The sequence below is a fragment of the Siniperca chuatsi genome, linkage group LG8, assembly GCF_020085105.1.
Source record: "Siniperca chuatsi isolate FFG_IHB_CAS linkage group LG8, ASM2008510v1, whole genome shotgun sequence".
In the NCBI taxonomy this organism is placed as follows: domain Eukaryota; kingdom Metazoa; phylum Chordata; class Actinopteri; order Centrarchiformes; family Sinipercidae; genus Siniperca; species Siniperca chuatsi.
The window spans coordinates 27,948,731-28,079,453 of NC_058049.1; the positions used below are offsets into that span (position 1 = coordinate 27,948,731).

Genomic DNA, 130,723 nt, shown 5'->3' on the forward strand with positions numbered 1-130,723 from the left:
CCGGTATGTTCTTTTGTTGGTATAATCACTTATTTTTAGAACAGAACTACAATATCATTTAAACCGAGGTTCTGTTCAAGGCAACATAGTGGTGCTTAAATTTTCACATTGTTTCTTTTCTTGTCTTTCTTTTTGAGTTGACCTATTGACCTGTCCTATTGTTTAATGATGTATCCACTGGACTCTGCTGCCCTCTATAGGCTTTCCTCAAGACAGTACCACAGTGAGAGAAAGAAAATAGAAAATGAGAGAGAGAGAGAGAGAGAGAGAGAGAGAGAGAGAGAGAGAGAGAGAGAGAGAGAGAGTTGCATATGTGAAAATATTGAGGAAGTGGCAGTGTACCATAGCGGAAATCACAATAATTGAGACAATAACGGACACTATCAGCATCCAGCCATGCAGCCACCACCCAGAAAGGTAAGATAGTTCTGAGAGTCTAATGTAGAAGAAGAGTTGATATTAATGTATTAATGTTGATATTAACATTGAAGAGTGCTTACTGCTTACCGCACTCTAATCAGAGCTGAATATCATTCCCTTAAGATCAAACATTTTCTTTGTTTTTCCTGCAACCCATAACTCATTTTACAATTTATAATTGGAAGCATTTGTCATTTAGTTACACATTGTATGATTGTGAGAGAGAGAGAGTGAGTTACATAAACCTGTTGAGCAACGTCTTCTGGAATTTATGAAGGCTTTTTTCGTAAATATATTAGCTTATAATGTTTGATACCTGAATGTGTAGCCTGTTTTGTCACTTTTGATGTAGGCTACCTGCTTTCAGATTTTCAGCTAAGTTAGGCGCAGGTACCTATCTCCTGTCACACAGACAGAGACAGTGTTTCCTACATATAGTTATGAAATGATAGAATTCACTTCTATAACTACAGAACAATATTCTAGTGGGGTAAAGGTCACATATAAATCCAATGAGATATCTCATTGCGATTAATTGTGAAACAGTATAATAGTAAATCATTACTAACAGCCAGTCCACTGGTGTTTGATAAACACCAAACCTGACTGATGTGAGTGGTACTGGTGGAAGAAGTACTCAGATATTTTACTTAAGTAAAATTAGTGATACTACAGTGTAGGAATATGAGTACCACATTCAAAATTTTACTTAAGTAGAAGTACAGTATTAGCATACAGTACAAAGTATTAGCATCAAAATATACTTAATGCACCAAAAGTAAAAGTGTTCATTATGCAAAGTGGCCCATTTCAGAATAATGTATTATTGCATCATAATTACTGATGTACACATTAATGTTGCAGCTGTTAAAGGTGGGGCTAATTTAAATTATTTTCCCAATATTTCCCAATAAAGTCTAATCTTATCTTAACATATAATAATACATCATAATTTATTAGGGTTCAAACCGCGAAGCAGTAGAACCCTATTGAGTTTGTGCCGGGGTTTTTTTTTTTTTTTTGACTCAGCTCAAATTGCTGTGAGCGAAAAAAGGCCTGAACATTGCCGTTTGCGGCTATATTTTAAAAATTATATTTTTAATTATTAATCTGAATCTGAAAGGTACCTGGTAGTTATCAAATTAATGTAGTGCAGTCAAAAGTGCAAAATGTGTACTTTGTATTAGTATAATAGAAGTATAAAATAGCAGAAAATGGAAATACTTAAGTACAACTAACTTAAAATTGTATTTAAGTACAGTGCTTGAGTTAATTTACTTACTTACTTTCCACCACTGCTGATAGGAATTTTTCGGTGAGTGTTTAGTGATATATAACATTTTAACTGTTCCTGTTTGTGTGTGTGCATGCAGGTAAAGGAGAGCCAGCAGGTGAAACTGGTGTTCTCAGAGCAGCTCAGCAAATTGCAGACAAAACAACATCAGGACAGTGAACTGCTGGAGGAGATCAGGTACTCTCTGTGCCTCACCAGAATGTGGATATCTGCATTAAATCCTCAGACAGAGAGGGTGATAGGCAGAGAGATCAATACAGAAACTGAGAGTGAAAGCATGTTAAATTACATGTCCGTTGATGTTGTGTGTTGTGTTTTTCTGTGTTCCCCAAGGTCCTTCAGTAAGCAACGGGCAGCTATAGAAAAAGAGTATGGTCAGGTGAGTACAAATAAGCTATTCTAGTCCACTATTAGTTCTATTACTGGAAACTTTCTTTTTTTTTTTTTTACTGGAAATGCTCATCATTTATTGATTTGAGGTTGCATACACTACCTGAGTGCTGTGTTGTTGTTTGTTGCCTCTTGTGACTCTGTGTGTACAGTATGTGTGTGTCAGTATGTTTCAACACACTGTTATGTGTTTTTTTGCACCATGGTGGAGAATGTATCACATATGTATGTGTGTGTGTGTGTGTGTGTGTGTGTGTCCACACTACTGCTAAAAAATGCAAATGCATACCCAACTTTATGGGAGTGGAATAGAGAAAAGACAAAAAAAGCATCATGCCGTTTCCTGAAAAACCATACTTTACAAATAATTGCAGTTACCCAACTGAGTCATGAAAATGTCTGACATTTTAAATAATTTACATTGACAAATATCCAGAATTTTAGATTTTCTTTTTCATGTTTATTACAAGCAGTTACCCAGTTCCCATTTTTACAAGATGTTGGAGCCATGAGACAAAATTGAGAGGTACTTTAAACAAGTCTACAGCCATGCTAGCGATTCTGTGAGGCTGTGATACACAGTTGTGCTTTGAACTAAATGCTAACATTTGTTAATAAGCACTAAAGTACACTAAGTGCAGCTGATAGAGGCTCATGGAAATGTATTTTGACCTGATGATGGTGTGTCGCTACAAAAATATGTTATATCATATTAAGGCAAAAGCAAGGCCAATACAATAATGATAATAGCAAATCAAAGAGGTAACAAATAATAATAAACATTAGTAATTGAGTATAGTTTCATGCAAGTTTAGAGACAAAGAGGTCAGAATGAAATGACATGAAAACCAAATGTACTCATGAGGCCTTGCTAGTTGTTGATGTAATACAAAATAATGTAAGGCATTGTGGGTACTGTAATCCTTGTTATTACAAAATCATGAGCTAACCTTATATGAAAAAGCCCAATGTATATGTTTGTCACACTAGTTGTAACTGTGTGTCTGCAAATGATAGTGAGGGAATGCAAATACCAAAATAAGGCCCACCTGGTTCTCAGTTAAAACACCTTGTGTCTTCAATAAACTACATTTTACTGTCTTTTCTTGGGGTTGTGATGCAGTGGTAAACTGTGCATTTTCAGGCTCTTCAGAGGTTAGCTGTCCAGTACCAGAAAAGAGACTGGCAAAGAGGAAATACAGATGCTATCACTTCTGGGTAACTACACATATTGTACACAGCCTTCTCATCTCTTTTCTTTCAACGTCATTTTCAGTAAATATGGAAAGTTGCGTTAGCCTATATACAGTTAGTGTAGTTTCAACAGGTTTGCCAAGAACAATGGTTGATTTTGATATCACATATTGTTTATGTAAATAAACTGAGTTGCTTTAAGGTGATAATGCATGATAGTGATACAAACTCCAACTCCATGGCACTGAGTCAATAAGTTTTCCTATATTTGGACACCTTGGAGGCTTGGAGGCTCTGCAATGGCATCTTACTTAGGAAATAAACAGTAGATTGTGTTTAATAAGCTAACTCAAGACAAACAACTGGACATACTTGCATGACTTATCCTTACTTATCCTTGTTGCAGGCCAAAACTATAACAGGTTGGTCATAGCCAAATATTTTGTCTTGATGCTGGCCAAGGATCAATTTGGTACATATGACTGTTCATACTAGAAGACTGCTAACGAATATATCCGTCCTATTATCTCAACGTTGCTCACAAGGTCAGGACCATAGGAGGGCAAACAGGGCCACCATAGCTATCTCACAGCAGGCAGAAGTCGAAGATGACTCTGCTAAAAAGCAGAAACTGTCATCCTACCAGATTGGTCATCCTGTTAGCTAACTTTTTAGCTACATTTTCTGGTGTCTGAAAAACATGAAACAACGGAGGGGTTAGGACTGGACCAGTAATATCACATGAGAAAAAATATAGGGTAAGGCCTGGAGCAGGAACATGACAATAGCTACAAGTATTGTAAGTACTAGAAAATGCCAGTGTAGGCATGTGTGTCAGTGTACATTTAGGCAGTTAATTTTTTTTGTTTGAAACCAAAATTGGAAAAACAGAGCTGTTTTTCCTTTTTTGTTGTCAGAATCAAAAAACAAAAAATGAGAAAACCATATTTAAAAAACTTTCCAATTTTGGTTTTTGCAAATGTCTTTTATCCTTTTTCATTTTTGAATTGAAGAATGAAGAAAGGCAGACAGGTGACATGGAAGTAAAAGTAAATACTGTATATCAAAATAAAAGCCAAGAGGATAGAATGGCCATTCTATGAAAGTTTAACGTTACGAAAGCACAGGATCTATACCAGGATGTTTTTGTTTTGTTCTTTTTATTTAGACATGAAATATCTTTTATCCAAAAAGTGTATGATATATTATTTAGTTGCATAGCGTGAGTTAATATAGGGTTACTTTTGTGTCCTTATTATGCAATCAAACAGAATAAGTTTGCAAAACTATCGACACTGCAATCAAAAAATGTTTTATTCCAAGTCAATTAAATGTGTGATTAAAAATGTATTAATGCGAATCAAAACGTTTGTTTGCAAATCCGAAAGTATTGTTTGCAAATCCAAAAGTTTTGTTTGCAAATCCAAAGGTTTTGCTTGCTGTTGAGCTGAATCTCGAGGGCGGGACCTACGCTGAAAGATGTAAGACACATCTATATTGGCCAGTCTCGATCTGAGTGACAGCTTGGCAACATTCACTGTTAGTAAACGAGAGAGAGAGTTTTGAAGTCCATGGAGAAGACATAGCGGGAGTGGAGAAGACAGAAAATCAATGCGCAGGTATATTTACGCTTAACTTCCATCTTAGTAATAGCAAGAATGTTATGTTTGAACTGGTGCATATAGATTGCTTTTGTTTAATGATCTGCGATATTGTTGGGTTAAAAAATACATATTATTTTGTCAGCCTGTAGCTTCTAGCTTAGCTCAATTAGCTAGTCACTCATCATAGGTACGTTATGTGCCCAGGCTGCCTATTAGCCTGCATGACGTTGTACATGTACTGTATCTACTAGTTAACTAGACTATTTGTGTTCAACAATCTAACCTTTTGTTATATTTATGATGTGCTGTATTATTTTATCAGCCTGTAGCCAGCTTAGTTAACGTTAGTCACTTTCTCGTCTTAGGTGTCACGCCAGCTGTATGGCATACCATCCACCATTTTTATGCGCGTTTTCAATTTTAATAATAGCGGCAGACGAAAACATCAGATCTGTGTGGAGCGATGAGGAAACTGTAACCTTCTTCACATTAACACATGAAAGAAACATAACTGTCATATTTCTATCGTGTTTTATACATTGTTTTTTCACCGCTTGAGGTTTGATTGGCGCTCACTCAATTACGTCATCTTGTTGCGCTATTCTGCAATGGTATAATGGCACCTGACTGGAGCACTGGCACCACCTACTGCTTATCTCGATAAACCAACTTCTCATAATCACGTTATGGTATCAGAAATCAGAATCAGAAATACTTTATTGATCCCCTAGGGGAAACTCTTTAGCTACGGCAACAGGCAGCATGCATGTTGGCGCTTGCGCACTAACTGAATGGATGGATGGAAACGAGCATTCATTCGCATTTTCTTTTACCAATTTTGAGCCACCTACTGAAATTACCTTTGGGAATATGGTTGCTTAGCTTTATAAGTATGGGAATGTGTAGTAACACTGTATTATTGATATTACTGCTGGTGAAAATGGCTTAAATAAATACTTAACGTGAGGTATTACGGACAGACAGGCAGGGGACACTGATATGGAAACAGATGGTTGTTTATTGTATTACAGCCAGGTAAGACAGGTTTGCACGTATGGAGATGGGGGAGTCTGTTGGAGGGAAGACTCGCTGGTGTGGAGATTGCTGGTGAAGGAGAACGCTGGAGAAGGAGATCGCTGGAAAGGGAGATATGCAGAGTAGCATGGGGAGTTCTTGTATCAAACGATGTCGGACCCTGGCTGAGGTGAGTGCTAGGTTTTTATGCTGGCTGTGATTAGGTGCTGATGGGGAGCAGGAGTGTGATAGGGAGCAGGTGTGGATGATTATAAGGTTGGTGAAGCCTGGCGTATCCGTGACAGTACCCCCCCTCCACGGCCAGCTCCTGAGGGCCGAAAAACCCTGCTGACGTGATGATTGTCCTCCACCAGGAGGTCCAGCAGAATTATCCTTTAGACAGTGGTGGAATGTAACTAAATACATTTACTCAATTCAATGTATTTTTTAAATTTATTTATATAGCGCCAATTCATAACAGAAGTTGTCTCATTGCACTTCTATAGAGCAGGTCTAGACAGTACTCTTTATAATATTATTTTCAGAGACCCAACAATTCCCACCAAGAGCAAGCACTTTGGTAACTGTGGCAAGGAAAAACTTTCTGGGTTGAGAGAGAGAGAGAAAGAGAGAGAGAGAGAGGGAGGGAGGGAGAGAGAGAGAGCAAACAGTAGCACATTGCAAATTCCACATAATTGTAATTATCATAATTGTAGTAGCGGTTGTCGAGAAGGAACATGGGAGCAGTAGGAAGCCAGCAATCATAGATCCAGACTCTGTATCTCTGGAGGCATAAATACCTGTACTGTACTTAAGTACAATTTTGACATACTTGTACTTTACTTGAGTATTTCCATTTAATGCTACTTTATACTTCTACTCCATTACATTTCAGAGGCAAATAGTAGAGTACTTTTTACTCCACTACATTTATCGTTACCTTTCTCATAAAAAACATGATATACTTATATGATGCAGTACTGTGCTACTAATCTACCCAGTGGTATACAAAGTATCTAAAATTGGCTCCACTGCAACATTGAAATATTCTTACATGTATTTCTACTTTTAGTAAGTAAGTAAAGGATTTGAGTACTTCCTCCACCACTGCCTTTAGACACACACAAAGTATGAATTCATGTTTGATGTAATGTGTTGATTGATATATTATGTTAATGTGCCTCCAGTGAGCTTAATGCTCATTAGGCCAAGAGCATTCAGTTAGTGCATTTTACCTATTTGTTTAAAATTGTCTTTTATGTAGTTCTGCAGTAATACAAATACACTAACACAGTAAATATACAATTGTGCATATATAGAACTTGCCAAGCACAGTCACTCATGTGAGCTAAAATAATAGTTTTAATATTTGTTTTTACATTGTTGGACAGTACCAGTTCCAATGACATTTATCGATTTAAATATTAAAGACTTCAAATGCTTAAAACCCCAAAACATGTCTGTTGGAATTTATACATTTATAAATATTTATACATATAAGCTCCTAGGTAAGATATCAGGTATAGGTGACAAAGGGTTACTGTTAACTGTTTACAGTTACCATTTAGCTGTCTGGGGATACACATATGGATGTGTACCAAAAAAGTAACGGTCCACCTTTTCTTTTACCTCTGTTATCATTTCATCATCCCTCCAGACTCTTTCAACTGTTATGACCTCCTCAGTGTCAGTAATGAAATCGCACGAGCTCAATCCAGTTACTGCCGATTGACCTTCAACCTGCCAGTAGAATTTATAGAAAATTTGGTACCATCAATAGAGAGTTTGGGGTATGCTGGGGCATCAGTGGGTTTGACATGACTTGTGGCCACAACAGGAGGACACTGATAATAAATAATAAATTAAACTTTATTTTATTAAATAAACAGACAGCTCAGGTAAGATCAGGATATGATATGACAGTGGTGAACCTCGTGGCACAGGTACAAACCTGGAGTCATCCAGTGAAAGCTCAGACAAGCCATGCAGCACCGAGGATATTAGTGGTTGGGCTCTGAGGCTTTTTAGTCCTTCCCTAAGGGACAACACTGATGGGTCGGGGGGGATACTGAAACAAATTTAGCATAAAAAACCATGAATGTTAAAAGTACAGGTATTAAATTCATCATCCTTCCACACTTCTCTTGCAAGTTTAAATTGGTAACATACAACAATATGATCATGAATACACAACAGTATATATAATATAACCAAAATGACCAACCTCTAGTGGCCTCAGTAATTATGACTAGATAAAAGGAGGAAGTCAGATGAGGAAGTATAAAGAGCATCAACGTGCATAGATGTGGTGGATGGATGGGTGAAACACTGGACTTTCATCTGGGAGCTTGGGGTTCAGTTCAAGTTACCCTTATTTTAAATTACGTATGTAAGTTATGTAACCTACGTAAGTTAGGTCACGGGATTTACTTCACGTGACTTGCGTGTTTACGTCACGTGACTTACTAACGTAACTTAATTATTTTAACAGTAACCGTGAGCTTTTCCTAAACCTAACCTAGTAGTTTTGGTGCCTAAACCTAACCAAACTACGACTGTTTCACAACGTTAACCACATGTTTATTGAAATCGTTATGACGACGAAAGTCTGGTACACCTGTTGTTGTTTGCTGGACATTAGTGGGTTTATGCACGAAAAATGGTGCATTACTTTGCGTAAGATATCTACGAACCCTTGTATGAGGATATGTTGACCTGCATCATGCAATAATGGGCACTCTGAAACAGCATGGCCACAAGATGGTTGCATAGGGCTTTGCCTGCTGCACAGGTGCACGATGATCCATTCAACTGAATAGACTCTGGCCAGCTTGGAAAACAACATATAGTAAAGATATAAAACTTTATTTGACTACAAGAAATTTCATCTATTATTTTTAAAATCATAATGTGCATTAAGGTGCATAACATTAAAATTTGATCATACAGAGCATAAATGTTATTAACAATTGATTCTGGTCATGCACAAGCTGTAGAATACTGAAGGACAATACTGGAAAACAAGTAATATTTTATCTCTTATTTCCCACAATGACAACACCATGACCACATTTGAAGAAATAAACCAATATCCTACCTGGGCCTGTGATCTGCCAAGTTGGTTTTCCATTCAATAATATGTTAGCTATGTATTTAAGCCCCCCCCCAGTAACATCAATAATACAGTGTTACTACACATTCACATTACTATGAAGCTAAGTAACCATAAAGCCACATTCCCAAAGGTAATTTCGGTTGGTGGCCCAAAAATCGACAAAAGAAATGTGAATGAATGCTTGTTTCCATCCACTACCGTAATGAGATTATTAGTAGTTGGTTTATTGAGATAAGCAGTAGGTGGCGCCAATGCTCCAGTCAGGTGCCATTATACTATTGCAGAATAAGAGGGCGCAACAAGATGACGTAATTGAGTGAGTGCCAATCAAACATCAAACGGTGGAAAAACAATGTAGAAAACACGATAATTCAATTCAGTTTTATTTATATAGCGCCAATTCATAACAGAAGTTATCTCATTGCACTTTTCCTATAGAGCAGGTCTAGACCGTACTCTTTATAATATTATTTACCAACAGATCCAACAAATCCCACCATGAGCAAGCATTTGACGGCAGTGGCAAGAAAAAACCTCTTTTAAGAGGCAGAAACCTTGGACAGAACCAGACTCAATGGTGAGCGGCCATCCGGCGCTGCCGTGTTAGGTTTTGAGAGAGAGAGAGAGAGAGAGAGAGAGAGAGAGAGGTTTTGGGGGAGGGGGAGGCACAATGCAAATGCCACCTAGAATTTTTAAAATAGTAGTAATGTAATTGTAGTGTTAATATTAATAAATTAATAATAATAGGAATGACAGCTATAGGAATAATAATGACAGTATTAGCAACAGAGCCAATAACAACAACTGCAGCAGCAGTTGCCGAGCAGGCACACAGGGGCAGCAAGTGGCCCACAACCACAGATCCAGTCTCTGCAGCTCCGGAGGCAGAAATACTTGCTGAAAGCGACAGAGGGAGAGAGGAGAGAAACGAGAAAGTATAAAACTATGGGAGAGAGAAGATGTTGAGTTAGTAACATGCAGTAATGGGATAAAAATGAGTCTCCTGGCAGTCTAGGCCTATAGCAGCATAGCTAAGGGATGGTTCAGGGCTCACCCAAACTAGCCCTAACTATAGGCTTTATCAAAAAGGAACGTCTTAAGCCTACTTTTAAATGTGGACATGGTGTCTGCCTCCCAAACCCAAATTGGGATGTGATTCCACAGGAGAGGAGCTTGATAACTGAAGGCTCTGGCTCCCATTCTACTTTTGGAGACTAGTAAGTAACCCTGCATCCTGGGAGTGCAGTGTTCTAGTGGGGTAATATGGTATTATGAGATCTTTAAGATATGATGGTGCCTGACCATTAAGAGCTTTGTAGGTAAGGAGAAGGATTTTAAATTCTATTCTGGATTTTACAGGGAGCCAGTGCAGAGAAGCTAATATTGGAGAAATATGATCTCTTTTCCTAGTTCTTGTCAGTACACGTGCCGCAGCATTCTGGATCAACTGGAGAGTCTTAAGGGACTTATTCGGGCAGCCTAATAATAAGGAATTGCAATAGTCCAATCTAGAAGTAACAAATGCATGCACTTGTTTTTTGGCATCATTTTGAGATAGGATGTGATTTTTGCAATGTTGCGTAGGTGAAAGAAGGCAGTCCTTGAAATATGACATTTATGTTTGTTTCATGTATTAATGTGATGAAGGTTACAGTCTCCTCATCGCTCCACACAGATCTGATGTTTTCGTCTGCCGCTATTATTAAAATTGAAAACGCGCATAAAAACAGGTGGATGGAAACCCACACAGCTCAGCTAGTGTGACACCTAAGACAAGAAAGTTACTAACGTTAACTAAGCTGGCTACAGGCTTATAAAATAATACAGCACATCACAAATATAACATAAGGTTAGATTGTTGAACACAAATAGTCTAGTTAACTAGTAGATACAGTACATGTACAACGTCATGCAGGCTAATAGGCAGCCTGGGCACATAACGTACCTATGATGAGTGACTAGCTAATTGAGCTAAGCTAGCAGCTACAGGCTGACAAAACAAAATGGTTTTTTTTAACCCATTACAATATCACAGATCGTTAAACAAAAACAATCTACATGCACCAGTTCAAACATAACATTCTTGCTAATACTAAGATGGAAGTTATGTGTAAACATACCTGCGCATTGATTTTCTGTCTTCTCCGCTCATGCTCTGTCTTCTCCATGGACTTCCAATCTCCCTCTCAGATCGAGACTGGCCAATAGAGACATGTCTTACATCTTTCAGTGTAGGTCCCGCCCACGAGATTCAGCTCAACAGCAAGCAAAACTTTTGGATTTGCAAACAAAAGTTTTTGATTCACGTTAATACATATACACATACAATAACAAATTTATTTTACTTGCAATATAACATTTTTTGATTGCAGTATCGATAGTTTTGCTTTTAAATAAATGTTTTGATTGCAGTACGATTGCATACTAAAGACACAAATGTAGCCCCATAAATTTATAGCCTAATTAATTATATGTGGAAATAGCCTGTGTGGTCCAAAGTGACCAGCAGAGGTCCCCACATGTTACCAAATTATTATTCCCCGTTTCACATCGTAATAGGCTACCTATAACTTCATAACTTCACAGTCTATGACATGATCAAGCTAATGTTCACTAGCCTACACAACAACCTTAATTCTGGAATTTATCAGTCCTAAGATATTAAGTTAATAGCCTATATGATTATTGCACGGATATATTCAAGACCAGGACACATCTGCATTTTCCCCCCAAGTCTGCTAAACGTGACAAATGATAAACAGGCTCACCTAAACTCGTATCTACTTTTCCGAGGAACTTGCGTGAACCTCAAAGAAGAGGACATGAGCTCAGACAAAATTAGTGTTATCTTTCAGGTAAATCGAGGGTGTTGATTAGTGGTCTTCCGAAATGGACCTGTGGCTTTCTTATCTAAACCTGATATGTATATATTAATTTTCAAAGAACAGACCCGTGCCCGGTCTTGATCCGAGCCGACACAAGGAGAGATTCCAGCCGAAACACACGGCAACAATGAGTGGCTATAGTAAACAGTAATAATGCAACCTCACATGTATCATTTTGGATTCCAAAATGGTAATAAATGGCTATCAGAATAAGGACTGTCTGACATGCTGCGTTTGCGACCTTAATTCTGTTATATTCAGTTTGAACCCAAAATTAAATCAATTAAATCAACAGCCGGTAGAATAGATTAATATTATAGAGTATTGTAGGTGGGCAGATAACCGGAGCCCACTTTGATAACCACTGCTTTAGACAACACTATTTGGGAAGGACCAGACAGGCTATTTCCACATATAATTAATTAGGCTATTAATTCACTCTATGCTACTAAATAATATATCACACACTTTTTGGGTAAAAGATATTTAATGTCTAAATGAAAAGAACAAAACAAAAAAGATCTTTATTTATGTAGCCTATGTATGCATTTATTTATTTGTCTTCTAACATTACTCTGTTATAGACCCTGCACTTGCATAATGTTACACTTTTATAGAATGGCCATTATAACCTCTTGGCTTTTATTTTGATATATTTACTTTTACTTCTGTGTCACCGGGTCAGGTTTTTTTTTTCTTCAATTCAAAAAGGAAAAATGGAAATGAAAAGGTATTTGCAACAAACAAAACTGGGCCGTGTTTTAAAATGTGGTTTTCTCGTTTTTCCTTTTTTTGATTCTGACAACAAAAAAGAAAACTGGCTCTATTTTTCAGTTTTTGGTTTCTGAACATACACCGACCACCGTAATCAGGCTACTTACAGAGCACAATAGGTAATTTTAGTGAAATTAGATTATGTCTGATTTGTCTGTTACTAATGAAGCTGCAGCAAGATAGGACTCTTCAGTGATAATTTTACTGGTGAGCAATGAGCAAATGCATGATTCACGTTGTTAGGAGTACAAATTGAAGTATACATACAGTATATGCAAGAATATGCCCAAATGTACTAATGTGCATTGTGGCTATTTACATTATAATATACCATGAACACAATACAGGATTGTGTTTCATGGCACATATTAGTATTAGTATTATATGTGCATGATCAGTTTCATACATATTTACAGAAAGGTGCTTGGATGTGCACTGTTCTCTTTTAGAGATAAGTATAAAGTACACTTAATCAGCAAAAGTTATTGTTATCGGTGTGTGTGTTTTCAGGAGTGTGTTTGGTGTATGGCGGTCAGTGGTAGATGCTACAGCTCAGTCTGCTGCATCACGACTTGCTGCTGCAGAGGAATACCGTCGACTGATTGGACACGCCTTCACAAGTCTTCGCAATGTGAAGGACATCAAAGCTAAGAGAGTGAGAGAGCTGTATACAGTATGCACACACAGTGATCAAATACTGAAAACATTTAGGAGCTAGTTAAGTGCATTTTCATTATTGCAACACACTGAAATATCTACCAAAGGACACTTGAAAGAATAATTTTGCTGTGTGTGTGTATGTGTTAGGGCCTGGATCGGCTCCAGATGGTACAGGGGGAAGTGGTGGATGCTCTGCGGGAGCTGCACAGGATCAAGAAGAGCTACCACCAACTTAGTCACATCGCCAATGTTGCCAGAGAGAAAGCTGCTGATGCACAGAAAAGGTCAGTGTGTGTGACAGAAGTGTAGGGACCCTTAAAATGTGTATTGTGTTGAATATAGTCAGTAGTAAAAATAACACAACAAATTAAAATGTATTTTGTTTTTTATTTTCAAAATATGATGCAACTATGTATTTTTTGTTTTTGTTCATGACCAGTGAGAAAGTGTGTTTAATACAAGTGTTTTGTTGCTGGCCAATGAATGTTGGAATTGTTGTTGCATCACGACGTGAGTTACGTGCGGAAGAAGAAGAAGAGGCATGAGGCGTGAGACATGTTGTCATTTTGGAGACCAGTTATATTATCTGTAATGTAAGGCCCAAAGTGCAAAGGAAAACGTTTATAGGAAACATTTTATTCAATTTATTTTGCTTTACAGCTTAAAGTGATTTATTTTTCCTGTTAGTCTCTTCGCGATTGTTTGAGAACTCCATGTGTGCTGATTTCTCATCAGATAGAGACATTTACATTTGCACACAGTGACTGATGTGAAGAAGTTCGTTGTGAACTTGTCCTAAATTCATTTGGGACCGGACACCTCTTGCATTTCATCACTGGATGCAGCTCGACTGGACTTTGTTTCGTGTGGATTGAATGGGACTGGAGAAAGTGAGTTTGTGTCGTGAGTGATTCCAACATTGCCTCGTCATTATCATTGGATGGACGTGGGTGAGTTCATCTATTGAGACTTGTTGACTGTGAGAGAGATCGCACAGAACTCTTCAGCTTTATATGTGCACCAACATACTGGGCCCCAACGTTAAAGTACGCGTACAATTTTTGACTGTGTTACTGACTCATACCAAAATTTTCATATGGGACAGAAACATAATCTCAGTGTTTTTTCTTTTCCTTATGAAGTGTGTGAAAGATCTTGAAAGAACGTGATTTTGGTATTGTTTTATTATTTCTGAAGTGTTTAACTTAATCAAGGGTTTGACATTTTATCTCATATTTTAATTTGAGGTTAACATTTAAGAATACAGGTTTAAGAAACTAAGTATCTAAAAAAAAAGAATTGAGAGGTTGTATAAATCTTTTATTTGCTGGAAAACAAATAATTCACGGATTTGTTTGGGTAAAATAATTTGTGTTATTTGCTATTTTCTATACAACTTAATTATTTGTTTCGTCATTTAGTGCTTTCTTTGAAACAAAACAAAGTAATTTTATTAGTTGAAAACAAAAATAAATCATTGCTATTCCTTTTTTTCATAAATTTGTTATCTGGCATTTCATTGTTCTTTTAGATAGTTAATTCATTTAGCACAGTTACAAATTTTTCCTACTTTAATTTTATTGTGTAATTATTGGTACAGGAGAAAAGCTAAATTACAACTGTTTTAATTTAAAGAAAAGAAGCACCGGGTTCTTCTTATTTAACATAGCATTGAAATTAATTAACAAAAGGGTTACATTTTTGGAGGCACCGCTGGGATATTTTTTCTTCTTTTCTTCTTTTTCCTGTTTGCCAATGTGATTTTTGCTAGCAAATATTTTTCATTTTAACCTTTCTTCTATGATGTAGTGTAGCAGTGATTTGACATAGTTGATAATTTCTGTTTTTGTGTTTATTTTCACATAGCTACTTGTCTTCTACAAAGTATGGATCTCTCGTAGACTGTTCAGTGGAGTAGAGAGGAGAGTGTTAGCTTCTCACGTGCCATTGTGTTGAGCAATGTCCCTTTGGATGCTAGCAATGACACCATTGAGAAAGTGTTAAACACGGTAAAGGTTTTTGGTCGCACTAGAATACGTGGTCGCCGTGGTGACATAACTGGCAGATGGTTGTTTATTTTAGTGGAGACCAGTGCTGATCTAGATCCTGATGTTATACCTCCTGAGATAGGTATAGAAAATGAAGCTGGTCCCTGGAGTGTCAACTTAGTGGGTAGCTTAGTAGCCCATAGTCCTGCCACTGAAGGTGACACCTTCCAGCTTAAGCTACAAACCTTGTTGCAGCAGGAGGGTAAGTCCATGGAAGAAGTAAAGGCCATGATTATGGAAAATCAGCCCCCTAAATCTGACCTCATTGTGGACCTAGTAGATGCCATAGGCAAGTTAGTAGATCGTTGTAATCAGGTGTCCAGTGATGGGCCTAATTACAGAAAACTGAGGTTGTTCTCAGGGTGGAAACCTGTCCCTCCAGGTGAAGAAGAATATGAAGACTGGATGGAGCAGGCCGCTCAAATGATAAGTGAATGGCAATGCACCGAATCTGCTAAGAAACAACGCATCATTGAGAGTTTGCGAGGTCCTGCTGCTGACATTGTCAGGTTTCTAAAAGTGAATAACCCATCTGCGACCGCAAATGACTATTTAGCTGCCCTTGATACTGTATACGGTACCACTGAGAATGGACCACAGCTAATGGCTAAGTTTCGTCATACCTACCAGGAAAGTGGAGAGAAACTTTCAGTTTTCTTGTAGAGCTAGAATGGAGCAGCTAATTAAAGGAGCTCTTACCAATGATATGGTTGCTTTGCGAATCAGGATGATTCATACTGTGCAAAATCCCTTCTTTCTCACAGTTGATGAAGGAAGTGAGAGAGGAAGAACACTGGGTAGCTGCACGAGAGAATGTTAAAGCTTCTGTTGCTAATATTGCCTCTCCCCAGGTGCCTGTGCCACCTGAATTGCATAGCCTGAAGAAGGAGGTTAGAGTTGTCTACTCAGGTGAGTCAACTGTTGAGTGTGGCCACTGTGACCCCTGCCGTTGACTGTACCCCACCGAAAATGCCCAGTCAGACAAAGGAAGCTACGAACCGAGACAATGTTCACAAACCCAAAACTTCCAAGTTAACTTTGCCTGGTATCTTCTGCTATAACTGTGGTGAAGATGGTCATAAGAAGTGGGAATGCCAAGCACCTGAGGATCTTCGAAAAGTAAATCAGAAGTTGATGAAAATGCACCGCTTGCAGGGAAACTTGAGCAGAGCTCAGTGAAGGAATGGCACGAAGCTCCAGATAACCCACGTTCCACTCACGGTTCATTTCTGCTTGATGTTGTCCAGCCACAATTGCCTGTAGGTTTAGTAGGGCCTGTCTCTGAGGTGCCTGTTCAGATTGAAGGGATTTACACAAGAGCTCTTCTTGACAGTGGCTCTCAGGTCACTCTATTGTACCGTAGTTTCTATGATACTTATCTGAAACACTTGCCTCTTCAACCTGTGGAAAATCTTGAGATCCTGGGGTCTTAGCTCTCACAAATATCCCTATGATGGATACTTGCCACTCAGACTTGAGTTTACTGAAAGTGTGGCTGGGGTGCATCAGGTGGTTGACACTCTTGCAATCGTGTGTCCAGACCCTTTAAAAAGGGAGGGGATAGCCATATTGGTTGGGACCAACACTAGCTTAGTGAAAAAGATGCTTGAGTCTTGTCGTGAACAGGCTGGTGAAAAGTTCCTGAACGTGTTGACTATACATCCTGTAATTTGAGATGCATTTGAGACTATTCAACAAACAGACGTGTCACAGGGTGATCCGGAAAAACATGGAACAGTTTGGTTTGTGAAGCATACCCCTGTTGTATTGAAGCCAGGTCAAGTTGTGCAACTTCCAGGTCTGCCTAAGTTCCCTGGTCAGATGACTAAATCTTTGTTGTTGGTAGACAAAGCGGAAGTGGATGACACATTTACTTCTGACTTGCAAGTGAGACCTGAACTTCATTCAGCATCCATTGTGTCCAGCCGACGGGTAACAGTGACTGTTAGGAACATGTCCACAAGAGAAGTATGGATAAAGCGAGGAACTCCTCTTGCTCACGTATTTCCAGTGACCATGGTACCACAACTTTCCTCCAAACAACCGCCTGAACAAAGTAACCTGTCCCCTGCATCTTTTGATTTTGGAGATTCTCCAATGCTGGAAGAGGCAAAACGGAGTTTGTGTGAGGAAATGTTGCAGAGAAAAGAAGTGTTTTCCCTTCATGAGTGGGATGTGGGCTGTGCAAAAAGTACCACGCACGAGATAAGGCTGAATGATTCGCGCCCTTTCTGAGAAAGATCTCGTCGTCTCGCTCCGGCTGATTGGGAGGATGTGCGGCAGCATCTACAGGAACTTCAGAGTCCTGGCATTATTTCAGAGTCCCGAAGTCCCTACGCTTCGCCAATTGTAGTGGTGCGTAAAAAGTCAGGGAAGGTCAGAATGTGTGTGGACTATCGGACACTCAACCAACAGACCACACCAGAACAATACACCTTACCCCGAATTGAGGATGCTCTACACAGCCTTTCTGGGAGTAAATGGTTTACTGTTTTGGATCTGAGGAGTGGATACTATCAAATACCAATGAGTGACACCGACAAGGAAAAGACCGCATTCATCTGCCCTCTAGGGTTTTATGAATTTGTGCGTATGCCTCAGGGTATCTGTGGAGCACCTGCTACCTTCCAGAGGGTTATGGAGAGAACTGTAGGAGACATGAACTTCTTGGAGGTGCTTGTGTACTTGGATGACCTAATTGTGTTTGGGCGGACGCTTGAAGAGCACCAACAGCGACTCTTGAAGGTTCCGGACAGACTGAGGGAAGAGGGGCTAAAGATCTCCCTTGACAAGTGTCAATTTGGCAGGACATCTGTGAACTATGTAGGGCATATTGTGTCACAGAATGGAATATCTACTGACCCTTCCAAGATAGAGGCTGTTGTATCCAGGCCCAAACCAAAAACAGTGACAGAGCTCAGAGCGTTTTTAGGGTTCTGTGGATATTACCGCCGTTTTGTGAAGGATTTCTCTAAGTTGTGCCGGCCTCTAAATGAGCTGCTGCAGGGGTATCCATCCACTAAGAAGAAGAAAGACAGCAACTCAGCTGTTAATGGTGCAAAGCCGTGCTACAAATCCTCTGAACCTTTTGGCTCCCGATGGACAGCTCATTGTGATGCTGCTTTTCAAACACTCAAGAATTGCCTGACTCAAGCTCCAGTGTTAGCCTTTACTGATGCACAAAAGCCCTACATCTTGCATGTGGACGCAAGCATGGATGGACTTGGAGGGGTGCTGTATCAGGAGCATGATGAAGGGCTCCGCCCGGTCGCTTTCATCAGTCGAAGCCTTTCCCCTTCAGAGAGAAATTATCTTGCGCACAAACTGGAATTTTTAGCTTTGAAGTGGGCCGTTGTGGATAGACTGCATGACTATGGTGTCCAGTTTGAGGTTAGAACTGATAACAACCCTCTAACCTATATAATGAAGTCAGCAAAGTTTGATGCGACTGGTCATCGTTGGTTGTCAGCCCTTACCACCTACAATTTCAGTCTGAAATACAGGCCAGGCCGAAAGAACGTTGACGCTGATGCATTGTCCAGACGTCTGCATACTCACCTGAGCGCCGATGATGACTGGCAGGAAATTCCAGCGGCGGGTGTCCGAGCTCTCTGTCAGGAAATGTCTGTGGAGAAAAGATTCAGATTCAGAGTCTGAGTTTGGGTTTTATGGTGAGGATGTGGTAGACATTCCTTCTCCAAGGGCAGAGGAGATTCAGAGTGAAATTCCTGTCCAAGATGTAGAAAACCCCAAGCTTGGTGATTCTCAGGGTGAGTTAGAAGCAATGATAGTTCCATGTCAAGTTGAAGCTTCTAATGTTCAGCATAAAACTGTTGATGCTACTGGTGAAGGTACTAAAGTTCAGTCAGATGTGATACCTCCAGTAGTACGCAGATCAAGTAGGGAGAAAAAGCCTAACACACGATCCACGTATGATACACTGGGAGTGCCACGTACTGAATCTGTTTCGTCATACACAGGTCATAAACGAGTAGCCACCATTGCTTTGTTTAAAGTTAGTTTACCTTTAGAAGATAGTTTGAAAGTTATGAAATTATCTATAGCTTGTTGTATCATATCTTTTGATATTGTGGAATGACTCTCAATAAAGTTTTTCAATGACTGTAGTGTTTGTGTCCTACACTGTGACAGGACATAAAGTCGATCATCTTCTACAATTGCCTGATCATAAAAAAGCTTTTATACTTCCTGTAGTGCATAAAAACAAAGAACAGCTGTGTCAATCCACATAAACCTGTACCACCTCAGGCATCTGAAGTCCCCTGTAAATATACCTACAGCATCTTCTTTTCCTTTCGGCTGTTCCCTTTCAGGGGTCACCACAGCGAATCATGTGCCTCCATCTAACCCTGTCCTCTGCATCCTCTTCACTCACACCAATTAACTTCATGTCCTCTCTCACTACATCCATAAATCTGCTCTTTGGTCTTCCTCTAGACCTCCTGCCTGGCAGCCCCAACCTCAGCATCCTTCTACCAATATATTCACAGTCTCTCCTCTGAACATGTCCAAACCACCTCAATCTGGCCTCTCTGACTTTATCTCCGAAACATCTAACATGAGCTGTCCCTCTGATGTACTCATTCCTGATCCTGTCTGTCCTCGTCACTCCCAAAGAGAACCTCAACATCTTAAGCTCTGCTACCTTCAGCTCTGCCTTTTGTCGTTTCTTCAGTGCCACTGTCTCTAAGCTGTACAACATCGCTGGTCTCACCACCGTCTTGAACACCTTTCCTTTCATTCTTGCTGATACTCTTTTATCACACAACACACCTGACACTTTTCTCCACCCGTTCCAACCTGCTTGCACTTGCCTCTTCACCTCTTTCCCACAGTCTCCATTGCTCTGAACCATTGACCCTAAGTACTTAAAGTCCTGCACCTTCTTCACCTCTGCTCCCTGTAACCTCACCGTTCCACCTGGGTCCCTCTCATTGACACACATGTAGTCTGTCTAAGCTTCATTCCTCTGTTTTCCAGAGCAGACCTCCATCTCTCTAGATTTTCCTCCACCTGCTCCCTGCTCTCACTACAAATAACAATGTCATCCGCAAACATCATAGTCCATGGAGATCCTGTCTAACCTCATCTGTCAGCCTGTCCATCACCAGAGCAAACAAGAAGGGGCTCAGAGCCGATCCTTGATGCAAACCCACCTCCACCTTGAACTCCTGTCACACCTACAGCACACCTCACCACGGTCTTAGAGCTATCATACATGTCCTGCGCCACTCTAACATACTTCTCTGCCACTCCAGACGTCCTCATACAGTACCACAGCTCCTCTATCGGCACCCTGTCATACACTTTCTCTAAATCTACGAAGACACAATGCAACTCTCTATGACCTTCTCTGTACTTCTCCATCAGCATCCTCAAAGCAAATACTGCATCTGTTATACTCTTTCTAGGCATGAAACCATATTGCTGCACACAAATGCTCACCTCTGCCCTTAGCCTAGCTTCCACTACTCTTTCCCACAACTTCATTGTATGGCTCATCAGCTTTATTCCTCTGTAGTTGCCACAGCTCTGCACATCTCCCTTGTTCTTAAAAATTGGCACCAGTACACTTCTCCTCCATTCCTCGGACATCCTCTCACTCTCCAAGATCTTGTTAAACAAACTAGTCAGAAACTCTACTGCCACTCAACTCTTCAAAGTACTCCTTCCATCTTCCCATCACACTCCTGGCACCTGTCAATACATTTCTATCCTTATCTTTAATCACCCTAACCTGCTGCACATCCTTCCTATCTCTATCTCTTTGTCTGGCCAACCTGTACAAATCCACCTCTCCCTCTTTAATGTCCAACCTAGCATACAAGTCCTCATATGCTCTTTGTTTGGCCCTTGCCACCTCTACCTTCACCTTACGCTGCATCTCCCTGTACTCCTGTCTACTCTCTTCAGTCCTCTCAGTCCTCACCACCAGAGTCATTTTACACACTACCATCCTGTGTTGTCTGGCTACACTCTCCCCTACCACTACTTTACAGTCACTGGTCTCTTTCAGATTACAACGTCTACACAAGATGTAGTCCACCTGAGTGCTTCTACCTCCGCTCTTATATGTCACCCTATGTTCCTGCCTCTTCTGGAAGAAAGTGTTCACTACAGCCATTTCCATCCTCTTTGCAAAGTCTACCACCATCTGTCCTTCTGCGTTCCTGTCCTGAAGACCAAACCTGCCCATCACATTCTCATCACCTCTGTTCCCTTCACCTAGATGCCCATTGAAATTTGCACCATTCACCACTCTCTCACCTCTGGGGATGCTCTGCATCACTTCATCTAACTCACTCCAGAATTTCTCCTTCTCTTCTAACTCACATCCTACCTGTGGGGCATAACCACTCACAACATTGAACATCACCCCTTCAATTTCCAGCTTCAGACTCATCAACCTGTCTGATACCCTTTTCACCTCTAGAACATTCCTCACAAACTCCTCTTTCAGGATAACTCCTACTCCGTTTCTCTTCCTATCTGACCCATGGTAGAACAACTTGAACCCTGCTCCTAAGCTTCTAGTCTCGCTACCTTTCCACCTGGTCTCCTGGACACACAGTATGTCCACCTTCCTTCTCTGCATCATGTCAATCAACTCTCTAGCCTTCCCTGTCATAGTCCCAACATTCAAAGTCCCCACTGTCAGTCCTACATTCTTAGCTTTCCTCTTCTCTCTCTGCCTACGAACACACCTTCCTCCTCTCCTTCTTCGTCTTTCACCAACAGTAGTCCAATTTCCACCGGTACCCTGCAGGTCAACAGCACCGGTGGTGGTCGTTGTTAACCCAGGCCCCGACCGATCCGGTATGGAAGTAATTTTCACGATTCGCATTTTTAATTTGGCATGTGTTTTACGTCGGATGCCCTTCCTGACACAACCCTCTGCATTTATCCAGACTTGGGACTGGCACAAGAAGACACTGGCTTGTGACTCCTTGCGGTTGCATTGTAAATATACCTACAGTATAAACTGTAGGTATATGTAAATATACCTACAGTATAAATTCTTTAAATTAGTTCATAACTTCACATCTTGTTCCCTTGTACCTACATGTATGTATCAGTATGTACTGTACTGGTACACTATTAGTAAATTGGGAAGAATTATGCTGCCATTGCGGGTCGTATTCTAACGACATACCAAATATTTTGACTGAGGCTAGAATGGAGGGCAGTGGCAAGGATGGTAAAGTCTTGTTACTACTTAAAACTAATGAGGACATGTGGGCAATAAAACCATATATATATATATATATATATATATATATATATATATATATATATATATATATATATATATATATATGCCTTAATTTGTTCAGTGTAAACGTCCTGTTAACCAAAATAACATCTGCGCTTTGCATCACGTTACCACTGAAAATATGCATAATAACATGGTTTATTCAGGGCTTTTTTGTGTCTTTGATTGAAGTTGCTGATAGTTGTTGTTAAATATATATATTGTTATTTTATGTCTTATATGTTATCGATATGTTAATTAATTTTGTCTTCCAGAGCAAGAAAGAGTGAGCATGGGATTTTCCACTTTAAAACTGGACTACATAAAATGGCCGCTAAGGTTGTATAACAACATTTCCTACATAACAGAAATGAGCTATTGACACAGACCAAAGTAAGAAATTAATGTTTTTTTGCATAGACCATTTTGTCCTGTTTGTCCCCTTAATCTGATGTTTAAGTATTTCCATCTTATGTGAAATGGAAGTTACAGTAATGACCATCTCTCCCATCACTACCTTTTACCTCATATGGTGTGAACTTAACATATGCCTGATATAGTCAAGTCCAGTCAACTTTATTTATATATCCCCAAATCATAAATTTGCCACAAACGGCTTTTACATAGTGGTGGTAAGGTGAGGTGAACTAGTCTGACAGATCAAAAATATCATAACATTTCTCTACTTCTAGATACTATGCCTGTGAGCCAGTGTTAAAGTAATAATAATTACATATAATAACAATTATAATAATTCCACACCCCACCTCCACTCAATCCATACCAATTGCTGCCTAAAAAATATAAACTGTGGGCTGACAGAGTGTTTAAACCTCTCTTTACTGATAAAACACAGCTTTTAACATTCAGAATGATAAATAGCTTCTAGCTTCTTAGCTTCTAAAGTTGCACCAACGTGTTACCAAACAGTTGATTTTACCCAACAGACACAGTGCCACGTTAGAATAAATTTTTTAGTTGTATTTAGAGTTGTGTTTCTCGCTACTTGATGAATGTAAGTAAATTCACTCTCCTTTTAGCTCTGTTTTGTTCCTCTTTTGTGTAACAGTTTTTACTCCGACAGAGGAGGTTAAATAAAAGTGACTGCACATCACTGCCTGGTATGGAAACAGCAGCCGACAAGACTGAAAGGCCCAGCAAAGAGTGGTTTGCTCGGCTGAACATACAATAGGTGGTGCTCTACCTTGCCTAAAGGGTATTTACACCAGGCGCTGCAAGAATAAGGCTAGGAGAATCATTAAGGATCCCGACCACCCAGATAACGGGCCTTTTCTCTCTTCTGCGGTCGGGAAGGTCTCAGATACACCAGGCCAGCACTGAAAGATTCAGCAAGAGCTTCTACCCTCAGGCCACTAGGATCCTAAATTCATATTCTATTCAAACTCTTTCTTTAATGCACAAATTTAAGGAACTGGCAGGATTATGTGACAAATAAACTTGATTGAGTAATGATGCAACACTGCTAAAAAGCTCAGATTGCCTACTCTATTTTGGACACTCCCCGCTAAGGTCAGGACTGTCAAGACAGCTTGCTATTGGTCAATGTCGTGAATTTGTGTGTTAAAGTTCACCAAAGTTTCACTCTATGCAGAATATTTGCGTGGATTAATCCTTGAGAGATCCTCTAATTGTGCCAATTCCATTGGAATGAATTAATTTCACCACAAAATTTTGGCATTTTAAATCCTGGTGTGTCCAGGCCAAAAAAATAAGCTAAAAAAGGTTACATTTGCAGTCAGAGGTACGTTTAAATGATCTGGTAGCTTATTACACATGTTCACTGGGTTTCATCCTATTGTTTCCATTGTCAAATAGTCTTAAAACAACACTCAGACCTTAAGTAACCTTAAGTGGTCATTCAATTCAATTAAATTTTATTTATATAGCTCCAATTCATAACAGAAGTTACCTCATTGCACTTTTCCTATAGAGCAGGTCTAGACCGTACTCTTTATAATATAATTTACAGAGACCCAACAAATCAAATGATCAAGTATTTGGCAACAGTGGCAAGAAAAAACTTCCTTTGAGAGGCAGAAACCTTGGACAGAACCAGACTCAATGGTTTTGAGAGTGAGACACAGAGAGAGGTTGTGAGAGAGATAGAGAGAGAGGTTTAGAGAGAGAGAGGTTTTGGGGAGGGGTGGGTGGGGTTTTTAATAGTAGAATTGTAATTGTAGTATTAATATTAATAAATTAATAATAATAGGAATGACAGCTATAGGAATAATAATGACAGTATTAGTAACAGATCCAATAACAACAACTGTAGTACTAGTTGTCAAGCAGGCACATGGGGGCAGCAAGTGGCCCACAACCACAGATCCAGTCTCTGCAGCTCCGGAGGCAGCTGCTGAAAGCGACAGAAGGAGAGAGGAGAGAAACAAAAAAGCACAGAACTACGGGAGAAAGAAGATGTCGAGTTAGTAACATGCAGTAATGGGATAAAAATGCATACAGATGGGGAGGGAGAGAGGAAAGAGGTGCATCATGGGAAGTCTCCCGGCAGTCTAGGCCTATAGCAGCATGACTAAGGGATGGTTCAGGGCTCACCCAAGCCAGCCTAACTATAAGCTTTATCAAAGAGGAAAGTCTTAAGCCTACTCTTAAATGTGGAAATGGTGTCTGCCTCCTGAACCCACATTGGGATGTGATTCCACAGGAGAGGAGCTTGATAACTGATAACTGAAAGCTTGATAATTTTCATGAATACAGTTTAAGTACTATAAGATTTATAGTTTAGTTTTAGTGTTTCAAAGTGGTCTATACTCTATTTGTTCCTTTTTAATGCAAGTTATTGATGTCTGTTGCATGTTTCACTTGAACTAAAAAATATAATTTTGTGTGTGTGCAGCTCAGCGCCAGGTTGAGAGAGTGTGACGACCATTTGACTGAAGTTCGTAATGAGTACCTACTGGCGTTAGCAGCAGTCAATGCCCATCAACAACACTACTATGCTAATGACTTACCACGTATTATGGAGGTAAAACACACACACACACACACACACACACACACAAAAACTCATACAAACTGGAGAAAATGAAGCTAAAACCATTGTATGAGTTGTGTATATGATAAACCACATCATTTCCAGATGTAATGCAGGCTGTTGGTCTGAGTTTACTCTGCACAGTGTACATAACAGTCTACTATCCCCCTTTTTAATCTGAAATCTCAAATCAAATTGTTGTCATCATCACTTCCTCCTTGATGTTAAATTTTCCAAACAAAAAAATGAAATTCCACTCCTACCCTCTGGTTTGTTATTAGTTGTCACCTACTAACATTGAACGGCTCAGAGGTACTTTGATTAGAATTGGTGAAAATGTTCAAAGGTGAAGAAACTGACTTGTTAACAATGACAGTTGCTTGAGATTATGGTGTCTTTTTTTGAGAGTCTAAATGACATCACAGTTTACAGACAATAAAATAACACTATAGAAAATACAGTACAAAACAGCAAAGGCACAACACCATTCTGTGAACAAACCAAAAAGGACAATAAACAGCACATTTAATTAATTGCAATTTTGTTAGTTTGCACCACTAAAGTACAATTTAAACCCTTTTATCAAAAGACCTTAATTTTTGAGTTTGTTTTTTTTAGTTTAAATAAGTTTGTGTTCATCAAATTACTACAAATGAATAGACAACACAGAAAACCTGGGGCCAGGCAGTATTATTCCAGTATAGGAGCACTGGCCGTGCCGGTTGAGAGCATGCCTGTTAGAGACGTTCGCTGGCCAAGCTGGCTGACTTGCTTTCCCTGCACACATGAATGGGATGAAATCATTTAATGATGATTATATGCCTTTCCAGATTTTCCAAATGTTATTGGACCTAATGGATCAAATTCTTATTCTAAAAAGAATTTACTTCAGTGGGTTTGTGATGCTCAGAAAAATGTATTCACTGTTTTACAGCCGCTCTTTTCGTAATGATTGTGTATGGGAAAAGATCACCTCACAGCCCAACATTGTTCCTGGGACTTGAATGAATATTCTGCCATGTATAGTTTGCTGTGTGTACTGTACTTGATAGGAACTTACAGGTGATAGGGTATAATCCACTGAGGACTAAAGATGGGGGATAGGGGGTTGGGGGTTCAATTGGGGCCTCCAATATGTCAATGCAGTCACGCATTATTGGATAAAAGCTGTAGTGTTGAAAATGGTGGTGAAACAATTTGAAATAATGAAAACTGACTCCTGTACCCTTTCCCCCATCAGCAAATGGACGGTGATGTTTATGATGATTTGAGAAGCCATTTTACCCTGCTGTGTGAGACAGAAATGAATACCTGTCTGGCCACACATAAACAGTACAGCAGGATATGCGAGAGTGTTACTAAGGTATGTGTGTGTGCATACAATTTGTGTTTTTTTGTGTTCTGTATACAGCATATTGATTTGTTTAATGGTTTGTGTACATGTGTGTTCAAATACAGAGCTTAACTATGTTTTTGTGTGCCATAGAGGGTTCTTATGCTGCATTCATGTCATATTGGAGTTATCGTACATACCAGCTTCAATGATTTGACAGCCATATTGGAGGCTCTCAATTAAACGGGCATTAGAATTGGTGACAGGCCTTCAAAAATGAATATCTATCCAAACCTTTTGTTGACTATCTGAGTTTTATATATGCAAAGTATCCCACAGTGGCTCCTGAGAAATCAGACATAAGACATTTCTCACCTAGTCTCTAGAGGAGATGGGTGTGGGGACAGAGGGGTTACAGGGAGGCTGACAGACGGAGAGAAAGCAGGAATGCGGAAAGGTGGAAACAAATTAAACATGGAAGAAAAGGTAAAGTAAGACCATGTTTAAAAGTAAGGACAAAGAAATGCAAGACAAGTTAGGAAGATAGTGGCAGAGATATATACATTTTGTGAATGTTCACGGAAAATAATGGGGGCAATAGGAGGTTTCCTGGTACAACTAGGTTTTAGAAGGACAGAAGTTTGCAGAAAGAAATTCAACACATACACAAAATGTCTGAACAGCAACTGAGTGAAATCTTTGGGGGGGAACCTCATAAGTTGTTCCCTTCAAAATGTGAGTGGGTAGAAAGCATTTTAATACCTAGGTCTTCATTTTTGTGATGGTACAAGGCTGGCACAGGTGAAAACACTGGGATTTTGTTCACCTGCACCTGTTTGGTCATTTCATTGCTCAAAAGAAATCCCCCCACACCCCAGCGACACAGTGCGATTTTTGTATCCAGCTTGGCTTGACACTACACCTGCATAACCATTCACAAAGACACCTAAGCAAAAACTCTGAGTGGCGTGAGGTGTACCCACAGACCTTTCCAATATTTTCAGAGCATACGTTTCCAACCTTCTCCACAAATTATGGATATTTTTTCCTGAAAAGGATAGTGTAGGAGGAACTGTTTAGTTTGTTCCTGGTTAACATTGATTGGTTGCTGTATTGTCAGGTGACCAGAGAGAGAAATGTTCTTCTGTTTCTTCAAGAATCTGTCTCCTTCAGCAAAACACCTGAATTCACCTTTCAGCCAGCTCCACTAGACAAGGTATGTTTGTATGTTTGTGGGTAAACTCCAGTTGTGCAGGAGCAAATTTGAGATATTGGCAGTTTGCAGTTAGTTTGCAGTTGGCAGTCATCTGGACCGGGGCAAACATATAATGAAATTAATTTATAATGCTATTTTACCACCCTTTTCAGTGATAAAATATATTCTAAGTCAGTAACAAAAGACTAAAGGAAAAACTAGAATGTTCATCATTAAGTCAAAAGAAGAAATAAGCATGGGTGCATGTGTGTGCATGCACAGAGATGGAAATAATAACATTCAAAATATAAGCTTATGATGCAGTCCAGTGTAACAGCACCATAAACTGTGGCTTCAAAAATGACCAAAGAGTTAAATCAACACTTCTCTGAAAGTTTTCATAAAAAAAGTAACATGATAATCCTCATAAAGGGCTGTTGTATTGTGTTACATTATAAGGAATTATGAATAGAAGGATATTTGTCTCTTTTTTGTGCAGGTGTCTGCTCTACAGGAGGTTTGTGTTTCAGAAGCAGAGGGATATCTGGTTAAGGAGGCCAAGAAATGGGCTACAAAAGCTGCTAAAGACTACAAGATTGTCACCCATGGAGAGAGGGTGAGATTTTGATTTCAAAGTTGGAAAACCAGGATACTCCTGACTATTGAATGCTTGCAGCAGTGGCCCTCAGTTTTTTTCTGTTATTCAGAATTTTTATCTTCTAGAAATATTTCTTTGTCAAACATTGTTTAGATTGGTCAATTTTATTCTAATATTTGACTTCTGTATCTTGAAATGCATAAAACAATCAGCAGCAACAACAACTCTACATCACCATCATCAACATCACTTAATTATGTTCTATGTTCACTGATTTTAAAATTCTGTATGGATTTAGTTAACAAAAATATGACAATTTGGATAGATTAACACCCCTGCATTATTGTACTGCAGCTAACAATGCGGAGGTGCTAATGCTGATGTGTTGCTGCAGCATTTAGAGATTTCACAATTTATACATGATAATACAAATACACATACAAATGATAATATAAACTTGAAAATGTAATTCCACAATAGCATTATAATTTTCCACATATGCATGTCTTATTTGAGTAAAAATTAAAATGAAATAATCCAATTTGCATTTTCATTTTCACATACTTGGGCGTTCTATGACCATATTAAAATTAAAATGGAAAAGCTATTTGACATTTACATACATATCCGGAAATTATAATGCTATTGTGGAATTACATATTTATGTTCAAGTTTATATTATCATTTGAATATAGTCCCGTATACACTTCCATATTCTGGTATCTGCCAAATACTTTCTATCAAGATTTTCTATGTTTTTTTGTGAATGGATCAGATAAAACTATAAGCTGTGGAATGGACAGTTGTTTTGTGTTTTTCCTGTTTTCATCCATACTACCAACAAAAGTAGTAAGTGGTAAAAGTGTTTATATGTGTTTGTTTGTTTAAAATTCCACTCTAATAAGGAAGGTATTGTATATCTCTGTCCATGTTTCCCCCTCAGGCCCTACAGATGTTAAAGGGTAGGTTGAAGCTCTTGTCAGGGGAGACGGAGCTCAGTGTGGAGCAGAAGATAGCAGAGGTGCAGGACAGCTTCAGGAAAGCCAAGGTACTTCTTTTTTGACTGTTTTTTAAATGTGCTTTTTCTCACAGGTAAATAAATCCAACATGGGAGTTCATCTCATCCTGTTACCATTCTGTTCTCAGCCTCTGCCTCTTTCTTTAATTTGAAGAAAGCATATAAACCAATTCATTTCCAATAAAAAAAACAGAATCAAAATATCTCCAAGAAACAAAACTATAAAAATAATTTGTGAGCTGAATTGAACAGCTGATGACATTTCATAACTCAAGATATTTAAGACCAAGATTTCAAATAAATTTGGACTGATTGACTGATTACTACTGTAATTAACTGACAAGAGCAAATATTCAACATGCTGAAATTAAAACCCTAGACAGCGATAATTTTTTATGCATAATTACAATATTGTCAAATAAAAAATGTCATTTATCTATCAGTAAGAATAAAAGTGTAGCATGTCAAGCAAAGAAAGAGAGGATAAAAAGGCCACTGGGGACATGTATTAAGGATTTGTGGCCCTTCTTTAGGCACAAAATGGTCACATTGCATTTGTCCTTATTTACTAAAGGGCTGCATTGAGTGTTTGCGCAGGTAAAATGGAAAAGAAGCTGTTGAAGCGGAAAATTACATGTATAGGCTCATACAATGTATTTTAAGGTGTTCTTATAGAAAGGAAGCAAAATATGCAAGAAGCGAATGGGAATTTATTCAAATAACTGCTGCACCTGATCTCTCACTGCTACAGCGGAAGAACTGAACATGTCGGAAAAGCTGACACTGTTGTATCACACACAGAGGGAGTAGAGTCTTTTGTGAGTGACACTATGTCTTCAGGCTTACAGTTAAGACAATGAATACACTATAGTGAGAGCAGTAAAGAAAACTACAGTGAATTAATAGATGGTATAACAAACGGTATGTATAAGGTAACTTCACAGGAGTTGTTTATTTATAACCACAGCCATGGATGTCCCAATCAAGTGTTTTTGGCCCCTATCTGATCCGAGTCCTTTAATATTGGGTCTGCCGATGCTGAGTCCGATCTGATACTTACATTTACCTAAATATTTATTAAATATGTTTCTGACACATTGAATTTTAGCTTGGTGAAATTTCAATCTGGAAGACTGTCAATCTTCGACTCGTCCCTGAGATTGCCAGAACACGCGATGCTACGCACCCTACACGGCTGGGCGGAAGTGCTCGCAGGCGCCGTCAAGATCGTAAATAAAGGCAGGGGAAGCGCGGAGGGCTAAGAGCTAAGCTAACGCTAACACCACACTGGCTCTCTTTACCCAGCATTTTCCTCGCAAATGTACGATCATTCGTGAACAAAATAGAAGACTTTTGAACTGCAATGTCATGATCTTCACTGAAACATGGCTACACAGTGGCATACCGGACAATGCTATTGAGCTAGCTGGACGCCACACACTCCGGGCAGATAGGACGGCAGATAAATCTGGTAAGACCAGAGGCGGAGGATTGTGCATTTACGTTAACAAAGCTTGGTGTACGAACTTGGTTATTGTTAGGAGACACTGCTCAGCTAACCTAGAATTTCTCATAGTTAAATGTAAACCATTTTATCTGCCACGGGAGTTCACTTCCACCATTATAAAGGCAGCTTATATTCCTCCAGATGCTGATGCCAAGCTTGCTATGAGTGAACTTCATGCGGCCATCAGACTGCTCACCTGGAGGCTGCATTTATTGTTGCAGGAGATTTTAATCACTCAAACTTAAAGGCAGTGCTCCCTAAATTTCACCAGCATGTTTCCTGTCACACCAGAGGAAACAAAACTTTGGACCATGTCTTACACCATGACCCCCCTCCCCCACCTGGGTCAATCTGATTACCTTTCTTTGTTCCTCACCCCCAAGTATTCACCTCTCATCAATCGTGTGAAGCCATCAGTGAAGACCATCAAAGTATGTTCTGTGGGGGTAGACTCCACACTCCAGGACAGGTTTCAACACACAGACTGGAGTATGTTTGTCTCTCAGGCCACCTGTGGCTCTCATACAGACATAGACGGCTACATCTCCTCTGTACTGGACTACATCAACATCACCATAGACAGTGTTACAACTCAGAAGCAAATCACCACATACCCAAATCAGAAGCCATGGATGAACAAGGAGGTGTGCCTCCTGTTGAAGGCACGCAACACTGCCTTCAGATCAGGTGACGCACAGGCCTACAGCACTTCCAGGGCAAATCTGAAAGGGGACATCAAAAAGGCCAAACACTGCTAGAAGCTAAAGTTAGAGGAGCACTTGTCCAACTCCGACCCTTGACGCATGTGGCAGGGCATCTAGGCCATCAGCAACTACAAACCCAGACACCCCTGTAGCCACAGATGACTCCTTCCTGAACGAGCTTAACGACTTTTATGCTCGCTTCGAGAGAGACAATAGGGAAACTGCCACCAAGCTCACACCCTCAGCTAACCACCCGACCATCACACTCACCTCCACAGATGTCTACACTGCACTGAGCCAGATCAACGTACGCAAGGCTGCTGGACCAGGTGGCATCCCCGGTCGTGTACTCAAGGCATGTGCAGAGCAGCTCGCTGGGGTCTTTACAGATATTTTCAACCTGTCCCTTGCCCAAGCAGCTGTGCCAGCATGCTTTAAATCCACCTCCATTGTGCCAGTGCCAAAACACTCTAGTCCAATGTGCCTGAACGACTACTGCTTGGTAGCACTCACACCCATTGTTATGAAGTGCTTTGAGTGGCTGGTCCTGGCACACCTAAAGGACTTCCTCCTACCCACATTGGACCATACCAGTTTGCCTACCGCATCAATTGGTAGCACAGAGGATGCAGTCTCCATAGCACTGCACTCTGTACTCACACACTTGGACAAACACTTATTCACAAATGTTGTTTGTTGACTTCAGCTCTGCATTCAACACTGTCATCCCTTCCAAGTTAATCACCAAACTTGGAAATCTGGGCATTAACACCTCCATTTGCAATTTGATTATGGACTTCCTGACAAACAGACCTCAGCTTGTTAGGTCAGGCCACAACTGCTCCACCACCATTACACTCAACACAGGTGTACCACAGGTCTGTGTGCTGAGCCCCTTCCTCTACTCTTCACACTCGACTGCAGGCCTGCGCATGGATCTAACGCCATCATCAAGTTTGCAGACGATACTACGTGATTGGCTCATCAGAAACAACGATGAGACTGCCTATAGGGAGGAGGTCCAGCACCTGGCCACATGGTGCACAGATAATAACTTGCTCTTTAACACCTCCAAGACAAAGAAGCTCATTGTGGACTTCAGGAAGGAGAGAGGAGGCACACATGACCCCATCCACATTAACGGGATGGCTGTTAAGCGTGTCTCCAGCTTCAAATTCTTGGGGACCCATATTTCGGAGAACCTGTACTGGACCACCAACACCTCCTGCCTGGTCAAGAAGGCTCACCAGCGCCTCTTCTTCCTGAGGACACTGAAGAAGAACCAGCTGTCCTTAGCTATTCTGGTGAACTTCTATCGCTGCACAGTAAAGAGCATCCTAACTTACTGTGTCACAGTTTGGTATGGGAACTGCTCTGCTGCAGAGTGTAAGGCACTGGAGCGGGTGGTGAAAACTGCCCAGTGCATCACTCGGACTCTACTTCCAGCCAATGTGGACATCCAGAGGAAACGCTGTCTGCGTCGAGCCCGCAGCATTCTTAAGGACTCCTCTCACCCTGCCCAGAGACTGTTTTCTCCCCTGCCTTCTGGCAGGCACTTCAGATGTCTCCTGACAAGGACCAGCAGACTGAGAAACTTCTTACTGAACTCTGTCCCTCGCTGATTCCACTGTCCCGTCATATACCTTAACTTAAATGCTGCTATATTGATACTGTTTTTGCTACATCTACCACATATTCATTTGCACTACCGGACTATTTATTTATACATATACTGCATCATTTGCACTCCTATACTGCATCATTTGCACTCCAGTACTATGTACTGAATACTGCAATAACTCATCTACTGCACTGTTAATTATTTCCATACATTGCACTACTTTATATTCATTGCACTACTGTTCTGCCCAGTCCAATTCACTATTGTACATATCCATCAATATACTTCTGTTTATAGTAATGCCATCTGTATATAATGTCCGTAGTACCACATAGTAAAATATTTTCATAATACTGCTCTATCCTGCATTTATGCACACACTTTATATCCTGCACTTGCTTATTGCACTTCTGGTTAGACCTAAACTGCATTCCGTTGCCTTGTACTTGTACATGTGTAATGACAATAAAGTTGAATCTAATAATCTAATCTATATGCTACTCATTTATATTCTCTCTCTCTCTCTCTTCCTTTTCCCTCTTCCAACTCAATCAGACTGAGGGCATTCACTCTTTCAGTTAAACCAATCAGATAATGCCACAATGTCTCCTCAACATTACTTAGATGGCTATAATAATACATAGGCTAAATAAAAAAAACCATGTCCACATTAAAGATCCAGGAACGAATTCTCAGTTGTAGAGTAAGAGATTAACAAAAGACATATCTGCATTGGAGTCCATTTCAAGTCTTTCATACAGTCCAATAGGCAAAACCACAAGAAAAGATTCAGGGAAGAAAAGATTCAGGTTTGATCTGTCTGCGCACCGTCTGGCCCCTTCAGTGTTATAGTCCATTCCACCCAAGCATTTTTTCTTCATTATGCTTCTGTTTACAATGCATAAACTAAGAAAATAGCTGGTCAGGGTGCACGGCTCATCAAGACAGGCATAACTGACGCTCTTAAAATAGTTTCAGTCTACCCTCTCATAACATCTTTTGGCATCAGGTGGGATTCCAATTTTTTTTTTTTTTTCGTGGTGCGCTGAGATTCAACTGCAGGAGTAGCCCATGTATTTAACTAGTTTCTATGGTGCTGTTCTGAAACAAAATAGGGTCAAAAGTATTGTAGCTGTGTATCACCACATCTGAATATGTGAAAACATTTTGTATGAATACATTCAAATGTGTGAATGTAAAACGTTTTGATCAAATGAATCGCGTGTAGATGCAGCGGCCGGTAGCTCCTTCATACTTCTATATATTTTTGTTTGTTTTTTTTTTTTTTCAGCTTTAGTGCTGAAACATCAATGAATGATGTTTGATTGGATTTGATTTAAAGGACTAAGCCAAAATTGTTCAAATTGACTGGATCACAAGATTTGGACTATGGCATTGGCTGAGTGTGCAGATGCTGCGGCCTGTAGATCCTTCAATCTCTGCTAGCTACATTCTTGTTTTTGATCTGTTTTTTTTTCCTTTTTTGGCTTTATTGCTGAAACACGTATTAACTATGACAGTACTACATCATCATTGTCATTGGAAAAGGAAGACAGGGTTTGGATTAAAGAGCAGCGGACCTTGAGCCAGATCAATCTGACCAGGCGGGAACCACGGCGGCTGCTGTGATCGCCCAAGAGGAGAGGAAAGACAGCTGAGATAGGAGCCATGCTGGCCCAACTTGGACTTAAGGCTGCTCCTGTCCGGTCTGGACGAAATGGGACTCAGGCTGGCCAAGCAACGGGAATCAGAGATTGTTGTGCCCACATCTTCCATCAGCATCCCAGATCAAGCACTCGATGGGTTACTGTGTTCTGAGCTGACAGAGCGCAAGACTTTCGAGCATGAACTGCCTTTTTAAGGTCATGCCACAGCATCTCTATAGGATTCAGGTCAGGGCTTTGACTAGGCCACTCCAAAGTCTACATTTTGTTCTTCTTCAGCCATTCAGAGGTGGACTTGCTGGTGTGGTTTGGATCATATTCCTGCTGCAGAACTCAAGTTCACTTCAGCTTGAGGTCACAAACAGATGGCTGGACATTCTCCTTCAGGACTTTTTGGTAGACAGCAAAATTCATGGTTCCATTTATCACAGCAAGTCTTCCAGATCCTGAAGCAGCAAAACAGCCCCAGACCATCACACTACCACCACCTAGTGCCTGCTCTCCTCAGCTTTGTGTCGGTCTGCCGTCTGCCTCCAGGCTACCGGCTTCCATCATTACACTCCTGGTTCCTCATTGTGTGGAACCTACAATTGCACTTCCACTGTCCTATTCGTGCTTTTGGGTCCTGCCATAACAGAACGATCTGGCCAAGATTGACCCAGCCGACTTCAACCTGGACCCAGCTGGAGTGCAGCGAGCAATCTCCAGCCAAGGACAGCCATTGGACCCTCTTGGAACACAGTCAGACCGTCTTGTACCAGGTATCCCAATTGACTACTCAAGTCACCACGCTGACTGCTCAACACTCAGGAGTGGGCCAGGAGACAGCGGCCCGGCACAAGATCCCACTAGAACCCCTGGAGAGACCTCTTATAGCGAATGCCCTGGATGGTAGGCTCCTAGCCTGAGTGACTCACCGGACTATACCTGTCACCCTAGTTCTGTCTGGAAATCATCGAGAAACCATCCAGTTTAACGTCATTCCATCCCCAGATTCTCCACTGGTTTTAGGCCACACAACCCACACATCGACTGGTCAGCCGGTAAAATCATCAGCTGGAGGTCCTTCTGCCTGGCAACATGCCAATCAGCCATTCCACCAGCAGATGGTGCCAACACTCCAGTCCCAGAACCCCCCAACCTGACTTCCATCATGGAAGTATATCACAATCTGAGTGAGGTTTTCAGGAAGGACTTAGCCCTATCCTTACCACCTCATTGGCCCTATGACTGCCCCATTGACCTGTTTCCCGGTGCTACTCTCTCCTCCAGCCAGCTATATAACCTGTACCGCCTGGAGAGGGAGTCCATGGAAACATATATCCGAGAGTCTCTGGCAGCAGGCATCATCCCCGCTCCTCATCCTCTCCAGTCAGCGCCAGGTTTTTCTTCGTCACCAAGAAGGACAAGTCTCTCCGCCCCTGCATCGATTATAGGGGCTTAAACAACATTACGGTGAGGAACAAATATCCCCTTCCCTTGTTAAATGCAGCATTCGAGTCTCTAGAGGGAGCCACCATCTTCACTAAGCTCAACCTCAGAAACGCCTACCACCTGGTCAGGATCCGCGAAGGGGATGAGTGGAAGACGATGTTCAACACACCCCTGGGCAACTTCGAATACTGGGTGATGCCGTTTGGATTGACCAACGCTCCTGCCGTCTTCCAGGCGCTGGTGAACGACGTTCTCAGGGATTTTCTCAAACTGTTTGCCTTCGTATATCTGCACGATATACTGATCTTCTCCCACAACCCGAAGGATCGTGTCCGTCAGGTCCTTCAGAGGTTGCTGTAAAACAATTCTTTGTCAAGGCCGAGAAGTTTGAGTTCCATGCCAATTCCGTAACATTCCTGGGTTACATCACTAAGAGCGGGTGGTTTAGAACAGACCCGAAGGAGACCAGAGCTGTCGTGGAGTGGCCCAAGCCTACCACCCGCAAGCAGCTCCAACGATTCCTGGGCTTCACCAACTTTTACCACCGATTCATCCATAACTACAGCAGAGTTGCAGCCCCTCTGACTCAACTCACCTCCTCGCTGACTCCGTACTCATGGACCCCAGAAGCGGACCTTGCATTCACCAGGCTCAAGGACTTCTTTTCCTCTGCACCCATCCTCACTCCACCCAACTCCTCCCGCCAGTTCATTGTAGAGGTGGATCCATCGGACATTGTCTCTCTGTCCCCTGTTGGTTCTCCTCCTGTGTGTATGTGTGTTTGTGTGTATGCTGCGGGGCGCGGCCTCCAAGGAACTGCCAATCAGCAGCTTACACACCTGCTACTCATCTAATGCTGCTCACCTGTTCTCCATCCACAATCACACTTGACAGAATATCTACCCGGCTCTTCTTATCAGTCTTCGCCAGATCGTCCGTTTACCTCAGTGGTATTACTCCTCGGCTCTAGACTACCCTTCTGAGATATTACCTGCCTGTTGTCAGAACGCCTGATTAACCTTTTGACTCCCTGTGCCCAGGTTCGCTCGTGTCACCTGCCTCCACCGGCTTTCCAGGAGGATCTCACCACAACTCTCACCTGCCACTGTTCCTGCCTCAGCCTGCCTGCTCTCCTCAGCCTTGTGTCGGTTTGCCGTCTGCCTCTAGGCTACCAGCTTCCAGCATTACACTCCTGGTTCCTCATTGTGTGGAACCTACAATTGCACTTCCACTGTCCTAGTCGTGCTTTTGGGTCCAGCCCATCACATACCTTGTACTTTGTACCTTGAATTCAAATGTTTAAATGTGTAAAAAAAAAAATCTGAACCAATAGGTTTAAATGTTTGAATCTACAAGGAGATAGCTCTGCATGAAATTTTGTGAACGAATGAAAAAGATTTGCACAAATAATTTCCAATGTGTGAGTGCATAAAGAAAATTTGCACAAAGGTTTGCAGTTACACATCAGGTTTGCAGTTACACATCTATCTGTTTGTGGGAGAAAAAAGTTCACACAGAACTCAATTATATGTGTGAATCAAAAGTTTACAGTGACGAATCAAATCAGCAAGTACAAATCAAACCTACGGGTACAAGTACGTTTGTCTAACATTTGAAGCTTCCTTTTTGCTCTAAAAAAAAGATAAGTTATACATTTCATGATATTCCCAAAGATGAACATTTACCTGAGAGATGGGTAACGCCTATCTGACGACTGGAAGGAACCAGATTTACCAGTGTTTTAACACATTACTTCACTGCAAATGTAACGTGATCCTTGTTATCCTTGCTTCAATCAAATAGGGTGCCTTTTCTTCAAACTTGCTGACTGATTTTTGTTCGTGTTAATGTTCCCATTGTTGGGACCACTGGATTTAACAGGTGAATTAGTTCATTGTGTGACTTAAAATAAACTTTTATTTTAAAACAGTACCCAGTCATTTCCTTCCTGTAACTGGATATCCTCTAAACCTTCCCTGACCGGGTAACAAAACTGCAGCTCACCTTGTGTTCTCTTTCTTTCCGCTCATTCCTCATTTGTATGGATTCTTTGTCTGCCTTGGACCGTGTCTGGATTTTGGACTTTACACTTTGTATGCTCCCTGTCAGATTTGTTTAGCCTAGTTGGAATCTTTGATTGGTTTCTACAACTGCCAGCCGGTAACCAATTTCCTATTCCTGGACCTATATCTGCCTACCTGCCTGTTACCTGTTTGTTGCCTGTCTGTCTGCCTGTACCTGCCTGTAAGCTACTTCACCCCAATAAACACTGTAGCCATCTGGATACTTCATCCTCATACCGCTTCCTGGTCATCTGCATTTGGGTCCACATACTGCACCCCATACGACACTAGGAGCAGATACACCGAACTGTTTTTTTTTTTTTACGGCAGCGTTATGAGAGCCTGCCTAAGATCCCTGCAACCAAGCTTAGTTAGCACCAGCAGCTACGACACAAAGTCTGCCAGCTAGAGTAACTTTACAAGCAAAAGGAGCAACAAAGCCAGCGAGCACTGAGCGGTTAACTCTTCAAGGAGAACCTAAGACGGAGCAACCAGTTTCCTCCAACCTGCAAAATCAGAACACTGCACAGCAAAGACTGCATCAGAACCACAATTCTTCCCTGCCTGGCAAATCCACAACGGAATCGCCAGCTAACAAAGCAGCACGTTCTCCCTCCACGTCATATCTGTCTGTGGTTAATACCCATAATGTGGCATGAAGAAGATGAAGGGTGGATGCCAACAGGACAAACATTTTGGCCTATGTAAGTACATATCAAGCTTTCTTTTTACTTAACTAGGGTTAAGTAAAGCAGTTAACTAGGCTCTTAACCTAACATAGGTATATACTGTCAGATATGTCAATAAATAATTTTCGGGGACAAACACATTTATTAGAAAAAGGTTTATTGCTTAAAAAAGCGAACTTAAAGGGATAGTTTGGGTATTTTGAAGTGGGGTTGCATCTGCAGTAGACGGCAGTCAGCTCGCCCCCAGAACAGAAGTTATCTCATTGCACTTTACCTATAGAGCAGACCTTGACTGTACTTTATAATATTATTTACAGAGACCCAACAAATCCCAACAGTCCTATTAGATTAAGTGTACACTATATTAAAAATATTTTCACTGCTTTACCTTGCTGTCAGACAGCCTTTTTATTTGGCGCTAGATAGGGAAATAAAGTGATGCAAGGAAGAACATTTTGAGATCATTAAAAACAATAAATTCAAAGATTTATATAGCATTCTAACTAATAATGCAACCGCAAGGGGGCACAAGCCAGTGTCTTCTTGTGCCAGTCCCAAGTCTGGATAAATGCAGAGGGTTGTGTCAGGAAGGGCATCCAACGTAAAACACATGCCAAATTAAAAATGCGAATTGTGAAAATGACTTCCATAATGGATCGGTCGGGGCCCGAGTTAACAACGACCGCCACCGGTGCTGTTGACCTGCACGTTAACCGTGCTGTTCGTAGGCAGAGAGAGAAGAGGAAAGCTAAGAATGTAGGACTGACAGTAGGGACTTTGAATGTTGGGACTATGACAGGGAAGGCTAGAGAGTTGATTGACATGATGCAGAGAAAGAAGGTGGACATACTGTGTGTCCAGGAGACCAGGTGGAAAGGTAGTGAGGCTAGAAGCTTAGGAGCAGGGTTCAAGTTGTTCTACCATGGGTCAGATAGGAAGAGAAACGGAGTAGGAGTTATCCTGAAAGAGAAGTTTGTGAGGAATGTTCTAGAGGTGAAAAGGGTATCAGACAGGTTGATGAGTCTGAAGCTGGAAATTGAAGGGGTGATGTTCAATGTTGTGAGTGGTTATGCCCCACAGGTAGGATATGAGTTAGAAGAGAAGGAGAAATTCTGGAGTGAGTTAGATGAAGTGATGCAGAGCATCCCCAGAGGTGAGAGGTGCAGATTTCAATGGGCATGTAGGTGAAGGGAACAGAGGTGATGAGAATGTGATGGGCAGGTTTGGTCTTCAGGACAGGAACGCAGAAGGACAGATGGTGGTAGACTTTGCAAAGAGGATGGAAATGGCTGTAGTGAACACTTTCTTCCAGAAGAGGCAGGAACATAGGGTGACATATAAGAGCGGAGGTAGAAGCACTCAGGTGGACTACATCTTGTGTAGACGTTGTAATCTGAAAGAGACCAGTGACTGTAAAGTAGTGGTAGGGGAGAGTGTAGCCAGACAACACAGGATGGTAGTGTGTAAAATGTCTCTGGTGGTGAGGAAGATGAAGAGGACAAAGGCAGAGCAGAGGACGAAGTGGTGGAAGTTGAAAAAGGAAGAATGTCGTGTAGTTTTCAGGGAGGAGCTGAGACAGACTCTGGGTGATCAGGAAGTGCTCCCAGATGACTGGACCACTACAGCTAATGCAATCAGGGAGACAGGTAGGAGGGTATTCGGTGTGTCATCTGGAAAGAGGAAAGCGGACAAGGAGACTTGGTGGTGGAACGAGGAAGTGCAGGAGTGTATACAGAGAAAGAGTTTAGCTAAGAAGAAGTGGAACACTGAGAGGACTGAAGAGAGTAGACAGGAGTACAGGGAGATGCAGCATAAGGTGAAGGTAGAGGTGGCAAAGGCCAAACAAAGAGCATATGAGGACTTGTATGCTAGGTTGGACATTAAAGAGGGAGAGGTGGATTTGTACAGGTTGGCCAGACAAAGAGATAGAGATAGGAAGGATGTGCAGCAGGTTAGGGTGATTAAAGATAAGGATGGAAATGTATTGACAGGTGCCAGGAGTGTGATGGGAAGATGAAAGAAGTACTTTGAAGAGTTGATGAATGAGGGAAATGAAAGGGAACGAAGAGTAGAAGAAGTGACTGGTGTGGAGCAGGAAGTAGCAAAGATTAGCAAGAGTGAAGTGAGGAGGACGTTGAAGAGGATGAAGAGTGGAAAGGCAGTTGGTCCTGATGACATACCTGTGGAGGTATGGAAGTGTCTAGGAGAGGTGGCAGTAGTGGCGTTTATGACTAGTTTGTTTAACAAGATCTTGGAGAGTGAGAGGATGCCCGAGGAAAGGAGAAGTGTACTGGTGCCAATTTTTAAGAACAAGGGAGATGTGCAGAGCTGTGGCAACTACAGAGGAATAAAGCTGATGAGCCATACAATGAAGTTGTGGGAAAGAATAGTGGAAGCTAGGCTAAGGGCAGAGGTGAGCATTTGTGAGCAGCAATATGGTTTCATGCCTAGAAAGAGTACAAGAGATGCAGTATTTGCTTTAAGGATGCTGATGGAGAAGTACAGAGAAGTTCATAGGAGTTGCATTGTGTCTTCGTAGATTTAGAGAAAGCATATGACAGGGTGCCGAGAGAGGAGCTGTGGTATTGTGGCATTGTAAGACCGTGGTGAGGTGTGCTGTAGGTGTGACAGAGGAGTTCAAGGTGGAGGTGGGTTTGCATCAAGGATCGGCTCTGAGCCCCTTCTTGTTTGCTCTGGTGATGGACAGGCTGACAGATGAGGTTAGACAGGAATCTCCATGGACTATGATGTTTGCGGATGACATTGTGATTTGTAGTGAGAGCAGGGAGCAGGTGGAGGAAAATCTAGAGAGATGGAGGTCTGCTCTGGAAAACAGAGGAATGAAGCTTAGCCGCAGTAAGACAGAATACATGTGTGTCAATGAGAGGGACCCAGGTGGAACGGTGAGGTTACAGGGAGCAGAGATGAAGAAGGTGCAGGACTTTAAGTACTTAGGGTCAACGGTTCAGAGCAATGGAGACTGTGGGAAAGAGGTGAAGAGGCGAGTGCAAGCAGGTTGGAACGGGTGGAGAAAAGTGTCAGGTGTGTTGTGTGATAAAAGAATATCAGCAAGAATGAAAGGAAAGGTGTTCAAGACGGTGGTGAGACCAGTGATGTTGTACAGCTTAGAGACAGTGGCACTGAAGAAAAGACAAGAGGCAGAGCTGGAGGTAGCAGAGCTTAAGATGCTGAGGTTCTCTTTGGCAGTGACGAGGAGAGACAGGATCAGGAATGAGTACATCAGAGGGACAGCTCATGTTAGATGTTTCGGAGATAAAGTCAGAGAGGCCAGATTGAGGTGGTTTGGACATGTTCAGAGGAGAGACTGTGAATATATTGGTAGAAGGATGCTGAGGTTGGCGCTGCCAGGCAGGAGGTCTAGAGGAAGACCAAAGAGGAGATTTATGGATGTAGTGAGAGAGGACATGAAGTTAATTGGTGTGAGTGAAGAGGATGCAGAGGACAGGGTTAGATGGAGGCACATGATTCGCTGTGGCGACCCTTGAAAGGGAACAGCCGAAAGGAAAAGAAGATATAGCATTCTAACTAATAAGGACTAAAATTAATTTAATTATAATTGACATTATGCCATTACATAAAACTTCTCTTTGTTCCTGTAGGTTAAGTCTACCTTTGTGCCAGTGGTGATGTCCACCTTAGCCTTCCTCCACAACCTCTCAATTCAAATGGGGCCAGAAGAGGGGGCCGTCCATGACGAGGATGATGAGCAGCAAAACCAGCCTGAGGACCAAATGCCAGGAGACAGTTTAAGAAACAGAATGGCAGCAGAGGTTTCTGTTCGTGGTGCTGCCATCCCTGTATTATGTGAACATAACCTTCCATTTAGAGGTAGCTTTATGCAATAAATAAGATTCATGTCAAATTTGACCACTGTTTGTTTTTTCTATTCATTCACAATAAAAACTAGTTAAGATTATACTCTCTCTTAAAAGTCCTTGAAGCCTGGCTGTAAACTGTAAAACAAGTATTGCCACCATAGAAATACAATATTAAAAGACTGGGGTGCAGTCATTATTATGCTGGACTAGTTGAACCTGTTGGTATGACAAGAAGTTTACAGTACAAAAACAACAGGCAGCATGGTAATCTTGGTATCCAGATCATGGCAAAGGTCCAACAAACACAACTAGCCACTTAATGTAGTCACACAAACGTGCTAACTCTGGAAATTATCAATAAAACACCCTTTGTTGACTTTGCAAGTCTCTGAAGTAGACGTAGTTTGTGTCCGGTTTACCATTTGTAACGCTTGACGATGGATTACTATATGTGAAAATTTATTCTCTCTGTGATCTTTATCCTCTTTGGAACAAATCAAGCCCTCCCCCATGATTCTGCGATCTGTATTGGGTAAACAGTGTGTCAGTGACGCAAACCAGTGCTTCATTGGCAAAACGTACTAGTCAATTGCGTGTCTTCGTCATACATATCAAGCCAATAGCAGACGATTAGCATTCTAATAGGAAAGTCTTACAGCCAATGAGATACCGATTCTAATGATGTTTAGCATGTTAGGGTTCAGTGAGAGGGCCTGTTTTACTGTGTAGGCGTAAACAGGAAGACAGTTTCAGCGGTTTTCAATTGCGTACACCTTTAGCGTATTATGGAGAAAATACAGCACTTACACCAGCAAAACGCTTTTGTTGACCAGCAGATTGTTTATTTGTAGTTATTGTCTGATGCCGAAAACAAAACAAAAGTCTCAGTATGCTGTGGAAGAAGCCTTGGAGCTTATTACCCAAGAAAGTGATGTATCTGAAAGCTGATGTAATGCAGATATCATAGCTTGGTACTTACCTTCATTACGCCAATTTATAAAATTCAATACTATGTTTTATATAGCACTATAAATGATTTTCCGGCCTGCCATTGTATTATTTTGTATTCATGAATTTACAATGTTCACAGATGTTTGGTTTGAATCTGTTCTTCTACCTAAATTATTATTGTTGGTATGTTAAATAAAAATAATTTGAATAATGGTAAGACCATTTGGCCACTTTTGGAGAGGTTTTGGGTAACTAAGAGATGAAAAAAAGGTTTCTAAAATAGAAAGTTTTTTTAATGAGTAATTGTGTGGTATTGTTGAAATAAACAAACAAAAAAAGTATTGTTTACCTCTAAAGACCCATAATGTAATTTGGTTACCAGGTGTCCATTTGGAGTCTCCAAATATCCAGGCGGATATTTCTCTACAACAAACATTGCTAAAATACTCAGTTTTTGTGGTTTTTGCATCTCCTTTCAACCTGCATTTGGTCAGGCCTGTGGCTGTGTCTCCATTGAGTTTCTAGGCTGAAATACCACAGCCACAGGTAACTGTCTACACTCAAAAGTGTTTTATTTTATTTTAGGCGAGAACGAAATTGCAATTTCCACTGTGTTTGAGCTGGTGTTACTCAGTGTCAGTAACACTTAGAGTAATTCTGAGTAGAGTAATAACTGGAGAAGAAACTTACAAGGCTTAGCTTTCAGGAATGATCATTTCAGGAATGATTGCCTGTAGCCATAGGGGTTCAAGAACAACAGTAACCATTTTATTTTGGGTATGTCATTTTCAGCCTTGTCTTCAGAAATGGGACGGCTAGTGAAGGGGTTTTAAGGCTTAAAGTATGCATAATTAAGGACATGGCCGCTTTGAGTGACAGGTTGGTTCCGTCACAGGTGGCTGGTTTCAGCAACCAGGCTTTATTCAGCCTGTCTCAGCTCGACCCATGCTCCACGTCTTTGCCAATTTTTGGATTAGCCAGGAGCCAGCAGAGTCAGGCACTGCCTTGGCTGGAGCTACCACACTGAGCTTCACACTGGCTCTTCAGAAATCTATGGGTGACGTTATTGAGAATATGTCCATATTAAATACAAACCGAAATATCGTTATCTTGTGGGAGAAAAACTTTCAGCTGGGCCAGATGTCATCAGGTCCTCTCACACACTATTTAATTCTTCTTCTTCAATAAAACACTTGAGTCTGGGCAGAGAGATATGACTCCTGAGAAGAGCATCTTTTTTGTCTCTTTATAAGACAGAAAGAGTTTATCACATAACTTCCCAGGCTCTGCACATTGGAATCTTAAAATGGAACATATCATAACTCTGCAACAAACGAGCACCCTCCAACCTTCGGCAAAACACATCAAAGCCCACAGCTGTTGGTATTATGTGTGTACAGAGAGCATGCACATTTTATTCTCACAACTCTCATGTCATGTCCATCAAATGTAGACATGTTTTATAATCTACAGTATGTTCTAAACTATATAAAAATAAAGGCTTTGTTGTTTGTCCAGATAATTTTCCACAAGGTAAAGTTTGGTTGCAGCCACAGACTCACAGCTGGCTCCGTGATTGGATAATCAAATGATATGTTAATCTGAGCATCCCCATTCAGGAGGAAGCTCAAATGTGGGACAAAAGAACACGTAGGTTTGATTTGTACTTGCAGGTTTCATTCGTAGCTGTAAACTTGGTCACATATAATTGAGTTCTGTGTGAACTTTTTTCACCCACAAACAGATAGATGTATAATTGCAAACCTTTGTGCAAATTTTCTTTATGCACTTACACAGGTTATTTGTGCAAATTTCATTTGTTCAGAAAATGTCATGCACAGATACAGATCTCCTTACGGATTCAAAAATAAAATCCATTTGTTCAGATATTTTTTACACATACAAACATTTGAATTAATTTGATAAAAAAAAAGTACACATAAACACATTTGAATGTATTCATAAAAAATGTTTACACACATTCAGATATGGTGATACACAGCTACAATAATTTTGACTCTATTTTGTTTCCATACTCTCCTCTGCCTTAACTTCAAAAAACAGCAGTCGCTCTTCTTCCTGGCATCAACTTCAAAATGGTCTTTTTACAAAAGACATGAATGTTATACTGTTTTGAAAACGTGGGGTCTTCAGCTTTTAGAATCCGTAAACCAACTGTATGTTGTCCAAACTATGTCTTGTAAGTATTTTAACAATAAAGTTTTACAAATATAAACTTCTTAAATATAACAGCAAGTTGTGATAAAAAAAATCCGGGATAATTTTCTCATCAGGCTACAATAACATAACAGCTTTCCAATGCAACTATACGCATCATGATTGGAAAAACACAACGTTTGCATTTTCCGGGGAAATGTTGCAGTCAAACTTCACATTGTCACACAGTCACACTGACATGAGTCTGTGTTCTTACCAAAATATTTCACCAAGGCTAAAGCTATTTTCGCCAAACAGCAGATTTTAGTTACTTAAGTTTCTACCTTAAGTTTGGACCAGCCAGGAGCCACAATGATCGTCAGCGGGGTTTCAGCAGCCATATTAGTCCAGCAAGACTGAATACCTGTGTTGAGAGCTCTAGCGTAGCCATCTGGTGGCTGTATCAATGTACTGACAGCAATGTGCTTGACACCAATTTAATCCTCTGACTCAGACAAAACTAATGATAATCATAAACCACTGTTTGACCTTGCATTTTCCAATTATCTGCCTGTATAGCATGGAGCTCTTCAGTCATATATGAATATTGACCAATATTCATTGTGTTTACTAATATTTCAATGTTTTGGGGAGATTGTTTTGGGGCGACTGTGGCTTAGTGGTAGAGCATGTCATCCACCAATCAGAAGGTCGGCGCTTTGATCCCGGCTTCCCCCAGCCCACATGTCGAAGTGTCCTTGGGCAAGACATTGAACCCCAAATTGCTCCCGAGGGCTTTGCCTTCGGTGTGTGAATGTGTGTGAATGTTTAGTTACTTTGATGAGCAGTTCCGCCATCACTGTATGAATGTGGGTGAATTGGGTGAATGAGATATGTAGTTGAAGCGCTTTGAGTAGTTAGAAAGACACTATATAAGTACAGTCCATTTATGTTATTTGTAAAATGGCTATATGGAAATAAATAGTAAAAGTCCCAGTCAAAAAACAAACAGTAAGCATGGCCAAAACATGGAGACCACCTGAGTATATCTTTATAAATTGTATCATAAATGTTGTATTTTCATCAAATTTACAGTTGTAGTCAAGGAGTAAGAGGAGACCATATCTGCCAACATTTAGGTTTCAAAATACAGGAGTTCTTTTCCGGTGCAGTTGGTTAGTTAAAACTTTGCAGTCCACCTCTGCTTAAATTTGCAGGTGTATTTAGAATTTTTAGGTGGAATGCTGTCCTACCCTGACATTTTGACAATAACATTAAGTTAGCTGAGTTAAGTTAGTTGGATTGTCTGGAAGTGTTGTGGGTTGCCAGGTTGCGGTGGCAGATGGGTTGAAATTGTATGTAGTGTGTGGATTGTGTGTGTGTAGATTGTGTTTCATATACAATCTGTTTCATATACAATCTCATCAGTTATTTATCCAGTCTTCAGGGTCAGGCCCCTCAGCCTGGGGAGAAGAGTCCCTGAAGTCTGAAGTCAATAGCATGTTTTATAGTTCCATATCATTATTATCAATGAACTGTTCTCATCACGCAGTCCAAACAATCATACACAGATCAAGTATTGATGCCAAACAATTATGTGCCTGGTACGCAAAATGTACCAGGCCCACAAAATGTTATATGTATATATGTTATATCAGAGAGTCCTGTGTATGTTATACAATCATGCAGTCCGTTTGTTCTTTCCATTACAATTCCTCCATTTTTAGCTTAAAAATCATTTTAAAAAATGGTAATCAAAATAATTAAGAACAAACATTAAAGTTAGGAAAGGAAAAATCAAACAATAAGTGGGGAAAACCTCAAATGTCAGAAGAAGAAAAACCCCACATGTACTTATCATTAGCTTATCAAGCAAACTTCAATTCAATAGCCCATCATTAGCAGTTGTTATATCATTATAACTGGATGCAACAGACCTGTGCTGAGTAGTTTGATGGGAGTGGTTTAGCCAAAATTGTTTTATGCAATGTTGTTACTGCAAACCCTGCAAGATTTTTACCAGTTGCTGGATCTTGTGTTGCTGAACTGTCAACAAACAGCTCCAGCTCTGGATTGATCAATGGTGTTTCCTGCAGATCTGGTCTGGGGGAGCAAGTCTCTGTTATCACTGCCACACAATCGTGGGGTTCACCGTCTGCTGCTATAGGGAGGAGAGTTGTTGGGTTAAGGACTGTACAACTCTTAACAGTGATCGTAGAAAAGGTTTCAGTCGTAGTCATCTGGACACTGTTTTCAGAATCAAGACGTTTCGGCTCCCATCCGGAAGTCATTCTCAATTGTGAATGACTTCCGGATGGGAGCCAAACGCCTTGATTCTGAAAACAGTGTCCAGATGACTACGACTGAAACCTTTTCTACGATAGAACACTCCTGGACAATGAGGGACTACACCGTCTCTTAACAGTGATATTAGGCATTTTAAGCAAAATGTGTTGTATCTTAACCAACTGGCTGTTTAGAGATGTGATGTTTTCTGTTCAAGCAACACCATTGAAACCGCATGTGGAACCAACAGTGTTAGATCATCATAACCCACAATGGCACATGAGGCTATAACAGCTTTCTCTGCAGCAACCACAGCCCTCAGACAATTTGACAGCCCAGCTGCTACAGAGTCAAGCTTGCTGGAAAAAGTAGCCCACTGGTCTCAGTCTCCCCCCATGTTCTTGTAGAAGCACAGAAATCATGAACCCACCCTTCTCTGCAACCCATTGTCTACATTATGACATTGTTCCTAGGAGTGTCATCACCTGTTTCTTTGTCTCTGGCTTTGGGATGAGCTGAACTGCATGGGTTCTTTTGGGTGATAGCAACTTCCCCTCAGCTAAAATCACATTACCCAGGAATGTGACCTTTTCAGACACAAACTACAGCTTGGATAAGCTAGCTTTGTGGCCATTCTCTGCAAGGTGATTGAGCAGAGCTAGTGTGTCTTTTACACAAGCTTCTCTTGTTTTTGAACAATACAATAACTTTGTTTGATGTTTTAAATAGTCTCTTTGTGCTCTTTAATATTTTGGCTGGATTCTTAGGAGTGCTTCTGCCACTGTTAAGAGAAAAGGGACCTTGAAGCTGGCTGCTAGGGGAAAGATAGTTAGTTTACAGACTCACTTGTGAAAGGAAAACAAATAACCCTTCAATGCCTCTAAGAGCAGGCTTTTTTATTTCCTTCTCAGATTATCTATTTAGCATGTCTATTAGCATTGAAAAGTTTAAAGATCCACTAAAAATCTCCCACATTGATTTTTCGTGACTCTTAATTCAATCTTCAGTTCCTCACACAGCTTTTATCTTTGTGGGAAGATAGATTTCAATTCCAAAAGTTCTCTTCCACAAATATTCCAAGTTCAGAACACACTCTTTTGTGCTCCATTGCATTACAGATATGCACAAGACATCTTCTTAGCCGTTGCACATCTGACAGTATTTTGCAGTAAGTGTGTCGTATTGTACGATCTTTCGAACCCACAAATGCAGAACACACTAGCAGTCTTTACAACCAATTCACACTTTTTAGAATGTCAGCAGGAATAGTGGGAAGGGGTGTAATGCTTCAGAGTGAAGCCTTCGGCAACGTACTTGATAACTCCGGGGAAGTAGCGACGGTTCCAGCGTGGAAACTGAAGCAGCGGTCACCCGTCTGACTCAGTTTAGACGCTATGTGGATCTGGACCGGCAGACTGGTCCGGGAGGTGAGGAGTAGGTGATACCGTGTAGACCTGGGCTGGCCGTGAGGTGGAGTTGGTGGTGGGGTGTGGAGACTGACCGTCAGTGGAACCAAGATCATGGAGCAGGTTGCATGCAAAGGGTCTGGCTCTGTGGTGGAGTTGTTGGAGACAGGCAAGGTGGAGTGGCTAGCGAGGCAGGCAGGCAGGCAGGCAGGCAAGCTGACAGGAATCCAGATAAAGACAGGAACTGTGATCACCTCCTGAGGCAGAGCAAAACAGGCAAAAATGAGGCAAAAACACACTAGCAAATAGTACTTAACTTACATAGTGGTCGTACAATTGTACAATTGTTGACCACTACAAAGTGGGCTTAGTAAAATCTCCCTATGTGTCACACAGAGGTTTCCCCACCAGAAGCCCCAGAGATTACAAAATGTTTTGGTTTTATACCAAAACCTATAACTCTGGACTCTATACTGTTTCTTTTAACACCCATATTTGTTAGAATAGACCCCTGTCTTTGTTTACCAGTACCCCTACTGCAGTTGTTTCATCTGCATACCAGCAATATACATCATTATACATAGTTCAGACAACAACTTTCCAGTTCAAAGCCCAGAATTATTACTTCTGTTCTGGATCCTGAAGTGCACCAAGCTGTCATAGGCAGCCTGGTGTCTTAATGTCTTACATTAAGATGTTACCCAGGTAAAATATTAACTACTCACCATTAGCAGAATGTTACTTTCTTTGATTTCTACAAGGAAATATCCTTAATACAATTGCTGTATTGTATTGATGAAGTCAATACTTTAGGGTAGATCCCTTCTTGTGACAGTAATGAGTAGTGTTAAAAAACATTCTGAATGCATTTCCCACATTTAGAAAGTCACTGCAGCTCCTAATCATTAATTTTCCAACTCTCATTGCAGTTATAGTTGTACTGTTGTTCTCATTTTTGTACAACTTATTTATTGCCTTCCTGACCTCCAGAAAATGTAAGCACTGGATCCCATCCAAACCTTCACTTGTGAAAGGTCAAATGTGGCACATAGTTTCAATGAGTGTATGAGTGTTTATGATACAGTATAGCCAATTGCAAGAGTTTTCAAAGTCTAACATACTGGGGTCCTCCTCAGACAAAATTGAGGAGCATCTTTTTTCTATGATGGTGGATTTATGTATGTTTATTCGTGATGACTAAGATATATCCTCAGGAAGTCAAAGTCACACTGAATATATATATATATATATATATATATATGTGTGTGTGTGTGTGTGTGTATCATGTCTGTGTATTCAGATTTATTAGTTAATACTCTGAGAAGGAGTAGGACTTTTTACACTAAATGTTTTCATCATGGTAGCTTACCTGGTAGAGCATATGTTCCTTGTACTAAGGCTGTGTCCTTACCACAGAGTTCCAGGTTCGATTCCAGCCTGGCCCCTTTGCTGAATGTCATCCTCTCTCTCTCTGTTCCTGTCTTTTTTCAGCTGTTCCTATCCAATGCAGGCAAAAAGCCTGAAAAAAATCATTTAAAAAGTAAAATAAAAAAAGTTTTCAACTAATCTTAACTCAGATTGAAAATCTGATGCAAACAGAATGTTTCGCTCAGCTGGGATGATGTTTCCTTAAAGCAGAGAGGATTTAGTTAGAAAACACATTCACCAGCAAAATGGAGAAAAGTAAAGAGTTCATACTGTAGTGCAGGACTTGTTAAGTGATAATTTGACATATCTAAATGTAAAATTCGGAACAAAACCCAGCAGCTGTCTGTCTGTCTGTGTGTCTAACTGAGTGCCTTGTTTTCTTTCTTTTTCAGCTCAGCAGGGTGAAGGCAGAGGCCCGTTTGGCTCTGTTGTCAGACAGTGTCACAGGAATTGAACTGGTACTTCACAATGCTATGAACCAGGCAGAGGAGGAGCTGGAGAGAGAGAGATGCCTCAGTGAACAGAGGAAGTCTACTGAGGACTTTTCAGTATGCAAACATACACACACAAAACCAACTTCCTTGAATTTCTTAGTGAAAAGCTGGAAAGCTGTTAGGGAGCTCTGGTGACTCAGTGGTCTAAGGTAGAGCTAATCAGCTAAGCCTGGGTCCTTTGTTACATCCCATTCCATTAATGTGACATGGATGTCTTATCTCCATTCTAAATTAGTGTGCACAGCTGTATGTGCACACTGCACATCAGTAGGCCATCAGCTCCCCTAACTGCACAAAGGAGCTGAGATGAGGAGCTCAGAAGGAAAATGCAGCCCTGCCTGTCGACTTTTCTTGATTCTCTGGCCAGTAAGAGGCATAAAGGCTGTCAATATTCTTTTATTTATCTTATTGTCAATAAAAATATCTGGTCTGTGGCTTTCAGCCCCAAGCCCATTGGTTCCTGCTGAAGACGGCTCACAAATATATAGTTTCATGTTTGTAAAAAAGGCTCTGTAATTTCCTAAAAACAGCTGGCCACTGTCGTTTTTAACAAACGTTACTCAAACAGGAGTTAATTAATCCACATTTGCTGCTCTAGGGCAACAGGGTCAAATTGAGTCAAAATAAATTACAGTGTGTGTTCATGGTAATGAAGGAACATGTCACCCAGTGCAACAGTGTGGCTCATTGATGTGTTATAATGTATTATGTAATAGTTTCTGGACAATAATGGAGCTGTATAGTACAGAGGAATAAAATATATCAGGCTTTGAATACACACACAATACTTGTTAGTAGGATACATTCATTGTTGGTTTGGGTCTGCAAATGGGATTTGTTGATAAGAAAAATATAGAATGTCATCAGAAGTATCATTTAAAAGTTAGATCTGGCCAGAACTGATCCAGTCTAAAAACAAGTTATGGAGGAATGAAAAATGGATGGAAAGACTAAATCTTAATATCCCATTGCCTAGTGGGGTGGGCTGTTGGCCTCTAATTAAAACAAATTAACAAAGAAAGGTAACATTTGGAGAATGAACCATATTGAGAAGGACCTGTATTTTTTTCTTTTGGTATACTTGCCTATGTCATGGTTTTAGGTTTTGGTTTAGGCATTTCCTGTTTTATTTCGATATACACTCTACTCCTCATGTGTCTTGTAGTTTACTTCCTGTCTTTGTGTGGGTTTCCCTCCAGTTTTGATTATCCACCCCATCCTGATTAGTTTCCCTTGTGTCTTGTTATCTCCCCTCACCTGAGTGTATATAGTCTGTGTGCTTCCCTTGTTACTTTGTCAGTTGTCAGTTGTGCTGCTTTCCTGGTTCTCCAGCTTGACAAACCCTAACAGTATGAACTGACCAGACATGGACCCAGTTTCTATTCAGCATCAGACTTCTGGTTTCCTGGCATCACTGGCTCCACCAGTTCCTCTGCCAGTCTCTTTGTTGCCAGCCTCCAGTTCTGCAGCCCTGTTGCCGGCCTCCTAAAATGAAGAGAGTTTTTATTCAACAGATGATGTGAGGTATTAATCTTGACAGAGTCTTTGGTGCTTAGACTCTGCAAGATTTTTGGTGGTGGAGGGCGTCTGCCTTGAGCAGCGGCAGAATCCCTGTGGAGTCTAGACACTGGTGGTGGTGGCTGATGACTGCTGAGGCTGATGGCTGAAGAGGTTGATGGAATGATGAGCTGAAGGAACTGTGAAGACTTGGCAGAGATGGGGAGGTGGAGGGATCCTGTACCCCAGCAGCTAAACCCCTGGTCTCCAGTCATGCCACTGGCCGCCAGCTCGACCTCCAGAGGGGTTTCGCCTTCGCCTTTTTATTTTGTGTTTAATGAATGATTTGAACTGCACCAGCTCTGCCTGTGCATCTGCATTTGAGTCCTACTCCTGCTTTCCTGTTTCCCCAGCTTCTTGACAAACCATAACAGCCTACTCATGTCACACTGTGTCTATTATATGTGTGTTTTTTTGTTTTTTTGTTTTTAAGGAAGATGAGTTTGAGCTGACTGACTTTGAGGACTACGATGATGAGAACGGAGACATCTTTGCAGATCCAGTGTCAGCATCTGGAGTGTGTATTTACCCTGCAACCTGCAGAGTTATCTATAGCTATCAGGTAGTGATCACTGCAATGTACACATTACAGTTTACAGGTAGTTTTATTTCTGTCTCTATTCAATCTTGGGGTCAGGGCTTCACATGGTGTCGTAAGATACACAAATGGTGTCGTGGGATACTGTACTACTAAGAGTGGTTTATTGAGATTTCAGCAAAGTGTTTTAAATTGAAAATGTAATAATTTGCAAAAAACATCAGAATTTAATTTCTATATTCCATTTGGAATTTTCTCCATGCCATTTGAACAAAACCACGCAACTCTCAGATATGTCAACATGTCAGCTTGACACCTCTCTAATTGCTGTGCTCATGTGGTCATGACAATTTTGGAAAGTAAAGTGAGGTCATAGGCCAGAAAATGTTGAGATACCCTGTGTTACACACTGAGAAATCAACAAGGAGGAAGAAGTCGAAATCAGCATCTTCCAGTAGTTTAAAATCCTGCTTGGTAGTTGGATCTGTTTATATATCTCTATAGATAGCTAGATATATATCTATAGATAAATAGCTAGATATATATCTATAGATAAATAGCTAAATATATATCTATAGATAAATAGCTAGACATACAGATATCTGTATCTCTCTATAGATAAAGTGTACGTATGAATGTAGAAGGTCAGAGTGTTGACCTTATTTGAAATCAGTGGAACCTGTTGGTAAATTCAAAAAAGACAGAATGGTCTATTTCCAGAAAATGTGCAAATGTATTCAGCAAATGCAATGGGCAGTGTTCTTTCCTGTGGATATAGAACTGCAGTTGGATAACGCTAATTTAATTGAAGAATTCATCCAAATGACATAAAAAATGCACATTACTTCCTGCAGGCTAGCCAGTCAGATGAGCTGTCAATCATGGAAGGGGAGGAGCTTCAAGTGATTGAGGATGGAGACATGGAGGACTGGCTGAAGGTAGCAGCTGCTCTGCTGTTTGTTGACATATCAGGATAATATCAGCCTTTCAGAAAAAGAAAACATAATTTTTATTCTGAAGAATCCATGATTTAGATGTGCATTACAGTCTATTCTGTGTATGTTTTCCAGTGTCTCATCTGTATCTCTTTATACATGTTCATGTCTCTGTCCAGGTGTGTAACTCGTTTGGTCAGGTGGGATATGTTCCTGAGTGTTATGTGCAGTTTCTGTGTCTACCAGCAGAGGACACCACTCAGCTGGACAATTCTTTCAGCTCCACCTCATCCACTTGGAATAAAGAGAGGGCAAGGAGCAGAGGTCAGCAATGTGTGTGTGTGTGTGTGTGTGTGTGTGTGTGTGTGTGTGTGTGTGTGTGTGTGTGTGTGTGTGTGTGTGTGTGTTTAAAGTACTGCTGAATACATCAGTACTTACATATTGTATTTGAAACACAGTCACATGTAAGAATGTAATGCGTATGCACAATTGATTCATAATAAGGTGATGTTGTGTGTATTAATAATGCAGTTTGACTTGAATCCTGTGTCAGGTGTAGCCAGAGCTCTGTACTCCTACCAGGCCCAGACTGCAGAAGAGCTTTCCTTCCAGGAAGGGGCACTAATCCACCTTATCAGGTGTCCACACGGAGAGGTGTGTGTTATGTGTACCAACTTAGGGGCTAAAGCTTCAGAGAAATGCGGTCTTCTGTTGCCTAAATTTAGAGGACGTCAGGTTCAGCTGTCAGGCTTGTTGAGAGCCGAAGTCATGACGTTACGTCCGGGCTAGCCTCTGTTCCTCTGTAACTCAATGCGATCTCCCATTCAGCATTTCTTTCATCGATCTTTCTGAAAAAATTAAGTGTGTTCCTGCCGATTATTGTCCATGTTCTTGAACAAATCAGCTCCACCACAACACTACAGAAATTGAAACCTTCGTGATTTTTAAGTAAAACAATTACTAACTTTTTTCCATTAAAAAAAAAACTACAGCTCCCATGAAAATATACAAGCACAGCAGCATTGGCACTCATCGTAACTTTGTTTTTTCCTTATCTATAAAATTCACCAACGCTCTCTTCTAAAGTAATTTTTCCATCTTTTTAGCTTTACACTCTTCTCTGTTCAGCTGTTGAACAAGACTCGCCCATGGACTCACCTTTTTAGTCAAGTCTAGGGTCTAGGGTTTATGGGAAATGCTGTTTGTTAGAGGCAGCTAAAAACATAAGTATTGAATTAATGATATTTGTTTTTCTCAAGGTCCGCACACTAGCTTTTTCCAGAGCTTTCAACTACATACATCTCACCGTCTTCACCAGCGTATGGAGTTTGCTCTCAGTTGTCATGGAATTAATTTAGTTGTCATCATGTGACAGAAGTATTTACGAGTGAGTAAACTCCAATCACTGATGAAAGTCACGAGATGTGGTTAAAAGCTCTGATGAAAAGTAATAAGTGGACCTGGAGTTTAGATTAGTTTGTGGAAGTAATAGATGGATTCATGAGGCAGTGATGGAATTGTTAGTTTTTCATACCTTCTATCTGTTCTAATCTTACTTTTTAATTGAATTGTGTGTATCTTACTACATTATCTATGTGAATGTTTTGTTTTTTTGTTTGCAGGTGGATGATGGTTTTTGGGAGGGGGAGCTGAATGGACGGATCGGTGTCTTCCCATCTTTGGTGGTAGAGCTTGTCCATGATGAAGTGGAGGAGGAAGTGAGGCTGTATTCTCTGTATGGTTTCTTGAATAATCCTGTAAATCATGACTTTTTTAGATGATGATGTTACAAATATCACATAACATGATATTTATGTTATCCTCTGACATCTGCCCGACTTATCTGTTCTTTGTTTTCTGATTGACTTTATTGCTCCTCTGATATTTATTTTTTCTCCAGCCTCTCCCCACCCCAACAATGCCTCCCTTCTCTCCCCCCATCCCAATCCCTTCGAACCCTGGCTGTAGTTCAGCACTTAGTGCTACTACTCCCTCTAGCTGTGTGGAGGACAAACAGCAGGTTTTTCCTCCAAGGCTTGCAGTTGACACAATAGGTGAGTGCTCTAACTGAAGTAAAGTTTGACACCAGAGTTTTTGTTTCTTTATCTGCTTCCATTCCTATGTTTTTAATGTTTTTCCTACATGAAATCTGTTAGTTAAGGTGGTAATGGTTGTCTGTGTGTCTGGTGTCCCATCAGAAACTGGAGGCAGCAGCCACAATTCTCCAGATCTCTCCAGCAGTCGACTAAGACCAGTATGTGTCATTTCAAAAAAATATTTCCTGTATTTATGAATATATTTTGGGCATAAAAGTGTGCCTTCAACGAAAAAAAGGATAGATGAGGATTGGTGAAGCTAACCCTTTTTCGCTCAATTTGAAATTTCAACTCAGTTTTGAAAACATATTGGGGACATTTTCATCAGCTTAATTAAAAATATCCACCAAATTTGGTGATGTTTGGGCTAAGTGTCATTAATTTGTTGCGTCAGGCCCATGTACATTTCTAGTTTATGCCCGTGGTTCAACATTGTTATGAAACATATCATACAAGTTTTGTAATGATTGGACAAACAATCTCTGATTTATATTCCGATTTGTGTTATGCCATGCCCATTTTTTGCATTTGTAGTGTCTCTTAGTGGTCGATTTTGAATGAAACTTGCAGGGTATGTTTCAGGTACATATGTGGACATATCCTGGAAGTTTTGTGATGACTGGACCAACGGTTGTTGACTTTGGTCTATTTGGTGAGCCATGCCCCTTTTGAAGTTCATTGGTCAACATCTTGAAAATTAAATAAGATATCAACAACTGGGACGGTGTAGTCCATCATTCGTCCAGCAATGTTCCAAAGGTTTCAATCGTAGTCATCTGGACACTGTTTTCAGAATCAAGGCGTTTCGGGTCCCATCCGGAAGTCATTCTCAATTGTGAAAAATGGTCTGAAAACTCCTCAGTTCAACAGTCAACAACTGTTTATCTTATTTAGTTATTCACTCAAGCCTTATGCAACTTTTGATAAGCTTTGTCCACTGATGATCCTTCGAAAATTTGGTAGCTATCAGACCTACGAGATGTCAAAAATGTGTTTTTCAGAAAATTCTAAATGCCAGCAAATCTTGTTAGGTGGACTTTAGTGGTCCAATAGGCTTTTTTTGTACAGCACATCAAGCTGGACTTGTGAGAGGAATTTGTGAGACAAGTATTCTGAATCTGGTGAAATTCTATTCTAGTTTTGAGGTACAGTTTTTTGGCAATTGTGGCGTCCCCTATGAGTCACTCTCAAAATGCTTAGGTTCACCTATTCCCAAAGATGGACTGAACATATCCATCAAAATTTTCGATGATTGGACAAATCATTTATAAGTAATGGCCCTTTTATCTAAGCCCTTGCTAAGATATTTTGGTTGATGGTGGCCATGGTTTTTGACGGATCTTGCTCATTTATAATAGAAATGTGTATCTCAGTCCCGCAATACTGTATCCCAAATTTGGTGTTGATAGAGTCAAAATCCAAAAAGAAGATGTCACTTTCCTGTATTTCACATTATGCAAATTAGCAAAAAATCCATCATGGCAGACTTTAATGGTTCATGAGACTATTTTTGTAGAGCACATTGAGCTGGACTTGTGAGAGAAATTACAAGTCATTTAGACTTACGGTGTGAGGGGCGTGGCCTGTTCAAAATTGCATTTTTGGGCCTTAAGTACAGCGCCACCATGTGGCCGATTGGGCTCATATTTCTATGGAAGCACATGTACATCATTTCCAGTTATTGGGCTAAGTTTTGTGTTTTTAGCTCATTCCAGCTCACAGTAATTTGAGCCGACATGGCAGACAAAAAAAAAAAAACAATAATAATAATAAACTGGGACAAACTCAGTAGGGTTCTACCACTTCGCTGTTTGAACTGGAAGTCGCTCAACTCTGAATTTTCATGTGTTTTAGACTCTGCACAGAGGAGTTGAATGTCACTTCCTGGGTCCGCTGTGTGGCGCTAGACAACACCCACTAATTATACATTATGTTCCAATAAATGAAGTGTGGACCACACCCTGAAAATTTCATGTAAATCAAATGATAAATGTCACGCAAGGTTTACTATCTGCTGTCAGTAGGTGATGCAATGACTACAACTCCTTATTTGGCACGAAGATGTCCTCAGGTCAGGACTCTTATCAAACATGTGAAATTTTGGGCAGATTAGACAATGTACTCTCAACATGAGATGTGAACCATGACAACTGTGTTTGATGGAAACTAACAATGTTCACAATGAATGATCATCAAGGGTAAGACTTTGCTGAACAAATTTGAGGTGGATCTGGTTAACCTGGTCGAAGTAATTGGTAAGAGTACAGGGCCTTTAATTTCCTATTGCCAGTAGTTAGTGCTATGACTGACTGTTGGCATGTAGATGTCTTCAGGTCAAGACTGTTGTCAAATGTGAAGTTTGGAGCAGATTTGAACATGTACACTGAAGTTACAACAACTTCCTGTGTCATGGTAAAACATCAACATTTGATGCTATGCCACAGACACGGCATTTAATGAAAACTCACACTTAGCACAACTTTTCATGGCGAAGGTGTTTAGATTGCACTGCGAAAATTTGAAGTCAATCCAATTAATTCTCTAGGAGGAGTTCATTAAAGTACGGAGCCTGTAAATGGCAAAATATAGCCTAAAACTGCACATTCAATTCAAAATGGTTGACTTCCTGTTGGGTTTAGGATATGGCTCCAAGAGGCTTTTTTGTTTGTCTTGGGGTGATATATGTACCTCCCCAAATTTCGTACATGTAGTTGAAATGTAGCAATGCCACTAGGGTCCTCATAGCAGTCGCTGCTCGGGCCCTAATAATAATCTCTACAAAAACAATAGGTTCCTTGCACTTTTGTGCTTGGGCCCTAATAATAAACCAACACAAACTTCATGGCTTGAACCCTAATTATAGAAATGATCAATGATCAACACAACTCCCTCCTTCCTCTCTACTGTTTTTAGTGTCGAGCGCCTCCTCCTCCTCCAACACAGAAGCCTTCACCTCAGGCTGAGACAAAGACTGGAGTCGCTGTCAAGGTTCACAAGAATTGTTAGGACCAAAGGAACACTGGTTTTGTTCCTTTTTTTGTAGTTTTCAATACATAACTTTTATTTGTTTGCAAGCATTTGTTCAGTTTTCCCATTGGTCAGCTTAGTTGATAGGTGATGTAAACTTACAGCAGCTTGTTCACGTATCCTTTATGTGATACGTGAACAGTGGAACTAACCTCCATAAAAGCAGTAAACTGTAGTTGCTTATACAACTAAGTGCACCAGCATTCAGCATAACAGGTAAGTATGTAAAACATGAAATACTGCAGTTCTAACTAAAAGAAAGTGTAAAACCTATTTACATGTTCTTTATAAATACTTATTTGTAAATGTCTTGCAATGAATTGCCAAACACTGTTTAAAGTAATATTTAGAGAATAGTAACGTATTTGTCGTTTAAAGAAAACCTGTAGAATACACCAGTGATAGTCTCCTTTTTGTACAAACATTACCACAAATAATTGAATAATATATTGTATTATATTTTTACCAGTAAAAGTGGATAACATTTTTATTTATATTCCATCTCTACAGAGATAAGTATTATTTTGCATTTTAGTCAAATTAAACTATTTAAAGGTGGGGTATTCTGGAGTAATCCAGTACCAAGTCATTTAACGTTACACACAACACACAAATCGTGGCTGGCATGGCTGGAATAGAATAGAATTGTCTGGCCAGTCCACTTTGTTTATTTCTTATTTACAGAGCCAGGGCTGTGTACAAACACTGGATTTTTTTTCAGCGCATACACTGAACAGACAGCTATCAGACCTTTTAGGAGATATTTGCTGAATTTGACAAAAAGATGTGTATTGGCTTACAATTGCATACCCCACCTTTAATCTGTTGCAAAATATAATTTAATTTAGAATTTCCCTGTTTTGTATTTTTGTTTTTGTACTGTATTTTATAATTATAAAGATTTAATTAAATTAATCTTATTGGGGAGGTTCTCTGTGCATTTTACCGATAGTATTTGTAGTAATAGTATAATGGCTGTTTCTATATCATGCTGGTATGATATACTGTTCATTGCTACCTGGGTCATTGACTGATGTCATGTCGACAAAACACACACTCACACAGGTTTGAAAAGCATAGTTCTGGTATTTTATTTCATTAGAGTAAATTATGATACATCTGCATACAAGTCTTTCATATCACCAGCATGTGTGTTATACTGTACATATATTCCAGGCCCTGCTCTTGAGGACATTATACATCTCTCAAAATGTATTACAAACCCCTTGATTTGATCAAGCTTTTTGATCAAATCTGAGGATTTATAGTGATCATGGATCATGGAAGAATTATGAATTTAGAGGCTTTTTAGCTTTTGCAGTTTTCAGTGGTGATTTCAATTTTTTTGCGTTTATCATAAACTATTTTCTCTACATCAAAAGCCAACAACATGATTCATATATTGTAAGCTTTTATTGGTCCCATTGTCAAAAAACAAACAAAACAAATCATTATGTTTTTTCATGAGCCACACAAATACCAATGTTGGTGTTGCTATGTCTCTCTTAGCTGAACTGGATTTGTCCTTCTTGTTAATATTAATACATTCATACTGTTGCTGGTTTGTAAACCCTTAGGCTGATTGTGACTGGGCCTTTAAGAGGCAGGTATCCTGCCTAAGACTTCACATACACACATGTAGGAAGTTTTGAAATATTAATGTACAACAATGCATCTGCAATGTGTATACCACAGTGGATCTTTTACTAACTAAAATGCGCTGCATATAATTTCCTAATAATAATAAAGTCACATTCATTCTCTGGAAATTCACAATAAGGCCTTTAGCTGATGAATGTTGCTTTATCTTTAAGTTTGCTTTATTTTCTGAATTAGTTTCAAAGAAATTTAGTTGGTAACAATATCTCCTGACTACTGGGCCCCACCCAGTAGTTTTAAGATTAAAAAAAAAAAAGATTTCCAATGCAAGTCAGCTTGTGTCAAACATTTTCTTAAATCAAATTACTTATCTTGACCCTTGTGTACAACAACACAGGTTCTTCACATTTATGCCCTCTGGCAGGATGTACAGAAGGGTGAAATGCAGTACCTCTAGGCTGAGGGACAGCTTTTATCCTCAGGCCATAAGACTGATGAACAGATCTAATCCACTTCCCCCACCTTGCCATATAGGAAGCCTCACTTTGCCCCCCTACTCTGTATACTGTAAATTGTACATGGTGTTCTTTATTTATTTTCTAATATGTATTTCTTTAAACCTTGGATTTCCTTGTAAACAGCATTCAGAGTGAAAGGCAAAGGAAGAATTTAATTGTACAGGGAAACTTGTTTTTAACTGTGCATATGGCAATAAACACTTTGACTTTTGACATAGATCTGTGTTGAATAATATGCCTAATGATAGCTGCACCATTAAGACATCTCATCTTGTTATATTCAAGATTCTATATTTACAATGCAATGTACATATATGATGCATTTAGTCAATTGTTATAGTTCTAAAATGGCTTTAGATAAGTACAAAACAAACAAAAAGAACATGGTCATCTTTATACTTACTTATATTTAGCAGTGTAATTTACAAGATTATTGTGTACAACTTTTTAGCAGGTTAACACATGAGCATATATTGTGTTGAGTAACACAACAGCTTGTTGTTAATAGAATAAATATGTTGATGATGACACAGCAGTTTAGGAGCATATTTACTGTTATGATGAAGGTGGGTGAAATACTCTTTAACATGTGAAGGTGTGATGTGTTTGGTGACCAGCAGAGGGTGACACACAATCTATCATGATCACACTTTGAAAAATTCATAATAACATTAACAGCTCATGAAAAAATCTAAACATATTGGAGAGGTCTGGCTAAAGATAATGTACTGTGTTTCCAGTTTTAGATGTCATTGGATGAAGACATTCTGTCAGACTGAGAAAAAAGAAAACAAGTCTCACAGCCAAGCAGACTACAGGCCCCCTAGTTGGTTTCCCATAAAGACCAGGAAATGACGCTGTCCTCTGACCTGAAACCTGAAACTGTGTCTGGTAAACGCCCTCTGTTCTAACCAGAAGGAGTCTCCAGGGCCAGAATGTATACTGGGCGGAATGCCTGCAAATAGAAATCTTAACAAATAGCGATTCCCTTCTAGGGTTTCATGTCACCATGGTGTTTCTTATGACAAACAAGAGGGACACCCATACTCCCTATAGAAAAACAATTCTTAAAGCTTGTTTTCTCACTTACCCCTAATTTTATCTGCATACAACATACACTACTTAAAGTGGTAATCATCAAAATCATTTATTGTTTTTTCTTTTCTTCCTTTGTTTCTAAGTGCTTATTTTCTGATGTGTTCCTATTTTGGACTTTTTGTTTTGTCATTTCTTTAGCTGTTTTCTTCAGTCATGGTGGCTCACTCACAGTAACTAGTTATTTTTCTATGTATTACAAACAAACAGATATGTACAAACTTCATGAACTGAATGTATAAAATGCTTCAGATTATTACTTTAATAGTTATATTGCCTTATCCTTTTTTACCATAATATTGAAAAAGCTAAGCCTTGGGAAAGCAGTTTTTTTTCATTTATCTTTCAAGAGCACTTTTGCAGCCAATTTGTTTTGTTATACTTCAAGGAAAACTTCAGTTTTTACAAACCTGGACCTTCTTCTTATTGTAATTTTAACCATCATTCCTATAGGTTATGATAGTGCTTTTTTCATCTACACAAGCGGTCAGACAATCATTCAGGCTTTAAACAAAACCTTGTCTTGTGAAACCAAATTTTCAATCTGTCCCCAGATTTCATCATTATTTCAGTGAGTAAAATTTCATTCTACCCAAACTGCAAAAAGGGTTGTAAAAAATTTAATTTTCCTAGAAAAGTGACGATAATTTAACACCATATGCACTCTCGACCACACCTTTAGATTGTTGTTGCAAGGTATATAATGGCCTTCTTATTGTAGTAGTTTTGTATTTAGAATGTACTGTACAGTAAAGGTGAAGTTGTGTATATATATTTTACGTATAACATCATACAGCTGACAGAAACCACAGCTCTTGGAATTAGTAGATTTTAAAAAATTTTTCTTCAGAATTAAGGGCTGCATGGTGGTTAGCGCTGTTGCCTCACAACATGAAGGTCTTGGGTTTGAATCCCAGTGTGGGCAGCACCTTTCTGTGTGTTTTTCCCCCTATCATCAAAAGCATGTATGTTAGGGCTATTCTCCTGTGCCCTTGACCAAGGCACTGGCTTAGACGAAGGCATTGATCCCTGGGCGCTGCACAGTGGCTGCCCACTGCTCCTAATACATAGGATGGGTTAAATACAGAGAACAAATTTTACTAGACGTTGTACTGTGTATGTGACAATAAACTTGATTTGATTTGATTTGAATAGTTTCGCAGGTATGACAGACACTAATGTTGTGTCACAACATGTCTTAGTGAGTTCTCCCGTATAATCAAATGAGGGGAACAAAACACATATATCAATAGAGGATTCCACTATAGTCACCGATCTACAATATCTCTTATGTGATGTAGAAGATTTACAAGTTAGACTTTAAAACACTGCATTATACTTCAAAATACACATCATACCTCAAAATACATTATTTTTAAGTTTCACAGCTTTAAGGACTGCAGAGCTTATTCTGTGGAAGTTTCATGTCTCTGTAGTCTGAGAGCTTATTTCACATATGGGACTCCCACACTGTCATGCCTTGACTGCCATGTACTGCTTGATAATACAATCATCAGTACAAAGTCTATGGCTGTACTTGCCACCATAACTGTCATTTGCTGTGTGCACTTTCCTGGTAAACATTCAATTTATGTTGAACATATGACGAAATGGCATGAGCAGAAAGAAGTGTTGTGACTAGCAAGACTTGTAAAGCCAAAAAAGCCAATGTTTTACTAGATATATTAAAAATATCACAATTCCAGAAAACTGCGGCATAGTCTGGGACTAGAGTGACTGGTGTACACGAAATGTAGTATATTTACCAGTGGAAGTGCCTCATTACACTAGTATAAGAATGTTACTATTACTACTACTACTACTATTACTATACTGACATTACTGGTGTAGTCACTAGTCACTGTAGGCCAATCCAAATTTGGAGAAAAAACTGGGAAATTTGGAATGGTAAGACAACATACTGTACTTGCCAAAAGCAACTAAAGCATAGGGTCAAGTGAAGCGCTTTGAGTGGTCGGAAGACTAGAAAGGCGCTATACAAGTACAGTCCATTTACTTAATTACAAGAACCTGTTGCAAATTCACTAAATTGATACATCTCCATTGGCCAAGCTGCCCATAGAGCGACTGTTGCTCGTTTGTGCTCTTAATCTTGATTAACAATCAGGAAAAACAATAGATGAGATTAGAGGTTGCCAGCCCTCGCACCTGTATACATCAATAAATAATCATGACGGTTACCAAATCAATAAATTAATCACACAGCTCTGGTTAAAGACTCAAATGTAATCAGTCCATTAACAAGTCAATACAACACCTAGATGTTAACTAATCAATCAGCCAGCCAAGTGGTCAGTCAGTCACATATAAAACAATTAGTCAAAGTAAAACTCCACCCTGCATTGCTTATTTTAAAACAAGGCAAATTGAAGGAATATGGATATATAAAATAAATATATTTTTATTTTTTTTTAACCTTCTTAACTACAAATCTTGAGTACTTTACAGTTTTGCCAACCAGCCATACTAGTGGCAGGGCTCTAGGGATAGCAATGTCGGTCTGTCATTCATTTGGTCAGTGGGTCTACCACTGAAATATCTTGAAACTACTGGATGGATTGGCAAAATGGTTGTACAGACAATCATGGTTCCCAGACAATAAATCCTATTGATTTTGGTGAACCCCTAAGGTTTCATGTTATGCCACCATGGGGTTGACATTTGTGGTTTTGGGTCTGCACATATCTACACAATTATTGAATGGACTGACATGAAATTTGGTACAGACAGGATTAGTTGTAATAACTTTGGTGATTCTTTGACTTTTCATCTAGCACCATTATCAGGACAAAATTCCAGTTTGTGCAATACTTTGGTTTATAACCAAATAGATGCTAAACTAATCACATTCCCATCAGCCTCAGCTGTACTTTGGGTTTAGTGCTAATTAGCCAATGTTAGCATGCTAAAATGGTAAACTCTGGCAACCATGGAAAACATTTTCTTCTAAACATAAGCATGTTAACATTGTCATTGTGGGCATGTTAGCATACTGACGTTAGCATTTAGCTCAAACCACCGCTGTGCCAAAGTACAGCCTCTCAGAGCTGCTAGCATGACTGTAGACCCTTATTATATTATATGGAAATAAATGGAAGCCAATGGCATCCAAATGTCTAAAACACAAAAGCATGGTTACCCATGATGCAAAGTAAACGTGATTTTTGGTGAAAGGGCTAAAACATACAACAACATCAATCGTATCATCCTTTAAATCTAGCAGCGGAAGAGAATCTGATGATTTTCCATTAATCACCTGGCTAGTCAGTTAACCAGCCAGTACAATCCCACTGCAATATCTTCACTGCTTAAATGATTAAATGTTCATAATTATCTTAATTTTATTATTACTACATTTCCTTTCCTACAGACCTCTGAGTGGTGTCAATCTTCTTTCTTTGTATTAGCAGAGGACAATTTGAACCATCTCGAAATGGGATACCACCTCTCAATGCTGTTTCGACTAAATGTTCACCATCTTCCCCAACTCCTCCTCCACCCTCTGCTTCTTCCACCTGCATCACTTTGCACTCCCTAATCTTTCCACCATATCATCCTTCTCTTGGCTCACCGTTGGCTCTGCTCCAAAGGTCTCTCCACTTTGATTTTCAGGTTGTCCAACACCTGAAACAGAAACCTCTCCTCCCTGACCAACTGCTGGACTAATTCTCACTTTTTCTGATTCAACTCCATGTTCAAAAGTCTCTCCTTTCTGCTCTTTTATTGAAGTAGAAATGTCTTTCTCCTCCAGCATGGTGACAACAGAATACTCTCTCTTGTTGTCAGGGCTGGCTTTGACGATGGTCACACTACTTATTCTGCTTCCTATAGGTGAGGAGGGTGACAACGGACTGGAAGGCGACAGAGACAAACTGCTCAGTCTTTCTTCAGAAAGCTGATCAGTAGGAGACAAAAGAGAAAAACCTTTATTATCTCCCTCAACTGGTGAAAGTGTAGCTGTTTTAAAAATCCCAGCCCTCTTTATTTCTGTTTTTTCTTCTGTCTTTGGTATTCTGGCTCCTTCTAGGTCTTGTTCCTTTAGAGATAATGGGCTTGAAACCATATCCCCTTTGGTCATAGATGTTACAGATGTCACATTTCCTGACTTCAGACGAGGTAAACTTTCGAAGGACGGCTTTTTATCAGCTGGAGAAGAAGAGGGGGTTTGTGGTGATGCTGGCATAGTGTCAAGTTTGGGGCTAGGAGTAAGAGCAGGTGAAGGAATTCGGGCTTGTAATGGACTAATGCTTTTTCCAAAGGATGAAGATGGAATAGGGGATTGGCTAGACATCACTTGGCCTGATGGAAGTTTGGGGATTGGAGTGAGTGCAGGGGAAAAGGCAGTTTTTGCAGCCTCTGATGGCGTATTTCTTGAGCTTAGCTTGGGACTCAATGTGACCGCCAGGGATGAGGTAGGAGTTTTTAACGAAGAGGCTGAAAATGGGGTCTTGACTGGGAACAAAGATGAAGGGGATGAACCTAAGTTTATTAAAGCTATGCTAGCACCAAAACCTGGTTCCAGATCTGTGCTGGAGCTTGGGTCAGGGGGAGTTTGGGTAACTAGAAAACCTGTGCTAGAAAATGATTCAGGTTGACCTGTAGGAATGTCACCAGTGAAACCTAGAATGGATCCAGGCATGGGAGCAATAGGTGTAGAGGTCTGTAGCGGCATAGGATCGTATGCCTCATTTTTTAACACCTTATCCTCGAGATCTCCTCGTTTCTCTGTTGTCTTAAATGTCTGTCCAGATGAAGTAGGAGATGGAATGGGAAGAGAGCTGGGGGCAGAAGCTGCTGTTCTCCCAACGGAAGGTTTGATCATAAGGTTTGTACGAGGTTCAGGACTGGGCCCATGTTTAGAGCCATCCTCAGGAGAAGAGATAGAGTCATGGGCCTTATTCTTACTTTGGGAAGAGGGAGAATTAACAGAACCTGAAGTTTTAGCCACATATTGAGGTAAAGCAGGCGTTTGATTTTTTGAGCGCTCGGTTTCAGGATTGATACCAGGTTTAGTACCACTTTCAGAGGCGACTCCAATGTTCTCTGCCTGCAACAGTTCCTCCAGCACCACAGGTTGCTGCTGAATAGCAAATCTAACACCTCCAGTCTCCCCACATGTCCTCTCTCCTACTTTAATGCCAAGGGGGTCACTACCCCGCCGCAGCCCAAATAAAGTTACACTCTTCCTGCGTTTTCCCACATTCGGAGCAACCCCATTGGAGCTCTCTGAAGGCGGTCGAACATCCTTGAACATGCTTCTCAGATTGTACACGCCCTCCTTCCGCTCCTCGCTGTCCTGGGATTGGTCCAGCTGGTCCCCTGAACTAACATATGGATTAGGACCTCCATGGAGCTTCTTATCAGTGTGTGTCACCCGGAACCTGAAGGAATAATGATAGATGAAATATTTCTGCTACTCTATTCCAGCTTGCTCTTTGCACAAGTGGTTTAATCGTGTGTTGTTACCTGCCAACAGAGAAGACAGTCTGTTCTCCAGGTCGTTGTTTGGAGCGGGGGGTTCGGCTTTGTCGGCGGCCCTTTTTAGATCGGACCTGGGCACAGAGGTGGCAGGAGTTGTGGTCGGTGCCTGAGTGGACTGTGTGGTGATGGGGAGGAACACCACCAATGGACTCCTTACGCAACCTGTACATCAGCATGATCTTTATTATTATTATGAACATTATTCATGAATGAAACTTTCAGGGTATGTTTCAGGTACTTATGTGGACATATCTGGTATGTTTTGTGATGATTGGCCCAACGGTTGTTGACTTTGGTTTGTTTATGTGGTGAGCCATGCCCCTTTTGAAGTTCATTGGTCAATATCCGATTGGGCTCATATTTCTGTGGAAGCACATGCAAGTCACATTCCAGTTTTGTAAGCAGCGTTGAACGGGTCTTCGCCTCCATGTGTGCCTCGGGGGGAGTGACAGCCGCGGTCTTGTGACCAGAGGCTGGCTGACAACAAGACCATCGGCACTGCGCAAACGATTTAAATATCACTTCCTGCATCCACTATGTGGTACTAGAGAACATGCACTAATCATACACGGTGTTGCTGTGTATAAAGTGTAGATCACACAATAAAACTCCAAATTAGCCTTAGTCCTCATCCTGGGACTCTTATCAAGCATGTGCAATTTGGAAAATATCTGAGGATGTGGAGCTGAGGTAGCACAGTTACTAATTTTGAAACAAGGAAGCACTGTTACTAATTTTGAAATGAGGTAGCACTGTTACTAATTTGGAAGGAGGTAGCACTGTTACTAATTTGGGAACAAGGTAGCACTGTTACTAATTTTGAAACCAGGTAGCACTGTTACTAATTTTGGAACCCAGAATTCACTGCATCACCACGGCAACACCGCTTGAGAAAACATAAAAAGCTTCACAATTTAGCATCAGAACGGTCTAGATTATACTACCCAAATTTGAAGTCGATTAGATTCATTCTCTAGGAGCATCCCTATCCATCCCTATCTCTAGCCATTTTGAAGGCTAAAAGTCATTAGGGGGCGCTATAGAGCCGATGTGAACTCAAATTGAACTATTTACCAGTTGAAGTCTGGACGCAAAGTCATTAAAATTAGCGCAGGAAATCCAAAATGGCTGACTTCCTGTTAAATTCCTGTAAATCCTCTCTAAAGAAACTGAAATGTGTTCTTTATGATGAGAACAATGAACCTTCAAAATCTCATGAAGATCAAAGCAATTTTATCCCAACCGTTGCGTGTGTTGAGGTACATTGAGGTACTTTTTACTTCACTACATTTTTTTTGACAGCTTTAGTTACTAGATTTTTGCACAAAACATACGAAGATCTTATAAAATATGATGTTTTGTTATACATTAAACTACCCAACAGACAGAAAATTAATCGGTAACTATTTTGATAATCGTTTACAGTTTTGATGCAAAAACATTTAATGGTTCCAGCTTCTCAAATGTGAGGATTTGCTGCTTTTCCTTTTAATTATTTTAATTTATTTTTTTAAAAATACAACCAAACAATCAATTCATTAATCGAGAAAATAATCAGCAGATTAATCCATAATGAAAAAAATCATTAGTTGCAGTCCTATACAAAACAGTTTGCTCCACCTCAACCTACAACAGTAAAATCCTGCTTTTACATTAATGCATGAGTAATAATAATCAATTCATATAATATATAATAGAATAACAGTCACAGGGGCCATTTTTCTACATTATGCTTGGGTGGCATGCACATTATATGACAGGCATCAGGAGTTTATCCACCCTTATTTTTGTCCCCTGGGGACTAGCCTTTATTTGTTTTATTATTATTATTGACTACTTATTTGAGAAAATACAACATAAAATGCTGAAAAAAATTCAGGCTGACCGAATAAGTCCCTTAAGACTCTAGAATGCTGTGGCACATGTACTGACAAGAGATTTCCCATGATGCACGGAGCTCCTCTGTCCTCTGCTCCCTCAAGGTTAAAAATTTAAATGTTGTTTCATTGTGACATTAACATGCAATCAACAGACAGTAAATGTGTCACACCAATACAGGCTCTGTTGGATGAGCTTACCTGGGGTCATGGCGCACACAGACATTGTGATTCCCCAACATCTCATTGAAGGCTTCCATGTTTGCTAGAGGTGACAACAAGAAGAACCCATGTTAGAGTAACACTAATCAAGTACTGTTAGATGGATTTGCTGATGCATACTGATCTAATCTGATAAGAATAAAATTGCAGATATATCCAGATATGTGTGTCATTTTTTGTATTTTTTGGCATGAAAATGGTAAAATCTAAGAATGTTAAATATAAATTCAACAGCTCTCATTCAAAAATACATCCATCACATATATCAACCCCCAAAACAGCACATCAGCATACAGATGACAGTATAGCAGAGAATAGTAAAACAGAACACAGTGAAGGACAAGAATAAACCAAAAGATTAGACTAGATTCAAGTTGATAAACTTTAACTTCACACTGAACTAAATTAAACAGAAAATTAAACAGAATTCAATCCAAAATACTATTCAGCAATTCTTATATTTATCACCTTCATTTTCAATGATGCATTTGAGGATCTGCTCCACTGTATCCTGGTTCTCTTCATCCTCATCTGAAACATAGCAGAACAACAAACAGATTAAACACCTTTTAACTATTGCAATCCTTCTAGCCAAACACCCCACCTGAACTGTCTGTCAACAAACACTGGTTAAAGGGTTGGTTCACCCAAGTTCACAGAATTTACAAAAAGAGGTTAAAGGTTTTGAGATATCCTCCAGTACAATGGAGATTAATGGCATTTCACATAAAATAAAATTAAAAAAACATTTTTCATTAAGATTATTTATTTGGTATTCAATAGTGGAGGAAATATTCAGATCCTTAACTTAATTAGTACTTAAGTACTTAATACCACATTGTAAAAATGTTTCAAGTAAAAGTCCTGCATTGAAAATGTTACTTCTAAAAGTAAAAGTATGTTAGGAAAATGTACTTAGAGTATTAAAACTACTAGAATACTATACTATACTAAATTATATCATTAGATTATTATTACTCATGCATCAATGTAAAAGCAGGATTTTATTGTTGTAATTGGTCGAGGTGGAGCTAATTTTTAACTAATTTGTATAGGACTGCAACTAATGATTATTTTCATTAGGGATTCATCTGCTGATTATTTTCTCAATTAATTGATTGATTGTTTAATTTGTAAAAATTCTGAAAATAGTGAGAAATGCTGTCACAATTACCCAAAGTGACACCTTCACAATGCTTGTTTTGTCCAACCAATGGTACAAAATTAAAAATGATTAAAAATGAATTAAATTAGAAAAATAATTAAAAGGAAAAGCAACAAATCCTCATTTTTGTGAAGCTGGAACCATGAAATGTTTTTGCATGAAAAATGACAAATGATTATCAAAATAGTTGCCAATTAATCTGTCAATCGGCTAATTGATTAATCCACTAATCATTTCAGCTATACTTGTATATACAGTTGTGTATTTTAAAACAACTTTATAGTTTATAAAGTCTTGATATGTTTTGTTTGCAAAAATATTAATCTGTAAAGTAATTAGTAACTAAAATTGTCAAATGAGTGTAGTGAAGTAAAAAGTACAATATTTCACATTAAGTACAGTAAATGTATGAAAGTAAATGAGTTACATTCCACAACTATTAAGCTGCTCCAATGAAAAGTGTTCACAGGAATATGTTTGGATTATCCAGAATCAACATGAGCACTGTTCAAGATTCAAGATCTAGAAATTCAAACAAATGAACACAAAAAACGCTATTTGGTATTGCTGTTTTTCAGCACAGACTGCAAGCCAGACAGAAAACTATACAATTGTATTTACAGGCTGAATAGTACTCTCGAGACTGGTAAACGTGTTCATGTGTAAAATCAATTGAGTGCCCATTAAAGTACTTGTGACCTCCTTGTCTATTCTACTTTTTTTCTCAACTCACCGTCTGCATTTCCTCCAAGCTTCTCCTCCTCCTCCTCATCATCCATGTCTCCAGTGCGGCAGCGGTAGCCCTTCTTCTTCAGCAGATGGCAGATGAGGAAGCCAAGCAGTCCGGTGAGGAAGAAGAGGAAGACCACTACAAAGATCATGTAGGGCGGGGGATGTTCCCCCACCCCCGAGGTTTCTAATTCAGTCATATCGTAGGTTCAACCTGAGTTATGGAAAGTGAGAGGGAGAGATTAGATTTAATAATTTTCAGGGACAATCAGCATTTTGAGTTTCAACTACTTAGGTGAGAACATGTTACTGAGGTGAGACAGTTAGTCCTCACTCCTTTAAGAGGCTTTTTAAGGGCTAAATGGTAAATGGACTGTACTTATATAGCGCCTTTCTAGTCTTTCTGACTACTCAAAGCGCTGCAACTTGGATTTAGGTTGGTAAAATAATGAGACACCTATCTGTTCAATTGATGTATAAACTGGGACATTAGAGTGGGAAAAAAAGACATTTGTGTCATGTTTTGTAACACTCTCATCTATTTCTGTTAAATTACCTTTAATGCTATGTTGGCTCTAAATTAAAATAAATAATAATAACAGATCAAGAGCGCTAGAAATATAGTGTGAGTTAAAAAAATTTTACAGGCTTTGTCGTTTCAAATCATCTTCAAGCTTTCTGTTGTAGACTGGTCAACATCAACAGTCAGTCTGTGGGAAACAGAGAAAGGGAGGAAGAGATCCCAATCAGATTATCAGACTCTAACAAAAAAATATGTTTAGTGAAAAATGAAAATAAATTAATTATTCTCCTTTTTTTTGGCAATAATAATCTATGCTTGTATAGTCGATTTAACCCTAATCTTACTGTGATGTACTTACTTTAAAGACATTTTTTAACATGGCATTTGTCTAACTTTGCCCAAGCTATAATCTCTCCAATTCTCTGCAATTTTGTAATGCAAAATACAGTAACCTTGTAACATCTTTCTTTATGCCTGATAGCTGACAAATAGATAGTTCTTACCATTTTCCTGCCTGTCAAAAGTGGAAGTGAAAGTCAGCATGGTCGATGTCAATGGTCAATGCCAACGAAAACACAGGAAAAAGCTGTTGAGATTTGGTTGATAAACAATATAAAAATGTGCACGATGGATAACAAGCTAAAACCAGTGGACAGCGTGTGCCCCTCCTGTACAGTATGGGTTCCCCTTAGCCCCACCTTATCTGTCTATCTACAGCGAAAGAAGGAGGCACAGGAAAAGAGAAAAAGATTAAATGAGGGAACCTCATCATCATTGGTTTAACAATGAAAAAACACACATGTAAACATGCAGAATATAAAAAAGACACTAGTTTACACCTATTATACATTCTGTGCATAATACATGATATAGATTCATATAATTATGTGTAAATGTCACATAACATGTAATTGTAAATGTGAAAACAGTAAATACACACACACACAGTGTAGACTATGAGTTAACATATAGCAGCTTATCAGTGTTGCCCTGCCGCTGGCTTATCAGCATCCATTAACGCCCCTCACACACACTCACACTCATACACATTCTTATCAGCACTTGTTCCCTCTGAAACATTTTAGGGTGGTTAAGCATTGATAGTACATATCATTAGCACTCACAACTAAACATCTTCAAAACAGCTTATTTTTTCTTCACTATCTTTGTGAATTCAAATAAATGTTTGGTGATAATTCATAGTGTAAATCAGCAGTACAGCAAGTGGTATACTGATGCTTTATGAATAAAATCAAAGGATCAGCTCCATTCATGCACTGAATGTACAGTACAGTATGTCTGTATCAAGTGTCACATGGTACACAACATAAGCGACACACACTTTATTTACTTTCTCCCTGCTAAAATTGTCTGTTACGAACATATTGTCCATTGCCCTTTCCCTAATCCTGCCATCCTTCCTCCATGCTCCATGCATTGTATTTTATTTTTCTTATAAAGCACTCTCTCTTTTACATATGAATATTACATTATTAGTAATATTATTACTATGAATAATGTTTGTTTTTTTGGTGGGGTTTATATAATAAAAATAAAACAATCTAAAGCTTTTTCAGTTCACTGTCCCTTGCCTTATCTTTGACTGATGTTCAATTCTAACCTCTTTTTAGGGGAATATCATCAAAATATAGAAAATGTTGCATGATCAAACCCCGATTCTGATTAACATTTTGTATCCTTATTGATAAAAAGAATTGAACTTCTCTGAAAGTTGGCCTCAGAGTACAGAGAATTGATAAGCTTTCTCGAGTAACTTCCTCTGTCCCGTGACATTTGCCAGGCTCAGGCCACTAATAGAAAATTTAATGATTGAATTGAGTAGCAATGAAAACAACAAATTGCTCAGTCTTAAAGCTGCTGTTATCAATGTTTTTACATAGTAATTTGATCCATTATTAAATCGATCAAATTACTATGTGTAATGTGAAAGGTTTCTCATGCAGTAACAAACCCACAGAGAATTTTCACCTGACTCTGAACTTCCTCTCAGCTCTAAGAAGTTTTTTAGTCTTAATTTACTCTAAGGGCTCTCATCAGCCTTGTTTCCAGGCTAGTTGTTTCTTATATACCTAAAATTACCTAGGTTGTATTTGGTTATTTGCATTAAAGAGCCAGACATTTTTCTCAGGAGTTAGTAGAGACCAAAAACAGAGCTAAAAGTATAATGAACATTGGACTTACATTTAGCTTTAAGTCACTGGTAACAGTAGATATTTATTCTCTAAATACAATATTCAGAACAACTACTTCATAATATTTATTTTTTGTGTGTGTGTGTGTGAGTGTGTATATTTCCACTTGCCAATATATTTATTTATATTTAGTTATTATTGTTGTCATTGCTAATAATATGAGGTGGGGGAGCTACAGCAGTGATTCATTTTGGCAGCATTTAACTATTTCACACCTGATTTCTCATTAAGTAAAATCCCACTTCCTGTGTATTATGTGTGTTCAAACACACAGAGGATCAATTTTCGCAGATAAGAACAACATGAACCACAAAAACTAAAATCCTCTTTCTTCTCCCAAATCTCATTTTTAGTACCAATTTTATCTCTGTCCCACCCCTCTTCCTCCCCTTCTCATGTAAGGTTATTTAATGTTTGTCAGACTGAATACCCCAGGATACATAAGGAGGAGAGAGTGTGAATCAAAACACTTCTGGTTTATCTGTTTTTTTAATCTAATTATCACTGAGTTGATTTTTTAGATATCTTTTTTATGGAACATGTTTTCATATTTTCTTGAAAATATGTGAAATGAGCATGATGTTTTAAAATTCATGAATAGTGATAAAGGTCTACTTTCATGTGAGGGGATTATATGGAGAAGATAATACTATAAATGGAACATAAATAGTGGTAGTTTGACATTGAATTAGTACAGTGGAAAGTTCCCGTGGGTGGATATAAATTTACCCTCAAATCCAATCCAAGTCCTAACTCATGACAACACATTTTCTACAGACAATTAAAAGTACGTGAAGGTTTTGGTCATGGTTAGATAAGAAGATGCAAACTATGTTGTTTTAACCTCGCTCACTGATGCTTCACTGTCATCTTCTTTTTCAAATGATGCTGATGTTGACCTCGGCATGCTGTTGTCTGTTTTCATCTCAAAGGAATCTTATCTACACATTGTCCACAACATGTAATATTAATGGTCATGTTTTTTGAGACTGTGTTAAATATTCAGTAGAGACATTCATGTAATCCTGCTGTCACTGTCAACCACAGTATACCATTTCCTGTTTTCTTTATTGTGGTAACAAACACAAACACACACACTCACTCACAAACAGCCATATGACTGAGCTGATCTCAGCCCTTAAAGGTGAGGTGACGTGTATTGGCTTTTTGTCTTTTTGTCAAATTCAGCAAATATCTTCTCACAGTCCGCTAGCTGTCCGTTCAGTGTGTGTGCTGAAAAAAAAGTGCTTGTGTTTGTACACAGCCCTGGCTCTGTAAATGGATAATAAACAAAGTGTCTCGGACACAACACTATCCCAGCCATTCCGGCCATGATGTGTGTGTCAGGTAACGGTAAATGACTTGCCCACGGACATTCAGCTTATTTTCTAGTTTGCCAAGATATGCTGTTGTTGTGATGTTTGCTATAGCAGCAGGAGAGGTGTGAGTCTGGTCCTCTCTGGCTTTGCAGCTGCAACTGTAGGGACAGTTTGCTAACCTACAACCTAGCTAACGTTAGTTACATTACTAGGTGTTGTTGTTCGCTCTGTATCATGGTATTTGTCATGGTATTGAATTTCTCCAGAATCGCATACCCCACCTTTAAGAGCAGCACACAAAGACATACACAGCATAGTATCCTTTTAGGTTGTACAGCTTAGTTCCTCGCTTACGCTAACTCATAGTAAAGACAGTCAAAATTTGGGAATATTTAGGGCACAAGCAGCGACCGCTGTGAGGTCCATATTGGCATGCAAGGAATTATTATTATTCTCACCCATTCCAAATTAATTGCATTTTTGAGGGGCTAAAGGTGCTCGAAAACTCACAAAACTTTGCACACTTGTCAGAAGTGGCTCACTTTAACAAAATCCTCCTAGGGAATTAACCGGATTGACCTAAAATTTTCACAGTGCAATCTAAAGACCATTAAAAGTTGAAACTGTGAGTTTTCGTTGAAGGGCGTGTCCGTGGCGTGGCATCATATTTTGATGTTTTGCGAAGAAACAGGAAGATGCTGTAACTTCAGTGTACATGGTAAAATCTGCTCCAAACTTCACATGTTTGATAAGAGTCCTGCCCTAAACACATGTACATGCCAATATTCAGTCATAGTCATAGCGCCACCTACTGATAACAGGAAATGACACTTTTTGTACTGTGACGTACTCATCCTAGCAGGTTGACCAGATCCACCTCAAATTTGAACAGAACAGCCTCAAGAGCTTGATGATCTTTTATTGTGAAGCTTTTCAGTTTTTATCAAACGTTGTTGTCGTGGTGATACATTATTTGTCATGAAACAGGAATTTGTTATAACTTGAGTGTACATCATCCAATCTTCCCCAGATTTCACATGTTCGATAACGGTCCCGGTCTTAAGACATCTATATGCCATCAAGGAGTCATAGCCATTGCGCCACCTACTGGCAACAGGAAGTAGACGGACGTAAGAAGTGACATTTAATTCCTTCGTGCGGTGTTCACCATGCATGAAAATTCAGAGATGCATTGTTCAACCTCCGGCAACCTCGCCACGGATGCTGCATGCCCCGACGTGTGGTCAGTGCGAGGGCCTGTTCATCTCTGCGAGCCGCTTTGATTAGGGCCAGAGCAGCGACTGCTGCGAGGTCCCTATTGAAATGCAAGGAAATATTATTATTATAAGAATTTTCCCACTCCAAATGAATAGCATATTTGAAGGGCTAAAGGTGTTTGAAAACCCTCGAAACTTTGCACACTTGTCAGAAGTGGCAAAAATGTACGTATTTTATGGGTCTTGGGCGTGGCAAAATAGCTCCATAGCCCCCCCTACAAAATAGCGAAATAGCAGCCCCCGGCCTACATTTCACCTACATGTACAACATTTAGGAGGTACATGTATCAAACCAAGACATACAAAAAAGCCTCTTGGAGCCATTCCCTAAACCCAACAGCAAGTCAACCATTTTGAATTGAATGTGAACTTTTAGGCCATTTTTTGCCATTTACAGGCTCCGTACTTTAACGAACTCCTCCTACAGAATTCATCGGATTGACTCCAAATTTTTGCAGTGCAATCTAAAGACCTACGCCATTAAAAGTTGTGCTAACTGTGAGTTTTCGTTGAAGGGCATGTCTGTGGCGTGGCGTCGAATTTTGATGTTTCTCCATGAAAACGGAAGCTGCTGTAACTTGAATGTACATGGTCACATCTGCCCCAAACATCTACATGCCAGTTAGGAGACAATCATCATTTGATTTACATAAAAATTTCAGGGTGTGGTGTACACTTGATGTACTGGAACATTATGTATAATTAGTGGGTGTTCTCTAGCGCCTGAGAGTGGACACAAGAAGTGACATTTAACTCCTTTGTGCAGCATCCAGAACACATGAAAATTCAGATCTGCATCGTCCAACCTCCAGCAGCGATGCCGAGGCTGCGCCATGCAGTCAGGTGCAAGGGCCAGCTTTAATTTTATTTTGTATTTTTTAAGCATTAAGAAAAATGACTCTCCACGAAAACAATTGAGGAATAATAGTAATTGAGTATTAGCCAGTAATATTTCCAACAACTGAGTGAGTGATGGCACACTCATTTGTACTGTAATTGAAGGAGGATTAGCACTAACACCTTGTCTACACCGGCCGTGAAGCAAAAGCAACACATCAGAGGCACAACAGCAGCAGCTGCAGTCAGTGTCACACTGGCTCTGTTCATCCACAGTACTACTGTGCACAAGTTTTGAAAGCACTCACAGCCCAATACACAATCCATTGATTGATTGAGTTACGCACTTCACCAGAATGAGTTGTATACCACTTATTCACCCCGTGTTGCTTTGAATTCCTGAAGAATTTTTTTCCTCACATGCCAATGCCTCCACGTGAATGTAGAATGAATCCAAAACACACAACCCAGACTTTTTGAAGTTGATGGCCCTCTCATTTTTTAAAATAGCAAAACTTTATCAAAACATCTGTTTAAAAGCGCTCACATGCAAGTCTCATTTATCTAGTTGTATGCTCAATACTTCCAAAAAACCTTGCTAATGAAATCATTTCTGCCCTGAAGGTAAACAGTACTACACACCTGTGGTTAAACACTCGTGCATGTGGCTGAGAGCAACAACTGCGTGCGTGTGTGTAGCGTAGTACCGCCTCCCACCTCGTTCACTGGTCAGGAGCTGTGCATGTGGTTGCTCAGGCTCGCCTAGGTTACACTGCCACCTGGTGGAGATCCCAATACACTACAAAGCAGTCAAACTGACCTATGATACTGCTATACCAGCTGCTATAGCAAAACAAAAAAAAGGTTCATATCTGCAGTGCATTGGCCGATATGGCTCAGAGACACGCAAAAAATGCAGCAAAAAAACCGTGATCGGGCATCCCTAACTGCCATGCCTGAATTTTAGCATTAGGGCAATCATCTGTGCATTATAATGCCTCAGGCCAACAGCACTATGTGCCCCGACCCCTCATTCATTTGAATGGAACCACTCTGTTGATACAGCAGGGGTGCCAAAACTTTTGACACAACTCAATGCAACAACACTTGGCAAGGCACTGCATTGGCCAATCAAATGCAAGCACACATTCCTGGTACATTATTTTGTATTTCTACTATTTCAATACACCTCTGACATTTTTTTAATTATATGTGTTTCCAAGTGGTTTACAGCAGGTTTTGCCTGGCATGACAATCATAAAACTACAAAATTTGTGGATTATATCACTTTTTGTTATACTCATTTGGTGTCCATAAATGTGAAAGGATATATGAAAGATACAGATGCAGGAAGAAGCAGATCTGATGCTGAGAGAAATGTAGTATGCACCCTCACACAGTCTCTCTCTCTGCCTTTACACACCCTCTCAGCTTCAAGAGGCAAAGAGCTGAAAGCAGCAGAGAGATGACTAAGCATCATCATGACCTCGACAGAATTGCCTCTCAGTGATGCGCGTGTGCATGTTTAGTCCTTTACGACTGCATTGTGTTGCTCAGCATATAGTCTCACAAATAATAAACACAAAAAGAGAAACAGCAAAGGAAAGATGGGGATGTGTGGTGTGCATGTGAAGGGGTGGGTATGTCTGGGTGTACCAAGCATTACGTCAGAGAACTCTGACATCATAGAGATCTAGAATCGTTTGCATGTGTCATGACAGAGAGGAGACAGGCTGGGGTGGCTGGATTTTTTTTTATAGGCTCTAGTGATGCAGTAGAACCCTACAGTGAATGTGAATGGTCAAATTGAAAAGTTGATTAGTTGGATTTTATTATATGATAAGATGTTCCTTTTAATTTATCCATCACCTTAGGGTGCTAGGCAAAGGTCGTATAAAGTATATATAGTACCACGGCTATTAATGAATTGAAGATAGTCAAAATCATATATGAATGTTTCAGCCGAATGAATGGTGATGCGTTCACTTACTGATGTTCATACTGGGGTCAACGGATTGCATACTCAGCGACTACAAATCTTTGAACTGAACTAAACAAAACTATTCAAATCAGCAAAGTGATTTGTGATTTCCACCTTTAAAGGACTCTTTGTTAAGCATTGATGGTACAGTGTGTAGGATTTAGCGGCATCGGGCGGTGAAATTGCAGTTTGCAACTATTTGAATACCGCTCGCATCACCCTAACCTTCCAAGCGTGTAGGAGAAACTACGGTGGTAACGACAATATCTAGAGCTAGTGTTTGGTTTGTCCATTCTGGGCTACTGTAGAACAAGGTGGTTCAACATGGCGACCTCAATGGAAGGGGGCCCGCTCCCTTTGTAGATAACATAGGCTTATTGTAAGGTAATGAAAACACAAAAATTCTTATTTTTAGGTTATTATACACTAATGAAAACATACTTATAACTATTGTATTCCATTTCTGCCAAATAGCTCCTCCTATATGTTCCACACTGGACCTTTAAGTCCTGTTTTAACTGGCAAATTGTGTTTGTATTTACAACATTGCTATTCTCTGTTAACTTGCAAACTGTAACTTACTAATGCTGCCTCAAGTCAACTGAAACAACATTAGAGCAGCTGTATAAGTCTGTAACAAGTGTTAGTGAAAAATCTGTGGAAAACTGTGAACATACAGTTAGACTGAAAATAAATTATGAAGTGGTAATAAAATTGCAATTCTGACTGATTCATTGATTATTAGACTAGATGCACACTATCTCTGTGTTTACAGCCTCTTAGGTGACTAACTCAGTGATGCTTGTTTTTATGGATTTCAATCAACGCTGTAGCCAATGCATCGCATGCCAAATAAATTATTTGACTTAAAGAAGTTGGTGTCTCATTTCTTTAGGTTGGTCAGGGCTGTATAATGGATTCAATGTGCGGAATATGTGTGTAGCCTTGCATTTCCTTATAATCTAGATTTAGACCAATAAATCCGCCAAGATGCTATATCAGCCAATATCAGATGATCCTAAAATAAGATAATCTTTTTTTCCCTCTCCACATCAGACAAACATGTCATAGAGGTCCCCCTTAGTTTGATCACTTTGATACAGAAACAGGCTGTTGCTATATTTTCCTTTCTATTGCAGAGCACTGAAAGTAGTACAAGTGAAATTACTTACTTAATGGAAATGACAATAAACACACATGGCACACATACATAGTGTACAACCCCCCATCAATTAAACAACTGGTGACAGAAATAGCAAAATTTCCGTGCCTTACAGCATGCATCATCAGCAATAACATCAGTGCCATCTGATAAATATTTGACGAATTTCCTGTGGGAAGGCTGGGAACTTTGCAGTTGCTTCCTTGAGGCATCTGAATTTTAGCATTCATGACATGGAGCTGCCATTCAATTCGGCTCACTCAAAATCCATTAATCGCCTTTTTTAAAATAAATTTAGCCTTTAGCACGCTGTTTGCAACTGGCCAAGCAAGGTGCAGTGTGTTTTGGTGGAAGACTTCGGATAACATGCAAAACATTTCTAAAGTTTAGAACACTGACTGACATTATTATTGTTAATATTATTATTATACCTATTGGATCATATAAAGCCGAATTTACCAGTCGACTACAGTCATTCCTAAAATATCTCGGGTTTTATTCTATTCTGTAAATATACCTTCCGACAAGCAATGGAGTTTGGCGTGCCATTTTTCATGCAGGATCCAAGACGGCGTATATCAGGTCTGTAGTATACCATCACGTACAGTAACGCTGATTCACTGCATCATCTTCCCCACCCAGTCAATAACACCCAAATGACGCCGTGATCTTAACTTGTGCAAGCACATTGCGATCACCCACAGGAAAGCGGTCCTTTCAATGAGCCAACATTGAGCACACAGTGATATCTTATCTGCATCCTGAAGGTTAAATACTTAATGAGTCAGTATATGAAGACTACTGGTCCCCAGGCACTATAAAATACAGACATCTAGCCAGGATACTCACCTTCAGTCAGGCAGTGACACAGCCCGGCCCTCTCCAGTGTTCCTGCTGGTGAGATGCTGTCCCATGGCTGCAGCGTACTCCGTGTCCTCTGGCATGAGCAGGAGGATGCGGCTGTCTGGTGAGGAGGGCAGAATGACATGAAACTGGGAGGCATCTGTCTGTCTGCGCCATAGGCTACTCCTGCTGCAAGTTTGAATTATTATCGAGAAAGAGTCAGCTGAGCTCCAAGCAGCTTCACATGGATGGAAATATGTTGTGCCAGTCTGTTTTAATTTATAGGTTTCACCCTCCAACCCATCCAGCACACAAAATATTTTACAATGTAATTATTTAAATAAATGATTATCCATATGGCATTATGGAAGACCGGAACTGCCAAAATCAAAAATAAATAAATAAATGTCTCAATAAATGAATTAATATGCCATTAAATGCACCAAAAATAATATCAAAATTAATTTAGGCATTCAATAATTTATGAAATGTGACACAAATTGATATTTCTGTTTTAATTAGCTTAACTCTCTGTGAATTATGGAGTTTACTGATGAACACTTGCTAACTGTAGTTAGCTGCCCTCAGCTAGTTAGCTGTGTAGCTGCGGTCTGATTACCTGACTCTACCTGGAGTGGGAGCTCGGAGCAATGGCAGTCCAAAGCACCTGTACTACAGGAGTAAACAATGACACTCCCCCGGCGCTCCTGGCTCAGAGCACCCAAGTTCAGGGCAGTCAGCTAATAGGACAGCTAGCAGGATAGCCAAAGTAGCTAACCGCTAATAAAAAGTAGTTAAGGCCATCTGTCATCAGCAAACTACGTAAATCCCAGAAAGCTGAAGAAGAGTACCTGGAGAACAATCACAGGGGAGACCAGAAAAAATTCCCTCCATAAAATAAGATCCAGTTTCATGAAAATAAGTAAATAAAGTTATAAAAGTTGTGTGCTTTTGTACAGTATTCCATGAAGACTGAGCCCCAGAAGCAGTCCACTCTGGCGATGATAATCGTTTTTCAAACATAATTATTGTCATTTCTGATCTGATTAACGGGAAATTCAACATATTCAGTAGCCCATATTGCTGGTCTTTTTCTACAGCCAGCATATTTTCACCTTGACCTTTGGATGACATAAGGTCATTTTCACAATACATTACATAGTCCACAGAGAGTATATGTTCAATTTAAGCTTTTCTATTGGTTATTTGAAATTTAATTATATTACCGTAAATTGTCATTAATTCCAAGATCCTCTCAGAAAATAACTTCCTGCATTAAATAAGATTAACTGTCATTAATGCCAAGAACCTCTCAGAAACAAATTTGTATATTAGAAACATCAACGTTAGGATGAATATGAAGAAATTCCTGTTTTTTTTGTTTGAGTGTTTTTAAAACATAGTCCACAGACAGTATTTGTTCAATTTATGGTTCTTTCTGTTGGTTAATTGCATTTTAATCATTGTATTACCGTAAATTGTCATTAATTCCAAGAACCTCTAAGAAACAACATCCTGCATTAGAGTATTCAAAACTGTTTTAAAGTACTGTAAATGTCAAATCCAGAGACAACAATTAATTTAAGCTGTTTTCATTGAGATAAGTTCATTTTCACAACTCTGCCATAAAGTAAGCTGTAATTTGTTTACAGAATGTCTTAGAATCAAATTTGTGCAGAAGAAACATGAAAAATCTGTTTAGAGATGAAGGATAACATGGTTATTTTGATGGTCTTTTAAAAAACTTTGCATATGTTCATCTTAACCTTGTTTGGATGAAAAAAGGTAATTTTCACATTTTCAGCTGTCCTTTCTGTAGTCCAGAAACTCATTTCTGCATTACTGACATCAAAAACTGGATAATATTGAGGATGAAACAGTTTAAATGAGTTTCCTTGAAATCCTTTTCTAAAGACAACATATGTTCAATTTGAGCTTCAGTTGGTGAGAAAATTGTATTTTAATCACTACGTTAAGATGAACTGTCTCTATTGCCAAGAACCTCTCAGAAACGAATTTGTACATTAGATATATCAACGTTAGGATGAAAATTTTTTTGAGCGTTTTTAAAACATAGTCCATAGTTCAATTTAAGCTTCTTTCTGTTGGTTAATTGCATTTTAATCATCATATTACTGTAAATTGTCAATATTTTCAAGATCCTCTCAGAAACAGCATCCTCCATAAGTATATCAAAAATCGTCATTTAAGTACTGTAAATATCATTTCAGAGAGATTAATAAATCACTTTAAGCTATTTTAAGTAAGTATAAGTATATTTTCACAACTCTGTCAAGGTAAGCTGTATTTTGTTTACAGAATGTCTTAGAATCAAATTTGTGCAGAAGAAACATGAAAAATCTGTTTAAAGATGAAGGATAACATGGTTATTTTGATGGTCTATTATAAATTTCCTACAGCATGCATATGTTCATCTTGACCTTGTTTGGATGACAAAAGGTAATTTTCACATTTTCAGCTTTCCTTTCTGGCGTCCAGAAACTCAATTCTGCATTACTGACATCAAAAACTGGATAATATTGAGGATGAAACCGTTTAAATGAGTTTCCTTGAAATCCTTTTCTAAAGACAACATATGTTCAATTTGAGCTTCAGTTGGTGAGACAATTGTATTTTAACCACTACGTTAAGATGAACTGTCTCTATTGCCAAGAACCTCTTAGAAACGAATTTGTACATTAGATATATCAACGTTAGGATGAAAATGAAGACAATTCTCGATTTTTTGTTGCAGTGTTTATAAAACATAAACAAAGAGTAAATTTTCAATATATGCTTCTTTCTGTTGAGTAGATTCATTTTAATCATTACATTGCCGTAAAGTGTCATTAATTCCAAGATCCTCTCAGAAACATTAGACCATTAAGATGAACTCTCATGAATGCCAAGAACCTCTCAGAAACGAATGTGTATATTAGAAACATCAAAGTAAGGTTGAATATGAAGTTTACACACCTTTTGTTTTGAGTGTTTTTAAAACATAGTCCACAGAGAGTATATGTTCAATTTAATCTTCTTTCTGTTGGTTAATTGCATTTTAATCATCATATTACTGTAAATTGTCAATATTTTCAAGATCCTCTCAGAAAGAACTTCCTCCACAAGTGTATCAAAAATCGTCATTTAAGTACTGTAAATATCAATTCCGAGACATTAATAAGTCACTTTAAGCTGTTTTAAGTGATATAAGTACATTTTCACAACTCTGTCAAGGTAAGCTGTAATTTGTTTACAGAATGAAAACAAATCAAATTTGTGCAGAAGAAACATGAAAAATCTGTTTAAAGATGAAGGATAACATGGTTATTTTGATGGTCTTTTAAAACTTTCCTTCAGAATGTTTATCTTGACCTTGTTTGGATGATAAAAGGTAATTTTCACATTTTCAGCTGTCCTTTCTGGCGTCCAGAAACTCAATTCTGCATTACTGACATCCAAAAACTGGATAATATTGAGGATGAAACAGTTTAAATAAGTTTCCTTGAAATCTTTTTCTACATACGACATATGTTCAATCTGAGCTTCAGTTGGTGAGAAAATTGTATTTTAAAAACTACGTTAAGATGAACTGTCTCTATTGCCAAGAACCTCTTAGAAACGAATTTGTACATTAGATATATCAACGTTAGGATGAAAATGAAGGCAGTTCTCCATTTTTTGTTTGAGTGTGTATAAAACATAGTCAACAAAGAGTAAGCTTTCAATATAAGCTTCTTTCTGTTGAGTAGATGCATTTTAATCATTACATTGCCGTAAAGTGTCATTAATTCCAAGATCCTCTCAGAAACATTAGACCATTAAGATGAACTCTTATGAATGCCAAGAACCTCTCAGAAACGAATGTGTATATTAGAAACATCAAAGTAAGGATGAATATGAAGTTTACACACCTTTTGTTTTGAGTGTTTTTAAAACAGTCCACAGAGAGTATATGTTCAATTTAAGCTTTCTTTCTGTTGGTTAATTGCATTTTAATCATCATATTACTGTAAATTGTCAATATTTTCAAGATCCTCTCAGAAACAGCATCCTCCATAAGTATATCAAAAATCGTCATTTAAGTACTGTAAATATCATTTCAGAGAGATTAATAAATCACTTTAAGCTATTTTAAGTAAGTATAAGTATATTTTCACAACTCTGTCAAGGTAAGCTGTATTTTGTTTACAGAATGTCTTAGAATCAAATTTGTGCAGAAGAAACATGAAAAATCTGTTTAAAGATGAAGGATAACATGGTTATTTTGATGGTCTATTATAAATTTCCTACAGCATGCATATGTTCATCTTGACCTTGTTTGGATGACAAAAGCTAATTATCACATTTTCAGCTGTCCTTTCTGGCGTCAAGAAAATCAATTCTTCATTACTGACATCAAAAACTGGATAATATTGAGGATGAAACAGTTTAAATAAGTTTCCTTGAAATCTTTTTCTACATACGACATATGTTCAATTTGAGCTTCAGTTGGTGAGACAATTGTATTTTAACCACTACGTTAAGATGAACTGTCTCTATTGCCAAGAACCTCTTAGAAACGAATTTGTACATTAGCTATATCAACGTTAGGATGAAAATGAAGGCAGTTCTCCATTTTTTGTTTGAGTGTGTATAAAACATAGTCAACAAAGAGTAAGCTTTCAATATAAGCTTCTTTCTGTTGAGTAGATGCATTTTAATCATTACATTGCCGTAAAGTGTCATTAATTCCAAGATCCTCTCAGAAACATTAGACCATTAAGATGAACTCTCATGAATGCCAAGAACCTCTCAGAAACGAATGTGTATATTAGAAACATCAAAGTAAGGTTGAATATGAAGTTTACACACCTTTTTTTTTTTTTTTTGTGTTTTCAAAACATAGTCCACAGAGAGTATATGTTCAATTTAAGCATCTTTCTGTTGGTTAATTGCATTTTAATCATTATATTACTGTAAATTGTCAATATTTTCAAGATCCTCTCAGAAAGAACTTCCTCCACAAGTGTATCAAAAACCGTCATTTAAGTACTGTAAATATCAATTCAGAGACAGTAATAAGTCACTTTAAGCTGTTTTAAGTGATATAAGTACATTTTCACCACTCTGTCAAGGTAAGCTGTAATTTGTTTACAGAATGAAAACAAATCAAATTTGTGCAGAAGAAACATGAAAAATCTGTTTAAAGATGAAGGATAACATGGTTATTTTGATGGTCTTTTAAAACTTTCCTACAGAATGTTCATCTTGACCTTGTTTGGATGACAAAAGCTAATTTTCACATTTTCAGCTGTCCTTTCTGGCGTCCAGAAACTCAATTCTGCATTACTGACATCAAAAACTGGATAATATTGAGGATGAAACCGTTTAAATGAGTTTCCTTGAAATCTTTTTCTAAAGACAACATATGTTCAATTTGAGCTTCAGTTGGTGAGACAATTGTATTTTAACCACTACGTTAAGATGAACTGTCTCTATTGCCAAGAACCTCTCAGAAACGAATTTGTACATTAGAAACATCAACGTTAGGATGAATATGAAGAAAATCCTCATTTTTTTGTTGGTGTTTATAAAACATAGTCAACAGAGAGTACATGTTCAATTTAAGCTTCATTCTGTTGGTTAATTGCATTTTAATCATTATATTACCGTAAATTGTCAATATTTTCAAGATCCTCTCAGAAACATTAGAACATTAAGATGAACTCTCATGGATGCCAAGAACCTCTCAGAAACGAATTTGTAGATTTTACACGTCAGCTTAAGGATGAATATGAAGTTTACCCACATTTTCTTGAGTGTTTTTAAAACATAGTCTATAGAGAGTATATGTTCATTTTAAGCTACTTTCTGTTGGTTAATTGCATTTTAATCATTATATTACTGTAAATTGTCAATATTTTCAAGATCCTCTCAGAAAGAACTTCCTCCACAAGTGTATCAAAAACCGTCATTTAAGTACTGTAAATATCAATTCAGAGACAGTAATAAGTCACTTTAAGCTGTTTTAAGTGATATAAGTACATTTTCACAACTCTGTCAAGGTAAGCTGTAATTTGTTTACAGAATGTCTTAGAATCAAATTTGTGCAGAAGAAACATGAAAAATCTGTTTAAAGATGAAGGATAACATGGTTATTTTGATGGTCTTTTAAAACTTTCCTTCAGAATGTTTATCTTGACCTTGTTTGGATGACAAAAGGTAATTTTCACATTTTCAGCTGTCCTTTCTGGCGTCCAGAAACTCAATTCTGCATTACTAACATCAAAAACTGGATAATATTGAGGATGAAACCGTTTAAATAAGTTTCCTTGAAATCTTTTTCTACATACGACATATGTTCAATCTGAGCTTCAGTTGGTGAGAAAATTGTATTTTAAAAACTACGTTAAGATGAACTGTCTCTATTGCCAAGAACCTCTTAGAAACGAATTTGTACATTAGATATATCAACGTTAGGATGAAAATGAAGGCAGTTCTCCATTTTTTGTTTGAGTGTGTATAAAACATAGTCAACAAAGAGTAAGCTTTCAATATAAGCTTCTTTCTGTTGAGTAGATGCATTTTAATCATTACATTGCCGTAAAGTGTCATTAATTCCAAGATCCTCTCAGAAACATTAGACCATTAAGATGAACTCTTATGAATGCCAAGAACCTCTCAGAAACGAATGTGTATATTAGAAACATCAAAGTAAGGATGAATATGAAGTTTACACACCTTTTGTTTTGAGTGTTTTTAAAACAGTCCACAGAGAGTATATGTTCAATTTAAGCTTTCTTTCTGTTGGTTAATTGCATTTTAATCATCATATTACTGTAAATTGTCAATATTTTCAAGATCCTCTCAGAAACAGCATCCTCCATAAGTATATCAAAAATCGTCATTTAAGTACTGTAAATATCATTTCAGAGAGATTAATAAATCACTTTAAGCTATTTTAAGTAAGTATAAGTATATTTTCACAACTCTGTCAAGGTAAGCTGTATTTTGTTTACAGAATGTCTTAGAATCAAATTTGTGCAGAAGAAACATGAAAAATCTGTTTAAAGATGAAGGATAACGGTTATTTTGATGGTCTATTATAAATTTCCTACAGCATGCATATGTTCATCTTGACCTTGTTTGGATGACAAAAGGTAATTTTCACATTTTCAGCTTTCCTTTCTGGCGTCCAGAAACTCAATTCTGCATTACTGACATCAAAAACTGGATAATATTGAGGATGAAACCGTTTAAATAAGTTTCCTTGAAATCTTTTTCTACATACGACATATGTTCAATCTGAGCTTCAGTTGGTGAGAAAATTGTATTTTAAAAACTACGTTAAGATGAACTGTCTCTATTGCCAAGAACCTCTTAGAAAGGAATTTGTACATTAGATATATCAACGTTAGGATGAAAATGAAGGCAGTTCTCCATTTTTGTTTGAGTGTGTATAAAACATAGTCAACAAAGAGTAAGCTTTCAATATAAGCTTCTTTCTGTTGAGTAGATGCATTTTAATCATTACATTGCCGTAAAGTGTCATTAATTCCAAGATCCTCTCAGAAACATTAGACCATTAAGATGAACTCTTATGAATGCCAAGAACCTCTCAGAAACGAATGTGTATATTAGAAACATCAAAGTAAGGATGAATATGAAGTTTACACACCTTTTGTTTTGAGTGTTTTTAAAACAGTCCACAGAGAGTATATGTTCAATTTAAGCTTTCTTTCTGTTGGTTAATTGCATTTTAATCATCATATTACTGTAAATTGTCAATATTTTCAAGATCCTCTCAGAAACAGCATCCTCCATAAGTATATCAAAATCGTCATTTAAGTACTGTAAATATCATTTCAGAGAGATTAATAAATCACTTTAAGCTATTTTAAGTAAGTATAAGTATATTTTCACAACTCTGTCAAGGTAAGCTGTATTTTGTTTACAGAATGTCTTAGAATCAAATTTGTGCAGAAGAAACATGAAAAATATGTTTAAAGATGAAGGATAACGGTTATTTTGATGGTCTATTATAAATTTCCTACAGCATGCATATGTTCATCTTGACCTTGTTTGGATGACAAAAGGTAATTTTCACATTTTCAGCTTTCCTTTCTGGCGTCCAGAAACTCAATTCTGCATTACTGACATCAAAAACTGGATAATATTGAGGATGAAACCGTTTAAATGAGTTTCCTTGAAATCCTTTTCTAAAGACAACATATGTTCAATTTGAGCTTCAGTTGGTGAGAAAATTGTATTTTAAAAACTACGTTAAGATGAACTGTCTCTATTGCCAAGAACCTCTTAGAAACGAATTTGTACATTAGCTATATCAACGTTAGGATGAAAATGAAGGCAGTTCTCCATTTTTGTTTGAGTGTGTATAAAACATAGTCAACAAAGAGTAAGCTTTCAATATAAGCTTCTTTCTGTTGAGTAGATGCATTTTAATCATTACATTGCCGTAAAGTGTCATTAATTCCAAGATCCTCTCAGAAACATTAGACCATTAAGATGAACTCTCATGAATGCCAAGAACCTCTCAGAAACGAATGTGTATATTAGAAACATCAAAGTAAGGATGAATATGAAGTTTACACACCTTTTGTTTTGAGTGTTTTTAAAACAGTCCACAGAGAGTATATGTTCAATTTAAGCATCTTTCTGTTGGTTAATTGCATTTTAATCATTATATTACTGTAAATTGTCAATATTTTCAAGATCCTCTCAGAAAGAACTTCCTCCACAAGTGTATCAAAAACCGTCATTTAAGTACTGTAAATATCAATTCAGAGACAGTAATAAGTCACTTTAAGCTGTTTTAAGTGATATAAGTACATTTTCACCACTCTGTCAAGGTAAGCTGTAATTTGTTTACAGAATGAAAACAAATCAAATTTGTGCAGAAGAAACATGAAAAATCTGTTTAAAGATGAAGGATAACATGGTTATTTTGATGGTCTTTTAAAACTTTCCTACAGAATGTTCATCTTGACCTTGTTTGGATGACAAAAGCTAATTTTCACATTTTCAGCTGTCCTTTCTGGCGTCCAGAAACTCAATTCTGCATTACTGACATCAAAAACTGGATAATATTGAGGATGAAACCGTTTAAATGAGTTTCCTTGAAATCTTTTTCTAAAGACAACATATGTTCAATTTGAGCTTCAGTTGGTGAGACAATTGTATTTTAACCACTACGTTAAGATGAACTGTCTCTATTGCCAAGAACCTCTCAGAAACGAATTTGTACATTAGAAACATCAACGTTAGGATGAATATGAAGAAAATCCTCATTTTTTTGTTTGAGTGTGTATAAAACATAGTCAACAGAGAGTACATGTTCAATTTAAGCTTCATTCTGTTGGTTAATTGCATTTTAATCATTATATTACCGTAAATTGTCAATATTTTCAAGATCCTCTCAGAAACATTAGAACATTAAGATGAACTCTCATGGATGCCAAGAACCTCTCAGAAACGAATTTGTAGATTTTACACGTCAGCTTAAGGATGAATATGAAGTTTACCCACATTTTCTTGAGTGTTTTTAAAACATAGTCTATAGAGAGTATATGTTCATTTTAAGCTACTTTCTGTTGGTTAATTGCATTTTAATCATTATATTACTGTAAATTGTCAATATTTTCAAGATCCTCTCAGAAAGAACTTCCTCCACAAGTGTATCAAAACCGTCATTTAAGTACTGTAAATATCAATTCAGAGACAGTAATAAGTCACTTTAAGCTGTTTTAAGTGATATAAGTACATTTTCACAACTCTGTCAAGGTAAGCTGTAATTTGTTTACAGAATGTCTTAGAATCAAATTTGTGCAGAAGAAACATGAAAAATCTGTTTAAAGATGAAGGATAACATGGTTATTTTGATGGTCTTTTAAAACTTTCCTTCAGAATGTTTATCTAGACCTTGTTTGGATGACAAAAGGTAATTTTCACATTTTCAGCTGTCCTTTCTGGCGTCCAGAAACTCAATTCTGCATTACTAACATCAAAAACTGGATAATATTGAGGATGAAACAGTTTAAATAAGTTTCCTTGAAATCTTTTTCTACATACGACATATGTTCAATCTGAGCTTCAGTTGGTGAGAAAATTGTATTTTAAAAACTACGTTAAGATGAACTGTCTCTATTGCCAAGAACCTCTTAGAAAGGAATTTGTACATTAGATATATCAACGTTAGGATGAAAATGAAGGCAGTTCTCCATTTTTTGTTTGAGTGTGTATAAAACATAGTCAACAAAGAGTAAGCTTTCAATATAAGCTTCTTTCTGTTGAGTAGATGCATTTTAATCATTACATTGCCGTAAAGTGTCATTAATTCCAAGATCCTCTCAGAAACATTAGACCATTAAGATGAACTCTTATGAATGCCAAGAACCTCTCAGAAACGAATGTGTATATTAGAAACATCAAAGTAAGGATGAATATGAAGTTTACACACCTTTTGTTTTGAGTGTTTTTAAAACAGTCCACAGAGAGTATATGTTCAATTTAAGCTTTCTTTCTGTTGGTTAATTGCATTTTAATCATCATATTACTGTAAATTGTCAATATTTTCAAGATCCTCTCAGAAACAGCATCCTCCATAAGTATATCAAAAATCGTCATTTAAGTACTGTAAATATCATTTCAGAGAGATTAATAAATCACTTTAAGCTATTTTAAGTAAGTATAAGTATATTTTCACAACTCTGTCAAGGTAAGCTGTATTTTGTTTACAGAATGTCTTAGAATCAAATTTGTGCAGAAGAAACATGAAAAATATGTTTAAAGATGAAGGATAACGGTTATTTTGATGGTCTATTATAAATTTCCTACAGCATGCATATGTTCATCTTGACCTTGTTTGGATGACAAAAGGTAATTTTCACATTTTCAGCTTTCCTTTCTGGCGTCCAGAAACTCAATTCTGCATTACTGACATCAAAAACTGGATAATATTGAGGATGAAACCGTTTAAATAAGTTTCCTTGAAATCTTTTTCTACATACGACATATGTTCAATCTGAGCTTCAGTTGGTGAGAAAATTGTATTTTAAAACTACGTTAAGATGAACTGTCTCAATTGCCAAGAACCTCTTAGAAACGAATTTGTACATTAGATATATCAACGTTAGGATGAAAATGAAGGCAGTTCTCCATTTTTTGTTTGAGTGTGTATAAAACATAGTCAACAAAGAGTAAGCTTTCAATATAAGCTTCTTTCTGTTGAGTAGATGCATTTTAATCATTACATTGCCGTAAAGTGTCATTAATTCCAAGATCCTCTCAGAAACATTAGACCATTAAGATGAACTCTTATGAATGCCAAGAACCTCTCAGAAACGAATGTGTATATTAGAAACATCAAAGTAAGGATGAATATGAAGTTTACACACCTTTTGTTTTGAGTGTTTTTAAAACAGTCCACAGAGAGTATATGTTCAATTTAAGCTTTCTTTCTGTTGGTTAATTGCATTTTAATCATCATATTACTGTAAATTGTCAATATTTTCAAGATCCTCTCAGAAACAGCATCCTCCATAAGTATATCAAAAATCGTCATTTAAGTACTGTAAATATCATTTCAGAGAGATTAATAAATCACTTTAAGCTATTTTAAGTAAGTATAAGTATATTTTCACAACTCTGTCAAGGTAAGCTGTATTTTGTTTACAGAATGTCTTAGAATCAAATTTGTGCAGAAGAAACATGAAAAATCTGTTTAAAGATGAAGGATAACATGGTTATTTTGATGGTCTATTATAAATTTCCTACAGCATGCATATGTTCATCTTGACCTTGTTTGGATGACAAAAGCTAATTATCACATTTTCAGCTGTCCTTTCTGGCGTCAAGAAAATCAATTCTTCATTACTGACATCAAAAACTGGATAATATTGAGGATGAAACAGTTTAAATAAGTTTCCTTGAAATCTTTTTCTACATACGACATATGTTCAATTTGAGCTTCAGTTGGTGAGACAATTGTATTTTAACCACTACGTTAAGATGAACTGTCTCTATTGCCAAGAACCTCTTAGAAACGAATTTGTACATTAGCTATATCAACGTTAGGATGAAAATGAAGGCAGTTCTCCATTTTTTGTTTGAGTGTGTATAAAACATAGTCAACAAAGAGTAAGCTTTCAATATAAGCTTCTTTCTGTTGAGTAGATGCATTTTAATCATTACATTGCCGTAAAGTGTCATTAATTCCAAGATCCTCTCAGAAACATTAGACCATTAAGATGAACTCTCATGAATGCCAAGAACCTCTCAGAAACGAATGTGTATATTAGAAACATCAAAGTAAGGTTGAATATGAAGTTTACACACCTTTTTTTTTTGAGTGTTTTCAAAACATAGTCCACAGAGAGTATATGTTCAATTTAAGCATCTTTCTGTTGGTTAATTGCATTTTAATCATTATATTACTGTAAATTGTCAATATTTTCAAGATCCTCTCAGAAAGAACTTCCTCCACAAGTGTATCAAAAACCGTCATTTAAGTACTGTAAATATCAATTCAGAGACAGTAATAAGTCACTTTAAGCTGTTTTAAGTGATATAAGTACATTTTCACCACTCTGTCAAGGTAAGCTGTAATTTGTTTACAGAATGAAAACAAATCAAATTTGTGCAGAAGAAACATGAAAAATCTGTTTAAAGATGAAGGATAACATGGTTATTTTGATGGTCTTTTAAAACTTTCCTACAGAATGTTCATCTTGACCTTGTTTGGATGACAAAAGCTAATTTTCACATTTTCAGCTGTCCTTTCTGGCGTCCAGAAACTCAATTCTGCATTACTGACATCAAAAACTGGATAATATTGAGGATGAAACCGTTTAAATGAGTTTCCTTGAAATCTTTTCTAAAGACAACATATGTTCAATTTGAGCTTCAGTTGGTGAGACAATTGTATTTTAACCACTACGTTAAGATGAACTGTCTCTATTGCCAAGAACCTCTCAGAAACGAATTTGTACATTAGAAACATCAACGTTAGGATGAATATGAAGAAAATCCTCATTTTTTTGTTGGTGTTTATAAAACATAGTCAACAGAGAGTACATGTTCAATTTAAGCTTCATTCTGTTGGTTAATTGCATTTTAATCATTATATTACCGTAAATTGTCAATATTTTCAAGATCCTCTCAGAAACATTAGAACATTAAGATGAACTCTCATGGATGCCAAGAACCTCTCAGAAACGAATTTGTAGATTTTACACGTCAGCTTAAGGATGAATATGAAGTTTACCCACATTTTCTTGAGTGTTTTTAAAACATAGTCTATAGAGAGTATATGTTCATTTTAAGCTACTTTCTGTTGGTTAATTGCATTTTAATCATTATATTACTGTAAATTGTCAATATTTTCAAGATCCTCTCAGAAAGAACTTCCTCCACAAGTGTATCAAAACCGTCATTTAAGTACTGTAAATATCAATTCAGAGACAGTAATAAGTCACTTTAAGCTGTTTTAAGTGATATAAGTACATTTTCACAACTCTGTCAAGGTAAGCTGTAATTTGTTTACAGAATGTCTTAGAATCAAATTTGTGCAGAAGAAACATGAAAAATCTGTTTAAAGATGAAGGATAACATGGTTATTTTGATGGTCTTTTAAAACTTTCCTTCAGAATGTTTATCTTGACCTTGTTTGGATGACAAAAGGTAATTTTCACATTTTCAGCTGTCCTTTCTGGCGTCCAGAAACTCAATTCTGCATTACTAACATCAAAAACTGGATAATATTGAGGATGAAACCGTTTAAATAAGTTTCCTTGAAATCTTTTTCTACATACGACATATGTTCAATCTGAGCTTCAGTTGGTGAGAAAATTGTATTTTAAAAACTACGTTAAGATGAACTGTCTCTATTGCCAAGAACCTCTTAGAAACGAATTTGTACATTAGATATATCAACGTTAGGATGAAAATGAAGGCAGTTCTCCATTTTTGTTTGAGTGTGTATAAAACATAGTCAACAAAGAGTAAGCTTTCAATATAAGCTTCTTTCTGTTGAGTAGATGCATTTTAATCATTACATTGCCGTAAAGTGTCATTAATTCCAAGATCCTCTCAGAAACATTAGACCATTAAGATGAACTCTTATGAATGCCAAGAACCTCTCAGAAACGAATGTGTATATTAGAAACATCAAAGTAAGGATGAATATGAAGTTTACACACCTTTTGTTTTGAGTGTTTTTAAAACAGTCCACAGAGAGTATATGTTCAATTTAAGCTTTCTTTCTGTTGGTTAATTGCATTTTAATCATCATATTACTGTAAATTGTCAATATTTTCAAGATCCTCTCAGAAACAGCATCCTCCATAAGTATATCAAAAATCGTCATTTAAGTACTGTAAATATCATTTCAGAGAGATTAATAAATCACTTTAAGCTATTTTAAGTAAGTATAAGTATATTTTCACAACTCTGTCAAGGTAAGCTGTATTTTGTTTACAGAATGTCTTAGAATCAAATTTGTGCAGAAGAAACATGAAAAATCTGTTTAAAGATGAAGGATAACGGTTATTTTGATGGTCTATTATAAATTTCCTACAGCATGCATATGTTCATCTTGACCTTGTTTGGATGACAAAAGGTAATTTTCACATTTTCAGCTTTCCTTTCTGGCGTCCAGAAACTCAATTCTGCATTACTGACATCAAAAACTGGATAATATTGAGGATGAAACCGTTTAAATAAGTTTCCTTGAAATCTTTTTCTACATACGACATATGTTCAATCTGAGCTTCAGTTGGTGAGAAAATTGTATTTTAAAAACTACGTTAAGATGAACTGTCTCTATTGCCAAGAACCTCTTAGAAAGGAATTTGTACATTAGATATATCAACGTTAGGATGAAAATGAAGGCAGTTCTCCATTTTTGTTTGAGTGTGTATAAAACATAGTCAACAAAGAGTAAGCTTTCAATATAAGCTTCTTTCTGTTGAGTAGATGCATTTTAATCATTACATTGCCGTAAAGTGTCATTAATTCCAAGATCCTCTCAGAAACATTAGACCATTAAGATGAACTCTTATGAATGCCAAGAACCTCTCAGAAACGAATGTGTATATTAGAAACATCAAAGTAAGGATGAATATGAAGTTTACACACCTTTTGTTTTGAGTGTTTTTAAAACAGTCCACAGAGAGTATATGTTCAATTTAAGCTTTCTTTCTGTTGGTTAATTGCATTTTAATCATCATATTACTGTAAATTGTCAATATTTTCAAGATCCTCTCAGAAACAGCATCCTCCATAAGTATATCAAAAATCGTCATTTAAGTACTGTAAATATCATTTCAGAGAGATTAATAAATCACTTTAAGCTATTTTAAGTAAGTATAAGTATATTTTCACAACTCTGTCAAGGTAAGCTGTATTTTGTTTACAGAATGTCTTAGAATCAAATTTGTGCAGAAGAAACATGAAAAATATGTTTAAAGATGAAGGATAACGGTTATTTTGATGGTCTATTATAAATTTCCTACAGCATGCATATGTTCATCTTGACCTTGTTTGGATGACAAAAGGTAATTTTCACATTTTCAGCTTTCCTTTCTGGCGTCCAGAAACTCAATTCTGCATTACTGACATCAAAAACTGGATAATATTGAGGATGAAACCGTTTAAATGAGTTTCCTTGAAATCCTTTTCTAAAGACAACATATGTTCAATTTGAGCTTCAGTTGGTGAGAAAATTGTATTTTAAAAACTACGTTAAGATGAACTGTCTCTATTGCCAAGAACCTCTTAGAAACGAATTTGTACATTAGCTATATCAACGTTAGGATGAAAATGAAGGCAGTTCTCCATTTTTTGTTTGAGTGTGTATAAAACATAGTCAACAAAGAGTAAGCTTTCAATATAAGCTTCTTTCTGTTGAGTAGATGCATTTTAATCATTACATTGCCGTAAAGTGTCATTAATTCCAAGATCCTCTCAGAAACATTAGACCATTAAGATGAACTCTCATGAATGCCAAGAACCTCTCAGAAACGAATGTGTATATTAGAAACATCAAAGTAAGGATGAATATGAAGTTTACACACCTTTTGTTTTGAGTGTTTTTAAAACAGTCCACAGAGAGTATATGTTCAATTTAAGCATCTTTCTGTTGGTTAATTGCATTTTAATCATTATATTACTGTAAATTGTCAATATTTTCAAGATCCTCTCAGAAAGAACTTCCTCCACAAGTGTATCAAAAACCGTCATTTAAGTACTGTAAATATCAATTCAGAGACAGTAATAAGTCACTTTAAGCTGTTTTAAGTGATATAAGTACATTTTCACCACTCTGTCAAGGTAAGCTGTAATTTGTTTACAGAATGAAAACAAATCAAATTTGTGCAGAAGAAACATGAAAAATCTGTTTAAAGATGAAGGATAACATGGTTATTTTGATGGTCTTTTAAAACTTTCCTACAGAATGTTCATCTTGACCTTGTTTGGATGACAAAAGCTAATTTTCACATTTTCAGCTGTCCTTTCTGGCGTCCAGAAACTCAATTCTGCATTACTGACATCAAAAACTGGATAATATTGAGGATGAAACCGTTTAAATGAGTTTCCTTGAAATCTTTTTCTAAAGACAACATATGTTCAATTTGAGCTTCAGTTGGTGAGACAATTGTATTTTAACCACTACGTTAAGATGAACTGTCTCTATTGCCAAGAACCTCTCAGAAACGAATTTGTACATTAGAAACATCAACGTTAGGATGAATATGAAGAAAATCCTCATTTTTTTGTTTGAGTGTGTATAAAACATAGTCAACAGAGAGTACATGTTCAATTTAAGCTTCATTCTGTTGGTTAATTGCATTTTAATCATTATATTACCGTAAATTGTCAATATTTTCAAGATCCTCTCAGAAACATTAGAACATTAAGATGAACTCTCATGGATGCCAAGAACCTCTCAGAAACGAATTTGTAGATTTTACACGTCAGCTTAAGGATGAATATGAAGTTTACCCACATTTTCTTGAGTGTTTTTAAAACATAGTCTATAGAGAGTATATGTTCATTTTAAGCTACTTTCTGTTGGTTAATTGCATTTTAATCATTATATTACTGTAAATTGTCAATATTTTCAAGATCCTCTCAGAAAGAACTTCCTCCACAAGTGTATCAAAAACCGTCATTTAAGTACTGTAAATATCAATTCAGAGACAGTAATAAGTCACTTTAAGCTGTTTTAAGTGATATAAGTACATTTTCACAACTCTGTCAAGGTAAGCTGTAATTTGTTTACAGAATGTCTTAGAATCAAATTTGTGCAGAAGAAACATGAAAAATCTGTTTAAAGATGAAGGATAACATGGTTATTTTGATGGTCTTTTAAAACTTTCCTTCAGAATGTTTATCTAGACCTTGTTTGGATGACAAAAGGTAATTTTCACATTTTCAGCTGTCCTTTCTGGCGTCCAGAAACTCAATTCTGCATTACTAACATCAAAAACTGGATAATATTGAGGATGAAACAGTTTAAATAAGTTTCCTTGAAATCTTTTCTACATACGACATATGTTCAATCTGAGCTTCAGTTGGTGAGAAAATTGTATTTTAAAAACTACGTTAAGATGAACTGTCTCTATTGCCAAGAACCTCTTAGAAAGGAATTTGTACATTAGATATATCAACGTTAGGATGAAAATGAAGGCAGTTCTCCATTTTTTGTTTGAGTGTGTATAAAACATAGTCAACAAAGAGTAAGCTTTCAATATAAGCTTCTTTCTGTTGAGTAGATGCATTTTAATCATTACATTGCCGTAAAGTGTCATTAATTCCAAGATCCTCTCAGAAACATTAGACCATTAAGATGAACTCTTATGAATGCCAAGAACCTCTCAGAAACGAATGTGTATATTAGAAACATCAAAGTAAGGATGAATATGAAGTTTACACACCTTTTGTTTTGAGTGTTTTTAAAACAGTCCACAGAGAGTATATGTTCAATTTAAGCTTTCTTTCTGTTGGTTAATTGCATTTTAATCATCATATTACTGTAAATTGTCAATATTTTCAAGATCCTCTCAGAAACAGCATCCTCCATAAGTATATCAAAAATCGTCATTTAAGTACTGTAAATATCATTTCAGAGAGATTAATAAATCACTTTAAGCTATTTTAAGTAAGTATAAGTATATTTTCACAACTCTGTCAAGGTAAGCTGTATTTTGTTTACAGAATGTCTTAGAATCAAATTTGTGCAGAAGAAACATGAAAAATATGTTTAAAGATGAAGGATAACGGTTATTTTGATGGTCTATTATAAATTTCCTACAGCATGCATATGTTCATCTTGACCTTGTTTGGATGACAAAAGGTAATTTTCACATTTTCAGCTTTCCTTTCTGGCGTCCAGAAACTCAATTCTGCATTACTGACATCAAAAACTGGATAATATTGAGGATGAAACCGTTTAAATAAGTTTCCTTGAAATCTTTTTCTACATACGACATATGTTCAATCTGAGCTTCAGTTGGTGAGAAAATTGTATTTTAAAAACTACGTTAAGATGAACTGTCTCAATTGCCAAGAACCTCTTAGAAACGAATTTGTACATTAGATATATCAACGTTAGGATGAAAATGAAGGCAGTTCTCCATTTTTTGTTTGAGTGTGTATAAAACATAGTCAACAAAGAGTAAGCTTTCAATATAAGCTTCTTTCTGTTGAGTAGATGCATTTTAATCATTACATTGCCGTAAAGTGTCATTAATTCCAAGATCCTCTCAGAAACATTAGACCATTAAGATGAACTCTTATGAATGCCAAGAACCTCTCAGAAACGAATGTGTATATTAGAAACATCAAAGTAAGGATGAATATGAAGTTTACACACCTTTTGTTTTGAGTGTTTTTAAAACAGTCCACAGAGAGTATATGTTCAATTTAAGCTTTCTTTCTGTTGGTTAATTGCATTTTAATCATCATATTACTGTAAATTGTCAATATTTTCAAGATCCTCTCAGAAACAGCATCCTCCATAAGTATATCAAAAATCGTCATTTAAGTACTGTAAATATCATTTCAGAGAGATTAATAAATCACTTTAAGCTATTTTAAGTAAGTATAAGTATATTTTCACAACTCTGTCAAGGTAAGCTGTATTTTGTTTACAGAATGTCTTAGAATCAAATTTGTGCAGAAGAAACATGAAAAATATGTTTAAAGATGAAGGATAACGGTTATTTTGATGGTCTATTATAAATTTCCTACAGCATGCATATGTTCATCTTGACCTTGTTTGGATGACAAAAGGTAATTTTCACATTTTCAGCTTTCCTTTCTGGCGTCCAGAAACTCAATTCTGCATTACTGACATCAAAAACTGGATAATATTGAGGATGAAACCGTTTAAATGAGTTTCCTTGAAATCCTTTTCTAAAGACAACATATGTTCAATTTGAGCTTCAGTTGGTGAGACAATTGTATTTTAACCACTACGTTAAGATGAACTGTCTCTATTGCCAAGAACCTCTTAGAAACGAATTTGTACATTAGATATATCAACGTTAGGATGAAAATGAAGGCAGTTCTCCATTTTTTGTTTGAGTGTGTATAAAACATAGTCAACAAAGAGTAAGCTTTCAATATATGCTTCTTTCTGTTGAGTAGATTCATTTTAATCATTACATTGCCGTAAAGTGTCATTAATTCCAAGATCCTCTCAGAAACATTAGACCATTAAGATGAACTCTCATGAATGCCAAGAACCTCTCAGAAACGAATGTGTATATTAGAAACATCAAAGTAAGGTTGAATATGAAGTTTACACACCTTTTGTTTTGAGTGTTTTTAAAACATAGTCCACAGAGAGTATATGTTCAATTTAATCTTCTTTCTGTTGGTTAATTGCATTTTAATCATCATATTACTGTAAATTGTCAATATTTTCAAGATCCTCTCAGAAAGAACTTCCGCCACAAGTGTATCAAAAACCGTCATTTAAGTACTGTAAATATCAATTCAGAGACAGTAATAAGTAATTTAAGCTGTTTTAAGTGATATAAGTACATTTTCACAACTCTGTCAAGGTAAGCTGTAATTTGTTTACAGAATGAAAACAAATCAAATTTGTGCAGAAGAAACATGAAAAATCTGTTTAAAGATGAAGGATAACATGGTTATTTTGATGGTCTTTTAAAACTTTCCTACAGAATGTTTATCTTGACCTTGTTTGGATGACAAAAGGTAATTTTCACATTTTCAGCTGTCCTTTCTGGCGTCCAGAAACTCAATTCTGCATTACTGACATCAAAAACTAGACAATATTGAGGATGAAACAGTTTAAATGAGTTTCCTTGAAATCTTTTTCTAAAGACAACATATGTTCAATTTGAGCTTCAGTTGGTGAGACAATTGTATTTTAACCACTACGTTAAGATAAACTGTCTCAATTGCCAAGAACCTCTCAGAAACGAGTTTGTACATTAGAAACATCAACGTTAGGATGAATATGAAGAAAATCCTCCATTTTTTTGTTGGAGTGTTTATAAAACATAGTCAACAGAGAGTACATGTTCAATTTAAGCTTCATTCTGTTGGTTAATTGCATTTTAATCATTATATTACCGTAAATTGTCAATATTTTCAAGATCCTCTCAGAAACATTAGAACATTAAGATGAACTCTCATGGATGCCAAGAACCTCTCAGAAACGAATTTGTAGATGTTACACGTCAACTTAAGGATGAATATGAAGTTTACCCACATTTTTTTGAGTGTTTTTAAAACATAGTCCATAGAGAGTTTATGTTCAATTTAAGCTACTTTCTGTTGGTTAATTGCATTTTAATCATTATATTACTGTAAATTGTCAATATTTTCAAGATCCTCTCAGAAAGAACTTCCTCTACAAGTGTATCAAAAACCGTCATTTAAGTACTGTAAATATCAATTCAGAGACATTAATAAGTCACTGTTCATTAATAAGCTGTTTTACGTGAAATAAGTATATTTTCACAACTCTGTCAAGGTAAGCTGTAATTTGTTTACAGAATGTCTTAGAATCAAATTTGTGCAGAAGAAACATGGAAAATCTGTTTAAAGATGAAGGATAACATGGTTATTTTGATGGTCTATTATAAATTTCCTACAGCATGCATATGTTCATCTTGACCTTGTTTGGATGACAAAAGGTAATTTTCACATTTTCAGCTGTCCTTTCTGGCGTCCAGAAACTCAATTCTGCATTGTTGACATCAAAAACTGGATAATATTAAGGATGAAACAGTTTAAATGAGTTTCCTTGAAATCTCTTTCTACATACAACATATGTTCAATCTGAGCTTCAGTTGGTGAGAAAATTGTATTTTAACCACTACGTTAAGATGAACTGTCTCTATTGCCAAGAACCTCTTAGAAACGAATTTGTACATTAGACATATCAACGTTAGGATGAAAATGAAGACAATTCTCCATTTTTTGTTTGAGTGTTTATAAAACATAGTCAACAAAGAGTAAATTTTCAATATAAGCTTCTTTCTGTTGAATGCATTTTAATCATTACATTGCATTTTAATAATTACATTGCCGTAAAGTGTCATTAATTCCAAGATCCTCTCAGAAACGTATGTGTATATTAGAAACCTCTAAGTAAGGTTGAATATGAAGTTTACCCACCTTTTTTTGAGTGTTTTTTAAAACACAACATATGTTCAATTTGAGCTTCAGTTGGTGAGACAATTGTATTTTAACCACTACGTTAAGATGAACTGTCAAATGCAACCGCAAGGGGGCACAAGCCAGTGTCTTCTTGTGCCAGTCCCAAGTCTGGATAAATGCAGAGGGTTGTGGGATGGTTGTCAGGAAGGGCATCTGACGTAAAACACATGCCAAATTAAAAATGCGAATCGTGAAAATGACTTCCATACCGGATTGGTCGGGGCCCGAGTTAACAACGACCGCCACCTGTGCTGTTGACCTGCACGTTGACCGTGCTGTTCGTAGGCAGAGAGAGAAGAGGAAAGCTAAGAATGTAGGACTGACAGTGGGGACTTTGAATGTTGGGACTATGACAGGGAAGGCTAGAGAGTTGATTGACATGATGCAGAGAAAGAAGGTGGACATACTGTGTGTCCAGGAGACCAGGTGGAAAGGTAGTGAGGCTAGAAGCTTAGGAGCAGGGTTCAAGAATTTTTCCCTTTTTTTTTTAAAAAAAGGGTTTTTGGGAAAAAAAAAACCGGGGGAAAACCCGGGAACCCCCCCTTTGGTTTGGAAAAAAAAAAAGGGGGGGGGCCCCGGGGGGGGTTTTTTAAAAAAGGAAAAGGTTAAAGGTTTTTTTTTTTGGGGTTTTTTAAAAAAAAAAGGGAAAAAGGGTTCCCCAAAGGGGGGGGAAATTTTTCCCCAAACCTTCCAAAACCTTTTTTTTGGGGGGGGTTTAAAAACCCCGGGGTTTAACCAAAAAAAGGGGGGGTTTTTTTTGGCCCGTTGGTTAACCCTTTTAAAAATTTTTTAAAAAATTTTTTAAAAAATTTCCTTAAATTTCCCAAAAATTTTTGAATTTTAAAAAATTTTTTGGGGTTTAAAACCCCCTTTAAAAGGGGGGGGCCGTTTTAACCCCCCAAAATTCCCGCCAAACCCGGAACCTTTTAAAACCTTTGAAAAAAAATTTTTAAAAAAAATTTTTCACCTTTTTGGGTTTTTAAAATTGGGGGAATTTAATTTCTTTTTTTTGGTTGGTTAAATTTTTTCCCCTTTTTTCAAACCCAAAAATTCCCCCTTTTCCCAAAAAACGGGAAAACCCAAGGAACCCGGGAAAGGGGAAAAAAAAAAATTTTTTTTTAAAAAATTTTTTTTTTTAAAGAAAAGGGAAGGGTTTTTGGTTTTTTTTTTGGTTTAAAAAAAAATTTTTAAAAAAAACCCCGGGAAAAAAAAAGGTTTCAAAAAAGGGGGGGAAAAAAAGGGCCTTTTTTTTTTTTTTAAAAAAAAGGGAAAAGGAATTTTGGGGAAATTTTTAAAAAAAAAAAAAAAAAAAAAAAAGGGGGAAATTTTAAAAATTTCCCAAAACCAAACAAAAAATTGGGGTTTTAATTAAAAACCCAAAACATTTTAAAAAAAAATTCAAAAAACCCCCCAAAAAAAAGGGGGGTTTTTTTTCCCCCGGGAAATTTTTTTTTTTCCCCCCAAAAATTTTTTTGGGTTTTTTTAAAAAAATTTTTCCCCTTTTTTCCCCCCCTTTTGGGGGGAAAAGGTTTAAATTTAAAAAAAAAATTTTTTGGGGGGGGGGGGAAAAAAAACCTTTTTTTCCCGGGGGCCCAAAAAAAAACCTTTAAAAAAAAAGGGGGGGAAAAAACCCCCTGTTTTAAAAACCCCCCCAAAAAGGGTTTCCAAAACCCCCCCGGGAAAAAAACCCCCCAAAAATTCCCAAAATTTAAAAAAAGGGGTTTTTTTAAAAAAAATTTTTTTTGGCCCCCCTTTTTTTTTGGGAAGGTTTCCCTTTAAACCCCAAAACCCCCTTTGGGGGGAAAGGGAAAAAAATTTTTTTGGAAAAAACCCCAAAAAAAAAAACCCCCCCCCGGGGGGGGAAAAAGGGGGTTTGGACCCCCGGGGTTAAAAAAAAAAAAAAATTTGGGGGGAAAATTTTGGGGGAAAGGGGTTTTGGGGCGGGAAAAAGGGGGGTTTTTTTTTTTCCCCCCCAAAGGGAAAAACCCCAAACTTTTAAAAAATTTTGGGTTTTAAAAAAAATTGGGGGGGAAAAGGGGGTTGTTAAGGGGGGGGGGTTGGGAAAATTTTTTTTTTTGGGGGAAAAACCCCCCCCCGGGGCCCCTTTTTTTTTTTTTTTTTTAAAAAGGGCCCCCTTTTTTTCCCCGGGGGGAAAAGGGGTTTTTTTTGGGGAAAATTCCTTTTCCCTTGGGGAAAAACCCCGGACCCCCGGGAAAACAGGGGGCCCCCAAACCAAGGGGGCCCCCTTGGGCCCCCTGAAATTTTGGGGGGGGGTGGGGGAAGGGGGAAAGGGGGAGAAAAAAAGGGGAAAAAAAAAACCCCCTTTGGTAAGGGCCGGGGTTTGGGGGGGGAAAAAAACCCGGGGCGGGGGGGGGGGGGGCCCGGCCCCCCCTTTTTTTTTTTCCCCAAGGGGGGAACCCCCGGGACCCCCAAAAAAACCCCGGTTTTTTAAAAAAAAGGGGAAATTTTAAAAAGGGTTTTAAAAATTAAATTTGGGGGTTTTTTTTTTTGGGGGGTTTTTTCCCCCTTTAAAAGGGGAATTGTAAAAAAAAACCCCAAAGAAAAAAGGGGGGGGGAAAAATTTGGGAAAAAAAAAAAATTTTAAAGGGGGGGGAAAATAAGGGGGGGCCTTGGGAAAGAAAAAAAAACCCCCCCCCCAAAGGGGGGTTTTTTTTTTTAAAGGGGGGGGGGGGGGGGGCCAAGGGGGGGGGTTTTTTTTTTTTGGGGGGGGGCCCTTGGGGGTTAAGGGAATTGGGCCCCTTTTAAAATTTTAAATGGTTGTAAAAAGGGGGGAAAAAAAAAAAAAACCCAAATTTTAAGGCCAAAAAAAAAAAAAGGGGGGGGGGGAAAAAAAAGGGGGGGGAAAAAAAGGAAAAGGTTAAAAAAAGGGGGTTTTGGGGGAAAAAGGGAAAAAAAATTTTTTGGAAGGGGAAGGGGGGGTTTGGGGGAAAAATTTTGGGTTTTTTTTTTTTTTTTTTCCCCCCCCCCCCCCCCCCCCCCCCCCCCCCTTTTTTTTTTTTGGTAAGGTTGGGAAACCCCCCTCCCCTTTTTTTTGGGGGAAATTTTTGGGGGGGGCCTTTGGGGGAAAAAAAAACCCCGGGGGGGGTTTCCCGGCCCCAGAAAAAACCCAATTTTTGGGGGGTTAATTTGGGGCCCCCTTTTGGCCAAAACCCCCCAAGGGGGGGAAAAAAGGGCCCCCCCGGGGGAAATGGGGTTAAAAGGGGGGGGGGGGTTTTTTGGAACCCTTTAAAAGTTAAAAAAAACCCCCCCCGGCAAGGAAAAGGGGAAATTTTTTTAAAGGGAAACCACCCTTTGGGGGGGCCCAAAGGGGGGGGGGGGGAAAGGGGGCCCCCGGGGGGGTTTTTGGGGGGAAAAGGGGGGGGGGCCCCCCTTTTCCCCCGCTTTAAAAAAAACCCCAAACCCAGATTGGGTTTTGGGGGGGGGGGGAAAAAAGGGGGGGGGGGGGGGGGGGGCCGGGGGAAAAAAAAGGGGTTTGGGGAAAACAAAGGGGTTTTGGGGGAAAGGGGGGGGGGGGGGGTTTTTTGGGGGGAAAAAAGGAAAAAAAAAAAGGGGGGGTTTTTTCCCCCAAAAAAAGGGTTTTTTCCAAAAAAAAAAATTAAAGGAAAATTTTTTTTAAATTTTTTTAAAAACCCGGGGAAAATTTTTTAAAAGGGGGCCAAAACCCCCCCAAAAAAGGGCCCCCCCTTTCTTGGGTTCCCCCCCCTTTTTTTTTCCCCCCCCCAAATTTGGGAAAAAAAAAAAACCCCCCCAAAAAAAAAATTTTTTTTTTTGGGGGGGGGAATTTTTTTGGGTTTTGGGGGGGGGGGGGGGGTTTTAAATTTTAAAAAAAAAAAAAAATTTTAAAAAAAAAAAAACGGGGGGGAAACCCAAGGGGAAAAGAGGGGAAAAAAAAGGGGGGGGAAAAAAAGGGGGGGGGGGGGCCCCCTTTTGGGGGGGGGGGGGGGGAAAAAAAAAAAAGGGGGGGGGGGTTGCCAAAAAAGGGAATTTTTTTTTGGGGGCCCAAGGGTTTTGGGAAAAAATTTAATTAAAATTTCCCCCTTTTTTTTGGGGCCCGGGGAAAGGGGGGTTTTTTGGGGGGGGGGGGGGGGGGGGGGGGTTTTTTTTGGGGGGGGGGGGAAATTTGGGGGGCCAAGGGCCCCCCCCTTTTTTTTTTAAAACCCCTTTTTTGGGGTTTGGGGGTTTTTTTTTGGGAAACCCGGGGGGGGGGCCCCCCGCCAAAAAAAAACTTCCCAAAAAGGGAAAATTTTTGCCCAAAAGGGGGGAAAAAAAAAAAAAGGGGGTTTTTGGGCCCCAAAAGGGAAAAAAAGGGGGGGGAAAAAATTTTGGGAAATGGGTTTTGGGGCCCCCCCGGGGAAAAAAGGGGGTTTTAAAAATGTTTTTGGGGAAAGGAAAACCCAAAAAAAAAAGGGGGGGAAGGGGGAAGGGGAAAAGGGGGGGTTTGGGGGAAAAAAGGGGAAAAACCCTTTTTGGGGGAAAAGGGGAAGGGCCAAAATTTTTTTCCCCTTTTTTAAAAAGGAAGGGGGGGAAAAAAAAAACCGGGGGGAAAAGGAAAAAAATTTTTGGGGGGGGGTTTTGGGGGGAAAGGGAGGGGGGTTTTTAAAAGGGAAAAAAAGGGAAAACCCAAAAGGAAATTAAAAAAAAACCCCCAAAAAAATTTGGGAAAAACCAAAAGGGGAAAAAAAAACCCCTTTTTTAAAAAAAAAAAAGGGGGGGGTTTGGCAAAAAATTCATTTTTTTCCCCTTTCCCCCCCTTTTTTTCCCCCCCTTTTTTTTTTTTGGGGGGTTTTTTTTTTAAAAAAAAGGGGGCCCCCCGGGAACCCCCCCCCCTTTTTGGGGGGTTTTATTTGGGGGGGGCCGTTTGGGAAAAAAACCCAAGGACCCGGGGGGGCCGGGGGGGGGGGTTTTTTGGGGGGGAGGGGAAAAAAAAAAGGTTTAACCCCCCCCCGGGGGGGGGCCCCCGGGGAAAAAAGGGGCCTTTCCCTTGGTTAAAGGGGGTTTGGGAAGGGGCTTCCAAGGGGCCTTCCCCCAATAAGGAAAAGGGGTTTTGGGGGGGGGGGGGGGGGCCCCCGGGGGCCCCCCAGGGGGCCCCCCCTTTTAAGGGGTTTTTCCCCTTAACCAAAAGGGGGGGGCCCGGGGGCCCTTTTTTGCCCCCCCCCCCCCGGGGCCCCCCTTTTTGGGGGGCCAAAAAAAACCCCCCCCTTTTCCCCTTTTTTAACCCCAAAAAACCCCTTTCCCCCCTTTGGGGGGCCCCGGGCCAAAAAAACCCCCTTTTTTTTCCCCACCCTTTAAAATTAAACCCCTTAAGGGGTTTTTTTTTGGGGGCCCCGGGGGGGGTTAAGGGGGTTGGGGGGGGTTTTTGGGGGGGGTTGGGCCTTTGTTTGGGGGAAAAATTTTGGGAAAAAAAAAGGGGGGGGGAAAAAAAGGGGGGCCCAAAAAATTTTAAAAAAGGGGGAAAAGGGGAAGGGGGGTTTTAAAAATTGGGGGTTTTTAAAAAAAGGGGAAAAAGAAAAAGGGGAAAGGGGGCCCCCCCTTTTTTTTGGGTTTCAAACCCGGGAAAGGGGAAATTGGCGGGTTTTGGGCCCTTTTTTTGGGGGGGGTTTTTAAAAGGGGGGAAACCAAGGAAAAATTTTTCCCCCCCCAACCCCTTTTCCCCCCCCCCCCTGGGGGGGGGGGGCCCCAAAAAACCTTGGGGCCCCACCCCCTGAGGGGGGCCCCGGGAAAAACCCCCTTCCAGCGGGGTTTCAAAAAAACCCCCCCAAAAAAAAAAAAAATTTTTTTTTAAAAAAAAAAAAAAGGGGCCCCTTTAAAAAAGGGGGGGTTTGGGGGTTTGGGGGGTTTGGGCCCCCCCCCGGGGGGGGGGGGCCCAAATTTTAAGGGGGAAAAAAGGGGGGAAAGGTTTTTTGGGGGGCCCCCGGGTTTAAAAGGGGGGGGGAAGGCCCCGGGGGGGGGTTTTTTCCCCCCCTTTTGGGGTTTGGAAGGTGGGGAAAACCCGGGGGGAGGGTTTTTTTCCCCCTTTTTTTTTTCCCAAAGGGAATTTGGGGGGGAAAAAAAGGGGGTTGGGGGAAAAGGGGGGTGGGTAAGGGGGGGGGGGGTTTTTTCCCAAAAAATTTTAAAAAGGGGGGCCCGGGTTTTCCCGGGGGGGTTTTGGGGAAAAAGGTCCTGGGAATTTTTTTTTAAAAAAAGAAACCCAAGGGTTTCCGGGGAGAGGGTTTTTGGGGGGGGGGAAAAAAAGGGGGGCCATGGTTGGGGGGGGCCCGGGGGGGGGGAAAAGGTTGGGGGAAAATTGGTTAAGGCCGGGTTTTTTGGGGGGGAGGGGGGGGGGGGTTTTTTTCCCCTTTTGGGGGGGGGGCCAAAACCCTTCCCTTTTTGGGGCCCAAAGGTGGGTTTTTGGGGAAAGGGCCGGGGGGGAAAAAAAAAAAAGGTGGGGGGTTGGGGGGCCGGGGAAAAAGGAAAAAAAAAAAAAAAGGGTTTGGGGAAAAAAAAAAGGGGGGGAAGGTTGAAGGGAAGGGAAAAAGGGGGGAAAAGGGGGGGGAATTTGGGGGTAAGGGGCAAAAAAAAGGGGGGGGGGGGGGGGGTTGGGGAAAGGGGGGTTCCTTTTTTTAAAAAAAAAGGGGGAAAAAAAAATGAAAAAAAAGGGGGGGGAAAAAAAGGGGGTTTTGGGGCCCGGGTGGGAAACAAAAATTTTTTTTAAAAAAAAAAAAAGGGGGAGGGGGGGGATTTAAAAAAGGGGGGGGGGAGGGGAAAAAAGGGGGGGAAAAATTTTTAAAAGGGGTTGGGGTTTTGGGGTTAAAGGGGGGGGGGGAAAAAGGGGTTTGGAACCCCTTTTTTGGGGGGGGTTGGAAAATTTTAAAAAAAGGGGGGAAAGGGGGTTTGGGAGGGAAAGGGGGGGAAAAAAAAAAGGGGGAAAAGGGGTTTGGGGGGGAAAAAATTTTAATTCCCGGGGGGGAGGAAAGGGGGGGGGGGGGGGTTTTTTCCCCCAAAGGGGAAAAAAGGGGAAAAGGGAAAAGGGTAAAAGGGAAAACCATTTAAAAAAAATTTTTTGGGGAAAAATTTTGGGGGGGGGGCCCCCTTTTAACCTTTTTTTTTGGGGGGGGTTTTTGGGGTTTTTTTTAAAAAAAAGGGGGGAAAATTAAAGGGGGAAAAGTTTTTTTTTTTGGGGGGGGTTTTTTTACCTTTTTAAAAAAATTTGGGGGGGGGCCCGGGGGGAAAAAAAAGGGGGGGGGGGGGCCGGGGGGGGAAAAGGGGGCCCCTTTGGGGGGGGGGCCCAAAGGAAAGGGCCAAAGGAAAAAGGAAGGGGTAAAAAGAATTAAAAAGGGGCCCCCCCTTTTTTCCGTTTTTTTTTTAAAATTTTTTTTAAGAAATTTGGGAATTTTTTTTTTTTTGGGGGAAAAAGGGGGGGGTTTTTTTTTTTGGGGGGGCCCCCGGGGGGGGCCCCAGGGGGGGAACCGGAACCCCGGGGGGCCCCTTTGGTCCCCCGGGGGGGGAAAGGGGAACCCGGGGGAAAAAAAAATTTTAAAAGGGGGGTTTTTTTTTTAAAAAGGGGGGAAAAAAAAGGGGGGCTTTTTCCCCGGGGGGGGGGCCCCCCAAAAAACCGGCCCCCCGGACCCCCCCCCAAAATTTTTGGGGAAATTCCCAAAAAAAAACCCCTTTTTTTCCCAACAAAGGGAAGGGGGCCCCCTTTAAATTTTTTTTTCCCCCCCCCCGGGAAGGGGGGCCCCCTTTTCCCAAACCCTGCCTTTTGGGGTTTTTTTTAAAAACCCCCCGGGGGGGGGAAAAAAAGGCCAAAGGGACCCTTTTTGGGGTTTTTTGAAAAAGGGACCTTTTCCCGGGGGGGAAAGGGGAAAAAACCCCCGGCTAAAAAATTTTTTCCCCCCCGGGGGGGTTTTTTAAAAAAAAAAACCCCCCAAAAACAGGGGGGGGGGGAAGGGGGGGGGAAAAGGGGGGTTTGGGGTTCCGGGGGGAAAGGGGCCCGGGAACCCCAAAAAGGGGAAAAAAAGAAATTTTAAAAAAAAAAGGGGAAAAGGGAATAAAAAAAAAAAGGAAAGGGAAGGGGGGGGGGAAAAAAAAAAAAAAAGGGGGGGTTCCCCCCCCTAGGCCTTGGGGAAAAAGTCCCAAAGGGGGGGGGAAAAAAAATTTTTTGGGCCCCCCCCCCCCCCCCCCCCCCTTTTTTTGGGCCCTTTTTGGGGGTTTTTCCCCCCCCCCCCAAAAAAACCCCCTTGGGCCCCGGGGGCCCCCGGGGGGGAAAACCTTTCCCCCCAAAAAACCCCCCCCGGGGGGGTTTTGGGGGGGGGCCCCCCCGGGGCCCCCTTTTCAAAGGCCCCGGCCCTTAAAGGGGGGGGCCCCCCCCCCCCCAAAAAGGGGGCCCCCCAGGGGAAAAGGGGGGGGGTTTTTTTTTGGGGGGGGGCCTTTGGGAAAGGGAAAAAGGGGGTTTTTTAAAAAAAAGGGGGATTTGTTGGTTAATTGCATTTTAGTGGTTATATTACCGTAAGTTGTCATTATTTTTAAGATTCTCTCAGAAAGAACTTCCTCCATAAGTGTATCAAAAACCGTCATTGAAGTACTGCTAATATGAATTTAGAGACATTAATAAATCACTTTGAGCTTCAGTTGGTAAGAAAATTGTATTTTAACCACTACGTTAAGATGAACTGTCACTAATGCTAAGAACCTCTCAGAAACGAATTTTGTACATTAGACACATCAAAGTTAGGATGGATATGTAGAAAATTCTCTTTTGTTGTGAGTGTGAGTGATAAAACATAGTCCAAAGAGAGGATATGTTTAATTTAAGCTTCTTTCTGTTGGTTAATTGCATTGTAATCATTATATTACCATAAATTGTCGTTAATTCCACGATCGTCACAGAAACATTAGAACATTAAGATGAACTGTAAAATATGCCAAGAACCTCTCAGAAACGAATTTGTACATTAGACACATCAAAGTTAGGATGGATATGAAGTTTACCCACCTTTTGTTTTGAGTGTTTTTAAAACATAGTCCACAGAGAGTATATGTTCAATTTAAGCTTATTTCTCTTTTTAAATTGCATTTTAATGATTATATTACTATAAATTGTCATTACTTTCAAGTTCCTCTCAGAAAGGAATTCCTCCATAAGTGTATCAAAAACCGTCATTGAAGTACTGTAAATATCAATTCAGAGACATTAATAAATCACTTTGAGGTTCAGTTGGTAAGAAAATTGTATTTTAACCACTACGTTAAAATTAACTATCACTAATGCCAAGAACCTCTCAGAAACGATTTTGTACATTAGAAACAATAAAGTTAGGATGAATATGAAGAAATTCCTCGTTTTGTTGTAGTGTTTATAAAATGTAGTCCAAAGAGAGTATATGTTCAATTTAAGCTTCTTTCTGTTGGTTTATAGCATTTTAGTCGTTATATTACCGTAAATTCACATTATTTTTAAGATCCTCTCAGAAAGAACTTCCTCCATAAGTGTATCAAAAACCGTCATTGAAGTCTGCTAATATGAATTTAGAGATATTAATAAATCACTTTGAGCTTCAGTTGGTAAGAAAATTGTATTTTAACCTCTACGTTAAGATGAACTGTCACTAATGCTAAGAACCTTTCAGAAACGACTTTGTACATTAGAAACATCAAAGGTAGGATGGATATGTAGAAAATTCTCGATTTGTTGTGAGTGTTTACAAAACAGTCCAAAGAGAGGATATGTTTAATTTAAGCTTCTTTCTGTTGGTTAATTGCATTTTAATCATTATATTACCATACATTGTCGTTAATTCCAAGATCCTAACAGAAACATTAGAACATTAAGATGAACTGTAAAATATGCCAAGAACCTCTCAGAAACGAATTTGTACATTAGAAACATCAAAGTTAGTATGAATATGAAGTTTACCCACCTTTTGTTTTGAGTGTTTTTAAAAGATAGTCCACAGAGTGTATATGTTCAATTAAATCGTCTTTCTGTTGGTTAATTGCATTTTAATCATTATATTACCATCAATAGTCATTAATTCCAAGATCCTCACAGAAACATTAGAACATTAAGATGAACTATCACTAATGCCAAGAACCTCTCAGAAACGACTTTGTACATTAGAAACATCAAAGGTAGGATGGATATGTAGAAAATTCTCGATTTGTTGTGAGTGTTTACAAAACAGTCCAAAGAGAGGATATGTTTAATTTAAGCTTCTTTCTGTTGGTTAATTGCATTTTAATCATTATATTACCATACATTGTCGTTAATTCCAAGATCCTAACAGAAACATTAGAACATTAAGATGAACTGTAAAATATGCCAAGAACCTCTCAGAAACGAATTTGTACATTAGAAACATCAAAGTTAGTATGAATATGAAGTTTACCCACCTTTTGTTTTGAGTGTTTTTAAAAGATAGTCCACAGAGTGTATATGTTCATTTTAAGCGTCTTTCTGTTGGTTAATTGCATTTTAATCATTATATTACCATCAATAGTCAATTCCAAGAAAGAACTTCCCAAGATCCTCTCATTGAAGCTTTAGAACATTAAGATGAACTATCACTAATGCCAACCACTACCTTAAAAGAAACGACTTTGTACATTAGAAACATCAAAGGTAGGATGGATATGAATATGAAATTCTCGACCTTTGTTGTGAGTGTTTTTAAACAGTCCAAAGAGAGGATATGTTTAATTTAAGCTTCTTTCTGTTGGTTAATTGCATTTTAATCATTATATTACCTTACATTGTCGTTAATTCCAAGATCCTCTCAGAAAGGAATTCCTCCATAAGTGTATCAAAAACCGTCATTGAAGTACTGTAAATATCAATTCAGAGACATTAATAAATCAATTTGAGGTTTAGTTGGTAAGAAAATCGTATTTTAACCTCTACGTTAAGATGAACTGTCACTAATGCTAAGAACCTTTCAGAAACGAATTTGTACATTAGAAACATCAAAGTAAGGATGAATATGAAGTTTACCCAGCTTTTGTTGTGTGTTTTTAAAACATAGTCCACAGAGTGTATATGTTCAATTAAATCGTCTTTCTGTTGGTTAATTGCATTTTAATCATTATATTACCATCAATAGTCATTAATTCCAAGATCCTCACAGAAACATTAGAACATTAAGATGAACTGTAAAATATGCCAAGAACCTCTCAGAAACGAATTTGTACATTAGAAACATCAAAGTTAGTATGAATATGAAGTTTACCCACCTTTTGTTTTGAGTGTTTTTAAAAGATAGTCCACAGAGTGTATATGTTCATTTTAAGCGTCTTTCTGTTGGTTAATTGCATTTTAATCATTATATTACCATCAATAGTCATTAATTCCAAGATCCTCTCAGAAAGAACTTCCTCCATAAGTGTATCAAAAACTGTCATTGAAGTACTGCGAATATGAATTTAGAGACATTTATAAATCACTTTGAGGTTCAGTTGGAAAAAATTGTTTTTTAACCACTACGTTAAAATGAACTGTCACTAATGCTAAGAACCTCTCAGAAACGAATTTGTACATTCGAAACATCAAAGTAAGGATGAACATGAAGAAAATCCTCAATTTTTTGGTTTGAGAGTTTATGAAATATAGTCCACAGAGAGTATGTGTTCAATTTAAGCTTCAATCTGTTCGTTAATTGCATTTCAATCATTATATTACCGTATATTGTCATTATAACGTAAATTGTTATTAATTCCAAGATCCTCTCAGAAACATTAGAACATTAAGATGAACTCTCATGAATGCCAAGAACCTCTCAGAAACTAATTTGTACATTAGAAACATCAAAGTAAGGATGAATATGAAGTTTACCCACCTTTTGCTTTGAGTGTTTTTAAAACATAGTTCACAGAGAGAATATTTTCAATATATGCATCTTTCTGTTGGTTAATTACATTTTAATCATTATATTACCGTATATTGTCATTACTTTCAAGATCCTCTCAGAAAGAACTTCCTCCATAAGTGTATCAAAAACCGTCATTTAAGTACTGTAAATATCAATTCAGAGACATTAATAAATGACTTTAAGCTGTTTTAAGTGAGATAAGTTCATTTTCACAACTCTGCCACAAACGGAACGCTGTATTTTGTTTACAGAATGTCAGAATTAAATTTGTGCAGAAGAAACATGAAAAACCTGTTAAAGATGAAGGATAACGTGGTTATTTTGATGGTCTTTTAAAACTTTTATACAGCATGTATATGTTCATCTTGACCTTCTTTGGATAACAAAAGATCATTTTCACATTTTCAGCTGTCCTTTCTAGCGTCCAGAAACTCAATTATGCATTACTGACATCAAAAACTAGATAACATTAAGGATGAAACAGTATAAATGAGTTTCCTGGAAATCTTTTTCTACAGACAACATATGTTCATTTGTAATTTGAGCTTCAGTTGGTGAGAAAATTGTATTTTTTGTATGTTAAGATGAACTGTCAAATGCAAGGGGGCACAAGCCAGTGTCTTCTGGTGCCAGTCCCAAGTCTGGATAAATGCAGAGGGTTGTGTCAGGAAGGGCATCCGAAGTAAAACACATGCCAAATTAAAATCGCGAATCGTGAAAATGACTTCCATACCCGATCGGTCGGGGCCCGACTTAACAACCACCGCCACCGGTGCTGTTGACCTGCAGGGTACCGGTGGAAATTGGACTACTGTTGGTGAAAGATGAAGAAGGAGAGGAGGAAGGTGTGTTCGTAGGCAGAGAGAGAAGAGGAAAGCTAAGAATGTAGGACTGACAGTAGGGACTTTGAATGTTGGGACTATGACAGGGAAGGCTAGAGAGTTGATTGACATGATGCAGAGAAGGAAGGTGGACATACTGTGTGTCCAGGAGACCAGGTGGAAAGGTAGCAAGGCTAGAAGCTTAGGCGCAGGGTTCAAGATGTTCTACCATGGGTCAGATAGGAAGAGAAACGGAGTAGGACTTATCCTGAAAGAGAAGTTTGTAAGGAATGTTCAAGAGGTGAAATGACCTGTATCAGACAGATTGATGAGTCTATGTTAACTTTTTATATAGTAGTGCGCATTCGCTAGCCCGCATGCTGCCTGTTGCCGTAGCTCCGTCTCGTCGTCTTACTTTTTCCAACTTTTAACTTTCCTTTTTTCTTCCAAACTTGAGTAAGTTGTGCGTAAGTGTAATTTAAACTACGCTCTTTGCGAAAATGAGGGTAGAAAGTGTCTTTGTACTTTTTTTCGCCGTGGAACTTCTTCATCTGCTACTCGGTCGGGGCACCGCTACAGATCAGCTGTTTGGCCGCATTGTTTACACCAGGGAACAGCTGATCGCGCTGAAGCCGAGCAGCATGGCGCCCAGGACAACCGATGTCCCCACTGAGATCTGGAGGAGGACACACCGAGGATGCAGAGGTGGAACGGGCGGCGAGGGGAAGAGAGAGGGGTGCAGACAAAAGAGACTTAAGAATAAGAGATGTAAGCCGTGTCTGCCTTCTCTCGCATGGGCAACAACGTGAGATCGCTGGCGAATAAAATGGACGAGCTAACGGCGTTAGCCCGGAGTCAGACGGAGTTTCGTGAGTGTAGTTTGATGTGCTTCTCAGAGACATGGCTACACCAGGATATCCTGGACGTTTCCATCGACGGCTTTCAGACTGTTCGGGCCGACAGGGATCACACCGGGAGCGGTAAGCGGAAAGGCGGCGGGCTTGCTGTTCTGGTCAACAACAGATGGTGTAACCCTGGTCACATTACCATCAAGCAGAGTATCTGTAGCCCGGACATTGAACACTTGTAGCTGTGGGACTCCGGCCATATTATCTGCCACGTGAATTTTCACATGCCATTGTTGTGGCTGTTTACATCCCCCCCTCTGCTAACGCATGCAGAGGGGGGGATGACTGTGCAAGCGTGCAACGCCATTCACACCGCCATAGCACATCTCCAGACTCAACACCCGAGTGCACTCATATTAATCTCGGGTGACTTCAACCATGTCAGTGTTTCAACAACACTGACTAATTTCACCCAGTATGTGAGCTGTCCTACTAGTGAGGAGAGGACACTGGACCTGCTGTATGCTAACGTTAAGGATGCATACAGCTCTTCCCCCTCCCCTCTGGGTAGGTCAGACCACAACCTGGTTTACCTTAAACCCTGCTATGTGCCTCTGGTTAAAAGGCAGCCTGCGACCACAAGGACAGTGAGGAGATGGTCAGGGGAGGCCTATGGGACACTGCGGGAATGTTTTGAGGTGACAAATTGGGATGCACTCTGTGAGCCTCGTGGAGAGGACATTGACGGGCTCACTGAGTGCATCACTGGCTACATTAACTTCTGTGTGGACTGCAATGTCCCAACCAAGATGGTCCATTGTTACCCAAATAACAAACCGTGGGTAACAAAGGACATCAAGGACATTCTGAATGCCAAGAGGAGGGCCTTTACTGATGGTAATAGGGAGGAGGTGAGGGCTATCCAGGCTGACCTGAAGGTGAAAATCAGGGAAGCCAAGGAGAAGTACAGGAGGAAGCTGGAGCAGAAACTCCAGCAGAACAACATGAGGGAGGTCTGAAGCGGCATGAAGACCATCACTGGCTTCAGATCAACTGGCAGCAGAGGAGTTGAAGGCAGCTTGGACAGGGCCAACAAACTTCATCTGTTCTTTAACAGATTCGACACACCGGCTCCTGCTCATCCCCCCTCTAACTCAGCTGCTGTCGGCACTCAAGCTCCTCTGAGTACTCTGCTCCCCCCATCCCATCAGGCTAACGGCCCTCTCCAGACCGACGACTCCCCCCCTCCCCCACCTGTATCTTCTGCTGTGTGCCTGACTGCTGACCAGGTGAGAGGACAGCTGTTGAAGCTCCACACAAACAAGACTGCAGGCCCCGATGGCGTTAGCCCCGGGGTGTTAAAAGCCTGTGCCCTCCAGCTATGTGGAGTCCTTCAACATGTCTTCAACCTGAGCCTGAGTCTTCAAAGGGTCCCCATTCTGTGGAAGACATCTTGCCTCGTTCCTGTCTCAAAGACGCCACGCCCCAGTGGCTCCAAGGACTACAGACCGGTGGCACTGACCTCCCACATAATGAAGACCCTGGAGAGACTAGTGCTGGAACAGCTGCGGTCCATGGTCAGAGCCCTCCTGGACCCCCTTCAGTTCGCCTACCAGCCCCGGCTGGGAGTTGAGGACGCCATCATCTACCTGCTTAACCGCATCCACACCCACCTGGACAGGCCGGCAAGCACGGTGAGGATCATGTTTTTTGACTTCTCCAGTGCTTTCAACACCATCCGGCCTGCCCTGCTGGGAGAGAAGCTGGCAGCAATGCAGGTGGATGCCCCCCTTGTGTCCCGGATTGTGGACTACCTGACTGGCAGACCACAGCACGTGCGCCTGCAGCACTGTGTGTCGGACAGCGTGGTCAGCAACACTGGGGCCCCTCAGGAGACTGTCCTCTCTCCCTTCCTCTTCACCTGCTACACCACAGACTTCAGCTACCATACAGAGTCCTGTTACCTTCAGAAGTTTTCTGATGACTCTGCTGTGGTGGGATGTATCAGCGGTGGTGATGAGACGGAGTACAGGGCTGTGGTGGGTAACTTTGTTTCATGGTGTGAGCAGAACCATCTGCAGCTCAATGCGACAAAGTCAAGGGAGCTGGTTGTAGATCTAAGGAGGGCCAAGGCACCAGCGACCCTGGTTTCTATCCAGGGGGTCAGTGTGGACATTGTGGAGGACTACAAGTACCTGCGAGTACACTTAGATAACAAACTGGACTGGACCAAGAACACTCAAGCGGTTTACAGGAAGGGCCAGAGCCGCCTCTATTTTCTGAGGAGGCTGAGGTCCTTCAACATCTGCCGGACAATGCTGAAGATGTTCTATGAGTCTGTGGTGGCCAGTGCTATCCTGTATGCTGTTGCATGCTGGGGCAGCAGGTTAAAGGTAGCGGACGCAAACAGACTCAACAAACTGATCCGTAAGGCCAGTGACATTGTGGGGGTGGAGCTGGACTCTCTGGCGGTGGTGTCAGAGAGGAGGATGCTGGCCAAAGTACACGCCATCTTGGACAGTGTCTCCCACCCGCTCCATGATGTGCTGGTCAAGCAAAGGAGCACCTTCAGCGGAAGACTCATCCCACCAAAAAGCACCACAGAGTGCCAACTATGAACGACATAGAGATGGGAAGGATGTGCAGCAGGTTAGGGTGATTAAAGATAAGGATGGAAATGTATTGACAGGTGCCAGGAGTGTGATGGGAAGGTGGAAGGAGTACTTTGAAGAGTTGATGAATGAGGAAAATGAAAGGGAACGAAGAGTAGAAGAAGTGACTGGTGTGGAGCAGGAAGTAGCAAATATTAGCAAGAGTGACGTGAGGAGGACGTTGAAGAGGATGAAGAGTGGAAAGGCAGTTGGTCCTGATGACATACCTGTGGAGGTATGGAAGTGTCTAGGAGAGGTGGCAGTAGAGTTTCTGACTAGTTTGTTTAACAAGATCTTGGAGAGTGAGAGGATGCCCGAGCAATGGAGGAGAAGTGTACTGGTACCAATTTTTAAGAACAAGGGAGATGTGCAGAGCTGTGGCAACTACAGAGGAATAAAGCTGATGAGAAATACAATGAAGTTGTGGGAATGAGTAGTGGAAGCTAGGCTAAGGGCAGAGGTGAGCATTTGTGAGCAGCAAAATGGTTTCATGCCTAGAAAGAGTACAACAGATGCAGTATTTGCTTTGAGGATGCTGATGGAGAAGTACAGAGAAGGTCATAGGGAGTTGCATTGTGTCTTCGTAGATTTAGAGAAAGCGTATGACAGGGTGCCGAGAGAGGAGCTGTGGTATTGTATGGCATGTTAGAGTGGTGCAGGACATGTATGAGAGCTGTAAGACCGTGGTGAGGTGTGCTGTAGGTGTGACAGAGAGAGTTCAAGGTGGAGCTGGGTTTGCATCAAGGATCGGCTCTGAGCCCCTTCTTGTTTGCTCTGGTGATGGACAGGCTGACAGATGAGGTTAGACAGGAATCTCCATGGACTATGATGTTTGCGGATGACATTGTGATTTGTAGTGAGAGCACTAGCAGGTGGAGGAAAATCTAGAAAGATGGAGGTCTGCTCTGGAAAACAGAGGAATGAAGCTTAGCCACAGTAAGAGAGAATACATGTGTGTCAATGAGAGGGACCCAGGTGGAACGGTGAGGTTACAGGGAGCAGAGGTGAAGAAGGTGCAGGACTTTAAGTACCTAGGGTCAACGGTTCAGAGCAATGGAGACTGTGGAAAAGAGGTGAAGAGGAGAGTGCAAGCAGGTTGGAACGGGTGGAGAAAAGTGTCAGGTGTGTTGTGTGATAAAATAGTATCAGCAAGAATGAAAGGAAAGGTGTTCAAGATGGTGATGAGACCAGCGATGTTGTACAGCTTAGAGACAGTGGCACTGAAGAAAAGACAAGAGGCAGAGCTGGAGGTAGCAGAGCTTAAGATGTTGAGGTTCTCTTTGGCAGTGACAAGGATGGACAGGATCAGGAATGAGTACATCAGAGGGACAGCTCATGTTAGATGTTTCGAGATAAAGTCAGAGAGGCCAGATTGAGGTGGTTTGGACACGTTCAGAGGAGAGACTGTGAATATATTGGTAGAAGGATGCTGAGGTTGGAGCTGCCAGGCAGGAGGTCTAGAGGAAGACCAAAGAGGAGATTTGTGGATGTAGTGAGAGAGGACATGAAGTTAATTGGCGTGAGTGAAGAGGATGCAGAGGACAGGGTTAGATGGAGGCACATGATTCGCTGTGGCGACCCCTGAAAGGAACAGCCGAAAGGAAAAGAAGAAGACGTAAAGATGAACTGTCACTAATGCCAAGAACCTCTCAGAAACAAATTTGTACATTAGAAACATCAAAGTTAGGATGAATATGAAGAAAATCCTCCATTTTTTGTTTGAGTGTTTATAAAACATAGTCCACAGAGAGTATATGTTCATTTTTTATATAGTAGTGCGCATGCGCCAGCCAGCATGCTGCCTGTTGCCGTAGCTCCGTCTCGTCGTCTTACTTTTTCCAACTTTTAACTTTCCTTTTTTCCTCCAAACTTGAGTAAGTTGTGCGTGAGTGTAATTTAAACTACGCTCTTTGCGAAAATGAGGGTAGAAAGTGTCTTTGTACTTTTTTTTTGCCGTGGAACGTCTTCTTCTGCTACTCGGTCGGGGCACCGCTGCAGATCAGCTGTTTGGCCGCATTGTTTACACCAGGGAACAGCTGATCGCGCTGAAGCCGAGCAGCATGGCGCCCAGGACAACCGATGTTCCCACTGAGATCTGGAGGAGGACACACCGAGGATGCAGAGGTGGAACGAAACGGCGAGGGAAGAGAGAGGGGTGCAGACAAAAGAGACTTAAGAATAAGAGATGTAAGCCGTGTCTGCCTTCTCTCGTCATGGGCAACGTGAGATCGCTGGCGAATAAAATGGACGAGCTAACGGCGTTAGCCCGGAGTCAGACGGAGTTTCGTGAGTGTAGTTTGATGTGCTTCTCAGAGACATGGCTACACCAGGATATCCCGGACCATAACGTTTCCATCGACGGCTTTCAGACTGTTCGGGCCGACAGGGATCACACCGGGAGCGGTAAGCGGAAAGGCGGCGGGCTTGCTGTTCTGGTCAACAACAGATGGTGTAACCCTGGTCACATTACCAGATGTGACAGATACAAGCAGAGTATCTGTAGCCCGGACATTGAACACTTGTAGCTGTGGGACTCCGGCCATATTATCTGCCACGTGAATTTTCACATGCCATTGTTGTGGCTGTTTACATCCCCCCCTCTGCTAACCCGGCATCGGCGTGCAACGCCATTCACACCGCCATAGCACATCTCCAGACTCAACACCCGAGTGCACTCATATTAATCTCGGGTGACTTCAACCATGTCAGTGTTTCAACAACACTGACTAATTTCACCCAGTATGTGAGCTGTCCTACTAGTGAGGAGAGGACACTGGACCTGCTGTATGCTAACGTTAAGGATGCATACAGCTCTTCCCCCCTCCCCCCTCTGGGTAGGTCAGACCACAACCTGGTTTACCTTAAACCCTGCTATGTGCCTCTGGTTAAAAGGCAGCCTGCGACCACAAGGACAGTGAGGAGATGGTCAGGGGAGGCCTATGGGACACTGCGGGAATGTTTTGAGGTGACAAATTGGGATGCACTCTGTGAGCCTCGTGGAGAGGACATTGACGGGCTCACTGAGTGCATCACTGGCTACATTAACTTCTGTGTGGACTGCAATGTCCCAACCAAGATGGTCCATTGTTACCCAAATAACAAACCGTGGGTAACAAAGGACATCAAGGACATTCTGAATGCCAAGAGGAGGGCCTTTACTGATGGTAATAGGGAGGAGGTGAGGGCTATCCAGGCTGACCTGAAGGTGAAAATCAGGGAAGCCAAGGAGAAGTACAGGAGGAAGCTGGAGCAGAAACTCCAGCAGAACAACATGAGGGAGGTCTGAAGCGGCATGAAGACCATCACTGGCTTCAGATCAACTGGCAGCAGAGGAGTTGAAGGCAGCTTGGACAGGGCCAACAAACTTCATCTGTTCTTTAACAGATTCGACACACCGGCTCCTGCTCATCCCCCCTCTAACTCAGCTGCTGTCGGCACTCAAGCTCCTCTGAGTACTCTGCTCCCCCATCCCATCAGGCTAACGGCCCTCTCCAGACCGACGACTCCCCCTCCCCACCTGTATCTTCTGCTGTGTGCCTGACTGCTGACCAGGTGAGAGGACAGCTGTTGAAGCTCCACACAAACAAGACTGCAGGCCCCGATGGCGTTAGCCCCGGGTGTTAAAAGCCTGTGCCCTCCAGCTATGTGGAGTCCTTCAACATGTCTTCAACCTGAGCCTGAGTCTTCAAAGGGTCCCCATTCTGTGGAAGACATCTTGCCTCGTTCCTGTCTCAAAGACGCCACGCCCCAGTGGCTCCAAGGACTACAGACCGGTGGCACTGACCTCCCACATAATGAAGACCCTGGAGAGACTAGTGCTGGAACAGCTGCGGTCCATGGTCAGAGCCCTCCTGGACCCCCTTCAGTTCGCCTACCAGCCCCGGCTGGGAGTTGAGGACGCCATCATCTACCTGCTTAACCGCATCCACACCCACCTGGACAGGCCGGCAAGCACGGTGAGGATCATGTTTTTTGACTTCTCCAGTGCTTTCAACACCATCCGGCCTGCCCTGCTGGGAGAGAAGCTGGCAGCAATGCAGGTGGATGCCCCCCTTGTGTCCCGGATTGTGGACTACCTGACTGGCAGACCACAGCACGTGCGCCTGCAGCACTGTGTGTCGGACAGCGTGGTCAGCAACACTGGGGCCCCTCAGGAGACTGTCCTCTCTCCCTTCCTCTTCACCTGCTACACCACAGACTTCAGCTACCATACAGAGTCCCTGTTACCTTCAGAAGTTTTCTGATGACTCTGCTGTGGTGGGATGTATCAGCGGTGGTGATGAGACGGAGTACAGGGCTGTGGTGGGTAACTTTGTTTCATGGTGTGAGCAGAACCATCTGCAGCTCAATGCGACAAAGTCAAGGGAGCTGGTTGTAGATCTAAGGAGAGCCAAGGCACCAGCGACCCGGTTTTCTATCCAGGGGGTCAGTGTGGACATTGTGGAGGACTACAAGTACCTGCGAGTACACTTAGATAACAAACTGGACTGGACCAAGAACACTCAAGCGGTTTACAGGAAGGGCCAGAGCCGCCTCTATTTTCTGAGGAGGCTGAGGTCCTTCAACATCTGCCGGACAATGCTGAAGATGTTCTATGAGTCTGTGGTGGCCAGTGCTATCCTGTATGCTGTTGCATGCTGGGGCAGCAGGTTAAAGGTAGCGGACGCAAACAGACTCAACAAACTGATCCGTAAGGCCAGTGACATTGTGGGGGTGGAGCTGGACTCTCTGGCGGTGGTGTCAGAGAGGAGGATGCTGGCCAAAGTACACGCCATCTTGGACAGTGTCTCCCACCCGCTCCATGATGTGCTGGTCAAGCAAAGGAGCACCTTCAGCGGAAGACTCATCCCACCAAAAAGCACCACAGAGTGCCAACTATGAACGACATAGAGATGGGAAGGATGTGCAGCAGGTTAGGGTGATTAAAGATAAGGATGGAAATGTATTGACAGGTGCCAGGAGTGTGATGGGAAGGTGGAAGGAGTACTTTGAAGAGTTGATGAATGAGGAAAATGAAAGGGAACGAAGAGTAGAAGAAGTGACTGGTGTGGAGCAGGAAGTAGCAAATATTAGCAAGAGTGACGTGAGGAGGACGTTGAAGAGGATGAAGAGTGGAAAGGCAGTTGGTCCTGATGACATACCTGTGGAGGTATGGAAGTGTCTAGGAGAGGTGGCAGTAGAGTTTCTGACTAGTTTGTTTAACAAGATCTTGGAGAGTGAGAGGATGCCCGAGCAATGGAGGAGAAGTGTACTGGTACCAATTTTTAAGAACAAGGGAGATGTGCAGAGCTGTGGCAACTACAGAGGAATAAAGCTGATGAGAAATACAATGAAGTTGTGGGAATGAGTAGTGGAAGCTAGGCTAAGGGCAGAGGTGAGCATTTGTGAGCAGCAAAATGGTTTCATGCCTAGAAAGAGTACAACAGATGCAGTATTTGCTTTGAGGATGCTGATGGAGAAGTACAGAGAAGGTCATAGGGAGTTGCATTGTGTCTTCGTAGATTTAGAGAAAGCGTATGACAGGGTGCCGAGAGAGGAGCTGTGGTATTGTATGGCATGTTAGAGTGGTGCAGGACATGTATGAGAGCTGTAAGACCGTGGTGAGGTGTGCTGTAGGTGTGACAGAGGAGTTCAAGGTGGAGCTGGGTTTGCATCAAGGATCGGCTCTGAGCCCCTTCTTGTTTGCTCTGGTGATGGACAGGCTGACAGATGAGGTTAGACAGGAATCTCCATGGACTATGATGTTTGCGGATGACATTGTGATTTGTAGTGAGAGCACTAGCAGGTGGAGGAAAATCTAGAAAGATGGAGGTCTGCTCTGGAAAACAGAGGAATGAAGCTTAGCCACAGTAAGAGAGAATACATGTGTGTCAATGAGAGGGACCCAGGTGGAACGGTGAGGTTACAGGGAGCAGAGGTGAAGAAGGTGCAGGACTTTAAGTACCTAGGGTCAACGGTTCAGAGCAATGGAGACTGTGGAAAAGAGGTGAAGAGGAGAGTGCAAGCAGGTTGGAACGGGTGGAGAAAAGTGTCAGGTGTGTTGTGTGATAAAATAGTATCAGCAAGAATGAAAGGAAAGGTGTTCAAGATGGTGATGAGACCAGCGATGTTGTACAGCTTAGAGACAGTGGCACTGAAGAAAAGACAAGAGGCAGAGCTGGAGGTAGCAGAGCTTAAGATGTTGAGGTTCTCTTTGGCAGTGACAAGGATGGACAGGATCAGGAATGAGTACATCAGAGGGACAGCTCATGTTAGATGTTTCGGAGATAAAGTCAGAGAGGCCAGATTGAGGTGGTTTGGACACGTTCAGAGGAGAGACTGTGAATATATTGGTAGAAGGATGCTGAGGTTGGAGCTGCCAGGCAGGAGGTCTAGAGGAAGACCAAAGAGGAGATTTGTGGATGTAGTGAGAGAGGACATGAAGTTAATTGGCGTGAGTGAAGAGGATGCAGAGGACAGGGTTAGATGGAGGCACATGATTCGCTGTGGCGACCCCTGAAAGGGAACAGCCGAAAGGAAAAGAAGAAGACGTAAAGATGAACTGTCACTAATGCCAAGAACCTCTCAGAAACGAATTTGTACATTAGAAACATCAAAGTTAGGATGAATATGAAGAAAATCCTCCATTTTTTGTTTGAATATTTATAAAACATAGTCCACAGAGAGTATATGTTCATTTTTTATATAGTAGTGCGCATGCGCCAGCCCGCATGCTGCCTGTTGCCGTAGCTCCGTCTCGTCGTCTTACTTTTTCCAACTTTTAACTTTCCTTTTTTCTTCCAAACTTGAGTAAGTTGTGCGTAAGTGTAATTTAAACTACGCTCTTTGCGAAAATGAGGGTAGAAAGTGTCTTTGTACTTTTTTTCGCCGTGGAACTTCTTCATCTGCTACTCGGTCGGGGCACCGCTGCAGATCAGCTGTTTGGCCGCATTGTTTACACCAGGGAACAGCTGATCGCGCTGAAGCCGAGCAGCATGGCGCCCAGGACAACCGATGTCCCCACTGAGATCTGGAGGAGGACACACCGAGGATGCAGAGGTGGAACGAAGCGGCGAGGGAAGAGAGAGGGGTGCAGACAAAAGAGACTTAAGAATAAGAGATGTAAGCCGTGTCTGCCTTCTCTCGTCATGGGCAACGTGAGATCGCTGGCGAATAAAATGGACGAGCTAACGGCGTTAGCCCGGAGTCAGACGGAGTTTCGTGAGTGTAGTTTGATGTGCTTCTCAGAGACATGGCTACACCAGGATATCCCGGACCATAACGTTTCCATCGACGGCTTTCAGACTGTTCGGGCCGACAGGGATCACACCGGGAGCGGTAAGCGGAAAGGCGGCGGGCTTGCTGTTCTGGTCAACAACAGATGGTGTAACCCTGGTCACATTACCAGATGTGACAGATACAAGCAGAGTATCTGTAGCCCGGACATTGAACACTTGTAGCTGTGGGACTCCGGCCATATTATCTGCCACGTGAATTTTCACATGCCATTGTTGTGGCTGTTTACATCCCCCCCTCTGCTAACCCGGCATCGGCGTGCAACGCCATTCACACCGCCATAGCACATCTCCAGACTCAACACCCGAGTGCACTCATATTAATCTCGGGTGACTTCAACCATGTCAGTGTTTCAACAACACTGACTAATTTCACCCAGTATGTGAGCTGTCCTACTAGTGAGGAGAGGACACTGGACCTGCTGTATGCTAACGTTAAGGATGCATACAGCTCTTCCCCCTCCCCTCTGGGTAGGTCAGACCACAACCTGGTTTACCTTAAACCCTGCTATGTGCCTCTGGTTAAAAGGCAGCCTGCGACCACAAGGACAGTGAGGAGATGGTCAGGGGAGGCCTATGGGACACTGCGGGAATGTTTTGAGGTGACAAATTGGGATGCACTCTGTGAGCCTCGTGGAGAGGACATTGACGGGCTCACTGAGTGCATCACTGGCTACATTAACTTCTGTGTGGACTGCAATGTCCCAACCAAGATGGTCCATTGTTACCCAAATAACAAACCGTGGGTAACAAAGGACATCAAGGACATTCTGAATGCCAAGAGGAGGGCCTTTACTGATGGTAATAGGGAGGAGGTGAGGGCTATCCAGGCTGACCTGAAGGTGAAAATCAGGGAAGCCAAGGAGAAGTACAGGAGGAAGCTGGAGCAGAAACTCCAGCAGAACAACATGAGGGAGGTCTGAAGCGGCATGAAGACCATCACTGGCTTCAGATCAACTGGCAGCAGAGGAGTTGAAGGCAGCTTGGACAGGGCCAACAAACTTCATCTGTTCTTTAACAGATTCGACACACCGGCTCCTGCTCATCCCCCTAAACTCAGCTGCTGTCGGCACTCAAGCTCCTCTGAGTACTCTGCTCCCCCCATCCCATCAGGCTAACGGCCCTCTCCAGACCGACGACACCCCCCGCCTCCCCCACCTGTATCTTCTGCTGTGTGCCTGACTGCTGACCAGGTGAGAGGACAGCTGTTGAAGCTCCACACAAACAAGACTGCAGGCCCCGATGGCGTTAGCCCCGGGGTGTTAAAAGCCTGTGCCCTCCAGCTATGTGGAGTCCTTCAACATGTCTTCAACCTGAGCCTGAGTCTTCAAAGGGTCCCCATTCTGTGGAAGACATCTTGCCTCGTTCCTGTCTCAAAGACGCCACGCCCCAGTGGCTCCAAGGACTACAGACCGGTGGCACTGACCTCCCACATAATGAAGACCCTGGAGAGACTAGTGCTGGAACAGCTGGAGAAAAGTGTCAGGTGTGTTGTGTGATAAAATAGTATCAGCAAGAATGAAAGGAAAGGTGTTCAAGATGGTGATGAGACCAGCGATGTTGTACAGCTTAGAGACAGTGGCACTGAAGAAAAGACAAGAGGCAGAGCTGGAGGTAGCAGAGCTTAAGATGTTGAGGTTCTCTTTGGCAGTGACAAGGATGGACAGGATCAGGAATGAGTACATCAGAGGGACAGCTCATGTTAGATGTTTCGGAGATAAAGTCAGAGAGGCCAGATTGAGGTGGTTTGGACACGTTCAGAGGAGAGACTGTGAATATATTGGTAGAAGGATGCTGAGGTTGGAGCTGCCAGGCAGGAGGTCTAGAGGAAGACCAAAGAGGAGATTTGTGGATGTAGTGAGAGAGGACATGAAGTTAATTGGGCGTGAGTGAAGAGGATGCAGAGGACAGGGTTAGATGGAGGCACATGATTCGCTGTGGCGACCCCTGAAAGGGAACAGCCGAAAGGAAAAGAAGAAGACGTAAAGATGAACTGTCACTAATGCCAAGAACCTCTCATGCTGCCTGTTGCCGTAGCTCCGTCTCGTCGTCTTACTTTTTCCAACTTTTAACTTTCCTTTTTCTTCCAAACTTGAGTAAGTTGTGCGTAAGTGTAATTTAAACTACGCTCTTTGCGAAAATGAGGGTAGAAAGTGTCTTTGTACTTTTTTTCGCCGTGGAACTTCTTCATCTGCTACTCGGTCGGGGCACCGCTGCAGATCAGCTGTTTGGCCGCATTGTTTACACCAGGGAACAGCTGATCGCGCTGAAGCCGAGCAGCATGGCGCCCAGGACAACCGATGTCCCCACTGAGATCTGGAGGAGGACACACCGAGGATGCAGAGGTGGAACGCAAGCGGCGAGGAAGAGAGAGAGGGTGCAGACAAAAGAGACTTAAGAATAAGAGATGTAAGCCGTGTCTGCCTTCTCTCGTCATGGGCAACGTGAGATCGCTGGCGAATAAAATGGACGAGCTAACGGCGTTA

At 39.9% G+C, this 130,723-nt stretch overlaps 3 protein-coding genes across 7 annotated transcripts; 1 reads left to right on the plus strand and 2 right to left on the minus strand.

The window, feature by feature from the left end:
- The first annotated feature begins 321 nt into the window (after nucleotides 1–321).
- Nucleotides 322–62,164, plus strand: LOC122880149 (F-BAR and double SH3 domains protein 1-like). Of its 3 annotated transcripts, none has more exons than XR_006378837.1 (21): nucleotides 322–417; nucleotides 1,794–1,891; nucleotides 2,048–2,093; nucleotides 3,249–3,322; nucleotides 13,201–13,345; nucleotides 13,498–13,634; nucleotides 22,947–23,010; nucleotides 25,547–25,675; nucleotides 26,925–27,047; nucleotides 28,138–28,233; nucleotides 28,712–28,828; nucleotides 29,754–29,858; nucleotides 51,970–52,125; nucleotides 54,062–54,190; nucleotides 55,021–55,104; nucleotides 55,281–55,425; nucleotides 55,655–55,755; nucleotides 56,724–56,836; nucleotides 57,002–57,155; nucleotides 57,300–57,355; nucleotides 60,111–60,196. XR_006378837.1 is itself a non-coding variant. In XM_044204971.1 (21 exons), exons 1-21 carry the CDS (start codon nucleotides 397–399, stop codon nucleotides 60,201–60,203), a joined length of 2,169 nt encoding a protein of 722 aa, XP_044060906.1. In that variant the 5' UTR covers nucleotides 322–396; the 3' UTR covers nucleotides 60,204–62,164. The 3 variants fall into 3 exon arrangements, 2 of the variants coding, with proteins under 2 accessions (XP_044060906.1, XP_044060907.1); XM_044204971.1 differs by having other exon boundaries at nucleotides 56,724–56,819; nucleotides 60,111–62,164; XM_044204972.1 differs by lacking the exon at nucleotides 57,300–57,355 and having other exon boundaries at nucleotides 60,111–60,206.
- Nucleotides 47,506–83,856, minus strand: LOC122880160. The gene is made up of 6 exons (XM_044205009.1): nucleotides 83,716–83,856; nucleotides 83,093–83,207; nucleotides 53,329–53,556; nucleotides 51,519–51,668; nucleotides 50,058–50,406; nucleotides 47,506–48,618 (listed from the first exon to the last, which is right to left on the minus strand). Exons 4-6 carry the CDS (start codon nucleotides 51,528–51,530, stop codon nucleotides 48,374–48,376), a joined length of 606 nt encoding a protein of 201 aa, XP_044060944.1. The 5' UTR covers nucleotides 51,531–51,668; nucleotides 53,329–53,556; nucleotides 83,093–83,207; nucleotides 83,716–83,856; the 3' UTR covers nucleotides 47,506–48,373.
- Nucleotides 61,291–74,264, minus strand: rell2 (RELT like 2). 3 transcript variants are annotated; one of them, XM_044204967.1, is made up of 7 exons: nucleotides 73,958–74,262; nucleotides 73,577–73,641; nucleotides 72,936–73,145; nucleotides 71,506–71,568; nucleotides 71,017–71,080; nucleotides 68,924–69,100; nucleotides 61,291–68,838 (listed from the first exon to the last, which is right to left on the minus strand). In XM_044204967.1, the coding sequence occupies exons 3-7, from the start codon at nucleotides 73,129–73,131 to the stop codon at nucleotides 66,978–66,980; spliced, it is 2,361 nt and encodes a 786-aa protein (XP_044060902.1). In that variant the 5' UTR covers nucleotides 73,132–73,145; nucleotides 73,577–73,641; nucleotides 73,958–74,262; the 3' UTR covers nucleotides 61,291–66,977. The 3 variants fall into 3 exon arrangements, with proteins under 3 accessions (XP_044060902.1, XP_044060904.1, XP_044060903.1); XM_044204969.1 differs by lacking the exon at nucleotides 73,958–74,262 and adding an exon at nucleotides 73,813–73,892; XM_044204968.1 differs by lacking the exon at nucleotides 73,577–73,641 and having other exon boundaries at nucleotides 73,958–74,264.
- Nucleotides 83,857–130,723: the final 46,867 nt, after the last annotated feature.

Bases quoted from the DNA above. Each gene is read 5' to 3' on its own strand.
- LOC122880149 (XM_044204971.1), top strand. From the start codon at position 397: ATGCAGCCACCACCCAGAAAG. The intron at 13,346-13,497 runs GTGAGAGAGCTG...TGTATGTGTTAG, and splicing joins AGGACATCAAAGCTAAGAGA to GGCCTGGATCGGCTCCAGAT. The intron at 13,635-22,946 runs GTCAGTGTGTGT...TTTGTCTTCCAG, and splicing joins GCTGCTGATGCACAGAAAAG to AGCAAGAAAGAGTGAGCATG.
- LOC122880160 (XM_044205009.1), bottom strand. The intron at 48,619-50,057 runs GTACGTTGCCGA...TCCTCCCTATAG, and splicing joins TACTTCCCCGGAGTTATCAA to CAGCAGACGGTGAACCCCAC.
- rell2 (XM_044204968.1), bottom strand. From the start codon at position 73,131: ATGACTGAATTAGAAACCTCGGGGGTGGGGGAACATCCCCCGCCCTAC. The intron at 69,101-71,016 runs GTAAGCTCATCC...GCTGATGTACAG, and splicing joins TGTGTGCGCCATGACCCCAG to GTTGCGTAAGGAGTCCATTG. The intron at 68,839-68,923 runs GTAACAACACAC...TTATTCCTTCAG, and splicing joins ACTGTCTTCTCTGTTGGCAG to GTTCCGGGTGACACACACTG.